At 41.4% G+C, this 144,179-nt stretch overlaps 2 protein-coding genes across 12 annotated transcripts; one reads left to right on the top strand and one right to left on the bottom strand.

The window, feature by feature from the left end:
* Nucleotides 1-6,919: 6,919 nt before the first annotated feature.
* LOC125463716 (RING finger protein 222) lies at nt 6,920-11,600 on the bottom strand. 5 transcript variants are annotated; one of them, XM_048555328.2, is made up of 2 exons: nt 11,577-11,600; nt 6,920-7,941 (listed from the first exon to the last, which is right to left on the bottom strand). In XM_048555328.2, exon 2 carries the CDS (start codon nt 7,938-7,940, stop codon nt 7,344-7,346), a length of 597 nt encoding a protein of 198 aa, XP_048411285.1. In that variant the 5' UTR covers nt 7,941; nt 11,577-11,600; the 3' UTR covers nt 6,920-7,343. The 5 variants fall into 5 exon arrangements, with proteins under 5 accessions (XP_048411285.1, XP_048411281.1, XP_048411283.1 ...); XM_048555324.1 differs by lacking the exon at nt 11,577-11,600 and adding an exon at nt 10,966-11,055; XM_048555326.2 differs by lacking the exon at nt 11,577-11,600 and adding an exon at nt 8,618-8,985.
* A 39,626-nt stretch (nt 11,601-51,226) lies between these two features.
* On the top strand, nt 51,227-138,625 carry LOC125463661 (nuclear distribution protein nudE-like 1). 7 transcript variants are annotated; one of them, XM_048555225.2, is made up of 10 exons: nt 79,142-79,317; nt 92,425-92,522; nt 106,879-107,032; nt 116,881-117,029; nt 118,119-118,255; nt 119,900-120,079; nt 122,581-122,672; nt 124,691-124,842; nt 135,902-135,936; nt 137,532-137,644. In XM_048555225.2, exons 2-10 carry the CDS (start codon nt 92,437-92,439, stop codon nt 137,534-137,536), a joined length of 990 nt encoding a protein of 329 aa, XP_048411182.2. In that variant the 5' UTR covers nt 79,142-79,317; nt 92,425-92,436; the 3' UTR covers nt 137,537-137,644. The 7 variants fall into 7 exon arrangements, with proteins under 7 accessions (XP_048411180.2, XP_048411182.2, XP_048411177.2 ...); XM_048555223.2 differs by lacking the exons at nt 79,142-79,317; nt 135,902-135,936 and adding an exon at nt 51,227-51,374 and having other exon boundaries at nt 137,532-138,625; XM_048555220.2 differs by lacking the exon at nt 135,902-135,936 and having other exon boundaries at nt 79,143-79,317; nt 137,532-138,625.
* Nucleotides 138,626-144,179: the final 5,554 nt, after the last annotated feature.

The following is a 144,179-nucleotide window of genomic DNA, read 5'->3' as shown; positions in this document are numbered from 1 at the left end:
AGTGGTCTCTCCGGAAAGCAGACAAAGGTGGCGATGGAAAAATGTCTTGGGTTGTAGATGGCGGAAGTGTCGGAGGATGATGCGTTGTATCCGGAGGTTGGTGGGGTGGTGTGTGAGAACGAGGAGGATCCTCTTTGGGCGGTTGTGGCGGGGGCGGGGTGTGAGGGATGTGTCGCGGGAAATGCGGGAGACGCGGTCAAGGGTGTTCTGGACCACTGTGAGCGGAAAGTTGCGGTTTTCAGTTTAGGATTATGTCTGTCATCAGTGAGCCACCAGCACTTTGGGAAAGGCGTCAGTGTGGTGGAATTATGTAGCTAAACGGAGTTAAAAGGTGAATCCGTCCTAGCATGCATAACATTTTAAAAGTGGGCTAGGTATGGGCCATATGCATAACAATTGATGGTACTTCTAACTTTGCCAACCATTTTCACTGCTTTTAAGATGGAAAGCTTTTGAGGTTTTTGCTATCCAAACGGTTCTCTGGTGATTCAGCCAGAGCAAACAAGTAGTTTTTCTTTTTATAGTCATTGGAGTGTCTTAGGACATAGAAGCAAAAGTAGGCCAGTCAGCCCATCAATCCTACTTCATTTTTCATCAATCATGGCTTATATCCATGTCAATGCCGATCCCTGTCTCCCTATATGTCATTTGGATTGAAAAATCTGTCAATTTCTATTTTAAACACAGACAATGACTGAGTTTTTAAGGGCCAATGAGGTAGAAATAATTAAAAATATGACCTTATCTCAGGCCTAAATGGCTTTCCCTTACTTTGAAATTGTTTCCCCCAGTTATTGACTCCGCAACCAAGAGAAACATCTTATCTTCATTTATTTTGTCTAACCTTTTAGGTATTTCACACATTAGATGAGATGTCATTCTTCAAAACTCTGTCATCTTCAACAGATTCAACGACAAAACGTTATATTTGACGCGTAATATTGCAAATCAGTTATTTAATAAGTCATTCTGAAAATACTGGATAGATGGTTCAGAAAGCTTAGAATATTGAAAGGTGCTGTAAGCACTGTGAAATATAAAGACACACAATGTTTGACGCACCCGTACTTTTTCAAAGGAAACAAGTAAGTACAAAAGCTACACTATTGTTCACTATTGTGACTTAAAATGTTTTATCATTTAAATTCTTTTGCTACTGATCTTGGAGCTTCATGATTCTGATATACGAAATGGATGCATTTACGTGTTCAAGATTTCTCAGCACTGAACTTTGTACATGGGGATTGCACATCAGGAATTTGGGAGTGGCCTCTGTTTCTAAGCTGATTAGAATTACTAGCTGGATAATTTTATGGATCATATTTAATTAACTTTGTGATATTCATTTCCAGGAATGTGAGTATACATATCATTACACAAAATACAACAGACGGCAAATTTGCAGATCAGTGAGACATGAATGTGGGGCTTGCTGTTACAAATTTCTGATGGTTACTGTGACAGTTTCACACCTTCTCACCAGTTGATTGAAAAGTTGTCCAACGTCTCCTGCAAGGTAGTTAAATACTGTAGTGCATAATCATCACGGAATATTGGTTATTCTGTTAAGAGTATTTCCTGCAAGGCAGCATTACTACGTTAACACCGTCACACTGCCATTATTCACTTGTTTTCAGCTGTGCTTTTAAGGTCAAAAATGACAAAAGGCCAAAGCAACTTACTGCTTTAATGAGAGTTCACTAAGTCTATTACGCTTAGTATCTTTTCAAAGGTCAAATGAAAATGGTTGAAGCATTTAGTTACAAAGGTTATTCTACACACTTTAAAGTTAAATATTAATCCTACAATTTGTCGAATTCTACTGGATGGCAGAACTGCTCCTTTCTGTCCTCCAGTTATTATTTGGCCTCTCTAACACATTCCCTTTCTTCTAGATACTCAAAATGTCTCTTTGACATTTAAGACATTCTTACAATTCCTATGGTGCAATACTTTAATAATTTTAGCTTTCAGTGACTACATATAATTCAACCTAACCTTTACGAATAATAATTAAAAACTTAGAATTCTCATGAATGGTGGAGCTTGACAAATGCCTACAGAAATAGAAACTCACATTTTGATATTTAATGTCTTCTAAGACATCTACTGAGTTTTCAACAATCTCTGGTGATTTCTAAAATCACGTTATGCCATGAACAACTTAGCCATGATGTGTATCAATACAGATAAATTGGTGTAAATGGATAAGTAACATACTTTTACTATTTTGTTCCATGAATTAATAGCTTTTATGCATCAGATTCTTTGGATTTGTTTAGATTTTTAGCCAAATTTGGAAATTTCCAATGCAATGCATATAAATAACTTGTTGAATCCATAAACGCTCTGTATTGAAATTTAATAACCTCCATTTTACAAGTGGAATTGCTTGCTGGAGATTCCAAACAGTTTCTGGTTTAGATTTCTTATCTCCAATTGGAATTCCAATCAGGAGAGATTTCCCCCACTTGCAAGACTTCTGTTGTCATAAGTCTTGCAGTTAAAAAAAAACCCAAGCATTGTAGTACCGTCTTCTATAAGCAATCTCGGTGCTGGGTTCCACGGATAGTCTGAGTACCAACTCGTTCTACAGACAACTTTTATGAAGTGGAACTTGTGTTGCAATGACTTTAATACTGCAACATAAATTTCTCTCCCCAAATTGCTTGTCAATTCAGACAGAAAGGAGAGACAGCACTGTGGAAAGGTTGGATTAAATCAACTAAAAGAGGAATGTGTTTATTAGATCAACTAATCGGTCACATTTCCAATCTCCTTCATTTTAACATCACCGTGTACAGGTGAATTAGATACAGAATAGGTGCCCTCTGTATATTAACTTGAACTTGTTTCCTTGTTGCAGAATCTGTTCTATTTATAGGACAGGTTGGGTAACAACAGATAACAACATCTGTGAGTTGCCCTGAAGCCTAGATTCTGATTTTAAACTAAACAAATATTTGTAAATCTTATGCCTTCTCAGAAATGATCAGAATTTTGTTCCATGTCAAGAGAAGTTTCTGACAAGATCATGGGAGAGCTGAATGTCAGCTTATTAACAGTTGGGCTCAAAGTATTGTATCTATTGTGTCACAGACGGTGATACATTCGCTAATACCCTGCAGGGGTCACACCCTTGAAAACCACCTCAAGAATATTTCTAAGTGCAAATCTTTCTTTTCCTTAAAAATATATTTTCTACTTGTGACATGAATAGGGGCTTGAAACCACTGTATCATTGTGATATTATTCAGTCATAAAATGAATAGATTATCTGTCAGTTATGTGAATTATTCAGTTCTATGCTTGGAGGACTTCTGAGAATTCAGTAATGATTGCCCACATCTGATGTATGTCTGGTAGGAAAGAGAAACTGTAATCCAGTTTTTAAATGGAAGACAAATCCCTGATAAAGCACAGCATATCATAGAGCATGGAAACAGACCCTTCTGTCCAATTCATTCAAACCGACCAGATTTCCTGAACTGAAATAGTCCCATTTGCCTGCATTTGACCCATATCCCCCTAAACCTTTCCTATTCACGTACATATCCAAATGTCTTTTAAATGTTGTAATTGTACCCACCTCTACGACCTCCTCTGGCAGCTCATTCCATATGCGTACCACCCTCTCTGAAAAATTGCCCCTCAGGTCCCTTTAAATCTTTCCCCTCTCACCTTAAACCCTCGAGTTTTGGACTCCCTAACTATGGAATAAGACCTTGGCTATTCACCTTATCTATGCCCCTCATAATTTTATAAGCCCCTATAAGGTCTTCGATGCTGCAGAGAAGAAATTCTCAGCCTTTCCATATAACTTAATCCCTCCAGTCCCGGCAACATTCTAAAAGTGGCCTTACCAATGTCTTGTAAACCTGAAAAATAATACCCCAACTCCTATAATGACCAATGAGGGCAAGCGTGCAAAGACCTTCCTCACCACCATCTTCCTACGAGACCACTTTTAAGGAACTATGAACATGCACCCCTAGGTCGCTCTGTTCAACAATACTCCCCAGGGCCCTACCATTAACTGTGTAAGTCCTGCCCTGTTTTGCTTTTCCAAAATGCAACACCTTGCATTTATCCGAATTAAACTCCAACTGCCACTTCTCAGCCCATCTGGTCAAGATCTCATTCTACTCTTCACTTTGCCAACAGTACCCATTAGTTATTCACTCGACAACCTGAACGCATCATTCGCCTGGATGGCAGATCATCACTTTTCACGTCATCAAATATTGCAAGATTATAATCACATTTCAGTAAAAGCAAATACTTTAGATTCAGTGCTATCGCATCAGCTCTTCCATGAAATACATGGTGGCAAACAATTAAACAACCAACTGTTCAGGGCTTTTCTATGATACTCATCAGCAAATGATGGCTGAGTCCATTACATGTGTAACATCACTCACAAATTTCCTCTCAGGCAGAAATACCAAACAGATCATCCAGCTTGGCCTTCTCTTGTGACACCCAACACAGATACCAGTCTTCAGCAAATTCTGTTCGCCCCATGTAATATCAGGTGATGTTCAAGTTTATAGGACGCAACAAAAACTATTGGCCTGACAACATTCCAGGTACAAAACTAAAGATTTGTGTTCCAGACCGAGCCATGTTTCTAGCTAAGCTGCTCCAGTACAGCTATAAAACTAATATCTACCTAACAATGTGGAAAATAGCCCATTTAGTCATGTTCCCAATAAACAGGCAAAATTCGACCCGGCCAATTAATATCCTTTCAGTCTGCACTCATTCATCAACAAAGTGCTGGAACCAGTATTGTCCATGTTGTCAAGTGGTACTTACTCAACATGGAGAGCACAGTGGCTCAGAAGTTAGCACAGCTGCCTCACAGTGCCAGGGACCCGGGTTCGATTCCATCCTCAGGTGGAGTTTACACATTCTCCACGTGCCTGTGTGGGTTTCCTCCGACAGTCTAAAGACGTGCAGACTAGGTGGATTGGTTGTGCTAAATTGCCCCTGGAGTTTAGTGGTGCCTAGATTAGGTGGGTTATAGGGGGATGGGTCTGGGCGGGACGCTTTGAGGGTCAGTATGGAGTTGTTGGGCCAAAGTGCCTATTTCCATACTATAGGGATTCTATGAATAACTGCTCAATGATACTCATGATGGTTTCTGCCAAAAACTCTCAACTTTTGTTCTCATTAAACCCTTGTTCTGAACATGAATTCAGAGATGGTCTGAGGGCTATCACATTGGTTATTAAGGCAGTATCTGTCTGAAAATTGAATTTTTGTTAAAACTGAAGACGGTGGGAACCTGGGGTGGCTGTGATTATTTGAAGTCAATTATTCTAGCCCAAGAAAGTCATGATAGGAGTTTCTCTGTGTAATGCTGTAGGCCTGACAATTTTCAGCTACTTCATCAAATGACCTTCTTCCAACCTAAGGTCAGAACTGAAGCATTACACTGATGACTACATGGTGTTCAACTATATTCACAACTGCTTGCATAATGTAGCTGACCAAGTGCACGTACAGCAAGAACTGGACAACATCCAAGTTTCAGCTGATAAGCAACAAGTAACATTCCTATCACACAATGTCTGGCAATAGTTATCTCCCACAAGAGAGCGTGGTCGCCTTCATTTGACATTTGAAGGTACGGCCATTGCTGTTTCCCTGACTATCAACCTCTTGGGGTCATTACTGCCCACAACTTGAAATAAATCAACCACATCAGATCAGTCTTTTGCAGCAATTCAGAAACTGAGTATTCCATGAAGAGAAGCTCAGCTCCTGATTCTCTAAAGCCTCTCTCTCCATGTCAGGAGCATGATGGAAAGCCTCCTCCACACGAGTGCAGCAACAACATTCAAAAAGTTCCACACTATCCAGGACAAAGCAGTCCACTTGATCAGCATCTCACCTACCAACTAGAATCCAGGCTCTTGACCACAAGTGCACAGAAACAGTGATGCCAGATGCACTGTTGCAACTTGCTAAGAATTCTTTGACAGCACCTGTCAGGCTCATATCCTCAACCATTGACAAGGACAAAGAACCAGATTCATCAAGATACCGTAACCAACTAGTCACTTTCCAAATCATATTCCAATCTGGTGGATATTACCACTCCTTCATGGTCATTGTAACAAATCCCTGGAACTCCATACTGAACAGTGTCATTGAACCACCTTCACTGTGCAAAATGCAGCAGTACCAGAACATAGCTCAAAAACATCTCAAGAATAACTAAGGATGTGTAGTACAAACTGGCCTTATGCATTATCCACATTGCAAGATGATATTTTATACAATCTTTGAGATCATTATCTTTTTGATCAAAATGTTCCTTCTGATGGATGTCACAATACTCAATACATTACTACAATATTTTCCTACCAGTGTCTCATACAATGTATAATACTTGCACTTATATATCAAACACCTCAAAGCTACAAAAAATTCTCACGTACAGGTAATTATTTTGAAGTACAGTGAAGATAACAGTGCAGCTAACTGGAGAACCCACTCTGCAACAATCCTGTTCCCTAGACAGTAGAAAGGCTAAATCGAGAATGTTTGGTGGTTTTGATCAAGTGAAGAATGTTGGCCAAGAAAGTATTATAGCCCCCAACTCCTCTTCAAATATCCTCAAGAATACCTCACATCTGAATGACTGGAGCAGGCAGATAAGATCTTGGGTTGCACCCCCCAAAAAAGCAACCATTGGCATATGAAACATTCTTGCAGTAATGCCACAAGATTAGGTGCTTAGACAATGAACACAGGGCCTCCAATATTACGTGAATCTTGTTTCCGGAGTCAACTGTGAGAATGCTATTGAGGTGCTCTAACTAAACTGAGCTTGCCATATTTAAGTCCTATTCGTGTGTACAGACACTGTAATATATAAGAATAACAAGTATTGCACAGAATCCAGGAATGCAGTTTTGATTAATTTACTGGTGTTAAATAACATTTTGATAAATCTACTTAGTACAACTCATCCACCAGGCCACTGGCCCACTGTACAACAATTTATAACAATGTTGCAAAAAATTTTCCCAAATATTTATAGCTAATAACCTGCCAATAACATTAGTTATTTCTCTTGACAAACTGATCATGATTTCAATGCAAAAAAAGAATTTCTGTACAAGTGCAATTGGTATTTTCTCCATTCGGCTGGTCCCTCTCAGGAGTTGCCAAAGTACATTCCCGGTAATTTAAACAAAAAGATGCAGCAAGTGAGCACAGCTCCAAATAAAGTCCCTTTCTTTTCTCCTCCACGTGTATAAGTACTAAAGTACTTGTCACCCCCAGGAGGTTGCTGAGTTCAGACGGGGCTTCACTGCCCAAGAGTGCTGTCATTTGAAGGAGATGACCCAGGGCAGGATAGCAGCCACCACCGCGCCGATGATGATAAAACAGAGCAGCACCAGCACCCAGCGCAACCTGCAGCGCCTGTGCTCCAACACCAGTCCGTCGGCGGGGGCCCTCAGCTCCTCCTCGCTCATAGGCCTCCCCCGGCCGCTGATCACAAAAACCTGGCTGGTGCTCACGGCCGCTGGGTGCCGGGCGGCGGCCAAAAAAGTCCGGCGGCAACTGCCCGCCCAGCGGCGGAGGAGCGAGCGCAACGGCGGCGGAGGAGGAGGCGGCGCCGCCCCCAGCTGCGCCCCTAGCGGCCGGAGGTCCCGGGTGGCGGTGGGCGCCAGGGGGATCTCCAGGGTCTGCTTGGCGTCCTTGGCCGCGGTGGTCCAGCGTGTGCTCTTCTTGCTGAGGAAGGTGACATGCCGGCAGACGGGGCAGACCACCTTCTTGGGCTGCCTCTCCTGGTTGATGACCGTCTTGACCAGGCAGTCGTGGCAGAAGACGTGGTTGCAGCTCAGCGTCCGGAGGGACTGGTTCTGGCGCGAAACCTTCTCGTAACACACCGGGCACTCGGAGCTGCCCTCCTCCGACATGCTTTCAGGAAAACAAAAATGATAAATAATACAAAAAAACCCCAAACTGCTTCCCCCCCCCTTTCCCGATCGGGATGGGAAATCTTTCCCTGGAGACCCACGAACAGTGGCTGGTCCCTATCAAAGTCTACCAGAGAGAGAGAGAGAGAGGGGGGGGGGGGGAGAGAAGGGTAGAGGGGACATACCCCACCCCAGATAAAACACACACCCACCCCACACAGAGTCCAGAAAAAAAAGTCCAGCTCGTTTGAGGGGGGCTGAGGGTCAGGACTGCACTTCTCCTGAAACACCTGATTCACTGCTGCATCCTGCCCTCCGGATTCCACAACAAGGTCGCTGAGGTGGTGGTTTGTGTCCTGGCTGGCAGCTGATCAGAGCTCCGCTCTTGTTGAACTTGTTCAGCAAGCAGCCCATTTCTCTCTCTCTCTCCCCCCCTCCCCTCCCCTCCCCACCTCTCTCTCCCCCCTCCCCTCCCCACCTCTCTCTCCCCCTCCCCTCCCCACCTCTCTCTCCCTCCCCACCTCTCTCTCTCCCTCCCCAACTCTCTCTCTCCCTCCCTACCTCTCTCTCTCCCCCTCCCCTCCCCCCCCCTCTCTCTCTCCCTCTTCCAGAGAGAAAAAAAGGGGAGAGCAGACCACTTTGTCTGCTTTGAAGTGCAGGGGAAATCTTTCACATACCGTACTCTGTAGAGCCCGGGGTGCCACCAGAAACGGAGGAAGGGCGAACTTAAATCAAACTCCTGGGGAGGGGAGTCACTTAAGTGACCAGAGTCCCGTGCAGAGGAGATTCAAATTCCGACTAGGTGCCTCATTCAGTACGGAGTTCAAAATAATCACAAACGTAGCCGGGTGCGGCAATGAGCTTTTGAGGGTTTAAAGATTTTTAGTTTTGTTTCTTGTCCACAGTGGATGGGAGAGAAGCGAACCCTGGCACTCTCTATCTGTAAACTGACGAGAGGAAACCTTCCCTTCTCAGGCTACGGTGACAAGTCTAAGAGTTGTCACTGTCTTTACAACAACTGAAAAGCAACAGCTATTTGCTGACTGTTTTACACACCAGGTTCTCTCCGGGAAAACAGAGCTCTCATGACTAAATACACAGACAGCAGCATCGTTCCAGCTGCTGGTGAAATTTCAGTCGACTGTTTAATCATTTTAAAATTAGCCGCACGGGACTGATGCATTTTTAAAAAGTTCTAAACTCTGAAAAGTGGGCTAACATTTTGAAATCTAAGACCTCCCAGAATTGAAAGTTAGTTGAAATTCTCGTGTTACAGTGTCGAAGTAAATATTTTAGCCAGTAACCTGAAGTGTGCTGTAGGTATCAACTTTATTTCATTGGAATTATGAAAGGGGACAGTAGCCTAGTTGTTACGACATCGCAGCCCTGCCCGAATTGTGTGCGTTCAAATACAACAACTACATAATGCATAACATCTCTATAAATTGTGAAACTGAATTCGTCTAAAATGTGGTTTGGCGCTCGTCAAAGTAACCACAAAAAAACCCACCAAATTATCGTACAAATCTAGCCAGCTCTCCAATACTGTTTAGAAAAGGGACCTTTAACTTTTACACGACTCCAGCAATGGACCGTATTATTGACTCTGAAAGCACCCATTTACGGATGGGCAATGCTACTGATGCATATCACATTCCAGGAACAAATAGTGATCAAAATGTGTCAATTCAGATTTAACGATTTGAAGAGTACTCTTATGCTGCTCTACCAAATTTGCATAACACCTTCAACTGAATAGTCGGAGTACGTTGTACATTTCTCGCACCAGACATAGACAACTGGAGTTTGGTTCGGATAGCAGGGATGTGCTTCAACGTGACTCAGTTTCAATAAATTTAATTCAAGATAAAGATGTTAGACTTGTATTTTAAAAATTATAACACATGAAGAGGACATTTAGCCCACTCTATCTGCTGACTCTGCCAGTGTAATCCAAAACTATTCTCACTACTTTGCACTTTTTCTAACGTCCTATGTCATCGTCAGTTTCAAAATTACATCTCTTCTTTCAGAGGATTTAATTGTCTCTGTTACAGAGTCCTGTGCTGAAAGGACAGCAAACAAAACAAAAAATGGCACAGACAGATACTGAAAATATTTTTATAATACGTGCAGTGCTCATCTAACCTTGAAGCTAAATTTCAGGTCTATCCGGGATTACTGCTATGTTGCTGACTGATATGTTAAGTTCTTACGGTGCATTTCATGCATCAGCAATGTTAGGTGTAAAATAAAAATCTCAGATATCTGTTGGAATCCGAAGTGTCAGCAAAAAGAACAACTAACTGCACAAGTATAATTATTTTTTTGAAAAAAATAGGTGTTTTTTCTCTCTCTCTCAAAATGTGACTGCAATTTGACAATAAAAGTAGATAAACTTTATGAATTAAAAAAGAGCCCTTTATGGCCTGAAAGTATAATCACTTGATTGTTCGAAGCTATGCAGAACAGCTTAGCTGAACAATTCATTTAACACGATGAGGGCTTAAGATTAATGTTCAAACTTAAAATGCTACCATAAAGTTCTGCGTATAAATCACATCAGTGTGCAAGATACTCTATTTTAACAACACTATTTCAATAAAAGGACTGTATGATACACTTAATGAACTCACACTTAGAAAACAAAAACAAAGTTGCTGTAAAAACTCAGCAGGTCTGGTAGCATCTGTGAAGGAGAAAACACAGTTAATGTATCGGTCCGGTGACCCTTCCTCAGAACTCACACTTATAAAAGATCAGTCAGAGCCCAGTGATCTCTGAATCTGAATTCTGAATGCACACTCCACAAGGCTCCAGGCTCTGCACTAAGAGTCCATATACATAAAACTTACTTCAAGTAAGTCATGTAAATTGTTTATACAGGTTTAGAAAGTTAAAGGATACGTGGTGGTATCAAAGGATGTAGCAAATTCAGCCAGATATAGGATAAGCGCAAACATCTAAAAGTTGCTGTTCCAGCTGCGTTGCCCTACTTGTTACCTTTGCAAAAATGACAACTCACCTGCTCCATGATTGACACACAGTGGGTGACATGAAGTCGCCTTATTTTTAAACATAGTAGATAGGACCTAAACTCACCACTGAAAGTTAAGCATTTTCATCAGATATGGGCATTTGTTAATGAACTGAAAAGTGAAAATCACTGCCAGTTAGTTTCTCTAATGTTAAAAACTGTTACAGATGTGGAGCCTCATTCCTAAAGATTTAATTGTGGCTGCAGATTTGCTCTTTTCCTTATTGCATTTTTCTCTCCTAAACCAATCTCTATTTCTCTTTCTGAACCTGATTTGACTTTGCAATCGCCAGTTTTAAATTACACTTCTTTTTGTCCTTATACTATGTCGCAGTCCTTCAAGCTGATTAGCTAACGAGATTGCCAAATTCTCCTCAATGCGGTGTCATCAGCAACATGCTGTGCAAAAAAGACAAAAGGGCGCAATCTTATAGGGGTCTGAGCGATGTGTGTTTACCGAGATTTTTGCGCAAGAACTTTGTCAAGGAATCTATCTCGATATCGCGAGGGTCTCGCTCTGTCCTTTATACTTGCTGACAAGCGGCAAGGTGAGCAAGATCGATGTCAGCAAAGTTTGACACGGAAACCAGAGCAAGTACCAGGCAGAATCGGTTCACCACTTGCTCCATAGAGCCTCAATGCTGCTTTTCTTTTGACCAAACTGCATTTCAGAGCATGATCCATGGGCACCAGCTCCATGTGCATTGGCCTTCGGCATTCGGCAACACCTTATAACCATCCAGGTTGTAAATATACTGATCGGCTGCTTAGGAAGCACAGCATTACAGGTCACATGGCAATGAGTAGTGAAAGTCTACAACAGGGACATTTTGCGTGTACGGTCGGGCGCCAAGCTCACAGATTGGACAAGACTTCGTCTCAGAGCTGGTCACTTGCTCTCTTGGCGCTCACTCAACTTAACACGTACCAGTATACTTGCACCATCCGTGCTGTGCATTGCATCGAGTTGCCGTGCCATGCCTTGCCTGTTAGCACATCAGACAGAGGCCAAGACTAACAAGAGCAGCAGCGTTGCCGCCGAGGAGGACAAGGAGTACCCAGTTCAGGCAGAAGGCACCCCACGGTGTGAGGGGTGTGCAGGGGGTCCCAACTCCATGTCCTCAGGATGAGTGATGCGTCGTAGTGGTGCAGGGTCTGTATGTCCCAGAATCCGTTATACAGTTTGATGCAGCTGCACCTGAGAGCCGCAGGAGTGAATGGCTCTCCTGTTCCGGTGGCTGTGAGGCTGAGCCGCTTTGAATGTCTCTGTGAGTGAAAGGGGACCTGCTTCTCGTTTAAACCATGTGTATGCATCAGAATAGTGATGATGCCATCCGTACAAGGTCACACTGGGTCATTTTGCTTTCCCATGGCCTGGGCAGTAGGATTCTGGAATATAGCTGGTTTTCCCCCGGTACGGGGTGTCATTGGCTACACACCATTGCACTGAGACGGTTGTATCACAATGGTGTAGAATTCATCACCCGCTCCTTCAGCCTCTTTTGGTTTTGTTTGCAGTTCGGTTTTGCTGTCTAGATGACAGCATGAGATTATTTCCAAATTTGACTCAAATCAACAAGATAGTTACTTCTACTCACTGCAATAAATCATACAAGTAGAAAATAAGTACAATTCAACATTTTAAAGCTGACGTTTGCATTTTCATTTGTCTTGATCGCTTACCTGAATGTGATGTTCCCTTACTGGACAATGAGAATGTAAGTCTACAGTTGGCATTGGGAACAGGGTAATGCTGACACAAAGGGTGTTTAGATGGGTTGCAGTTACACTCTAGCAAAGTGTATGTGATGGTGGTTAAACAGTGACAGGGATGAGGCAATGGAGTTGTATGCATGAGGAACTGTCAGCCATGTCCGCTATGTGCATTGGGCAACATGTCTTTGTGGCTGTTGTGAAAGAACATTGCCAGTGAGGGTAAATGCCAGATTGCCATCATTTATCCAGGTACACAGCCCACCCACCCACCCTCTCCTTGCAACAGTGGCTTGGCACATCACCCAGATATCTGCTGAATGGCAATTACTCTGGGAATGATGCATGGTACAATTCAACTTGAATTGGACCAGAAGGATGCCATCTAAACAGGGTAGGTAGTTACGTGGTGTATTTGTAAGAATTGGCAAGAAAACCTGCATAAATCCCTCCAAAAATCTTGACCCAACTCAGATTTGGCCAAAATAGATGTAAGATTCAGCCTCTAGTATTCTATTTTCAATGTCATCCTTATCTGGAGGTGTCCAGCAGAAACCAGATGCCTTGCAAGCCACACACTATCCTGACTTGAGCTATATCGCTGTTCCTTCACTCTTTCTAGGTCAAAAGGCTGGAACTCCCTTGCTAACAATACTGTGGATGTTTCTACATCCTAAGGTCTGCAGAGGTTCAAGAAAGCAGCTCAGCACCACCTTTTCCAAGGTAATTGAGGATGGGAAATAAATGCTGGGTGAGCCTGCAATGCCTGCATCCCATGAATTAAAAAAAACAAAAAGGGGAAACATAATTTGGGATGGAGTTAGAAGGTTCAAAGGAATAAATGTCCTCATGTCATATCCTGTCATCAAGACCAGAAAATTAGGTGGTGAATATATGGATAATGGTTGTATCTTGTGGATGTGAGTTTGCTCGCTGAGCTGGAAGGTTAGTTTGCAGATGTTTTGTCACCATTCTAGGTAACATCATCAGTGAGCCTACGGTGAAGCACTGGTGTTATGTCCTGCTTTCTATTTATCTGTTTAGGTTTCCTTTGGTTGGTGATGTCATTCCCTGTATGGGTGATGTCATTTCCTGTTCTTTTTCTCAGATGATGGTAGATTGGCTCCAAATCAATGTGCTTGTTGATGGAGTTCTGGTTGGAATGCCATGCTTCTAGGAATTCTCGTGCATGTCTTCCCTGATTCCTAGAATCATGGGATTATGTCCAAATTTGACTTAAATCAACAAGATAGTTACTTCTACTCACTGTAATAAATCATACAAGTGGGTAGGGAAAGAAATACAATTCTACATATTAAAAAATTTCTCATTGGGTTGCATTTTTAAATATTTCAGAAAATGAGAATGTGTAACATATAATAGAAGCAAATAAATATATACCGTGCATTAAAATAAAGGTATTAAAATCTTGGAAAAATAAAGATGTTGATTAGCTTGGCTTATTGTAAGTTAGTTTGTTTCAATGGTCACCTCTTCAATGGCAGAGAATATGAATGAGAGTGAAACAAAATTATTGTGCAAACTTATCAAGTGACCGCTAGCAACGAGTCAGTATTTGCATCCATGTAGTGATCATGGATTTTTTAAATAGTTTTCACGTAGCTGTGACTTTCACAAGAGAGAAGGGGTAGAGTTGGTTATGTTAATGGGTGTAGAGACCATCATTTTATTTTTCCCTGTTTATGAACTGAAATGGGACAAGGTTATTTTTAAAGACAAATATTGCTGCATTTTTAAAAAAGTAAGTTTCCCACACTCATTGTAAGTGTTGTTTACACAGCTGTTTGTCCAAGCAGCTAAGGGAATGGTTACTGCAAACAGAATGGCGCTAGAGGTTGTCTACAGAGTGAAATTTCACTAGCAACAAGTAGCTGATTGGTTGGTGGAGTGGTGACTAGTCATCGATGACAAGGTACTTCTGTCTATCCTCAAGGCTCTCCCTCATTTCTTGGAGAGTTTCAATTGATTGGAAAACCCTAATGTGATCCTTGTGTTCAAAAAGGGACAGAGGCAGGAAGCAGGCAACTCCAGACTATCTCACTTAACATCTGTCATTGGAAAAATGCTAGAGTCCATTATTAAGGAAGAAATAGCAGGCTATGTAGAACAGCTTAACAGAGTCAAATGGACTCAACATGGTTTTATCAAACTTGCTCAAGTTCCTTGAGGATTTAATAAGCCAAGTTGATGAAGGAGAACTGGTAGATGTAGTGTATTTGAATTTCCAGCAGGTATTTAATGATGTGTTACATAAAAGTTCATTGTACATGACAGGAGTTCACAGTATTGGGGCAATATATTAGCATGGATTTAGGACCAGTTAATACACAGAAGACAGAGAATTTGGATTATTGGGTCTTTTTCAGGTTGGGAAGTTGTAGATAGTTGAATGCCACAAAGGTCAGACCTAGGCCTTGATTATTTACTATCTATAATAATGACTTGTATGCAGAGACAGTAAAATGTCCCCAAATTTGGACATAAAGTATCTTCAAAAGGATACATGTAAGTTGAATGAGTAGGCAAAAACATGAAAGATGGAGTTTAATGCAGGGAAGTATGAGGTCATGCACTTTGGTAGGATGAATCAAAAGGCAGACTATTATTGAGAGAGACTCCAAAAAAGTGTAGTACAGAGCGATCTAGATGTTTTTGTGCATGAAACACAAAATGAAGACATGCAGTTCCTGCAATTAGGTAGGAAGACAAATTAAAGTTTAGCCTTTATTGCTAAGGGGTTGGAGTTTGAAACTAGAGAAGTCTTTTTACAATTTGACAGGTGATGCTGCAGCTGAAATACTTGTACAGTTTGATCCCCATATTTAAGAAAGGACATACTGGAATCAGAGACAGTACTGATGAGATTCATTAGGTTGATTCCTGGATAAAGAGGTTAATTTACCAAGAACGGTGACCTTTACTCGTTAGAGTTAAGAAGAATGAAGAGTGATTTTATTGAAACATGTAAGATTCAAAAGGATAGTTGTTAGGAAGATGTTTCCATAGTGGGGCAATCTTGAGTTAAGGGACATAGTTACAGAATTAGGGGACACTCATTTAAATTTGAAATGCAGAAGAATTTCTTCTCTCAGGGAGGAGTGAATATCTGGAGTTCTCTCCCCCAGAATGTTGTGGAGTTTTGATCACTGAAAGCATTTAAAGAGGATATGGATAGATTTTTGAAATATCGGGCAGTTGTGGCCTGTGAGGGGCTGGCTTGAAAGGGGAATTGGGCAAATCAGTCATGATCTTATGGAATGGCAGAGCAGAGGCTTGAGCAACTGAATGGCCAACTGCTGCTCCTATTTCTTATGGTCATATTTCCACAGTTTTGTTGAATTTCCCTATCCATTTCACTCCTGAAGACAGGTGAATGCTCAAGGTATAGAAATAACTGAGACAGGTGCATTCACAAGGGCAACGTTATTACAGTTGCACAGTTTTAACTTGAGGTATTTTCCCGATCTGGTTGATGTGCTAATACAAAGCTGAAAGAAAAATTAATTTTATTCAGACATTCCAAAAGCCTATTCACATACAACAAACTGCTCTAAAAACTCTGCTAACATTCCATCATATCAGCTGAGACAACCCAACATGGTTCTAAATCAAACAACACAATCTCTCCTAAATAAAATACAATTTGTCATTTCTTGAAATTGAGTAGATCTCTTAGTAAAATACATCAGCATCTAACTCTTCACGAACAACAAGTTGGTTCATCTTTGGCATATCCTTCCAGTGTACTAAGTTTCATTGAAATCCATCAATTATTATTTTGAGGTGTATTGTTTACAGTCTACAGTGATGGAGGTAATGAATTCCTACCGTTTAGATTTCCCCACTGCAGTCCGATCAGATAGAGAGATTGTTGCATTTAATGTCAGTTGATTATAGAACAGGACTGGCTACTCAATGTTCCAGGGTTTCATTATTTTAGATGAGATAGAGAGGAAGGTAAAAGGAGTGGAGGAGTTGCATTACTAATCAGGGAGAATGTTACATCTGCACTCAGAAAGGACATGCTGAAGGGCTCATCCACTGAGTCAATATGGGTGGAGGTTACAAATAAGAAAGGTGCAATCTCTCTGTTGGGTTATACTATAGGACCCCAAATACAACTGTGATATTGAAGAACAAATATGTATGTAGATGATGGAAAGGTGCAATAAAGACAGAGTTGTCATAGTGGGTCACTTTAACTTCCCTAATATTGACTCGGACTCCCTTAGAGCAAGAGGAATAGACAGAGCGGTATTTGTTAAGTGCATCTTAGAAGGTTTCTTGAGAGAGTATGTGGATAGTCCAACTATAGGAGAGATGGAAGCGGAGGGCAGACTTGATAGAAATCTATAGAATTTTGAGGTTCATAGATAGGGTTGATAGCAGAATATTTTTCCCAGAATTGAACCATGTAATACTAGGGAGAAGCATTTAAGGTTAGAGGGGGAAAGTTCAAAGGAGATGTGAGGGACAAGTTTTTTTACACAGAGAGTGGCTGGAGTCTAGAACATGCTGCTAGGTCTGGTGGTGGAGGCAGAAGTGATAATGGCACTTAGGGGACTTTTAGATAGCATATGAAAATGCATGGAATGGAGTGATACAGATCACAGTCATGCATAGTTTTGGTTGGCATCATGTTCGGCACAACATCGTGCGTTGAAGGGCCCGTTCCTGTTCTGTACAGTTTTATGTTCTGTAAATTGTTTATTCCAATTCATTACAATTATTTTGATTTCTTTCCCTTTTTACAATTGAGGAAAGTTGGTGTCTGTCTTAAATTATTATGCTTAAGGAAGTAGAGTTTTGCCAGAAAGTTTGTTCCACTTTAAATGTTTGGAAGCAAAAGTCAGTAGATCCTGGCAATGGTAAAGGGTTAGTTCCATTTGTAACCACAGCCTAGAACAGATTATATTAAGATTGATTTGATGACAATGCTATACTAAAACTAAAAGAAGTAGGATTTAGATTGTGTCAAACTGTGGTATCTCCTCAGACAGACAATTGTGTCCAAATTGGTGTTTACATTCTTGGTTAGTTCTGAGTTCTGCATGGCTAGTATTGTAATACTCATAGGTGCATGTCACTAAAATTATTTGTTGTTACAAGTCTGGCAGCCACTGTGGAGAAAAAGCATCGTTAACGTTTGGGTCCACTGACCCTTTTTCAGAGTTCTGCAGGTGAGCTGAAATTCTTTTGCCCTGTTTCCTTTTGATGGTGCCTGGCTTGCAGCACACGGAGTATATATTCCTTTTGAGTTTGAGCATAGGAATATTTAATGGTTGTCCTCTAACTGTGACCTTCATAGCATACTAGTCTTCTAACACTAGCATGTCAGAACATTAAAACACACAGACAATGTATTGCAGTTGGTTTTTACTCTCTGTATTGTATATTTCTGGGAAATTAAAACTACAATCATGTCTGTCAACTCATGCCCCCAGTCTGGTACGTAACCCGCTGGAGATGTTTTCCTGCTGAGAGGAAGTAATATGGCTGCCTTGCAATTCTGCCTGTTGAACAACATTCCATCTAAGCTGGGTGGCCAGCTCTGTGCAGGGTAATCAGTGTGTGAATGAATGCCTTCCACTTCTGGAAGCTGCTGTCCTGCACAGACTTCAGAGGTCTGCGCAGCTTGGTTGCTTTTGAAGTCTCACTCTTTGAACCTTCCTTAACACCCTACGGGGTGGGTGATTCTAGGGTGTTAACCAGGAACGCTTTTGGCATTCAGTGCATTCCCTTTTTGAAGTCCTCCTCTTTGAAGCTTCCTTAAGACCCATCAGGTGTGACTTTCCAGGAGTCTGAGAATAATCCACAGTGGTCTTTCAGTCAGTCAATGATTTATATTGCTCATAATTCACATTCTCAGTTATTATTTTGGCTGTAGGAAATTAGATTGAGGGCCGCTGTTTGAGGGCAGATTCACATCTGACTTACGGGAGTCTTTTAAAAGCCAATTGTTCAAGGTTCAGGACCAGCATGTTCCTATGAGGATGAAAGATAAAAGGTCGCAAGATTCAGAACCCTGGATTATAACAGATATTGAAATTTTAGTCAAAAAGGAAAAAGAAGCAGCCTAAGATTTAGGAAATTGAAATAAAACAAGGTCCTTGAGGAATATAAAGGAAGCAGACAAGAACTTAAACAAGAAATTAGGAGGGCTCAAAGGGGCCATGAAATATTCCTGGCAAGTAGGATTATGGAGAATCCCAAGGTATTCCACGCATAGGTATGGAGCAAGAGGTTAACTAAAGAAATGGTATTTCCTCTCAAGGTCAAAGGATGGAATATATGCATTGAGCTAAAGGAAGTGGGTGAGGTCCTTAAAGAGTATTTAACATCGGTTTTCAGCAAGGAAAAAGTCATGTATAATGGTAAGATTAAGGAGGAATATGCTGATATTCTAAGGCATGTCAACATTAAGAAAGAGGAGGTGTTGGATGTCTTGAAAAAAAATTATGGTAGATGAATCTCCAGGGCCTGATGGGATCTATGCCAGGATACTGAAGGAGGCAAGAGAGGAGTTTGCCAGGGTCTTGACAAAGATCTTTGTATCCGCTTTAGCTATAGGGGATGTCCCAGAAAACTGGAAAATAGTCAATGTTAATCCTTTGTTTAAGAAGGCAGCAGAGACAATCCAGGAAATTATAGACCAGGGAGTGTTACATCAGTATTAGGGAAATTATTCAAGACAGTTCTTTGGGACAGGATTTACTTGCATTTGGAAACTAGTGGGCTTATTAGGATAGGCTGTATGTCTTTATGTTGGGGAGGTCTTGTCTTATATACTTGATTGAGTTCTTTTGATGAAGTGATGCAAATGATTGATGAGGGTAGGCCAGTGGATGTTTTCTACATGGATTTTACTTGAGCAATCGACAAGGTTCCTTGCAGTAGGCTGATGCAGAAGATTAAGTTGCATGAGATTGGTGGTGAGTTAACAAGTTGGACACAAAATTGGCTTGGTGGTAGAAAATAGAAAGTAGTTTTGGTGGGCTGTTTTTCTGACTGGAGGCCTGTGACCAGTAATGCTCCTCAAAGATCAGTGCTGGGACCTCTGTTGTAGTAATATATATAAATAATTTGGATGAAAATTTAGGTGGTTTGCTTCATAAGTTTGCAGACAACATGGAAGTGGGGAGTGAGGAAGGCTATCAAATGATGTGGCAGGATATAGATCATTTAGAAAGTTGGGTGGAGAAATGACAAATGGAGTTTAATCTGGACAAGTGTGTGATGCATTTAGAAAGTCAAATGCAAAAGAAAATTGTATAGTAAATGACAGGATGCTTGGGAGCGTTGAAATACAGAGTTATCTTAGGGTGCAAGTTCATAGCTCCCTAAAAGTGGCAACACAAGTAGATAAGGTGGTAAAGAAACTATACAGCATTCATTGGTTGGGGCATTGAGTACAAAAGTTGGCAACTCATGTTGCAATTGTACAAGACATTTGTTGGAACATATTTGGAGTGTTGTGTATAGCTTTGGTCACCACACTATAGAAAGGATATGGAGGATTTGGAGAGGTTGCAAAAGAGGTTTACCAGGATGTTGCCTGGATTGGGTATATTAACCATGAGGAGAGGTTACACAAACTTGGATTGTTTTCACTAGAGCATTAGAGACTGAAAGACAACCTGATTGAAGTATTAAAATTATGATAGGTATGAGGATAGGTAGTTGGAGGTATTTTCCCCAAGATAGAAATGTCAAATACTAGGGGGTTTGAGTTTAAGCTGAGAGAGAGAAAGTTTAGGGATATGTGTGAGGAAACTGTTTTACACAGACCATGGTATGGGTCTGATACATGCTCCCAGGGGAGGTGGTAGAAGCAGATACATTTTCAAAGTGTAAGAGACATTTAGACAGGCACATGGATTAGCAGGGAATAGATGGATATGGTCCATATGCAGGCAGATCAGATTAGTTCAGAAAGGCATCATGGTCTAGATGGTAAAGGGCTAAAGGGCCGGTTCCTGTGCTGCATCGTTCTGTGTTCTGTGTAAGTCCCTAAAAGTTGCATGTTGTAATTAAATATTCAGTAGGTGATCTGAGTTATGAGCAGTGTTCATGGCATTAACTAAAATCTTACTAATTTCAAGAGGTTTCTTATTATGATTATTAATCTAGAAGATCCAGTCAACGTTAGATAGAAGCTAGTTATTTCAACAAAATTGATTGTCTCAATGGATTGTAAAATGAGAGATAAAATTCTATTGTCTCTACCTATTTCTTTCATTTGTATATGCAACATCTACCTTTAATGGATTCTGGAGGTGAAAAGATTATTGAAGGGTGGAAGAACTAATCTCTTTCAAAGAAATTGGCATTTGTCTCTTTCAAGAATGAGACCTGACAGAAATTTGTCTTTGTTCACTATCAACAAAAATTTCATTATGTGTAATTCATGTAATAATTCTTCATTTGCATAGTCTGGAATTATTTTTCAATGTTTTTGTATTTCTGCAGATCTTAAGCATTTGCACTTCAGTCTCTATTGAAGGGGCTTATTTCTGAAATCTGATCTCACTGAGTGTTCATCTGAGGGTGAAATTTTTTGGTTTCATTGGATATTTGCTCCAGTTTACACAATGTGCTCCCTTACTGGCCACAAATGAATGCTGCATTCACCGCATCATAATGTCTTTATTTTCTACAAGGCAATTTACATGCACACCATCAAATTCAACAACCTTTGCCAAAACGTAGCACAAACCAAAAGATTGTACATGTGTCCTCCTTCTGGCCAAGCCCCATTCTGATTCCAGCTGCAGCACATTCTCTTCAATTCCATTTGGGAATCGATGGGGGAAACAAAGCTAATATTATAATTCAAAGCCAACTCCTTGTATGTATGATATTCACTGTGTAACACGCTACAGTATGAATAATCTTTGCCTGTGTGCGTAGTGGAATGTCAGCCCTTGGCTCAGTAGTAGCAGTCTTGCCCCAGAGCCAAAATGTCATGCATTCAGGCCCCCAACATAGAGAGGCAGCACTGTGCAATATGAAGACAATTCTGCACTGTTAAATATGCTGACTTTGGAAAACACAGTAATTGACACACTGGATAAATGGACATATGAATTTTATGACACAGACAAGAACAAGAAAGATCTCCCAGTGTCAACATTTTTTCCTCCATTGATAGTCATGTATCCAGTTATTGTATTATTGCTGTTTGTGAACTCTTGCTATGTGCAAATATGTTACTATGTTTCCTTGCATTAAGAAAAAGATCCCACAAATACATTTTGTGTGCACTGGGACATCCTGAAATAGAATTTTATCCAGCAATTTTGATGCAAAATTTGATACAAACAGGTTTTGTTGAAATATTTGACATTTGTCCAATGTTGACTGGATTTTCTAAATTCAATATTCATAATATAGAAACATAGAAAAAGGAGATGGCCATTCAGCCTATCAAGCCCATTCTACTGTTAAATGAGTTCGTGACTGATCTGTGGCTTAACTACATACATCTGCCTTCGGTCCATTCCTTAATACCTGTGCTTATGCAAAATAAATCTATTTCAGATTTAAAATTAACAAACAATCTAGTATCAAATGCAATTGGTGGAAGAATGTTCCATAGCTCTACCGCACTTTATGTGTGGACACACTTCCTAACATCTCTCCTGAGCAGTCTGGCATTCATTCTTAGACTATGATAAGAAATTCCCTAGAAGTTATTGAGAAATAATTTTATTGAACTTTGATTATATATTATTGCAAGTTTATTAAACAGGCAATATATAAGCACAATTATATTTTATGTCTTTCACAAGTCCATCCACAGCTGATAAGGTTTATTTAGCTGAGAAAACTTACTAGTCAAAGGATTTATTCTCTTTCAATAGCAACAAGCCTGTATTGTTTCATCACATGGATTTTATTTTGTTAACAAAGAAACAAACACTCCATTAAATATATAATTGAAAACAAACAAAACAACCATTGAAACATTGTTTCACTCCTAGGAGAAACACCCAAGAGAAAATCAAAATGAGTGAAAGTGTTAACTGAACAGGAAAAAAGGCTTAGTTATTTTTTAACACAAGTCTTATGTAAATATTAGAGAGATGATCAGTGGTCAGGACTTAACAGCAACTGGCCTGAAATGATTTTGAATTTATCTTTCATTTCTTTTTAAATAAGCTGAATTTTTGTAAGAGAAATCTTTGATTTTAAAAGTAATGCTTCAGCTGCACCATTCTCTTTAGCTACCAGCTTAGCCAATGAAAAGTTCTTTAACTTCGTTAATGTACTTGGAATAGCCATCAATTGCACATAGCCACTGTAATGATTTTTGAACCACCGCATGCATTCACATATTACGCTGAATATCACAAAACATTCCAAAATACTTTAGGTAATGATTTTAATGGGGCCAGTCAGGTGGACTTCATAGCATATGAGTTTCCTGATTGGGACTGTTAATCTGGTCTAGCCCCAGTTCCTGGAACAGGAATGCCAGCCATTCTATTCTTTCTGAGAGCTGCCTCTGAGGGAGCCACATCCCGTCGAGGACTCTCCACGTGTAAATAAAGGGTGAATTGGTGACAGGATACTGGCCTCTGTTGGACTATCTCCATGGTAACAAAAGAAAAGCATGTTCCTGAAGAAATTCGCTCATAACACTCATCCTTGAGTTGGTCAGCATTTTTGCACCATGCCATTATTTGGCAAGTTTAGCTCATTCGATCCTGCCTTCAAAGACTTGGCCAGTATGTGGAAAGAATGCAATACTTTTTCTGGTTAAATTACATTGGGGCAGATGAAAAGCAACAAGTCATTCTCCTGACAGTTTGTGGACCCACAGCTTTTTTGGATATTTGGAGCCTAACTTTCCCTGAGGTGCCAGATACTAAAACCTTTCAAGAGTTGATGAATTTTGAATATTGTGACCCCAAGCCTCTACTAATTCTGAGATGCTATCAGCTTTACTCAGCAATTTAGAACCAAGGAATCCATGTTGGGATTTTTGATAAGTTTAAGTTGACCCGCAGAGGCCTGCAACGTTGGTTAAACCGTGTCTGAGCTATTGAGAGACTATTTGGTATGTGGCACTAATGATGTAACCATGCAAAAGCACCTACTAGCTGAAGCCAAACGTGGCCTCCTCCAGTGCCACAATGAGACCACCCGCAAACTGGAGGAACGACTCCTCATATTCTGCCTCAGGAGGATACAGCCTGATGGCCTAAACATAGAATTCACCAGTTGCAAAATCTCCCCACCCCAGGCCGCATCCCATGTCCAGCCCTCCCTCTCATCCCCACCTCCTTGACCTGACACAACCTGTCCATCTCCTTCCCCACCTATCCGCCCCACCCTCCCATCTGACCAATCCCCACTACCCACTACATGCATTGACTTATTGCCATCTCACCTACCTTCCCCCAGCCCTACACCTCTTCCCTCCTTTTATTTCCCAGCTCCCTTCCTTCTCCCTGGTCCTGATGAAGAGCCTAGGCCTGAAACTTCAACTCTCCTGCTCCTCTGACACTGCCTGACCCGCTGTGTTCCACCAGCTCCACACTGTATTGATTCTGATTTCAGCATCAGCAGTTCTTGCTATCCCTAATTGGGACTGTTAATCTGGGAGCCCTGGCTGACAGATAAGAATAGGAATGTCAGAGGTTCTGTTTGTTCTGAGACCTGGCTTGGAAGGAGCTGGAACAGTGTCAAGGACTCGCCATGTAAAAATAAAAGGTGAATTGGTGATGGGACGCTAGCCTCTGTCAAGTTATTTTGTTTTACAAACATTATTAAACAGAATTTGGTATCAAGTTACATCAGGAGATTTGTCTAAAGGTTTGGTCACAGAGATCATTTTTAAGGAAGTTTCCTCAACTTTCTTGAAGAAAAAAGATTGTTAGAGTGATGGAGATTCCACAGTGTAAGCACCTCATAGCTGATGACATAGCTATCAATAGTACTATATGATGATTAAAATTGGGAGTATTCAATAAATTAATAAATTATTATTATCCATTATTGTGACAATAAATCATCATTGGTGCTCATTTATGAAGATGAATGTTGCCATAGAGCTGTATTTCCATCTATAGACAGGCAACACTCACAAGAATCACGAGTTGGACAATCAGAGACAGAATGTCTCCCTCTCAGTTGGACTATTTAGCACATGTTTGGCAATGTAGGATTGCAGAATTATTTCTTTGAAAAAAATCATAAATTGTGCGTATGTGTAATGTCTAAAGCTGACACACTCCAATCTTGGTGCAGAGTGTTGCCGAACAAATGCACAGGTGAATGAATCAACTAGGTTGCGAATAAAGAGATTCATCAGTTATGACATAATTTTTTGCCTTAATGCCTTCAAACAACACATGTCACTGTTAACTTCATCTCATGGTTTTGGGGTATATAGTATTAAGTCTTTTTTTAAAAATGGAATTGTTAAAATTTGATTGATATTTTTATTCCCATGTTTTCGTCATATTCTGAAACCAGTCACTTCTGTTTTTCAGCATTCTAATGTTGTGCCAGAGATCAGTTGTTCCAGTGATTTTACTTCAGTCATCTTCCTCTGATTTGTTTCAAATTCACTTTATGAGCTAACCTTTTCTATTATTGTAGGAAGCTTAATGAACAACACTCGCTTGGCTGCTACCATGTTTGGGAACACATACTGAGAATATATTTTCAAAATCCAAAATATCATAAAAACCAACCTAAAGGCACATGTTGACTTATTTAATTAGAGTTGTAGATCATAGAGATATACAGCATGGAAACAAACCCTTCAGTCCAACTTGTCCATACTGACCAGATATCCTGTATAAATCTAGTTTCAGTTGCCAACATTTGGCCCATAGCCCTCTAAACCCTTCCCATTCATATACCCATCTAGATGCCTTTTAAATGTTTAAACATACCAGCCTCCACCACTTCCTCGAGTAGCTCATTCCATGGTATGCACCAATATTTGTGTGAAAACATTGCCCCTTTTATGTCTCTCACCTCTCACCTTAAATCTATGCCTCTAGTTTTGGACTCCCCCAGCCCGCGGAAATGACTTTGGCTATTCTCTCTATCCATACCTCTCATGATTGTATAAACCTCTATAAGGTCATCCCTCAGCTTCCAATGCTCCAGGGAAAATAGCCCCAACCTTTTAAGCCTCTCCCTAATAGTTCAAACTCTTCAACACTGGCAACATCCTCATAAATCTTTTTTAAACCCTTTCCAGTTTCACAATTTCCTTCCTGTAGCAGGGAGACCAGAATTGCATGCAATATTCCAAATGTGGCCAAACCAATGTCCTCTACTGTCGCAACATGATCTCCCAACTTCTATACTCAATGCACTGATAAATAAAAGCAAGCTTACCAAACGTTTTCTTCACTATTCTTTCTAACAACGACTCCAATTTCAAGGAACTATAATGCCTGATCAGCTGGCTGTCCTTTTTAAGTGTTAAAGCACTCAGCTGCACCAAAATTGAACTTTAAAATTGTTGACACATATGTTACATATCAGTTGGAATATATTACAAAATAGCCTGGCACTGTCCCGTTTTAATGACTGAGAGCAGAGATTGATTGACCAACAGCATCTGAAAACAGAGAAGCTAAACCACTCTTGTGCAAACACTTTACAAAAGAAGACTAATTCTATGAATTTGTTTGAATCAGAGGAGGAAATTACCTTTCAGAATATTTAAAGTAATTTCATATTATTCATGTGGAATTGTTTGCTATACCTGGGGTTGGGTAAGTGAACCTAGTTGGACAGGAGACCATAATTCAGAATTCTGATGGTGGAATGAATGGTTACGATTAAGTTCTCAGAACTTTAGTGTTAGGTCAAACTTTCCAACAACAAGCATCAGGAAACTCTTTAGCATGTGTTTGCATCTCCTGAAACTTCATTAAAAAGCCAACTCACCAGAATTAAGTTTCCCTTCCCAACTGTGAGGAGCAGTATGTATCTTCTGATTCCCAAGTGAATGTGAAGGGCATGTAGCAAATGTGATAGTATTTTTGTTGGGCTTTGGAGTGAATAACTGCTGCTTTGCCCTCTCTGAGGAATGTTTGGCTGTGACAAGCCACGATTGTGATCAGGTGATAGTGGTCTGACTTGTGTGGACAGGGAGGATGATCAAAAGGGGGAGGCTGCAGTGTAATAGGCATAAGGCAAGGCTTGAGGACCCTGCACAAGAGTGACAATCTTATCTGAGCAAAATAACGAGACCTGACCAGGAAGTAATGGAAATACACAGGAGAGGGAGTAAACCTGGCTCCAGAAAATTCCCAAAACTTCCTGTAGAATTCACTCATTGGGATGATCAATTGGAGAACAGTGGGCGCATAAACAAAATGGAGGGAAATAAGAAAATGAACAGCTATCCCTCCAGTCACAGGCTGGATCTCCCTCATGCCATAGATAGGTCTATTAGTGAGCCTAACAGCAACAAAAACGAGAGAGAAGCAGCATGTAAATGGAGGGGCAGCAAACAGTTAAGAAAGTAAGTAATAACAGTGAGGGAATTGACATGAAGCCTTTACTGTAAGGTTGTGTGGCTTAGAGTCCACATTGAGTGAAGACCAGGGTCAAAGATTACGTTTTACTGAGGTTGGGGGCTCCATCTACCATCTGAAGGTGAAGTGTTGGGGATAAAAGGAGATGGAGGCTTCCAGGTGGGCTACAGCAGAGAAGGAGGTTTCAAGGAAGATATGTGCAGGGAGATAAATAGAAACCACACTTATCCTGGATACTGAAGTGTGCTCTGAAACTAAAACTCATCTTCAGAATCCCTGCTGATGATTGTATCACAACTCTAGTGGTCAGGTGTTTCTCTTGTAGTTTTCCTGGGTGTCACTGCCTGTACTCCAACAGTGTCATTATCTGTTTCTTCACAGGGCAGCACTTGTACTTCAACTACCTCTGCTTCGTAGTGTGAGGAATCAGAATGGATTGACTGACATAGGAGAGAATCTTGCACATACATACACGACAATTGCTTTGTGGTTGCTAATGGGCTGAACATTGAGTCAATGGAATTTCTTCCTGATGACAGGGAGACCAGTTTGGTCTGTGGCACTTTGGTCACCACGTGGCATGTCTCTCTTTCTGATTGGCTGTGAAGGGTAGGTAATTTCCGGCACTGTAATCACAGTTTTGGTTTTCTGTGAGATGCATTTGTGAGCATCATGTTGGAAGTATCTGTAAATATCAGCCACAGATCCCAGAGATGGAGAAATTAAGGGCTGTAGTGACTTTGACTGGCACTAACAATGTTTGCGCACCCCACCCACCCCTCCCACAAATCCTCTTAGCGAACGGTGTTCTTTTAGAGGCTGCAAATGCCTGTGACCACCAAGTTTCCAAAAGCTTTGCAGTTTGCCTCTTGTCCCAGAATCTCACCCTCTGCCTGTAGACTCTGTGTTGAGAGTATCATTTCCTGCAAGCTAGAGTTCAGTGTTCCTCCCCTCTCTCCTGCAGAGCAACAGATGGTTGGACAGGTGCTGTTGCTCTGCAATGCTGGGAAATGTAGATCAAAGGAAGTGAACTCCAAAAATAGTCAAAATCACCTCTGAAGCAGTGAAAATAAACTTGGAATGGGGCTGTGTGAGCAAATGTCTTTAGTTTAGGCAAGAAAGCAGGAGTGAGGTCCCAGCATAGCACTTACTGTCTGTGTGACTTGTTCAGGCCTCTTAATTCTCTTTGCCATTTCATAAGAGTCTTACAGCACAGAAACAGACCCTTCAATTTAACCGGTCCACACTGGCCAGAGATCCCAAACTGACCTATTCCCACTTGCTAGCATTTGCCCATGTCCCCCTAAGCTCTTCCAATTCATGTACCCATTCAGATGACTTTCAAATGTTGTAATTATACTAGCCTCCACCACTTCTTCTGGCAGCTCATTCCATACACACACCACATTCTGCATGAACAGGTTATCCCTCAGGTTATTTTTAAAATCTTTCTCCTCTCACCTTAAACCTATGCCCTCTATTTTTGAACTCACCCACCTAGGAAAAAGATCTTGGCTATTCACCTTATCCATGCCCCTCGTGGTTTTATAAGCCTCTTCAGTATTCGATGCTCCAGGCAAAAGACCCAGCCTGTTCAGCCTCTCCTTATAACTCAAACCTTCTAGCCCCTGAAACATTCGTGTAAATCTTTTCTGCACCCCCTCAAGTTTAACAACATCCTTCCTATAGGAGGGTGACCAGAATTGCATGCAGTATTCTAAAGGTGGCCTAACCAATGTCTAGTATACCTGCAAAATGACATCCCAACTCCTATATCCAATGCACTGACCAATGAAGGCAAGCATGCCAAATGCCTTCTTCACCACCCTGTCTACCTGCGACTCCACTTTCAAGGAACTAAGCACCTGCACCTCTATGTCTCTTTGTTCAGCAACACTCCCAGGGCCCTACCATTAACTCTTTAATTCCTGCCCTGTTTTGCCTTACCAGAATACAACGCCTCATTTGTCTGAATTGAACTCCATCTGTCACTCCTCTGATCCATCTGATCAAGATCCCATTGGGCTCTGAGATAGCCTTCTTCCCTATCCACTAAACCACCAATTTTGGTGTCTTCTGCACACTTAGTAGCCATGCTTTTTATACTCAAGTTCAGATCATGTATGTAAGTGACAAAAAGCAGTGGGCCCAGCACCAATCCTTGTGGAACACTACTAGACACAGGCCTCCAGTCTGAAACACAACATTCTGCTACCACTCTCTGTCTCCTAACTTTAAGCCAATTTTGTATTCAAATGGCTAGCTCCCTGGATCCTATGTGATCTAACCTTACTAATGAATTTACCATGCAGAACCTTGTTGAACACTTTGCAGAAGTCCATTTGGACAACATCTACATTTCCGCCTTCATCGTTCTTGCGACATGAATATCCCACATACAAAGCCAAGTTGATGAAATCTAATCAGTCCTTGCCTTTCCAAATACATGTAAATTCAGTCTGTCAGAACCCCCTCCAACAACTTGTCCACAACTGAAATCAGGGACACACTGAGTTTTCCTTACAGCTGTTCTTAAATAGTGGCACCACAATAGCCAACCTCTAGTCTTCCAGCACCTCACCCATGGCTATCAAACATCTCAGCATGGAGCCAAGCAATCTCTTCCCTAGCTTTCCACAAAGCTCTGGGAAACACCTAATCAGGTACATATTTATGTGTTTTAAGACCTCCACTTCTGTAATGTGAACTATTTTTAAGACGTCACTATTAATTTCCTCAAGTTCCCTAGCCTCCATGTCCTTCTCCACAGTAAATACTTTTGCAAAATATTTGTTTAGTATCTCATCCATCTGCTGTGGTTTCTCACGCAGATGGCCACATTGATCTTTAAGGGGTCCTATTCTCCCTCTAGTTAATCTTAGCCTTCGATGTACTGATAGAATCACTTTGGTTCTCCATAACTCTATTTGCCAAAGTTATCTCATGTTCCCTCTTCATCCACCTGATTTCCTCCTTGAGTATACTCCTACTGCCCTTATACTCCTCTGGCAATTTACTTGATCCAAGCTGTCTATACCTGATATATGATAATAAAATGTGAGGCTGGATGAACACAGCAGGCCCAGCAGCATCTCAGGAGCACAAAAGCTGACGTTTCGGGCCTAGACCCTTCATCAGAGAGGGGGATGGGGTGAGGGTTCTGGAATAAATAGGGAGAGAGGGGGAGGCGGATCGAAGATGGAGAGAAAAGAAGATAGGTGGAGAGAGTATAGGTGGGCAGGTAGGGAGGGGATAGTTCAGTCCAGGGAAGACGGACAGGTCAAGGAGGTGGGATGAGGTTAGTAGGTAGGAGATGGAGGTTCGGCTTGGGGCAGGAGGAAGGGATGGGTGAGAGGAAGATCAGATTAGGGAGGCAGAGACAGGTTGGACTGGTTTTGGGATGCAGTGGGTGGAGGGGAAGAGCTAGGTTGGTTGTGTGGTGCAGTGGGGGGAGGGGACGAACTGGGCTGGTTTTGGGATGCGGTGGGGGAAGGGGAGATTTTGAAGCTGGTGAAGTCCACATTGATACCATTGGGCTGCAGGGTTCCCAAGTGGAATATGAGTTGCTGTTCCTGCAACTTTTGGGTGGCATCATTGTGGCACTGCAGGAGGCCCATGATGGACATGTCATCTAAAGAATGGGAGGGGGAGTGGAAATGGTTTGCGACTGGGAGATGCAGATGTTTATTGCAAACCAAGCGGAGGTGTTCTGCAAAGCGGTCCCCAAGCCTCTGCTTGGTTTCCCCAATGTAGAGGAAGCCACACCGGGTTCCGTGGATGCAGGATACCACATTGGCAGATGTGCAGGTGAATGTCTACTTAATATGGAAAGTCATCTTGGGGCCTGGGATAGGGGTGAGGGAGGAGGTGTGGGGGCAAGTGTAGCATTTCCTGCGGTTGCAGGGGAAGGTGCCGGGTGTGTTGGGGTTGGTGGGCAGTGTGGAGCGAACAAGGGAGTCACAGAGAGAGTTGTCCCTCCGGAAAGCAGACAAGGGTGGGGATGGAAAAATGTCTTGGGTGGTGGGGTCGGATTGTAGATGGCGGAAGTGTCAGAGGATGATGCGTTGTATCCGGAGGTGCGTGGGGTGGTGTGTGAGAACGAGGGGGATCCTCTTTGGGCAGCTGCGGCAGGGGCGGGGTGTGAGGGATGTGTTGCGGGAAATGCGGGAGACGCGGTCAAGGGCGTTCTCGACCACTGTTGGGGGAAGGTTGCGGTCCTTGAAGAACTTGGACATCTGGGATGTGTGGGAGTGGAATGCCTCATCCTGGGAGCAGATGCGGCGGAGGCGGAGGAATTGGGAAAAGGAGGTTGGAATTTTTGCAGGAGGGTGGGTGGTAGGAGGTGTATTCTAGGTAGCTGTGGGAGTCGGTGGGCTTGAAATGGACATCAGTTACAAGCTGGTTGCCTGAGATGGAGACTGAGAGGTCCAGGAAGGTGAGGGATGTGCTGGAGATGGCCCAGGTGAACTGAAGGTTGGGGTGGAAGGTATTGGTGAAGTGGATGAACTGTTCGAGCTCCTCTGGGGAGCAAGAGGCGGCGCCGATACAGTCATCAATGTGACGGAGGAAGAGGTGGGGTTTGGGGCCTGTGTAGGTGCGGAAGAGGGACTGTTCCATGTAACCTACAAAGAGGCAGGCATAGCTGGGGCCCATGCGGGTGCCCATGGCCACCCCCTTAGTCTGTAGGAAGTGGGAGGAATCGAAAGAGAAGTTTTTGAGGGTGAGGACGAGTTTGGCTAGGCGGATGAGGGTGTCGGTGGAGGGGGACTGGTCGGGCCTGAGGGACAGGAAGAAGCGGAGGGCCTTGAGGCAATCTGCATGCGGAATACAGGTGTATAGGGACTGGACGTCCATGGTGAAGATGAGGTGTTGGGGGCCAGGTAATTGGAAGTCCTGGAGGAGGTGGAGGGTGTGGGTGGTGTCTCGGACATAGGTAGGGAGTTCCTGGACCAAAGGGGAGAAAATGGAGTCCAGATAGGTGGAGATGAGTTCGGTGGGGCAGGGACAGGCTGAGGGGTGGCCATGAGCATCCGCATGGGCCCCAGCTATGCCTGCCTCTTTGTAGGTTACATGGAACAGTCCCTCTTCCACACCTACACAGGCCCCAAACCCCACCTCTTCCTCCGTTACATTGATGACTGTATCGGCGCCGCCTCTTGCTCCCCAGAGGAGCTCGAACAGTTCATCCACTTCACCAACACCTTCCACCCCAACCTTCAGTTCACCTGGGCCATCTCCAGCACATCCCTCACCTTCTTGGACCTCTCAGTCTCCATCTCAGGCAACCAGCTTGTAACTGATGTCCATTTCAAGCCCACCGACCCCCACAGCTACCTAGAATACACCTCCTACCACCCACCCTCCTGCAAAAATTCCATCCCCATTCCCAATTCCTCCGCCTCCGCCGCATCTGCTCCCAGGATGAGGCATTCCACTCCCACACATCCCAGATGTCCAAGTTCTTCAAGGACCGCAACCTTCCCCCAACAGTGGTCGAGAACGCCCTCGACCGCGTCTCCCGCAACATATCCCTCACACTCCACACCCACCACAACTGCCCAAAGAGGATCCCCCTCGTTCTCATACACCACCCCACGCACCTCCGGATACAACTCATCATCCTCCGACACTTCCGACATCTACAATCCAACCCCACCACCTAAGACATTTTTCCATCCCCACCCTTGTCTGCTTTCCGGAGGGACCACTCTCTCCGTGACTCCCTTGTTCGCTCCACACTGCCCTCCAAGCCCACCACACCCGGCACCTTCCCCTGCAACCGCAGGAAATGCTACACTTGCCCCCACACCTCCTCCCTCACCCCTATCCCAGGCCCCAAGATGACTTTCCATATTAAGTAGACGTTCACCTGCACATCTGCCAATGTGGTATACTGCATCCACTGTACCCGGTGTGGCTTCCTCTACATTGGGGACACCAAGCGGAGGCATGGGCCTCCTGCACTGCCACAATGATGCCACCCGAAAGTTGCAGGAACAGCAACTCATATTCCACTTGGGAACCCTGCAGCCCAATGGTATCAATGTGGACTTCACCAGCTTCAAAATCTCCCCTTCCCCCACTGCATCCCAAAACCAGCCCAGTTCGTCCCCTCCCCCCACTGCACCACACAACCAACCCAGCTCTTCCCCTCCACCCACTGCATCCCAAAACCAGTCCAACCTGTCTCTGCCTCCCTTATGTGTTCTTCCTCTCACCCATCCCTTCCTCCCGCCCCAAGCCGCACCTCCATCTCCTACCTACTAACCTCATCCCACCTCCGTCTTCCCTGGACTGACCTATCTCCTCCCTACCTCCCCACCTATACTCTCCTCTCCACCTATCTTCTTTTCTCTCCATCTTCGGTCCGCCTCCCCCTCTCTCCCTATTTATTCCAGAACCCTCACCCCATCCCCCTCTCTGATGAAGGGTTTAGGCCCGAAACATCAGCTTTTGTGCTCCTGGGCCTGCTGTGTTCATCCAGCCTCACATTTTATTATCTTGGATTCTCCAGCATCTGCAGTTCCCATTATCACTGATACAATTTTATACCTGATATATGCCTTCTTTTTCTTGACCAGAACCTCAATTTCTCTAGTCAAAATGAGTTCATTGGAAAGATCCACAAATTCCAAGAAACCACAGCTAAATTTCAACTCCTAAATTAAAACAGCTATTAATGAGCACTTTATATACAATTGCAAATCCATCTGTTCCCTAATGATTTCCCATATGATGCAGATTATGCTCAGGTTGAAATCAAAGTTAGATGTTTGTCATTGGCTTTCTGTTGTTCTGCACTTTGAGACCTTTCAATCACCCACCCTCTGCAAATGAGGTCACCTTTAGCACTTATAATTCTCCCCATTAATGTTCCATCCAAGTGAACAGCTTGACACATTGCTCTGCACCAAACACTTTGAATAGCCTTTACAGTGGCTCCTCCTCCAAGTCAAATTGCAGCAACCTAGCCACACATGCACAAAACTTCCTAAACTACACATGTCTGTGGCTCATGCCTTGACAAGTTCTATCGTAAAATAGTAAACATGACCCTATGTCCATCATATTAACAGAAAGTACTTTGAACACCAAAATATTAGCCCTTGGGAATTTTTCAGGGTCAATATCTGCCAGAGACGTGAGTATATTCAAAGCATATTCCTAAACAATTTATTTCTGCAGAGGTCACTACAAAACCGAATAATTCAAACGTTTTGAAGTTTTGAGGTTGAATTCTATGCTGGCTGATTTTAGGGATTAAATGTTAGAAATATTTGTCTCTATTTTGTCTTCCAATTGAAGCTCTTTATTTCTAGTTCCTCTATTAAGGTATTTGAACTGCACCAATTTCATAATAAGCACCTCTGAACTTATACCAAAAATGCAATGTCTGGTTGAGAGTACCAATTACCTTCCCAAGACGTCTTTTGCTGTAATGCCATTGAAGCTAGTTGGAGGGCGCGTGGACATATTCCCTGACCAGTTCTGTCTTAACATGGTAATCATGGCCCTATATACAGCATACTCACAGAGTGCTATGAACACCCAAACCTTTGCCCCCTAGGATGTTTGCAGTGGGCCAGTGATTGTGTTAGCTCTTTGAAGTCATCTGCGCCAATTCAGGCAAGTTAAAATCAACCTTTTACCTCTTGTAATTAATTTAACAGTGGTACTCCTGTGAAAGAGAGCTAATTATGTTAATCAGTAACTTTCATTGTGCTTCAGCACTGTTGTCCATCAAGATACAGAACTTAAGTTTGGTACACAACATGTTCAAAGTGTAAAAAATTGAATGGTTCTGTGAAGTTGAACTTTGGAATTACTAATGCTGGGCTGCTAAGCTTGAGTGGGCAAGATGTAAGCTTGGAAATAAACTTGAGATATTAGTGTATAAGCATTTAATGTGTTTTAATCTAACTACATTATCTATGATTTGTTTTTAAGGAATGCCAAGCAGATTACCGTGAATGTAATTTATGCTAATGGAATGCAATATTACTTCATTGAGTCGGGTCTGGAATCAAAGGCAAATATCTAAAACATGTCATATGTGTTTAACATATCTTAAAGCCGAAAGAAGAAAATGGCACATGTTCCTTTACAAATAGGTACACTGGTCCATTATGACCAGGCAAAGAGCTAGAAAAGCCTCTCCTAATATAGTCAAAGTGCTAAGGCATTCTGATGAATGAATAACAACAACATAAAATGGAAAATGAAAGAAAGGAACATTGTAGGAGGCTAATTTATGGATTAATTTCTCTTAATTATGCTCATTTTTCTCTAGAAAGCATTAACTTCTTCCAAATCCACAACACTCATGCCTTTGGGTTGACTGAAGAATCCAAAAACAGTGAAAGGAAGGTCAGCATTTATATAGCATCTTTTACAACCTCAGGACATTCCAAATTCCACAGCAGCCAATGAAAGACTTTTGTAGCAGAGTCACTACTATAATGTAGGAAACATAGCAGCCATAAGACAGAATGAGGTTAGTGTTCACACAATCTGTTTTAGTGATGTTTAAAAGAGAAATATTAACTAGGACACTAAAAAGAACTTTCCTGCTGCTATTGAATTAGTGCCACAGAAGCTTTTAGAACATAGAAGTAGTACATGAGGCAAACAGAGCTTAGAGTTAATGTCTCATCCGAAGAACTAAGAATCCAAAAGTGCAGCTTTCTCTCTGTGCTGCAGTGAAATGGCAAGGCTGGAATGGGACTTAAACCCACAACTTCTGACTTGAGACAAACAGGAGTGAGCCAGGGCTGACATTAGAACATAAGGACAAAAGCGAGATCCATGGTGTTTTGGATACTGCTGCACTTTTACTTGCAGAAAAAGACTATTTTTTACTCCACTAGAGTATTTGGTAAATGAAGTTTTGAACGGTAAGAGGCTGCTCTGTTGCACCTTTATGGGCATGAGATGCCTGCCCAACCTGAAGATGAATATAATCTAGTCTTTGGGTCTTGTGGTAGGGTCAATGGCTTACAAAAGTGACGTTTGAACTTCCTCCTTGTCACACTTACTCCTTACAAATTTTTGGCCCAGTACCTGAACTCCTCTTATGCACTGGTATTATGAACTGAATCTTTAGAGTTTAGTCGTTTAAACATATAAATGGAATATAATTCGAAAGACATAACCTGATCAGCGACTATCAGGTGGTGGAATTTTAAAACAGAAATGATGCAGCATCTGGGTACAATTTCAACATTTAAAACACATTTGGATAAGTACATGAATAGGAATGGTTTAGAGGGATAGTGGGCCATGAGCAGGCAGGTGGGACTAGTTTAGTTTGGGATTATATTCAGCATGAGCTGGTTGGACCGAAGTGCCTGTTTCTGTGCTGTATGACTCAATAACTCTATCTGTGGAATTGGTTGTTCAATTACGAGAATGAAAAACAACAGTTTTCCAATTCACTGCATCTTAACTTACCGCTGGGACATTCTAACCTACCCAATGACATGTTTTTGCAGTTACTAAAATTGAACGGATAAACAACTAGAAATAAATTCTTTGACCCATTTAAATAGGTTTGGCTTGTGCTCCCAGACAAATAAAATTATGACTCCAAGCATCTCTGATCACAGAGAATGCTTCAGTTAGTGCGAGGAATATATTAAACAAAATCATGCATTTTGTTGAAAAATTATCAAAAATGTTTGCCATTCAGATCAAAAGGCTTGGGCATTTTGTGGGCCATTAAATCCAATTTTCGAAATTGTTGAAAAATGTTGCCTTCTTGTGTGTGTCAAAGGATATCCATATTCCAAAATTTTAAAAAATGAAACTAAACCAACTTAGCTATACCAGCAACCATTCAGATTCCAGCATCTGCAAACATTTGCTCCTATATTTTAGATATGGCATGTTTTGAACTGCCCCACAGTACACCAAGTTCCTAAGTCCCAAGTGTTTTCACTTGCCCTAAAAGAGAGGTAAAATTCATAACAGGTCTCATAGCAAAAAGAGAACCACTTCACATCATTTCAATGACTTTTCCTATCTTGTACCTCCAAATTAGGAAGGCATCAGAATTAAATTAAACTACAAGGGAGTCATTGCATCATAAGAACAAAGCTCAACTGGAATACAAAAGAGCTCTCTATTAAAATGCCCCAAAGCTATTTTCAGAAATTTAAAAGGAAGGCTATTCATGGCCCTTGGCTTCTTTTGGAGCAGATATGGGGACATGACAATTCCTTGCTCTTTTTCCAGCCGCACAGTTAATGGACCTTCCACCAACGCCATCTCACGTGGTGCACCCTTCTCATGCCAATAGCTGGCATTGTCAGTTCTTCAAAGTGGGAGGAAGGAAAATCAGCCACTTCCGCATATGCTATTCCTCACCATCATGTCAACAGAACAGAGCAGCCAAGGATTACTCAATGGAGTTCAGCAGTGTAACAGAAAGAAACCTATTTCTAATTCCTTCACACATTGGGGGTCCTGCAAAAGGCAAGCCTTGTGCTGAGTGTGTCTTCTTTTAACCTAATGAAACAAGGAACAAACCTATGGAAAAGGTACATGCAGTCCAGAAGCCTGATCTGTGCCAATTGCATTAAACATATAAAAAAAATTTGCAAGAGGTCACAGGGTCATTTTGCCATCTAGGTGTGATTGGTAATAGTTACATTGAGGTAGAATAGCAACATCTAACAGCAGATTTGAACAGCGTAGATGTTGATCGTAGGCTGAAAATAGGCTGTAAACAGACAGTGTGTGCCTATTGTCTGCTTCTTCTTGTTGGACTAAGAACAGATCTACTATAAGGGTAAGGCCTCATTTTCACACCATTAGTGGGCAGGGAATGATACACAGTGGATTGCACACTGCAGCATCACAGATTTTGCAGGATGGGAAGTCAACCCTCGTTGAATTGGTAGATGTTCGGAATGTCAGAGGTAGGGAGGAGGAGGTGAATCTTCCCAGGACTCATAGATTGGGCAGGCTAGCAGTGGACCCAAGGTTTTTCTTTGTGAGCAAAGGAGAAGCAGATATGGCTGGAACACCCACCACCTAGACAAGATGGGTGGAGTGGTGTATGATACAAACTCCGTACATTTGTAACTCAAAATGACAATGGGAGTCCAGGTATAGCATTCTGAATCTTTTGTTACAAGTGAAGTCCAACCAAAAGAAGCCCACCTCAAGACAGTCTCTTAAATGGAGATGACCACACCGACATTGTAAATGTGTAGGTGTGACCTAAACCACAAATGAAGAATTACCACTCCTTTACAATAGAAAAGGCATAGTTAAAATTGGCCCTCGTATTTTTATTCCTGCCTCTATTTGGCTGTCAATGCATCAACATTTTCTATGAAAATGCTATTCCTTCCCCTTGGCTTCTACACCTGCATCCTTGATTTAATGACATGCCTCCCAGTCTACTATGAGGAAATATATACAGCAGCAACAGTAAAGGTAAAAATAGAATCAGAGAGTTATGGGAATTATTCAAAGATACGTTAAATATTCTTCCTCATTCGTGTATCTTTTCCATACACAAAGGCACTCAGAATTAAGTAGAGGAAATCCTCATGAGGTTTTAATTTCAAAAACAAAAATCCGAACCAATTGTGGTTGCTTGGACTATAGTCTTTCCCCAATCCTGCTCCCAGTTTTCCATTGTTTAAAACGGTAAGCAGAATTTTCTCAGGCTCAAAATGACATGGGCATTGGTGAGAAAGTTGTGGAAAATCACGTGATGGCCAGCGAGTAGCTTCTTGAAGTTGAAAGCAAAAAGTCCCATTATCCAACCAATTGTTGAACAAAAACTTGACTCTTGTTGCGAGAGGCAAGTGGCCTACTTGCACCAATTAACATCTCCTTACTACCTAATTTCACCTCATTATTGTGCTGTTTCCCATTCTTCCACATATTGATAGAAACTAAACACTGACAATTCCTGACATGAAACTCAGTCCAGAGCAGCTCCAGCTCAACACTTGCTCCATTAGACTTCCACCTTAGACACTTAGCCCCAGGGTCTCAGGCACAAGCCACGGGCTACAGCTACAAGCATCCCACACTTACTGACACATGACATTTGCCTCACTGCATCATCAAGGCACATCTCCAATCCACTTACAGTGTGTTTCTGCTCTCTGATGCTGCATTTTGGGGCCACACTAGAACCTTTCAATGGAATACCGCTTCCAGGACACTTTTCCTGCAGTGATGGGCACGCATTCATTGATATGATTCGACCAGGGTGCATCTCAGGGCTGATCATCGCTCTTTTAATGCTCACTCATTTTGTGCCTTCTTCGATGCTCGAAACATCTCTGTGTTGCTTTGCTTTGTTGCCCTTTGACCCTTTAGCCAGAGCTAAGGACCTCACAGCAGTTTCATTTTGACTTGCTTTTGGTGCCAACATAAAGGCAAGCAATTTGTCGTGGATGTTAGCAGTGATCAGTCAAGGAATGGATAAGTTGCTGTTCATACTACATCAATCTCATACCTGCACCATGTGATGCCTGCATTTGAGGCAGATACACTGTATGGGCCTTAAACAAATGGCCACATCCCAAAGCCTATGGGGAGTAACTGTTGGTTAAGTGCAGGGACATATTCTTTAGTCAGAGTGTTCCATTTGTATTAAGGCAAAGGAAGCCGCCAATATCAGTCCTAGGCTTGGACTCAGTCAATGCAGCCACTTAGGATAGTTAAGGTCAAATAGACTGTGGACTTCTGTACAGTCCAGGGAGTGTCAATGGTCAGCCCTATGCATCCAGCACCAGCCTGTCTGGAGGTCACAGGAAATCAGTCAGGGAGCGTACAGAAATCAGTGTGGGGTCTGGTTGCTATTTTTTGAGACTGTCTGGCTGATTCAGCCAAGGGAGTGGGCCACGGTCATGCAGAGGTCCACCAACCAAATGTGAAGCCGGTGTCTTCAGGAGCTCTTGCTGTGGGAAGAAAGCTGGGGTAAGTCAATTGCAGGAATTAAAGTTTGCATGCAGAGAGAATAGAAATTGTGAAGTGCTGGAAATTCAATATATAAGTGAGGGGAAATGAATAATGCAGGAGCGTGGAGTGGTGGCTTTGGGAGGAAGTGCACTGACAGCCAGCAGCATTGATCGGGGACAGTGCACTACCATATCCAGAATGTTCACTCAATATACCTTGGGCATAAGGGATAAGTTAGGGAGAACAAAATTTAGATAGATGGATTGGGTGAGTACATGGGGATGTTCAAAGCTGACATAGTTGACTAAGAGAACTGCCAAGAAGGAAATGTGTACACCTGGAAGATCACCAAGGGATAAAGGATGAGTCTGAGACTCAGTGCTAGAGAACCAAATGCTGTTTCCTTCCATTGAGCTGTAAATAGCAAGTACACAATGGAGATGAAAATGGCTGATACCATAGCCGGAGTAGGCAAGAGAAGCATTTCCTTTTGTGAGGGAAGAGCTCCACTTTTGTATGTTGTGATTCCCTTTAAAGGATGACAGTGCTACCCAGTCACCCACACAGCACAGGAGAAAGGGGCCCAGGAGCATGACATGCTGTACACGAACATTAGGTAATGGCTTACAGTACTGAGTCCAGATCCCTTCCCCAAGAACTCACTACCACATCTTGCAGCATCGGGAATCAAGGCCAATAACGTCTCTGATGCACAAGCAATATTTGGGGCCTGGAAAGATTGGCCCTTGTTGCCAAAGCAGCAAGCACCTGCCAAGTTTCTAAAGCCTGGCATGGTGCAGGACCTATTCCTTGAAGCATAGAACCTCACATAGTGCTAAGGATAACTGGGCTGTATACCTTCAGTGTTGTAGTTGCAGCTAAAGAGACATTCTGTCACACAGCTATTGATCAAAGGTGAGCATATATTAACAGATTAATTTATTGTAATGGTGTATCACATGTACCCTCAGAAGGTCTTCCCCCCCTCCCTCTCACTAACTCTCAGTGCAGTCTCCAGCTAGTTGGGAGGGGTTCTGCCCTACACTGGATTCCATTGGACTGCAAGGCTTGGGGTTGGGTGAATCCAGGAGAATTTTTGTTTTGAGGACCCAAGCATCCTGAGTGTGTCCTGCCCAGGGGTAAGTACAGCCTCCTCAGCTTGAATGCCCACAGGGCCAAGGGGGCCAGGCAGTGAGGAGGTGGAAGACCCAACTGTCTCTGGAGGGTCCTGAGAGGGGACTGTGTGTGGCCCCTCCACCTGCTGGATACATACTGTTAACACTCAATCTCCTCCTGAGGGAGTGGTACCCAAATTTAGCTCAAGATCCCTCAACTCTCTGTTGCCTTCTCATTGGTGCTGAGAGCTAGAGTGATGGCGTGTAAGTTTGTGCCTACGTGTAGCAAACTCCAAGTGTGTGCTGGGCCTGGCTCTCCAGCAACCTGTCCAAGGAGGCAGCTGATGGTCGCAGGTCACGTGCAGCAGGGTCCTAGCAACATCAGTGCCTGTGAACTTTGTGTCAATGACCCCTGACAAACCTGCCAGCTGCTCCTGGGTTTTCTTGTACATTTCAATTAAGTTACAAATAGGCAATGGCACGGCGTCCCCACCTGTCTGGAAGTGAACAGGTACCTTCTTTGTCAGTCAGCTGTGGAGACATGGTAGTGAAGCACTCACCAGCTTGTGCTCCTGACTGCAGAGAATGTATCCACTGATGTATCTAAGCTGGCAGTGCTGCCTGTGTGGCATCAGTGATCTCTTCCCCAAAGCTAGAGGAGGGAATGCCTCACAGCTCCAGTCTTCTGGCTTCAGGCACTATATAGATGACACAAGAGGAGACAGAAGAGAGAAGGCATGGTGGAAATTGGACAGTACCACAACAATGCACAATGATTCTTACTTGGTTGCCAGCATCACCACATGAACAGTTGTGGCCCTCGCCAACTAGGGCAAGGATCGTCTCCTTGTAGGAGGTGGGAGGTTAATGTCAGAAGTCCCACCATCTGTCTCACATCTTTCAGCCCTATTATGGGCTAGTTCCTCCTGGAAAACAAGAAAGGGAGAGATTGAGTGAGATGAAAGTGGGTAGCATAGCTGATAGTGATGGAACGGTTAGGGAAAGGTGGCGGTGAGTGTTAAATGACAGCATGGAGAGTGCAAAGGCCATACTAGGTTAGTGGTGGGGGCATTTGGAGTAGATATGAGCGAATGATGGAAGATGTTGTAAGCAACAGTGAGAGTAGTAGAGCATGAGTTTCTGTAGGGGTGATAGCAGTGGCAAAAAATAGAGTGAGTGTGAAGTGCCAGAGAGAATATCTTAGCACTTGCCCTGGCAGAGTGGAGAAATTCATTGATCTTCCCTTGCTGGGCATTGGCCCAAAATGTTGAGACCTCACTGATCAAGTGGCGACTGTGGACGTCTGGCAGGGCTAGTGTTGTGGCTACCTCTGTGGGGCCTGAGGAAAGAGGATGGTGGTCCTGTGCTCCACTCCATTCTCTGGGACATCCACAGGTCCTTGTCCACATAGCAGTGTAAGTGGTCAACCTCATGTGTCACCTCATGGATAATTCACAAGAACCATGCAGGGCATTTCTGCACAGACAACAGATAGATGACAGCTTTTTTTTAAATTTGGTGTCATTAGCAGGAATCCCAGGAAATCCTGACTGTGGTAAGTGTTTCCACACACGGTGAGTGAGAGAATAGGACAAAGAGCTAGGGCTTTTCTCTTTGGAACAACAAAGGATGAGAGGTGACTTGATGGAGGTGTACAAAATGACCAGAAATGAAAATTTCTGAAGAAGTGTCTACACCCGAAACATCAGCTTTCCTGCTCCTCTGATGCTGCTTGGCCTGCTGTGTTCATCCAGCTCTACACCTTGGTAGCTCATGTTTTAATTGAGTTATGTCAGTATTGCTGTCATATAACCATTATTGCTGAACTGCAGGTCTTCATATACTTCCAGTAAGAGAAAGTGCCTGGCAAACTGTTCATGGGGTTTCTCTTTGGCATGTGTCTATACCTGGTTTCGTGTTTTATTAATACTGTAGAATAATGCGGTTTGTGATTCTTTACATGAACAATGTTAGTGAAATTGTGAAATAGACAAGGCTGGCATCCAGCTCTTGATCTTCAGCCTAAATATATTCACACATAGTCCCAGCACCAGGTTGCCCTCACTTCACCAATATCTTGTAGATGTGCCGTATCAGGAGAATCTTCTGAGGAGCAATAAACCTCTATAAGGCCAACTCTCAGTTGTTGGGTATGGAAGGTTTGAATGATAGAGAAAGGCTGGATAGACTGGGACTTTTTCCACTGGAGCATAAGAAGTTGAAAGGTGACCTTATAGAAGTTTACAAAATCATGAGGGGTATAGATAGGACCTTTTCCCTAGGATGGAGGATTTCGAGACCAGTCTGGAAAAGGATATGGACCCATGTTCAAAATGGCACGTTTTTGCATCTGAGTTGTAATCTCAGTGCTTGCTTTTCCTTCAGTTAGAAAAATAGTTCCTCAGTGACAGGGAAATGTCCGTACAGGTTACTGGGAATAACACAATAATTGGTCTATGTGGGGTCAGTGAGAACACTCTGACAGCCCATGATCCTCTATTGCCATAAGTCAATTCTGAATAGCTGTCTGGCACTGGAGCCTCCAGGACAGCCTGTATGAACTACTGTCAATCTTCAAATTATGCATTGCAGCATTCTGAATCGCACTGTCACTCGTAATGATTCCCTTGATAACTCAATCACAAATCACATGCAGTGAAAGAGACAAAAAGTGAAATCATTGGTCCTCCGAATTGACTGACAAGTAAATCAACCACCTGTTGAAACTTGCAAATGTTCTGCCTTGATTTGGAGCCCTAACCTAAGTAGGATGACAATAAATGACAAATCCAGCTCAGGGTTTGCATTTCTGTTTGCTACCAAGTACTCCTTGTCAACGAGTGGACATGATTGAATGATTGGTCAGGGCTGTGGGGTTCCCTGTACTTATGGTATTTGGAATTTCTTGTGTTAACATAGGTAGCTTTCTGCAGAAGATTGTAAATGCTTCTTAGGTCTATAGATTTTTTTCCCTCTGGAATGTAGGAGGCTGAGAGTTGACCTTATAGAGGTTTATAAAATTATGAAGAGTATAGATAAGGTGAATAGTCAAGGTCTTTTCCCTGAATAAGGGAATTCAAAACTAGACGGCTTAAGTTTAAGGTGAGAGGGGAAAGATTTAAAAGGGAACTGATGGGAAATTTTTTTCTCACAGAGGGTGGTGCATATATGGAACGAGTTGCCAGAGGAAGTGGTAGAAGCGGACACAGTTACAACATTTAAAATCATTTGTGTGGGTGCATGGGCAGGAGAGTTTAACAGGAATACAGGTCAAATGCAGGCAAATTAGCGTCACAGAGTCATAGAGTCATACAGCTCACAAACAGACCTTTCAGTCCAACCACTTCATTCCAAAGCTAATCCCAAACTAAATTAGTCCCACCTGCCTGCTCCTGGCCTATATCACTGAAAAAACCTTTCCTAATCAGGTACTTATCTATATGTCTTTTAAATGCTGTAACTGTGTCTGTATCTATCACTTCCTTAGGGAGTCCATTCCATAGGCGAACCACCCTCTGTGTAAAAAATTTGCCCCTCATGTCCTTTTTAAATCTGTCTCCTCTAATTTAAAAATATGCCACTGGTCTCGAAATCCTCCATCCTAGGGAAAAGGTACTTGTCAGTAACCCTATCTATACCCCTCATGATTTTGTAAACTTCTATAAGGTCACCTTTCAACTTCTTATGCTCCAGTGGAAAAAGTCCCAGTCTATCCAGCCTTTCTCAATAATTCAAACTTTCCATACCCAACAACATCCTGGTAAAACTCTACTGAACCCTCTTTAGCTTAATAATACCCTTCCTGTAACAGGGTGACCAGAAGGAAGCCTGGTTGGCATGAATGGGTTGGGCTGAAGGGCCTGTTTCTGTGCTGTATGCCTCCGTGACCTCAGCATCTCAGAGAGGTATTGATATTTGCGACAAACATTACTATCAAAGTTATCTTGTCAGTCATAATGGCCATGAAAAATAAATATATCAATAAAGTTGTTTCTTTTTCTGAATTTAAGTGTGGAAGTGCCTTTGCAGCCTTTGAACAATACATGCTTTACGTGAGACCGAGATTTAAAGTAGGCTGCTCCTTTATGTATCTAGCCCTTATCACAATCTAGCTTCTGCCTGCTATGAAGAATAATGTTTATTCCTGCAGAAGAATTGATTTGTTGCACTGCACTTCCTGCTGCCAAAAGTTATACAGAACTCAGGAGCTCTCTATGTTTTAAGCCTGGCTCTCGGCAGGATTTACATCGATACATGAAAAACCATACATTAAACATAAATCTAAAATACAAATAAATAACATATGAATTAAAGCTCCACATTTAATGAAAACCCATAATTAAAAGAGCTACTTTTTATTAAACAACATACTTTTCTTTTAGCCATTCATAAAAAATTGCAAATAATTTCTACACACTTGTAAGTGGCTTCTTAATTGTAACTGAAAGCAATTACATTGAAATCTATTCCCATTTGTAGGTTAAATTATTAACATGCATTTTTTGTTTGGAAATATATTTTACAAACATTTCAAATGTTAATTGGAAATTGTTCAGAGCATGGAGTTTATCCTTAAGCAGTATTGAAGAGCACTGCAGAACTAGATCAAGCTGGAGCAGCGGACGGAGAGAGAAATATGGTGAAAGTGCAGCAGGCTAAACGGAAGAAGGGGAAAGCAAGAGAGGAGAGAGGGTAAATGAGAAAGAATGGAAAAGTGGGAGTGTAAACAGGAGCAAATGCAGGGAAATTATCAGCTGGCTGAAAAGGCTGGCAAGAAATCTTGGCCATAAACAATCTGAAAGTAAAAGGTTTGATAGGTTTACAAAGACTAAGTTGGCAAGCAACTTCAACGGTAGGAACAGGGTGAGTCTCCTATCTATGTCAGCAATGGGAGGGGATAGGGTTTACATTCTCCATAGGAGATGTGCTCTGTCAGAGAATGAGAGAGGCAGGTTGGGGACAGGGCAGGTTGATAGTGTTAATATTGGGAGTATGGTGTGACAGCTGCAATAACAGATTCAGTCAAAACGTGAGAATAGATGCAATAATTAAAACATCAAATAATCATTACAATAAGCACAACAATGATCCAATTTGCTTTCTTGATTTATTGTTATAAAATGGCTCACTTAATTTTTTATTTCCTCATTGGAAAAGTAGCCCCATGTACAACTTATATCATGCAGTTATATCATTATGTTCAATCAAATGCTTAACTCTGCTTTATTTTTTCTCCATTTATTTCATCCACCTCACACAGTGTGCTTGTTAAGACAGATATGTTTGAGTGCAGCTTTCTTTAAAGTACTGTCTACTTATTCAAAACATACACTGTTTCAAATCATAGTACAACATCCAACTGCAGCAAATTAACCTGTTTTAGAATTAAAATTCCCACCATCCGTAGTGAGCAGCTTGGTAGGTCCAACAATGCTGTGCTTCTAATCCTTGCCATCCAACTGGGATAAAGTCAAAACTTTGAGCAGGCTGACTGAACCTGAAGGTTTCATAAAAAAAAAACAAAAAGTTGCGGATGCTGGAAATCAGAAACAAAACTGTAAATTACTGGAAAAAATCAGCAGGTCTGGCAGCATCTGTGGAGGGAAATCTTCTGTTCTAATCCTACAGGTATTTGCGGCAATATGACTGAATCATTGTCTTGAGAGTCTGAAGTTTGTCTAAAAGCAACCTACGATGCTATTCATTCATAGAATCCCTACAGTGTGGAAACATGCCCTTTGGCTCAACAAGTCCACACTGACCCTCAGAGCATCCCACCCAGAACTATCCCCCTACTCTACACATCCCTGAACACTATGGGCGATTTAGCATGGCCAATCCACCTAGTCTGCGCATCTTTTGACTGTGGGAGGAAACCAGAGCCGGCACATGCACACTGGGGTAGAACATGTAAACTCCACACAGACAGTTGCCCAAGGGTGGAATTGAACCCCAGCTCTTGATGCTGTGAAGCAGCAGTGCTAACCACTGAGCCAACAGGCCACCTGGAAATGTGGGCTTGAACCTGAGACCTCTCGCATGTCAACAAAATACAATACTCTAAGCAAAAATCATAAACATAGACCAATGAGCCACCTCCAATGCAGTGGAATATTTCATAACTAAATTACTTATTATGTCCTGAAAAAAATTGAACCAAAGTTTGAAACTTTGATTAAACTGTATTCCTTTAATTAGCCTCTAATGAGTTTTGAAACAGTTGATTTTTCTGTTATTCCCCTAGAAGTAAACATTCTAAAAGAAATAGCTCCTAGGAGTTGAATTATCACATGCATATCTATAAGGAAATACTGGTCCCCCATGTTTGGTTTTGGTAATAGTCCTGCACGGTCTTCTAACATTCTATTGGTTCTTCAAAAACTTGCCTGGGTATTAAAGGTACTGATCTGATTACATATTGAAGTCTTATTGAAGTCTTCCTACAACCTAATTTTCATATGCTTTACAGAACGGTACTATGTCTTCACAACATCATGACCAAGTAAAGTAACTGTCGTCAAAGCTTGAGTTTTCCGTGTGCCTACATGCATTGCCATAGGAATTTTATGAGCTACTCGCAATATTTCCTTACTAAATCTGGGTGGTGTCACTATTTGATGTTCAACCATCCATCCTTGTCAGCAGGTCTGTGAGGATGTTTCCATTTACTCATCAGAACTACATTTTTAACAAAAGTAACTTTGAAACTCCTTTATCCTCAGCTTCAGAGTATGCTAATTGAGTTAAATTAGTTTAACTGTGCCTACCTCCAGATCTGCTATCTGAGCCTGACATACTAAACACTTTTTGAATTGCCTCTTTCTTTAAAGAATGTTTTGGCTACTCTAACATTTGCTTGTGACCAGACGAATCACCAGTTCGTCTGGTGATGAACTTTGTTCAACCATTGTTCTGGTCATCAAGTTCAATGGAAAAATACCTGGAGCTTCTACCTGTAACTGCTCTGTCAATTAGACTTTCTGTGATTATAGGCAAAACTATAACTTTCACTTAAGTCAAATAATTACCCAGTAAATGAACTCCATCCAGAGGTAATTTTAGAACAATTCCCATGACTACTGCACCGAGCAATAAGTTACATTCTAAGTGCACACTGAACAAAGGAATGCGCATGTACTTTCCACTGATCCTGTCTATTAAGATGAAAGGTCTAGGCCCGAAACGTCAGCTTTTGTGCTCCTGAGATGCTGCTTGGCCTGCTGTGTTCATCCAGCCTCACATTTTGTTGTCTTGGATTCTCCAGCATCTGCAGTTCCCATTATCTCTGTCTATTAAACATTTGGCTTTCTATGCATTCTTTGGGATGGAGCTATGTTCTTGTCTGGAAAAAAAGTGTTTGTACAGCTCCTGTGTCCTGTAATATAGTTACGACCTTAGATGTACTGTTTGAAGAAAACTAGGTGATCTTTCCTTTTAACAAAAAAATCCTTCTTAACTCTCACCTATCTTAATCACTTCTCCAGCACTCAAAGCATTCTCCTAGTTATAGTTAAAGCTATGCTTTGATTTAAGTGTTTTCCTTCTGAGTTCCTCTGTCAGACTCACTCTTATGAATCCTAATGTCCTGTGGACTTCCCATGCAACTTGCAGCATTCTGAGCAAAGGTGTTCCACTTTGTTACAATGGGAATACTTATGCCAACAACTCTCATTTCAGCACCTTCGGTTCCAGTTCGTGAAAGAATTCACGAGGGAATTCCCAGATGTCCCTTCTTTAGCCTAGTTACTTGCCTTCCTTTCATTGTCCCACTTTCTACCATTTGGGGTTTTATAAAGATGACAAAAAAAAGGTTTGGTTTCATTGATCAACTTGTAATTATCAGCCATTTCTGCCGTCTGTCTCATTGCTCCATGCATACTATAAAACAATAGTATTGGAAGCAACTAAAACCATTCTGCAGATAGATGGTGCAACCTTGACTGATTTAACAAGTCTTAACCTAAGGCAACAGCATTAGTTGTTGCAAACAAACTAAAAGTGGAATTTCCAGTAAAAGCTTAGGAGACATAATTAACATATTGATACTGCATTTAGCACAGGTAGAAATACAAGAAGTACTGGGTACATCAAGTGATGAGTCACTCGGTTTAGTGAGAATTCAATTGCAGCTGAGACAGCTTGTACATGAAAAAGGACTAAAACAAGTTGAAAGGAAAATGGGACTGTCAATATTTAAAAACTAGACCAACAAAGAGATGTTGAAATTTTCTTGAAAGCAGGTTCTAATGACTAAAGGTGGTAAGTTTTGAGCTCTTCTAAGAAAATAATTTCTCTGGGAGCTTCATGGATGGTATTCACTCCTAATGCTTGTATCCACTTGTCAAAATTATTTTACATTGCCTTTTCAAATCCAGTGTAAGTTTCCACAGGCTGTTTCCTTAAATTTTTAAACTTATGTCTGCAGCTTCAGGAACTAACACATATACACCCAGAATAACATTTTTTAACTACTTCATAATCAAAACTTCTGACAATGATGCATAAATCTCATGAGCTGTACCTGCCAACCTGCTCAGTATGGGCAGTGTCCAGTTTTACTTCAACCATGACATTTATTTTGCTACTATGTCACATGATATGAAGAATGACTCATCATTTTCTTCAAATCTCAGCAGGTCTGGCAGCATCTGTGAAGGAGAAAACAGAGTTAATGTTTTGGGTCCGTTGAACATTAACTCTGATTTTTTTCTTCACAGATGCTGCCAAACTTCCTCAGCTTTTCCAGCAACTTCTGATTTTTGCTCCTGATTTACAGCATCTGCAGTCTCTTGGTTTTTGTCTTCTACCCATTAACTCCATCTGGACTTCCTGCTGCCTCAGAATGGAAGCCAACATCATCAAAGACCCCTCCCAACCCAGTCATAACCTCTTCCAACCTCTTCTGTCAGGCAGAAGACTCAGAAGCTTAAACACACATACCAATAGATTCAAGAACAGCATCTTCCCTACTGTTATTAGACTTCTGAATGGACCTCTCAAATTTCAAATCTGACCTTGATCTTGTTTTTCGTGCACTGTCTTTGCAGCTGTAACCTTGTTTACCTCTCTCTGTTCAAACACCCTGTGATTCTTTGTATGTTATGATCTGCCTGTACTGCATGTGAAACACTGTACCTAGGTACTAAAAACAATAATAAATCAAACCAAATCAAATCAATTCAGACCTAGAAACAACTAGCAGGTGTTTTCCTGATCTTCTTGCCCTTTCTGTGCTGCAGATGGTCAATCATAAGGGGTAGGCATGTCAAATGAAAACAAAAGTTATGGGCAATTCCTTTGACTACTGGACAGAACACAACATAATTCTGAAATATGTCTTTATAAAACAATCTATAATCATTGTAAGAAATAATGGAGGCATTAAATATAGAAAGACTTACTTGTAGGACATAAAAAGAAATCAGCAGGAAGGAAGGGTGACTTTAGGAACTGTTAAGATGGATCAGTCCTATCGGATTGAATTACCAGTTTGTACCATGTACAGGAATGTAAAGGAAGTAGAAATTGATTCCAAGTTTATGGGTAAACAGCTTTTGAAAGAGGACTGTTCCAAAGTTGGTTATCATCTAAGTAGTGGCAATATGACTGAAAGGAAATCTAGATAATTATGAGAAATATTACAACTAGGAATTCAAACTTCACTTGATCGACTGCACAGATATTTACTAACACAGTGACACCTGGCAATATGGATGAAGGCTACAGTCCTGAACCCACATTCTTTTTTGGCACAGAAAGTAATTGTCTGGAACCATGCACGTCACAAAATGTGGTTACACAGTAACTGGAATGTTCAGTCAGATGCTGCAAAGAATGTTGTTCATTAGGTGGGAAAAACCTGCTTAACAACAAGTAACTGAGACTTGCTTTATAGGAGTAGGCGATGGCTCCAAATTTGAGAAAGTATGTTTTTTTTATGTTTGCATTCAAGTTCTTACTCAAGATTATAAAGATAAAAGAATTACCATTTGAGCAGGTAAAATGCCATTGGAACACCACTGAGGATAACAGACGAGAAATGTGATTGCGCCTGACCAATGGACAGGGATCAACAAGGACAACCTGGGACACTGACAAAGGGCCAAAGGTAAGTCTGGGCTAGGGGATGGTGAATGCAAGTTGTGAAAGGTAGTGTTTCTGCAGCTTCAGTGTGCTGCTGTATTCTATCCTCACTGCACATTAACATAGAATTTATTTGAGATGTTGTTTTCTGGGAGCAAATGCCAGCACACGTTTTCTGGGAATGAAAATGGAGTTTGCTGTAAAATGAGTACTAGCCAATTCAGTATCTGCCTATTTTGAACATTCCCTGCACCTTTAAGAATTTAAACAGAACAATGGGAGCTCAATCTTGTAATTTGTATTTTAAAGTGTTACTTTGACGCATGATATGCATGCAGTTCCCCACCCATTACATTGTAGCTTTTGAGGATGTCTTCAACATGTCTTATTTGCAAAATGACAACATAGTTTTTTGCAACAGTTCTTCCTTTGTCGAGCTTGAGAAGCTACAATATGTGGGCAGGTATAGAAGGAAAGTTACTTGTAATATGTTTATTGACAGTTTTTATTGATTATTAACCTGGCACCTTCATATTTCTGGTACCTCTCTGTGAGGAAAACATCAAAACACAATGCTCCATATTAATTCTTTTTCAACGCTTTGCTCACCTAAATAATATCTTGCGCTTTGGGTTTTTTCGTAATTCCACTTGACTTTGAAACTGGCAGCTGGCCTCACTTGGGTGCCCAACCAATTTAGCTGTTCAATTAAACTTCTCAGTTTCTCCATTTCAACTTTAAAGCCACTGTATCTTTCTGTGAGGCCCTACTTTGAAAAATGGCAATGCAGCTAACATTTTACAAATAAGATTACTGATGCAAAATGACATTTGATCCATTCTGCCTGATTTCCAATCCAACGTATTTAAAATCCCCAGATTCCTGAACTGCAATTTTGAATTCTGTTTTAAGACATTTATGATAATATTTTTGATAATTTATTGAAATAATTGAACCTTTACGATGATATTTCTCACTACTCTTCATCTCATAAAAAAGACTGTGCCGGGAAGTTGCTCGTCATGATGACAGTAAAACATGGCAGCATCTTTTGTTTTATTTGCTCGTAGAATGTGGCCATTGCTGGCTACTCTGCATTTTTTGCCCATCTCAAGTTGCCTTTGAGAAAGTGTTGGTCATCTGCCTTCTTGGATTGCTGCAGTCCACATGCTGTAAATAGACACATGATGCCATCAGGGAGGGAATTCCAGAATTTTGACACAGCAACACAGAAGGAGAGGCGATATATTTCTTAGTCAGGATGATGAGTGGCTTCAAGGAGAACTTGCAGATAGTGGTATTCCAATGCACCTGGTGTGGTCATGGGCTTGAAAGGTGCTGCCTAAGGATCTTTGGTCAATTTCAACAGTGCAACTTGTAGATAGTACACACTGCTGCTACAGAGCAAATTGTCTCTATTCGTGACAGTCATTGCCCGGCATTTGTGTGGTGCAAATGCTACTTGCCACTTGTCAGCACAAGCCTGGATATTGTCAGAACTTGTTGCATTTGAAGATGGACTGCTTCAGTATCTGAGGAGTTGCAAACAGTGCTGAACATTGTGCAATCATCAGCGAACATCCCTAGTTCTGAACTTTTGACAAAGGAAAGGTCATTGGTGGCACAGTGGCTCAGTGGTTAGCACTGATGCCTCACAGCACCAGGGATGCAGGTTTGATTCCAGCCTTGTGCAACCAGCTGTGTGGAGTTGGCACATTCTCCTGTGTCAGTGTGGGCTTCCTCCAGATGCTCTGGTTTCCTCTCACGGTTCAAAGATATGCAGGTTAGGTGGATTGGCCATGCTAAATTGTCCATATTGTCTAGGGTAGGAAATGCAGGGATGGGATAGGGAATGAGCCTGGGTGGGATGTTCTTTGGAGGATTGGTGTGGACTTGATGGGCTGAATGGCTTGCTTCCACACTTTAGGGATTCTATGCTTCCATGAGGCAGCTTAAGTTGTTTGAACCTAGGACACCACTCTGAGGAACTCTTGCAGAGATGTCCTGGAGTTGAGATGACTAGCAATCACAACCATCTTCTTGTGAGCTGGGCATGACTCGAATACACAAAGTTTGCTCTCAATACCCACAGATTCCAGTTTTGTTAGGGCTCCTAGGTCATCCACTTGATACTTTTGGCTGAAGATTGCTGTGAATGTTTTAACCTTATATCTTTTGTCCTTATGTGCTGGGCACTTTCATCATTGAAAATTGAGCTATTTTAGAGCCTCCTCCTCCATTCGTGACTAGATGTGGCAGGACTGCAGAGCTTAGAACTGATCTGTTGGTTGTGGGATTGCTTAGCTCTGTTTATCACTCGCTGCTTATGCAGTTTGGCATACATGTAATCCTGTATGGTGCCTTCATTAAGTTGACACCTCATTTTTAAGTATCACTGGTGTTGCTCCTGGCATGCCCTCCTGCACTCTCCATTGTACAGGATTGATCCCCTGGTTTGATGGTAATGGTTGAAAGGGGGTATGCCTGACCATGAAATTACAGATTGTGCTGGACTATAATTCTGCTGCTGTTGATGGCTCTCGGTAGTTCATGGATGCCCAGTCTTGGGTCGCTAGATCTGTTCAAAGTCTGTCCCATGTAGCACGGTGACAATGTGATTAACATGATATTCTCAACATGAAGGTAGGATAGTATCTTGTCTCCTCAAGGACTGTGCGGTGGTCACTCTGACTGATACTGCCATGGACAGAAGCATCTTCAGCTGGCAGATTAGTAAGGATGAGGTCAAGTATATTTTTCCTTCTTCTTGGTTCCCATACCACCTGCCACACACCCACTGTAGCAGCTGTGTACTTTAAGACTCAACCAGTTGTGCAGCTGCCAAGCCACTCTTGGTGGTGGGCATTGAAATCCCCCACCCAGAGTACTTTATGTCCCCCTTGCCACACTCAGTGCATCCTCTAAGTGTTGCTCAACATAGAGGAATACTGATTCATCAACTGAGGGAAGATGATACATGGTAATCAGCAGAAGGTTTCTTTGCCCATGTTTAACCTGAAGACATGTGACTTCATGGGTCCAGATTCAATGTGGAGGACTCCCAGGGTAACTCCCTGCTAACTGTATACCACTGTGCTGCCAGCCCTGCTGGTTCTGTCCTGCCCGTGGGACAGGACATATCCAAGGATGGCGATGTTGATGTTTGAGGTATTGTCTGTAAGATATGATTCCAAGTGAATGACAATATCAGGCTGTTGCTTGTCTAGTCTGTGAGACAGCTCTCCCAATTTTGTCCCTAGCCTCCAGATGTTAGTAAGGAGCACTTTTCAGGATCAACAAGGCTGTTGTTTTGTTTTGAATAGAATAGAATAGAATCCCTACTGTGTGGAAACAGGCCATTCGGCCCAACAAGTCCACACCGTCCCTCCAAAGAGCATCCCACTGAGACCCATTCCCCTACCTCTGTATTTTCCCATGTCTAACCCACCTAACATAAACTTCCCTGAACACCATGGGAAATTTAGCATGGTCAATCCACCTAGCCTGCACATCTTTGGACTGGGGAGGAAACTGGAGCACCTGGAAAAAATGTGCACAGACACAGGGAGAATGTGCAAACTCCACATAGACAATCGCCCAAGAGTAGAACTGAACCCGGGTCCCTGGGGTTGTGAGGCTGTCGTGCTAACTACTGAGCCACTGTGCTGGTTCGAAGTTCCAGGGAATGCCTGATGCTAGCAAATTTGGATGTTTTGCATAATTCAGTCAGGCTTTCTTCAGTGAAATACAACAATCTCGTGCTAGTCCTACAACCAGTGGGCGAGGGGCATTTTGGGAATACTATTTCCAGCCTATAGTATTCATTTGTATTCATTTGAGATTGAATCATTGTTCCTTTCTTGAGCCAGCTACAATCAATGAATTGCAGTACTTTGAACTCAGATTCAACTGCTCACAAAACTCAGGTGTGTTCATACAGCTCTACCAGTGGCAAATGTATTTCTAAAGTGGTGTCTGTTACACACTTACACATGTATGGTGCTAATGATGCAGACAGGATCTTGTCGAGGGCAATGGTATGTGAGCAGGGTGTGTCCATCGGGATATGCAAAGTAGGCTACAGCTAACATCCTCTCTTAAACATGCACAACTGACCATGTCTTCAGCATTAGAAAAGATAATCCGCCTCATCTATTAAGTCATCAATAATTTTCTGGTAAAGTGCTGAATGATTTATGTGGACGTTTCTGTGATTAGGGAAAATTTGCAGATTTCTAGAATTGTTGAAAGTTCCTCACATTTCCAAGGAATGATGCTGTTTTCCTTGATGTACTTTGTCCTGACTTTATCACTTTCTCCCAGACAGCAGTGCAATAGCTTGCAATCTCCATGGACCACAACATGTTAGGGACAATGAGCAAAGATGACATAGAGCAGGTCTAGCTTCTGGAAGATGGAAGTGATAGATTAGACACTTAATGGGCAACTGAATCTCTTCAATGCTCAGAGCAATTCTCCACGAACAGCAGCAAGCAAAGATTTTACAAGCTTCCAGAGACCAGTAAAATTAGGAGGAAAAGAAGAAGATGGTGTACTCACTGCCTTCCACCATTGCTAGCATTCTAAAAGCAATGGTGAAGAAGGTAGATTGACCAACTGCACTGAGGCCAATGCTGACCATTAGGTTACCAGCAGGGCCAGGCAACATCATTTGAGGAGACTATTAAGCACCAGATTTACCTCTGGCAGCCTCCTTTTGGACTCAGGGAGGAAGGTGGGAGACAGTTCTCCTACAGTGGCAGCCTGTGGTGTATGAAGAGCCACCTCGGCATTAAGGTCCACTCACCTTCACCCAAAATACCGTCATTCACCTATTTTATTCCCCCTGAGTTTCCCTTGCTGGGACCTACCTAGGGCCACAAACTCTCCTCAATCCACGACATTATCCATTGTAGCTGAACTGGGCATCCTATAGTTCCTGCAGTGGGAGCACGTTCTGGTGGTACAGCTGGCACTGGAGAGTTGCAGTTACACTGATAGTTAGCTCCTCGGCATGGGCCATCCTTAAATCCCAACGGGACTTCCATTACCAGCCCAGATAGGATTGCCTGACATTTCTGGTTGGGGATGGTCTGTTAATGCTCCTTACATTCTCAGTCAGTGTATAGATGTAAAAACCGAAAGAACTGCAGTTCTGAGGAATGGTAACCAGACCCGAAAGTTAACTCTGATTGTTAGTTCACAGATGCTGCCAGACCTGCTGAATGTATTCGATGTAACTCAGTGTGGAGCTGAAGGAACACAGTAGGCCAGGCAGCATCAAAAGAGCAGGAAATGACGTTTCAGTTCGGGACACTTCTTCATTTTTTTCTGAAGAAAATTCCTGACCCGAAACATCAGCTTTCGTGCTCTTCTGATGCTGCCTGTGTTCCTCCAGCTCCACACTGTGTTATCTCTGACTCTAGCACCTGCAGTTCTTGCCTATTCTGAGTGTATTAGATATCTCTGCTTTACTTGGTTGTCCACACGGAAATTTGCTGCAGTGCAATTATAACCTCAGTAAAAGGTGAGGATAATGTGCTTGGTGATTATGGTCACAAACTTTTAAGCATCTTGTTCCTTCCTAGTAGGAGTGGGCAATGACTGCAGCATCGACTCGTTCACATCTCCTGTTGCATTGAGAGAGAGTGACTGAGGCTCTGCTTTGTAAGAGAGCTAGGCACATTTCATTTTACCTTGCCAGAAAGAAGCAGACAGAATGACCATGCAGCTACATCAGTTCTCATGGTGACATAGCTTAGGCATATGTCTGCCAATTTTTTTATGGTACTAGTGAATGCAAAATCTGCCTGCACCAACTCTATCAATCGACGTGACATGTTCCCCTTATTTCTCTGAAATGACTTCACTTGTGTTAACCCGTCTCATTTATTCATCAATTACATGACCAAGGTCATTGGAACTAGACACTAAATGAATTGTTGTGCCTCCATTTGGGTAAAAACTTACAACCAAAGCATCAACTGCCATGTAATCCATCTTTTCTGTTATTACAGACTGACTAAAATATCTTCACCTGATTCCGGGCAAACCATCATTTCTTCCTTACTAATATTGATGTTAAAAATCCAATCTCTTAGCAGACTTGTGAGTGTGACATCTTGTGTTCATTCATGCACAGATGTCAGTGCCCAATGTGGTCATTCACCATTTTTGGTCTGAACGTCAGCAAGTTATGTCTTGCTGGGATCGGATAGATGGATTAGTTAGTATTTTCCTGTGATTTTTCATACACTTCTACACTGTTCCTGTCCTCTTTTTCACTTTGTCCTTGCATTAACCGCGCTCTGTTTATTAAATAAAGCACCTGAAGGTTTTAGTTTCAGTTATTCTTGAAGATGTATTGGTGTTAAATTGAATTCTGTTAAATTAAAGTCAAACTAAATTGAATTTCAATATTTCCTGTTGATACAAGCAAATAGCTAGTCGCATTTTTGGCAGGTAAATGCAGCCCACAGGTTGTTACACAGTGCCAGCCCCTGAACCTGTGGTTCCAAGTATCCCATTTGTAACTGAGCGCTTTGTGGTGCAGAAGCTGTCAATCACCTAGTAGTGATGAACAGTTGTCTAGATTTGAAATGTTAGCTTGCTTTCTCTCACCATGGTTACCGCCCGAACTGCTGTAAATTCCAATAGATTATGTTTTCAGTTTACTTAGAAGTCACCTCCACTTTGAGGCTTGCAGCCTGTGCAGGCTTGAGAGACATTGAAAAGTAGCCCTCTTGACAAGGACAACAATTGGCCATTGCTCTAAGCTGTCCATGTGACATCAAAAAGTATAATTGAAAAGCAAAGAGCGAGGTGAAGCACAGTAGAACAAGGGCCAGATACAGAATAAAACTCCTATTCTCAGTTCCAACAAGGTACCTTAATATCACCTTCAGGAATGGACCTCCTGCTGCCCTGAGTGAAATTGTATGCCAGCCACTTTAATGCAGTCACAGCAAAAATAGAACAATTTAGTTCTCCAATTTCAGAATAAATTGACATGAAATCTTTAAAAGTGCCATTGAAAGGAAAGTTTTATCCTATTAGTCTGGTTATACTATTTTCAGATCTTGTGGCTTTCTGGTAACTATTGATTTATTGCCCACCTTAACGCTTTCTAACTTACATTTTTGGAATTACTTAGGATACTGCTGACACAGCAATTCTCGGTGCTCAAACAGTTGCAATGTCCCTGCTATCACTGGCAGAGATGTGGCTGGTATCCACTCAAACACAGTAATAGTGTCTTTACCTATGGCCGAGGTTCAAGTCCCACTTGCTCCAGGGCTGCTTCAAGACATTTTGAACCGAGTGATTAAAAATATCCACAGAAAAGAGAATTATAGATAGTGAACACCTGAATATGGTGGTAGTAACGGTATCCAAAATATGCAAATCTAGTAAAATGTGCTATTTTCATGCACTTCTACGATGCACTGGTAATCCAGATGGGACCATGTGGTTTACTCGTGGGAAGTGACGGGGAGGTATCTGTTTGGCTCTAAATGATTGTTTTCTTTTGACTTTGGATTTTGAATCTGAGTTTGCCCAGGCTCCCAGAAGTTTTTTGCAACTTTGCTGCTAAGCAATGGATCCAAGACATACTGTTCTGTTCATTGAAATCCGATTGGCAATTTGAAACTCCAACACACACAAAACTAGCTGAAAACTCGTCTTGGTGTTTGATTGTGGATGGTTCATTTTCTACACAGCTTTCTACATCTCACAGGGAAGTTTACCATCTGCAATAGAGGCAGGGATCATCCAGCAACCTATTTCAGAAATTTGAACCCGCAATGCATCTATTTTTCAAAAAAATGGTTAAAAGATTTTGATAGGTTTAATCCTGAAATTCAAATAAAATTTGCTTGGAAGAAAGCTACCCTTTGAAACATAAAGATCAAACCTTTGTTTTCTCATCTCAGCATCTCTCTTAACTGAAATACCAGCTCTGTACTTTGAGTTTTCATCTGGTAAGCTAATATCATTTGTAACATTATTGAACTGATTTTATTTGAATGAGGTGCAACTTGTACAGGAAACAAACCATCAGTTCTATCAAACCTGGGCAGATCAAGAGCTTAAATAAAGCATCTTAACCAGATTTTGGATAAGTCATCTTTTTTACTTTTATTAAATACTAGAAATGGTAATAAAATGAATGTGGTGGAATCTTCTCTTTATAGTTACATATAATTCCGGCTGACTCTATAAATGTTAAACTACGTTCCTGGCATATGAAAAGTGGCCAAGTGCTTAGCACAATCCAAATACATATTTTAAACCTTACATATAAAGTCTAAAAGAGCACACTTGACTGTATGCTAAATACTTACTATAACTGCAAGCAAAAATTATTTGGCTACTTTCTTTTATCTCCAGTTTATTTGCTTCCATGTGTGCGTTCACCTCTTTTGCTGTTTTAATGTCTTTCAACTATTTTCTGCTACCTTCCCTTTCAAAGCCTTTTACACAGAATTCTTTTGTAGATTGTTTCTCATGTTTGTACTTTATCCAAAGTAGGTGGAGCATATTTTTGTGATTGTTTTATAAGGTAAAGGGTCTGAAGAAATTTATATTCCTGTTTACTTTGTGTTCACCACACCGTTTGTGTATGGAAGTGCAGGAAATGAGCTCTTCACTAGCCTTCATAGGGTGTAGAAAGACAAGGCTGGGAATCCTTTATCTTAAAACCTCGGGACCATCTGTTTTCCAGATGAATGGTATTTTTGCTTTTTGAATATATATATACCTACCACCTAAGAATTTTTAATAATCATCTCACAACCTTAAAAAAAATTATTTAACTCTTGAACTCATCGTACCTTAGTCTACTGGGGAATAGGTTGACATTACCTTTATCAAAAACTAGTACCTGTAAACAATTTCTCTGTACTTATTACTCTTCGTCTCCATGGGTTGCTACATCTACCGCTGAGACCTGCTTGGGTCTGCTCAGGTCCATTCCGGGTCCTTTGAAAAAAAAGTGAAGCTTTTTTTTTCCCAAAAGCCCAAGTAGACTTGAACAGGCCCATAGATGCCTTCGGGCCTTTGGAAAAAAAACTTTGCTTTTGAGTCTGTTTGAGCCAAATGACATTTGTCAGAGTAAGGGTCACCAGACCTGAAACATTAAATGTGCTTTTTCTTCACAGATGCTGCTGAGCTTTTCTAGCAACTTGTGTTTTTGTTTGTGATTTACAGCATCCACAGTCCTTTCGGTTTTTATTTCTGAAAATAGCTTTAAATGCTGAGTGTATGCATTGATTTAAACTTCACCATTTGCTCTCGTGGGATTTGAACCCATGACACCAAAGCATTAGCTGAGTCTCTGGAATATAAATTTGATGATATCACCGCAATACTATCATCTCCCCATGTCTAGCACCAAATCAGCCATTGATTGAAGTTTAAAAAATGGAGAGATGTAAATCTGGTCATTAATTCACTGTTATTCATTTTATATTAGTCCATTAGTCAAGTGGACTCCCCAAAAACGTCAGGAATTCAGATCTCATGCAGTATCCCAAACTCGGGAGGGTAGGTAGGTAATATCTTTCATTACAGTGGCAATACTTTCAAAATGGGAGCCATGATTGTCGAAACAATTGGCCTAGATATTCCAATGGTCAAAAATGTAATGCAACACAGTCTAGATTTGTGCATCAGGTTCACACAGAGGCCTCAAAACAAATGACTCCATGCGAATTGAATAAGAAATTGAATTTTCTGATGAACAATTCCCTATGTCTGGAACTTCCAAAAGAGTCCATTATTGTCAAAGAATTCTGAGAGTACTCAGGAAATGAATTGGCACTCTAAATTTTGGGTAACTATATAACTGATGCCCACAATTGACTCCTCCCCAATAATACTTCTTGATAACCCCTGATGTGTCACCACGAAACCCCACCCCTGAACCAACCTGCCTATTGCTGGACCCAGCCCAAACGTTGTGGCCTGAACTGACTCAGCCCAGCTGGATTTGACATCCCCAGGCCAGGCCAGCCCAGCACTGCTGGAACCGACCAGCACAACTTGACGAATCTTAAACACCCGCCTTACACCCTATCCATCCTGAACCAACAGACACGCACACCCCATTCACCCACCTTGCATCCTATCCACCTGGCACCCTACATCATTAATACCCACCTACTTCACACTACCCTACTCTCAACTTTCCCCAGCTAATATGAAAATGCCTTATTGTACCTTAAATTCCTGAAATAATGGGGTAAGTGTAATAGAAAAGGTACACATATTGGTCTGTGTTGCTGCTCTTGCACTGAATGTATTTTTCCCTGGTTACCTCTGATAAGACACATTTGGAACAGGCCTCACTCTGAAACTTTGTCAGAAGAATCTCCAACAGATAACTGGGCAATTTTAAAGATAATTGCGGTCAGTATTATCTGTCCCTATGGTCATTGGAATAGCTGGATCAGCTTGACTATCTGTAATATGAAATATGAGGAATATTTTCAGCACATGTTGGAAGTAGAACTCAGTTAGTTATAATACATCCTTTATCTCATGTATGTACGTGTCTGCTTTCTGCCTCTAGGGCTTGAAGCCACTCTGGTAACACAATTCACAAAGTGAGAGCCATTACGAGGAGGTCCATTTATGCATGAACATTATAACCAAGAGCACCTTTTAGGGCTTAGGCTTTTTCTGCCAGATTTATACTTTACTAAAATAATTTTAATAAGAAACAGCTACTGCCAGAATGTGGGACATGAGATAATAGGAACTGCAGATGCTGGAGAATCCAAGATAACAGGGTGTAGAGCTGGATGAACACAGCAGGCCAAGCAGCATCTTAGGAGCAGGAAAGGCTGACATTTTGGTAGGCCCGAAACGTCAGCGTTCCTGCTCCTAAGATGCTGCTTGGCCAGAATGTGGGACATGTTTGCCATCTGCAGGTAGAACAGGATAGAACATTAATGGCTGACTGAAAATGTTTTAAAAACTATTTCCAAGTGGAAGTAACATCAGTTAAATGAAATTTTGTATTAAAATATAATACCATATTTTGTATCAGCTGTTTTGCTCTGATAATATTGATGCTAATTGAATATAAATTAAAGTCTATCAGTTTATGCCAATTGCTACGATTATTAGAGCTGTTCTGTTAATTGAACATGGTTTTACTCAAGTTTTGATGTTTATCATATTTACCTGACAACTTTTATTTCTAGAATTTACCAAAATGAATCTGAAATATTGTTGTTATGAAGCAGGCCATATTTCACATGGAAAAATTCAATTTCAATATTTATATGAATTCCTGATAGGAACATTTCCAGTAAGAACCATTTATGAAAGCAAGTCATTTGCTTCACAAATTTATTAAAGTATAAATTGGTGCACACTTCTCAAGTTTTCTGGTTTAAAATGGCAACCATGAAATCAAATTCAATAGCTTGACCTTTTCTATGCCAGAACAGCACCTAATCCCACAATGGGTAAGGATTAGGCATTCAATAGACATTCCTGAGGTTGTACAAAATACAGCTGGTATGTTAATTACCAGTTATATTAATACCTAAGTATGGTATTAAGTGCTCTAATGCCTGATTCAAAACTCTTCTGTAAAAATAGTGTTTGAGATCTCAGCAAAGCAATCTGGAATATTTTCTTAAGGCCAGAGGGTAGGAAATGTGGGAAGCAAGGGGTTGTATCCACAGAAGTACATTTCATGAAATAAAGCTAATAAATACGAGCAGTAATTGTGAAGACTAATGGTTTTTATCTCACCCAGACTGGGAAACCGTGGAGAGGACGTTATACTCTAGTTGACTGGAGACTTGGTTTGATCTCATCTGAGGAATTGTGCTCAACTTTTGACACCCTATCTGGATAATAACAGAGTTGCTTTGGAGGAAGTGTAGTACAGGTTTACCAGCCTCAAAGGGTTAAGCGATGATGACAACTTGCCATGATGCTGTTGTATTTGTTTGCATTTAGGGTTTTCAGGGGCAAAACAATTAAGAGCATTGTGGCTCAATCTATGGAACATGGACTTCAGAGGTTCAAGAAGGCAGCTTACCACTACCTTCTCAAGTGCAACTAGGAACAGGTAATAGATGCTGGCCGGCTAGCAACACCCCTATCCCATGAATCAATTTTTAAAAATTATAAAATTTTACTTTTTTTAATTGCCAGAAGGTTACACAGGCTACATGAACGTAAAGTCTTGATTTTTACTGTCGGGTAGTAATATGTCTTGCTGTAGTTAATCACCCACATAAGACCATAAAAGCTAAGAGAAGGAGGAGGTAATTCAGCTCTTTGAGCCTCCTCCAACTTTCAGTACCATTATGGCTGATTTCATCTCAGTCTCAACTCCATTTTTCTGCCCACTCTCCATAGCCGTGCAGCCCGTAGCTAATTAAATATCTGTCTCTCTCCTCCGTATATTTATACAGTGCTCAGCATTCAATGTGCTTTGGGCTAGTGAATTCAACAGATCCATGACCCTTTGAGAGAGGGTATTCCTCCTCATCTGTGTTTTAAATCTGCTACCCCTTAGCCCAAAAGCATGATATCTCATTCTAGATTCCCCAACAACGGGAACACCTGCTTCACATCTACTTTACTAATCTCCTTTAACATTTTGTATACCGCAATTAGACCTCCTATCATTCTTATAAAGTGTTAAGCCTAAACTTGTCAATACCTCTTCATAACGTAAACCCCTAATCTCTGGAATCAATCTAATGAATCTCCCGTGAACTGCCTCCAATGCAACTATTCAAGTAAGTGGACGAAAAGTGAACACAGTTCTTCAGCTGTGGTCTCATTACTGCCTTATAAAGGTACAGCAATACTTCTCTACTTGCACGTTCTATTCCTTTAGCTATAAGTGCCAAAATTCCATTTGTCTTCCTTACCTTCTGTACCTGTACGCTAGTTTTCTGCAATTCATGCACAGGGACACCCAAATCCTTCTCCAATGAAACAACCTGAAGTTTCTCTCCACTTCGATAATAAATTGCCTTTCTATTCTTCTGACTGAAATGGATACCCTCACACTTATCCAGGTTAAGCTCCATCTGCCAAATTTTGGCCCTTTCCCCTAACCTATCCATATCCACTTGTAACTTTTCTTTCTTCATTGCAACTTACTTTCCCACCTATTTTAGTGTTGTTGTTTCTTATGCTATGTTATCATTGTCCCAAAAGTGTTTACAGCATCAAGAAGCAGTGTGTAACGCAGACTGTACCACAGGGAGAGCTGACAAATTGTCATACATGAGAGAGACATTAGCTGATGAGACTGAAGATTGGCCCTGTTTGTCTACATGTCTGTCCTCAGTTACAAATTATGCTGTAATAAACCATTTCAACATTGTTATTCCATTTCACCTGACTGTTCTTTAAAATGTTTCAAGTATTTGTCTTCAATGATCATATTTTAATTTTTTGCTTCCTCTTCGCCTCTTCTGAATCATGTTGGGATCCTGTGCCTTTGCCAAGTGGCTAACCATAATTGGATGCTAAGCGAAGAAAGCGGTGGAGTCTAAACATCAATCCAACAATATTACTGGGCATTTTCTATCAGGGATCAGAATCCATCATCATGTCTCCAGCCCAGCTAGTAACCATTAATCTCCTGGTTAGTTTCTCTTTGTTCAATCTCTACTCATTGACTCTGGAGAAAAATGACCATTTAATCAAGCCCAGAGAGATTAAGTGTAATTATCTAACACCAAAGCTGAGAGATCCTCAAGCATGTTGAAGGGGCACTTAAGGAGCTTAATGTTCTCCAGTTTACCTTTCGAAGAACTGTTAAGCAGCCACTACCTTTGCAAACAGGTAGGAGTTCCACTTGCTGAATTTTTACACAGTGTGGAGGTGTGTTTATGGTTCTTGCAGCCATGACTTGTACATCAGTTCCAGGCTTCAGAGCACCTTGAGCTGTATGAACATCTTAGAGGATAGATATTGGGTGACAAGGGGATGCATAGTAGGCATTGCAGTTCACGCCTAAGTGGGACCACTTCCACCGAGTCATATGACATCAATAACTGCTGCCATATGACAACAACCATTTAGACGCCATTTAGAAGACTATTTACTTCTAGAGATCTTGTGTATTGTGATGGTGCATTTGTGTCACAGTCAAAGAGACTAAGAATCCACCATCACTGATAACAAAGTGTCGAGCTGGCTGAACACAGCAGGCCAAGCAGCATCACAGGAGCAGGAAAACTGACTTTTCTGGCCTACAGCATTCTTCAGAAATGGCCATTTGCAGTTCGTGCTATCTCAGAATCAATCCACCATCACTGTTGAGTACATGGAACCGAGCCTCCATTGGCTCCAGCCAGCCACTTCTCACCCTTTCAAGGGCCAGTTGCTCTTTCCTGTTCACCTGGGCTCTTTGACGATATTGGATGCAGCCCAGGAATTTCAGGGCCATCTCGCTGAGCCATCTCTCAATACAACTCATGGCTGAGACTGGCCTGTGAACATCACTGCGCATTTCCTGCATGAGTTCTAGATGATACTCTGCATTTTCTCAATGAAGAAGGCACTGCTCTCACACACCAGACACATGAAACCACTCTGATCACAGAAAGACCCCTCCACTATTAGGGTATGGGTGTAAACAGCTTCTGGAAACTCTGGTGAGTATTCAAACATTTCCTGCTGCTTTTGCTCCAGGTTTTGCCACTTTGCGGATCACTCTTGAGCTTGTCATGTGGGGAAACTGAGCATGACTGAGCCTTCATTCAGTCCTCTGATGGGGACTGGTCACAACTGCCAGTCTTTGCACTACCTGCCAGTCTGTGCCTATGATATTCTCACCAGCTGGTGCCACTCTTTCAAAGCCAATCACTGGCCTGAGTGTATATGCATTGATCAAGAACGTGCTAAACTGTTGTGGCTGATAGCAGATTCTCCAGTGAGCACTCCTATAGTCATTGAGCTATTATCTGTCCCTCATTTGTTACTGGACTGTGGGACAGACAAGTAATAACGTTTACAAGCTGTATTTTCAACCATCTCCTACTCCATGCCCTTCAACATCTTCCTGTGTTCACTGAGGCCCAAAGAGAACGCGAGCTAATACATGTTGAAAAATTTAATGCTAATCTCTGTCAATTTCATCAACAGTTTGCCTCATTGACCGGCTCCCCCTGCTATCTATCCTATTTCCATTGCCTGTTCCTCCTTTGGAATTAATCATACTACATGCCATCGCTTGGCACTCCCTTGCATTATTGAGCTTCTCCTGCAAACACAGACATACACACTGTCACTCCTGTCTCATTGGCCAGCTACACTCATCAGCCTGTTTCAATTTCTAGGCATGGCATCATGCCATTGTGAAGCTTACTAAAACGAAGAATTCAATCTTGATAATGCACCAAGTTGCACCATGATGACCCTCTGGTTTATGGGAACTCTGTGTCTCACTTTGGTCATTGGTGCCTGGTCACATCTAATGCAAGGGTTGGCCACATTGCGCACACATCTCCCATACACAATTCATAGAATCTCTACAGTGTGGAAGCAGGCCATTTGGCTCATTGAGTCCACACCAACCCTCTGAAAAGCATCCCATCCAGACCCACCCTAACACTGTAACTCTGCATTTCCCATGTCTATTCCACCTAGCTTGCACATCTTTGGACTGTGAGAGGAGCACCCAGAGGAAACCGACACAGACACGGGGAGAATGTGCAAACTCCACACAGACAGTTGCCCGAGGATGGAATTGAACTCAGGTCCCTGGTGCTATGCTAACCACTGAGCCACTGTGCCACCCCTAATTACAAAGTGTAGGACTATAGTTTTGTTACTTTGAAAGCTACAAAAGGAAATGGGATAACAGTAGTAAGGTGCTAGCTGACCGACGTAGACTTGATGGATTGAAGGACATCTTTCTGTGCTATTATTCTCTATGACTCTAAGTTTGTATGACTAGTCATGTCATCAGACAACATTGCGTCAGGTAGCATGCAACCACCCTGGCCTGCTGACTTCCTCAGCCATTTCTGGCCATGCTGTTTTTGTCCAGCTTACCATTCTTTTCTTCCCATCCATTGGGTGCAGGGATTCTTATCACATTGCAGGAGCTCCTCATGAAGCACAACTGAGTAGTGGAACCACTCTGTCTCTGAATTGAACCATTCTTGCAAAATTTCCCTTTATTAGCTAAATTGTATGGGGCCTGCAGGAGCAGGATGCTGGCAGGGGGCCAGGGATGAAAGAAACAGGAGAGGAGCAGGATTCTCTGTGGCACCGCTCCTGGCTTTCCAACCCATCATTCACATAACTTGTATAAGTGAACATTAGAATTGTAAATTCAAGACTGGGGTATCTAATGGCCTTCCCAGCCAGGTCAAATCTGACCAAATCCCTTCCCAGACCTCTATATATTTGTCAAAAGATTTACCATCTGAAAAGGAAAAATGTTCAGATACAGTTGGAGAGTGGCCTTTGGAAAATTGTTCCTTCAGACAGACAATTCAAATACAATGGGCAGAATGGTCTCTTCCTGCACTGTATCATTCTGATTTTTGGATAATGACTGTTACAAAATAAAGAGACTTTCTCCACATTGGTGATGGGCCATAGAAAGCAGAACCAGACGTTTATAAGGTCTCACTCTATAACTAATTCTAAATCTGAGTAAAGATTGGCTTGAGTATCATTTTAAAATAGTATGAAAGCTTTTTATTTTCCACCTATCAGATCAAATGCAAGATTGGGAAAGTTCAAATGATCACTTAAAATTAATACTGCAGTAGGTAGTAGTGTTGATTGTTTGGCAAATTGACTGAGGTGTTGCTATGGAGAAAGCAACAACAAACCAATGACCCCCAAGTTCTGGGTAATTAATAAAAGGAACAAGATTTGAAATATTTCTTCTGTTTGCAATGAAGAAGTGCTTATGCTTAAATATACCTACCTCCTCGGAAATATAAATTAATATGTTACAAGCTGGACTGATTGTTTGCCATTAGTGTTGCAATCAGCGCACTCGGGATTGGTGGGTAGGTGTTGTCCAACTACGGAATAACAACTCAGAATAAACATTCTGTTTGAGGTTTTGCAAGCATTAGTTGGTGGATTATGGCCTTTAGAGGAACATGCTGTTTAACTGTTTGGAATATAAGCCTACATACTTTCATGAGATGTGGGTGTCAGTGGGCTGGCTAGTGTTTGTTGCCTACCTCGATTTATTCCTGAGAAAATGGTGGTGACCTGCCTTCTGGGACCATTGCTATCCTTCCAGTGTAGGTGCACACAAACTATCAAGTCCAGCAATCTGGCTATGGTGTAGTGTGGCCTATGTTTGACCCAAATGTCATAACTTCCTCCCAATTGGTAAAATCCATACCCTTACTTCACATCTGGATCAGATTGTTCCTGGAGCAGAGAAGGCTAAGATTTCAATAACATTCTTCTTGATGGGAGTTTTTAATACAGCAACCAGTCATCTCTGCTGAGCAGAATATCATGTGTCATTGTGAAAAGTAGCAAAGCACCAATCTGTAAAATTACAGAAGCTATTAAAATGAATTTGTTTCAAATGCCTTAAATATATGCCATCACGTATTGATATTTTTCATGTTTGCCTTTGAAACAATTGTCACTTATCAGCTTACATTCAGAGCAAAACATAATTCCTCATTCATTATCCCCTGCGTTTAGAGGCGGCAGCTGCATCTCTCCACGGTCGGATCCAGAGCGTCACGGGACTGAGCTCCCTGCACACTGAGTAGTGCAAAGCTGACTGAGACAGCACTGAAGAGAGCATATGGACCTGCTTGTGTGTATTTCAGAAGATTTTCATTCTAAGTGAGATCTGAATCAGTCAAATGGTGGTGGTAACACGATTTATATGAGGAGGAGTGGACATGGAGAATGATTCACTCTCCTCCTATAATTAGCTATTTTCTCAACTTTTTGCTTTGATCTGTAAAAGGAACAGCTTGTGTTAATCACATCATGTAAAACTACAAACAGTTCTTCGTCAGACTTATCAGTGCAGCTTTCCAGTCTCCTGGTGATCCACTGGATTCAGTGTCCTACAGTAAATCTGTGGATTTAGTGAGGTGACGACAGATGTTCGTCCTGAACATCAGGTCTGAAGAATTTTCATTAATGGTAAAGTAAAACCATCATACAGAAACCCAGATAAAGAATTGGGATGCACATGGGGTTGGTCAAAAGAAATGAAAAAGAAACAGCTATAATATAAGAGATTTTGTAAATAAGGTACAAAATATTAATTGTCTTCTGACAGAATGACACTCCACACTTATAAATTATTTTTGATGGCCAGATAAGTTATTCAACGATAACTTACTGTGTTACTAAAACTAAGTTACACCTGACTAGCTATGGTTTAAGTTTGTAATCATTCTATGCTGTAATTATAACAGAAATTTGCCTTAATTAATGCCATGATCATAAGAGTTCACTTGGTGAGGACTTCAACACTGTAGCCATAGAAGGAGTAGAATATAATTAACAATAGCTTTTGGATTTCTGTATTTAAATGCATGAGTGAAGACTCCAGATGTTGACAATCATTTCACCCAATAAAACAATAAAAGTTAGCAGCCTTGTCAGTACGGTGTAGTGTTCCTTCCTGAGAACTAGGAAGCCTGAGTTCAAGTCCCATCTGCCCTGGAGTTGTCTCATAACATGCCTCAACAGGCTGCTTTTTAAAAAGGTTCTTAAAATACAATGGACTCCAATGTTCAGGCCCAGGCTTTAATCAGACATACTTTAGGCCTGCACTTATTGGAACTTAGAAGAATGAGAGGCAGCCTTTTTGAAACATACAAGATTCTTAGGGAACTTCACTGGCAACATGCAGAAAGGTTGTTTCCCCTCATGGAAGAATTTAGGACCAGAAGGCATAATCTCAGCGTAAGGATTCACACATCTAAGACAGAGATGAGGAGGAATTTCTTCTCTCAGAGGGTAGTAATTTTGTTGAATTTTTTACCACAGAGGGCTGTTGAGCCTGGGTCGTTAAGTATATTCAAGGCTGTGACAGAATTTTAAACAGTGAGTGAATCAAATATTATAGGGAAAAGGCAGGAAAGTGGAGTTGAAGATTATTGGCTCAGCCATGATCTGTTTGAATAGTGGAATAGACTTGATGGGCTTCTGTTTTTACGAGGATAGTGAAATGTGCTGTGTGGCTGGAAATTTCTTAATTATAGATTACGGCTCAATTTAGTCAAAAAATTCATTGTCAATTTCCATATATTTCATTCCAAATGGGTAAAAATATTGAACTTACATTTTTAAAGAATCTCAACATATTACTTTGGACAGTATATAGTAGTTACTTTATTGGTTGTTTAAAGTAAGGCAAGTCATGTAAAACTCTCAGCACGATTTTCATTTGACTAGTACACAAAGGAGACTTAGTGATCCTAGGCAATCGATACATGGATGCAAGCACAAAGACGAAGCAGAAAGGAGAACACAGACCACATGTGATGAAAAGCCAGCAAACCTCTTTATGAAAAGGTCAGCTTTCCATTTTGGCATTAAGGAAAAACATGTGATTCCAGAAACTCTTACGAAGAAATGTATGAATGAGCTGAAAGGGATTGAATCTTAGAAGTAGTACAAATAGCTTAAGCATGAGAAAGTGCTAAGACATGGTGTCAGAGCACCATGTTGTGAATTGAGTTGGTTGGTTGGCGGAAAAGTATCTCCAGAAAGCTGCACCATCAGAGTAAAATAGGGCTTGCAAATGTGCACCTGTTGGTGCTAACCATACCTGCAGTCTTGAATGGAATGCAACTACTCATTAAATGCATTGACTGAGTGGGAAAATGAGGCATACCACAGGCCAGAAATCAAGTGAGAGAGCTTTGGAAACTGCATGTGGTGTTGGTACTTTTTAAAATGTATCCTTGTTGTAGTTCAAGTGAAATTCACTTTGTTATTTGAAGTATCATTTATGTGTGAATTTATGTTAATTTAAGTTGGTTCTGATTCGTTTTAATGTAAAAGTTACAGAAAAATGAAATCTTGTTGATAACTTCTTCATTTGTCTGGGCGTAAGATGTTATCATTCACTGAAATTGGTTAGTTTGGTTTACTTTTGGTTTCCCAAAATACATACATTTAAAGAGAAAATATGAGAAGTGCAACTTGACAAACTTAGAATAAGGCCACAGGCCACAACATTGCACTTCATCAAAAATAAATGACATTCAATTTTGTTTTGCGTAGCAAGGCGATGGCTCTGAACATGATATCATTTCAAATTTCCCCAGATACAATCAGCTGCTGCCCAAAATATGAGCTTCTGGTAACTGTGTGGTTTATCTTTCCATCGCAATTAAATGGAAAATCTTTAAGACTGGATTTTAGAAAAATATATTTCTAACAATTTATAACAACATAGGCAGACAGACAGACACACACACTCACACACACACAAAAATGCGGGTATGTATTAAGGGAAAATAAAAGAATATACACTTTAGCGTCTTTTGGGCATTCTTGAGGTGTAAGATTTTAATTTGAGACCAAATTTGGTTAGTTGGTTTATTGAACTATCAGCAGTAGCAAATATTGCAGTTATCCTTTCAGTTCTCATTTTTCTAGTATTCTTTCTGGGCAGTGCTCTAACCAGATTCTTTACTTCTCATGGACACAGAGAGAGCCTTCTCCAGCCCACAATCATTTCTGCAAACAAACCTCCATCTCTTGTTGTTTCAAAACAAGAGTTTCTTGAAATAGCAGTTGGCTGGTATATATCATCTGCTGAGTTAATTTCATCCAGGCTTGATAATAGTAGGTAATGTTTCATCCCCAACATGTGAAGATTTGTGTAATGGTATAACTCAAAATAGGAGATGAGGATTTTCTCACACCTCAGATGCGATGCCTGGGTGATTTAATTAACTTTGTGTAAGACATTAATTTCAGTTCAAATTATCTCTAATTTAATCTAGATTAGTTTCGCTGAACTCGACCAAGCTGAGTAGGTTAGGAGATAGTAGGAACTGCTGATGCTGGACAATCTGAGATCACAAGGTCTAGACCTAGATGAACACAGCAGGCCAAGCAGCATAAGAGGAGCAGGAAAGCTGATGTTTCGGGTCTGAACCCTTCTTCAGAAAGATCGGCTTTCCTGCTCTACACATCCAGCTCTACACATTGTTATCTGAGTAGGTTAGGAATTGCCTATGGCCAATTAAGTTCATGTTTTTGGTCTTTTTAAAATCATTTGGCTCTATGAGGTATCAGTTAATAAATTAATCAAAAGAATTCAAACCATCAATGGTCATATTTTACATCCTGACAATACCAACCTTATGTAGAATTGGTGGTACAGTGGCTCAATGGTTAGTGCCAGGGACCCAGGGTTGTTCCCAGCCTTGGATGACTGTACGCGTGGAGTTTGATAATTCTCTTGTGTCTATGTGGGTTTCCTCAGTGCTTTGGTTTCCTCCCACAGTCAAAATATGTGTAGGTTATATGGATTAGCCATGCAAAAGTGCCAGGGACATGCAGACTAGGTAGATTAGCCATGGGAGATACAGTGTTACAGGGATGGGGTGAGTCTGGGTGGGCTGCTCTTAAGCGGGTCAGCGTGGACTTGATGGGCCAAATGGCCTGCTTCCACATTCTATGATATGTAGATGCAATGTTTATGGATTAATTTTGTTTTACAGTTGTTAGTCATAATGCATTTTATCTTAGAACACCCTTATGCAGAATGGTTTCAGACTCAAGTGCGCAGTGGAAAATTTTAGTCACTCATTCTTCAGTTGTAGATGTAGAAACATGCCTAATATTTGGGAAAGTACTTACGAATTAGTGAACAGAAAGAACTGCTCATGTTCTGGGCGGGCATTCAAACCATGTAGAGCACTACCTGGGAAATATGATTATATCCTTTTTGTTACTAATTCATCAGATGTGGGAATCACTGGCTAGGCCATCATTTATTGCTCATCTGTAGTTGCCTTTGAGAAGGTGATGGTGAGCTGCCTTTGTGATCTGTTGCAATCTGCTAGCTGTAGGTAGACCTGTAATGCCATTAGGGAAGGAATTCCAGGTTCTTGGCCCAACAACAGTGAGGAAAAGTGATATATTTCCACTTAGAATGGTGAATGGCTTGGAGAGGCATTTGTAACTGCTGCTGCTGCTGTCCTACCAGTTGATAATCATGGGAGGTTTGGAAGATGTCGTGCAAGGACCCTTGGGAAATTTCTGCAGTGTAGTTTGTAGATGATGCACCCTGCTATTACTGTATGTCGGTTGTGAGGCAGTGAACGTTTGTGAATGTGGTGCTAATCAAGCAGGTTGCATTGTCTTTGATGGTATCAAGCGTCAAGAGTGTTTCGGAAGCAGCACAAATCCATGAGGAGTATTTCATCACACTCGTGACTTGTATCTTGTAGATGGTGGACAGGCTTTAGGGATTCAGGAGGTGAGTTGCATGCTGTAGGACTCCTTGCTCTGATCTACACTTGCTGCAGAAGTATTACATGGCTAGTCCAGTTTCTCGTCAATGTAACCCAAGGTTGTTGATAGTGGGGGAATTCAACATTAGTGAGGCCATTGAATGTCAAGGATCAATGATTAGATTCTCTCCTGATGGAGGTGGTCATTGCCTGATACTTATGTGGCATGAATGTTATTTGCCACTTTTCAGTCCAATTCTGGATATTGTACGTGTCTTATTGACTGCTTCAGTACCTGAGGAGTTGCAAGTGGTGCTGAAATGATCAGTGAACATCTGATCTTATGATTGTCAGAAGGTCACTGATGAAGCAACTGAAGTTGATTGGCCCTAAAACACTCCCCTGAGGAACTCCTGCAGAGATGTCCTGGAGCTGAGATGACTGGCATCTAACAAGCTCAACCACCTTCCTCTGTGCTGGATATGATTCCAACCAGTGGGAATTGTCCTCGATTCCAGTTTCAGGAGGACTCCTTGAAACCACATGTAGTCAAATGTGGCCTTGATGTCAAGCGCTATCACTCTCACTTTAAATTGTTACTGGACTGGCCCTGCCTCTAGACCTGTCCTAAGTACTGGTCTTTTTGATGGAACATTGGGTTCTGTGGGACTCCAACATTGTTTTGCGTTCATGTTATTTCTGAAAGTGGGGCTACTTTTGGCAACAGCGCAGAACTCACAAATCCTTATGACATGGAAGGAAGCCATTGAGCCCATCAAATCCACACAGGTTCACTGTATAGCAATCAAGTTATTTACATTCCTGTAGCCCTATAAGGTTATTTGTTCTGAAGGAGGCGGCTGATGGTAGATTGGATTGTGTTTAGTCACACATATTTGATGTGACAATAGTTCTGAAAGATTTAATGTTGGAGCATTAATATAGTTCTGCCAAATATGATTACGTCATGCACCTTGTATTGGGATAAGGAGAATATCTTAGTGTTTCATGAAGTGATAATCTATATTGATGGCGCTCCTTGTAGTGTTAGTAACAAGATCTATTTTACTAGTGCTACTCTTATATGTAAGTACCTAAGTAAATATTGTTTCCGATAAGAGCCTCTTCTCATTAAGGCTCAGTTGGTGGCACTAAATTACCTCAAAGTCCAATATTTCAATGGTTGATATCCCAAAACCAAATAGAAAAATTTACATTTTATCAAAGGGTTCTAAATTGGATGAAAATTGTGAAGGCTGTTTCAGTGCTTTAGATCGAAGGCTTTATTATTCTTTTTACAACGACTCAAGTGCAGAAATAGTTTAAATACTGTGGACTGAAAATGATTTAAATTTTCCATTGCAGTTGCACAGTGTAAACAAAGTGTCATCAATCACCATGTCCAAAGAAATGGAAACCAGGACAACATATGATAGCACCAACATTACTAAATACAAACTAATCCTGCTGCTGCTAATCTAAAGGTGAAAGCTGAATGATCAGCCTATACATGCTGATCTGCATTGATTTTCAGCCATCAACCTGCTTTTGCAGTGTTGAATCTTCCCTTGTACTTCAGACATGATGCTATCACGTTTCCTCAATCCTGATGCTCTCACTTTTACACACCTGCTACGATCAGAGAGGAAACCTATGGCTTGGGCCAGATTTTTATAGACAGGAGCAGATACAAGCAGATCTAGAACTTCCTCTGCTCTCTGGCACTTTGGTTTGCCAACATGTTTCCACCGCAGAGTTATTTTTGTAAAGATTGGGTCGATGGTTAGTTGTCTGCCAGAGCAGGTAGTCAGGAAATTTAATTATACTGTTGCCAACCCTCTAGGAGTGCCCTAGAGGCTGTAGGAATTAAAACAGATTTCCTGGATGCTGCTACAAAGCAGCACTGAAGAAAGCTAGATGCCAAAACGAAATATCGACATTTATTCATCAACCATGTTCACTTTTTCATTCTAGACATACTGGAGAGGAGAAGGAGGCTGGTTAATTAGCAAAGTGCTTGCATGTAGAAAGTCATGTGAAAAGAGCTCCAAGAATATGAGATTATCAGTTAGAGTACTCTTTTCAAAACAAACTGATATGGTAGGACTATATCCATCACACAGTATGCCCATGGCCATTATTCCTGCAGTGGGACTTATCCTAGATCCTCTGGGAAGGATACTCCAAATGCACCACAACAACCCTTCTCTCAGTAAGCTAAAATTGGAGGCCCTAATAATTAAGCAGCTTCCTGAGACCAATCTCTGATGCCAACTGGAAATAATATGTGGCCTCCTTAATGGCAGAAACATGGCCAGGGACATGGTGGGGTGGGGTCTCTTTGTAACCAATGAGGTAACCAGTGCTTCAATGCATTCTTTAAGATCTCTGACACTGCATTGTCTCCATACCACAATGACTGCAGCTAAAGGACACCTTCTCCAATATAGCTCCCCCAGACAGAAAGGCCCTGCTAATGTGACCTCTTTATATTTTATTATTTTTAAAGAAATAATTAGGACAGCAAAGAGGTGGCATAAAAAGCACTGGTTTGACAGTTTGGGGTGAATATCATGATATTCTATCAGTATATTCGGGGAAGAGGATAACCAGAGAAAGAGTAGGGGCCTTTAGGGTTGAAGGGGGCAATCCGAGCTTAGAGCTGAAGGTTGTTGGCAGGGTGTTGCATAAGTACTTCATGTCTGTCTTCACTTTGAGAAGCGGAATTTATGTACAGATAGAATGTGAGATTACTGAGCAGATTGACATAGGGAGTGATGAGGCATTGGTGATTCAAAGGTGGAAAAATCTTCAGGTCCTGATGAGTATATCCCAGGCAGTAATGGGAGGTGAAGGAGGAAATTACAGAGGTCCTGATTTTTTACTTACCCTCTGGGCACAGCAGAGACGCCAAAAGATTCAAGCATAGCTAATGTGTCTTCACTTTTCAAGTAGGGTGGTAGAGATACACCAGGGAATTACAGATCAGTGAGTCCCACATCAGTTGTAAACAAATTATTAGAGAAAATTCTGCAGGAGAGAATTCACCTCTGCTTGGAGAGGCAAGCTTTGATCAAGGGTAGTATGGATGTCAGAGAGAAGTCACACCTAACAAAATTTGGTTGAGCTTTTCAAGGAGGTGGCCAGGTGAATAGATGAGGGCAGTGCAGTTGATGTAGTTTATAGGGCCTTTCACAAGATCCCACATTGGAAACTGATAAAGAATGCAAAGCACATGGGATCCAGGGTCACTTGGTAAGTTGAATCAAAAATTGGCTTTGTGATTCGAGATGGGGATAGTGATAGAAGCCTGTCTGTGTACTGGTGATAGTTTCTGTGGTGTATCACAAGGACTGGTACTGGGTCACTTATTATTCCCAATACATATAAACAATATAGGTGAGAAGGTGGGAGGGATGATAGGTAAGTTTGTGGATAACATGAAGATTGATCAGGCAGTTGACAGTGTCTTAGGAGGATCTAAACAGATTGGTCAGATGGGCTGATCAGTGGCAGGTGAAATATAACCCTGAAAAATATGAGATGATGCACTTAGAACATAGAACAGTCAATGAATGGCAGGGCACTGGGAAGCTTGGAGGAACAAAGGGATTTTGGGATGCTTGTTCACTGATCTCTGAAGGTGGCAGGAGAGGTAGAGTGCTTAAAAAGGCATACAAGATGCTTACCTTCATCAGTTGTGGCATGGATTATAAGAGCAGGGAGGTCATGTTGGAGTGGTTCAAAACTTTGGTTAGGCCACAACTGGAGTGTGTGCATTTCTGGTTGCCACACTGGGTAAGCGAGACGGTGCAGAGAAGATTCACTAGGATCTAGATCATTAATACACGTCAGGAAAAGCAAGGGTCCCAATACTGACACCTGTAAAATTCCACCACAGGCTTTCCTCAAGCCCGAAAAATATTTATTGAACACTATTTTTCCTTATTCACCCAGCAAATTTTACAGTGAGACCAACTGCATTACAATTAAAGTTCTCTTCAATTCATATTTGTGTTTTATACAAACATTTACTGTACATCATATGGAGGAACATAGACTGTCTCAAAATGACCTTAGGACGCCCATATTATCATGAATGTCTGGGAGATTCCAAAAGAGCAATGATACTAAACACTGACAATTTTGTCATTTCCACAAGAAAACACAGCAAGTGACAAAGCCAAAGATAAAATTGAAGGGAATGTTGAAAATGTTAAACTGAGGTATTGCTAGAAACAGAGCTAATGTAGGTCAGAGAGCACAGATAATGTTTCAATGCGATATGTTGTGTTAAGGGCAATGGAGTTTGAGTTCAGGTTTATGTAGGTGGGACACATGGCTGCCCCAAAGAGGAATAAAATATCTAACTCTAGATTGAGCTAATAAATACATGGAATGAAACATGCTATATGATTTGAAGTATAATACGTGTTGCAACATTGAACACTTTGTGTCAGCTGTAGCTCCATTAAGGTGAATCTCATTCAGGTTGTGCCTTTGGCTCTGATTCTAATAGTAGACCTATTAATCACTGTTTCAAATTACCCCAGGCAGGTTAACCTGGTATTCTAGTCAATATTTAAGACTCAACCAACATCACAGAGACAGATTATAATTGTTCTAGAGTTTATAACAAGATTGAGTGCATTGTAACACGACTGCAAAATCACTTCACTGTAAAGAACTTTGGGACGATCAATGGCCATTAAAGAAGCTATCTAAAACACAATACAGGCGATAGCCTTGTTGGTGCCACAGTGAAAAACTTCACCCATTCGGAAACAACAGATCTACAAATGGCACAATGCGTGCATTCCCGAAAGGTAGTGGAGGCAAAAGAAAACTTTAAGCACCGTTGTAGAGAGAACACAACAGGTAGCAGGCCAGGTAGCATCAGAACAGCAGGAAAGTTGACGTTCGGGTCATGACCCTTCTTCATAAATAGGCGGGAGGGAGGGGGATCCGAAATAAACAGAGAAGGGGTGGGCTGGGGGAGAAGACGGGGTAGTTTTAGTCGAGTAAACAAAGATATTTTATTTTACTATGGGAAATGAAGTAAGCATCAGCAGTGACTGACTCCCCAAACGGGGAGAGAGAATTCCCTTTGAGCCAAATACGGTGACAGATCAGCTGATCATTGTGACAGACGCCTATTGACGTCAGTGATAATGACGTTTCAGGGGCGCGGCAGTTGTGGCAATTACGTCATGGAGAACGACCGCCAGCAGTGTAGTGGTGGGCGGATCCTAGGCTTCAATGACGTGTAGGGGGATGGTACCATGGCTGCAACGGCCAAATCGAGGAGTGGGACATTTGCCGCGGTGACGTTAGACCGATGCAAAAAGGGTGGCCGTGTCTTTGCGCTTGCGCTCTCCGTTAAAAATGAAGCGCGAGCGGACGTGACGCGTGGGCCGGATGTGATAGTGGTTGTTGCTGGGCCGAATGTGATAGAGACTGAGCCGGCTTCGAGAGGGTGGAAAGATGGTGGTGACGATGAAGAGTTACTAACGGCAACAGGAACGGCTTCGTATCGGAAATGTATAGGTAGGAGACCGGTCGGCCTGGACGTCGCTTCTCCCACTCGTCCCATCAGTACAGTGTCCAATCTAACTCCGGACGCTACCGGCAGAGCTGCCACGTACTCTTATGTCGTGGGGTATCCGGCCGCTGTCGCCTTGTCCATGACATTTGGCTTCCCGTTTGCTTACACGATCGATCTCGCTATCGAGAGGTCTGGGACGAAATAGAGTCCGAGGGCGCGGTTCCTCGCCGTTTCCGGGACAAAAGCTGCTGCCCAGGGTAGAAAATATCCCGTCTGTAAGTGACGCCCTTTGGGTAAGGCCCACCCCTCCCGGTGCCTGATTGGTGGCGAGGACCCAGTCTCCCCCTCCGATTGGCGCGCCTGGCTGTCGATCAGAGCGCGATGTAACAGACTGTCAGCCTCTCCATGGAGAAGGGATGCGGTAGGGAGCGGGGGACGTGGTAGGGTTCCTGACCACGAGCGAGGGAGAGGGGAGCGGGGAACGTGGTGCGGTGTGGATGTTGACCCCTTGAGGTGAAGGGCCTCCCCTCGGTAAGGAAGTGGGGGGAATGGAGCAGAGGGTCAGCCACTGAGTGGAGGAATTGAATGTAGTAGTTCCAATGGCTAACCCTTGGGTGAGAGGAGGTAAGATTGGGTTATGGGATAAGATCTTGGGGCCTGCGATAGGCTGTGAAGGAGAATAGGATGGACTGACAGTGCCTAGATAAGCGTGCAGGACAAAAGGTGACTGTCAATCCGTAAATTAGAGGGTAGGACCTAAGTGGTATGAGCTAGACATTCAGTCCCTGGGTGAGAGGGAAGAACTAGGGAAATACTGATTGAACTTCTGAAATGCGCTGTAAGCACTCTTGTCAGCCTATTTTTAGTGAAGACCAATTCACGAGTGACTATTTCCAGTTGGAGTATAATTTTTACCTGGCCTTTGGCTTTTGATCTGATTACAGAGCTGTGACAGTGCAACGAGTTGTATTGATGTTTTCTGAAGTGCACCGTCGAGTGTCCTGAAGTTGTGTGGGAACTTGCTTTCAAAGTACTGTTTAATTCCATTGGAAACCACTGCAAAGCCACAAATTGTTGCCATGCGTTTTGTTTGTTTGTTTGTTGGTGACCAAGTCCAACAAACTTGCAACATGGCATTCCACTTTACAAAACCATTTCCTGTTTGGTGCCATCGTACGTGCCAAATTTCTTTTGGGATTTTTTTTTCTTAGATGGCTTTGTTAAACTTAATGTATTGCAATTTGCGATGGACGGACCTGAAGCGCACCTATTACAGGAAGGTATACTGTGGGGGATTTCCAGGGACAAATACCAAAGTTATTGCTTTTCATGATGTAAATTGATTGAGGTTTTCAACAGAATACATAATTTGGAAATGGTACAAACCTTTGTGTATTCTGAACTGAGAGCATGATAATGATTATGGACTTGTTTAGTGGAATGACCAAATATTTGATGTGAACCTAAAAACATGAGTAGTGGGAAGTTAAATATTTCACATGGAAGAACTGAGGCACTTTTCAATAAGAAATCCGGGACTTTGCAAAGCACAAATTAAGAACATAAAGCTTGTGTCTGAATTTTGTTTTCAAAATGCTTCCATTTCTTTAGAACTGAATTTCCAGGAGGATTAGCTGAGCTAGTAATGGGCACAATAGACTAAATGGCCTCCTTTTGTGCCACGACTTTTCTGTAATTATAGTATAAAGTCACAAAAGTACTAAGTTTGGTTGTCTTTTGTACTTTGCATGAAAATAAGGTATTTGCTTGGCTTTAATTCAAGAATTTTCTATCAATAATGATGAGAGACATGCTATTGGAAAATTTGGTAGCAGAGTGTGTAATAAGGCTTGAAAGGCTTTGGTGAGCAGCAGCTCATCATGCAGTACATGTATGCTCAGGTAAAGTCCTTTTAACTTTCCTCTTTAGCCTCTGAGCAGTTGAGATGGCAGTTAGGGCAATGAGATGCTCCTCCTGCAGGATGTGGGAGATTGGGGGGAGACCTCCATCATCCATAATGATTACAACTGTGGGAATTTCACCTAGCTGCAGCTCCTGAGAGACCATGTTGGGGAGCTGGAGTTGGTTGCACTCAGGATCATCTGAGATGCTGAGGACATCGTAGATAAGAATTTTAATGAAGTGGTCACACCTAAGTTGCAGGCAGAGAGTAGCTAGGTGATCACCAGGAAAGGCAAAGGGAGTAGGCAGAGAGTGCAGGAATCCTCTGTCGTCATTCCCCTTGAAGATAAGTATATTGTTTTCGATACTGTTGGGAGGGTGGGTGACCATTCGGGGGAAAGCAGCAGTGGCTAGGTCAGTGGCACTACAACTGGCTCTTGGGCACAGGGGGAAAGGGTAAAGGTAAACAGGACCATAGTGACAGGAGTTTCAATTATTAGAGGAACAGACTGTGGCTGCGAACAGGATCCCAATATGGTGTGTTGCCGTCCAGGATGTATCAGAGTAGTTGCAGCAAGGGGTAGGGTAAGCAGTCAGAAGTCAGTGTACACACTGGTAGAAATAGGGATGAGGCCCTGCAGAGTGATGTGAGAGAGCTAGGAAAAAAAATTTTAAAAGCTAGCACCTCGGCAGTGGTAATCTCCAGGTTACCTCCAGTGCCACGTGCTAGTGAGGGTAAGAACAGGAGGACTTGGCAAATGAATGATAAACAATTGGTATGGTGGCAGGGATTCAAATTCTTGGATCATTGGGATCTTTTCTGGGGCAGAGGTGGCCTGTTCAAGAGGGGTGGGTTGCATCTGAACTGGAGGGGACCAGTTTCTGGTGGGCAGATTTGGAGCTACAAGAGAGGGTTTAGACTAGCTTGGCAGGTGCGTGGGAGGCACAGGGAGGCAAGTGCGTGGCTGGAATGAGATGGATCAGGCTGAAACATGACAGAGAGGAATGCCTGTTTGATTAAATTGTATGTGTTTCAATACAAGAGGGCTGACAGGTAAGGCCAATGAACTCAGGTTGTGGATAGGTACCTGGGACTGTGTTATTATAGCCATTATGGAAACATGGCTAAGGGAGGGACTTGCAGCTTAATGTGCCAGGCTGCAGGTGCTTTAGACAAGACAGGTGGAGGAAAGAAGGGTGAGTGAGTGTTGCAGTTTTGATTAAGGGCAGTATCACAGCAGTAGTCAGAGATGAAATAACTGAGGGATCGTCCAGTGAGGTTTTCTAGGTGGAGCTAAGAAATAAGAAGTGGCTGGGAAGTTATTGGGATCGTACAATAGGTCCCCAAATAGCCAACGGGAATTAGAGGAACAAATATGCAGGGAGATTGGGGGGACTTGCAAGAGCATAAGAATTGTCATAGCAGGGGGATTTTAATTTTCCCTGTCACAGACATGGGTTTACATTGGGTGAAATTTGAGTGTTCAGGAAAATTTCGTTAGACAGTATGTGGAGGGTCTGACTCAGGAAGGGGCAAAACCCAACGAACCCTTTGGAAATAGGGCGAGGCAGATGAATGAGGTGGCAGTGAGGTGGCACTTTGGGACCAGTGCCCAGAGTGCTATTAATTTTAAAATAGTTATAGAGATGGACAAAACTGGTCCACAGGTTCAAATTCTTCAACTGGGGTAAGGCAAATTTTGATGGAATTAGACTTCCACTGCAATCCATAGGCCCCTGCCATTCATCATGTAACTCCTACATTGATTTGACTTTCCAAAATGCAACATCTCATTTTGTTGCATTAAACTCCATTTGTCATTTCTCTGCCCATTCCCCAGCTGATCAAGATCCTGCTGCAGTTTCCGATAACCTTCCTTACTGTCCATGATACTGCCTATTTTAGTGTCATCTGCAAACAAAATCATGCCTTGTACATTGTCATCCAAATCATTGTAATAGATAACAAATGGCAATGGATCCAGCGCCACCCGGGGCACACCACCAGAGACAGGCCTTCAGTCCGATTAGCATCCTTCCACAATCACACTCTGCTTCCTACCATCAAGCCAGCTTGTGTATCCAATTTTCTAGCTCTCCGTGGATTCCATGTGATCTAAGCTACCAGAGCAGTCCATCATGTGGAACCTTATCAAAGGCCTTCCTGAAATCCATACAGACTATATCTACCACCCTGCCCTCAATAACCTTCCTGGTCACTTCAAAGAACTGTAACAAATTTTGTGAGGCATGATCTCCCACGTACAAAGCCATGCTGACTACTCCTAAGCAAACCCTGTCTTTTGAAATGCATGTGTAATCCCTCAGAATCTACTCGAGTAACTTATCTATCACTGGTTTACTGGTCAATAGTTCCCAGGTTTTTCTTTGCAGCCCTTGAAAAAGGGCAGATCACCACCTGTAGTGGAACAGGGGGACCTTGGCGCTCAGGTGTGTGTTTCTGAAAGTGGAGTCTCGGGTAGACAGGGCCGTGAAGAAAGGTATAGAGCTGGATGAACACAGCGATTCTGCAGTTCCTGCTATCCGTGAAGAAGGGTGTTGGCACACTGCCCTATGTCAGTCAAGAGCACTGAGTATAGATGTTGGGAAGTTATGTTGCAGTTGTACAGGATGTTGGTGAGGCTGCACTCGGAGTATTATGTTCAGTTTTGGTCATCTTGCTATAGGAAGGATGTTATTAAACTGGAAAGCATGCAGAAGAAATTTACAAGGATGTTGCTAGAATTCAAAAGACGACTGAGTTGGAGAGATTGGATAAGCTAGGACTTTTTTCTTCAGTTTGGGATACTGAAGAGGGTGAATCTTATGGAAGTATGTAAGATCATGAGAGGCATGGATTGGGTGAATGCACAGTATTTTTCCCAAGGTTAGGGAAAATTGAGGACTAGAGCGCATCAGCTCAAAGTAAGGGGGGAGAGAATAAATGGGAAACTGAGGGGCAACTTTTTTTTAAAAAACAGAAGGTGGTTTGCACGTGGAATGAGCTACCAGCAGAAGTGGTTGAGGTGAGTGCATTAACAACAGTTGAAAGGCTTTTGGATAAATGCATGGATAGGAAAGGTTTGGAATGATATGGGCCAAGTGCAGGGAAATGGGGTTAGCTTAGATCAACATTTTGTTCGGCATGGACCAGTTTGGGCCGAAGGGCCTATCTCTGTGCTGAAGGACTCGGATAACCCTGAAGGTCTTTGTACCTCATCGAATTAATTCATTTTACATTTTAAACACGGCAGATTGTCTTTATATCTTAATTTTCTAAATCTGTTCCTATAACAGCTGTTTTTGTATTCAGTAGTTAAATGTGTTGCTTTAGACACAAGTAAAATTTAGTTCCTCAAACCAGACTTGGCTATATGAAAATTCTGATAGTGTTTGGAAAGACAAATAAGTGGTGTGAATAATGGAGGCTTCACTGTATTTTTGTTTATCCTGTTTCTTGAAGTTGGAGTTGAATTGTTGTTTTGACTGTTAAGCTTGTTTAATAAATGTACCTTTGATAGGATGAAGTGAAATTGGACTTAACGTTGAAATATTTGTCCTTGATTTGGAGGTCTTGTGCACTAAAGTGATACAATATCACTGGCATATGATTTGTCATTATGAATGAAGCCTCAATTTTATTTAATTGAAGAATATGAATGCTGTTTTCTTCTTTGGTAAGTTGTGTTGTTTATATCCTTTTATACTTCTGATATCTCAATAGCATGTGGACAACATGCAGACCTTATGGCTTGATTACAGCAGGGTTCAGGTGTGATCCCTGGAAAGAATGCTTCACCCAATTATATAACTTGCATCCAATCTGTACCTTTTTTAAGCTTGAGAGTTTAAGACCGTATTCACCCTCCTACTGTGGTGTTGAATTGATTTTTCCAAAGCTCACATAACACTTTCACTTTGCTTCTTGAACATCAAACTACCAAGATAGCAAATTGAACATTTTGCGTTTTTTGAACTCATTGCCAGATTTGTGTGTTCTTACGTAGAATAGTATTGATAGGTTTAGGTTAAGTTTAAGGTAAAAGGTGAAAAATGATGCAATCTTTATACTATAACAGCCTGATTTCTCTGTTTCTCTCATATACCACTGTTTTCTATTTAATGCTGACACATATATAATTTTGTTACTTGTCTGCACCCTCAAGAAAGTAACTACATTGAACCAAAATTTGTCCCAGATTTTGACTCGTATTCAAACTCGCTAGAAGTACGATGAAGTAAATAAGAAAACCAAGAATTAAATGACTCTAAATTGTGTCTTTGCATTAACTTTTATTTAGCTTCTGGGTTGTGCCAACTGTTTTGCTTACAGTGGCTGTCTCAGCTTGTTTATCTAAAATTTTTAGCAATTAATGGAAGGAGTATGAAGCAAATTGGAAACCAGTTTGTGGCCACAAGTTTGTTTTCCAGCATGTTTTAGGAGGAAAGAGTGATGGAAAAGTTTAGACAGAGAATTTCAGAGCTTGGAACATCAGCTAAAGACACAGCCATCAGTGGTGCACAATTGTAAATTGGGTATGCTTGACAAGCCAGAATTGGGTTGGTACAGATAATTGGAGCTTGAGTTTGGGATTGAGGGAGCTCTGGCAGGATTTATAAACAAAGTCGAGCACTTTAAATTGGATAGCGATGTAGGTCTGCAAGTGTAGGATTGAGTGAAGTGGACTTGACCTGAATAAAGACAGGATAGGAGAGTTTATAATGATTTTAAAGTAGAAAATGGGGAAATGACTAGGAATGTACTGGGAATGTTCAAGTTTGAATTTTTCAGCAAGTGATGAGCTGGGATTAGAGTGACCAAGAGTAGTATGTATGAAATGTGCTGCTGTAAGGAGCCTTAGGGAATTTCTGCAGTGTCTCTAGAAATTGGCACATGGTGCCAGTCAACCTGTTGTTTTATCCTTGAATGTTTCAAGCTTCATAAGTGTTCTCGGAGCTGCACCCAGGCAAACAGGAAGCATTCCATCATGCTCCTGACTTGTGCCTTCTAGATGGTGGATAGGCTTTGGTAGTCAGGGGGTGAGTTACCACACAACCAAGATCAGTGCCTTTCTAACCACAAAAAGTGTTATGGAGTGAATATAGATTTTATTTACTGGTAGGCGGTAGCAAGGCTTTGGGGAGTTGAGGAGTTACTTGCTGACCTCTGCCTTGCTGATTTAACCATGTTCAGTTAAGTTTCTGGTCAGTAGTGACCCTCAGGGTTATGGAAAGAACTAATGAACATCATTTATGTCAGAAAAGTAGGATGTCATGGATGCTGGAAGTCTGAAATAAAAACGCAATGCTTGAAATACTCAGCAGTTCTGTGGAGAGCAAAACAAAATTAATCTTTTGGATTAATTGCTTTTTTTATCAGAACTAGTGAAAGTTAGCAATGTACTTAATAGACTGCAACTTCCAGTTCTGATGAAAGGCCATTAACCTAGAATACTAACCGTTTGTCAGCATTGTTAACTTGGAACGAAAGCTGTCATTCTTGGGACTCAAAATGAGAAAACCATCTTTGGGATTTAATATGCAATTACAATGAGCTGGCATTTAACCTTTGTAGGTCTTGTTAAAATGGATGTATTAAGTGTACATTATGGCAATAGGCTATACCTGTACAAGTTTATAACCTGTTATTGAGACGTTAATGCATTATGTTTTGTTTAATTATAGCTTTTCATTGCATTAAAACAAGCTCACTATTAAATGTAGGTCAAGGATATACTTTTCATATTTATGATCATAGTTACTTTAAAACATGAGGAATTGAGCAAGTTGTTTGAGTGGTTCAGTTTATTGCACTTGAGGATTAAAGCTGAAAGATTATAAAGATTAATTGCAATAGACCATGCAATAATTACAATTTCGGTACAAAGGATTGAAAACGTTTGTTTATGTAGGGTGAACAAACAATGACGTTGATGTGCTTTTGGTTTGATTTGAAATGCGGAAACATGTTGTGCCTTAGATAAATCTTGACTTAATTTTCAAATAAGATGATGGCCAAGAGAATGTGGCAAAATGGATGCCCCGCTGCTAATCCTGATGGAAAAGGTGTATACCCTTCTGTTCCAAAATTAGAATAATAACATCAGTACCAAGATCCAGGATACTTCATTATGCCGATATTCCCATTAATCCTTTATTTCCCATGGTGATGTCTGATATTTAAATATTTTAACATCATGTACAGATGATGAACTGCGAAGCTTAATACCAAAACTCGTCAGTACTGCATGTAATAATTCTGAATGCAGTTTCCACTGAGCTCCATTTTCCCCTTTTTTATTGCTTTCTTTGGGTCTGGTGGCAGGAACATAGCTCTGGAGTAAGTGATATTATTCTTTCTTCCACTGAATTGTCCTGAAAATGATCAAAGTTGGAAATGACCTTTTGTAGAGCATCTGCGCTCCATACTTGACAAACGTCAACACCTTCCAGTCACCAACCATTTTAAGTCTCCCTCCCACTCCCTGGGTAACATGTCCATACTGGGCCTTCTCCAGTATCACAATGATACCACCCACAAACTGGAGGAGCAGCACCTCATATTCCGCCTCCGGAGCCCACTGCCCAATGGCTTAAAATGTGGAATTTGGCAGCTTTAAAATCTCCTGGACACCACCCCCCCCCCCCCTCCAAAACCGGCTCATCCCATATCCAACACTCCCTCTCACTCACCCCCTCCTTGACCTGATGCAGCCTGTCCATCTTCTGAAACCTATCCTCCCCACCCATTCTACTGACCAATTCCCCACCACTTCGTCCTTGCACTCACCTATCACCATCCTACCTACCTTCCCCAGCCCTGCTCCTCTATTTATTTCCCAGCTCCCTTCTCCCTCCCCATTTCTGAGGAAGGATCCCAACCTGAAACATCAACTTTCCTGCTCCTCTGATGCTGTCTGGCCTGCTGTGTTGTCTCTGACTCCAACATCTACCGTTCTAGCTATCTCTTGGTTTACCCCCTTTCTGTCCTCACTTTTCAGCTTATTCACTTTTGTGAATGGTACAGAACTATAAAGGGGAAAAGAAGAAGCCAATGTCATTCAGTGAAGTCTTGCTAATATTTTTAAGTGTTTCAGTTTATGATACAGTCTTTTATGCTTTACCATTTTCTTAGAGTAAAGAGTTAATTCTTTTTGTGGTTTCTGTAAGTGTGAAGTATTTTGTCAACAAAATCTTTTCTGCCAATTGATGATAAATTGGTGTAATGCAGTAGTTTCAAGTGGTTTTGAATTGGTTTAACTGTTTATAGAAGTCATATGCAAGCAAATGTCTAACTTGCGCAAAAGTATTCAGTTGTTCCTTCATTTCGACATTGGATAACTAATTTATAATCTGGAAATGTTTCTAGACATATCCCTGCACTGCATAATTTAAGGAACCAATTTGTAAATGATTAAAAATTATGCATAATTAGAGGGTATTAATCTGGTGTATGTAATGCTGTAAAATAGGTGTAATCAGTCTTTTACATACTCCAGTATAATGCTGCTTTTTGAATGGAATCTTCATGGAAAATCACCTTGCCTTTTGTCATTTTGTTTTGACATGGCATACAAACTGTAAATTTTAAGCAGTTGCAGCCTCTCTGGGGAAGAAAGATCTTCCCGAAATTAATGATTTACTACAAGTTAAAGGTGTAACTTTCACCACTGTGTGATGTTCGCATTAATCTATAATTGGGCTTACTTTGCAAGTTGGACTTTTGAAGCTGTGTTACTGGCCAGTACATATCAGTTAGAATGTTTTCTCCCCCATTTATGTATTGATTTGAACTTCTTAAATAATTGTGGTTACTAAAGTTGCGCAGGACACTGGGAGTTCAAGCAAAGGAGGATGTGACAAAATAGAGGAGGACTTGCCAAATGGGCACATAATTAGCAAGTGAACTTTAATATAGAAAAATGAGGTGCTGTGTATTGGTAGGAAGATTTGAGGTCGCATTCTCATGGGGAAAACAAGTACAGTACCTAAATGGGTACATGAGCATAGGAATCTATAGGTAGAAATACACAAAATGCTGCAGATAGTGATGCAGTTATTCGGCCCATTTGGGTTCCTTTCTTGAGGGATAGACCTGAAAAGTAATGTTAAATTCCTGTCAAACCTGGAGTACTATGAACAGTTTAGCTCTCCATAGCATGAAAGAGATAGAGACGATAGCAAAGGAGGGGAAGAATATCTAATTCCAGCATGAGGATTGTATCCTTCAGTGTAATTTAAATAGGCTGGAAGTGTTTTTCTCCAGGAAAATGGAGGCTGAGGAATGACCTGATGTAGGCTTTTTATATAAGAGTTTGCAAATATTGATTATAGAGGAGGTTAACCTGAGGATAACCCAAGCTAGGAGTCCTATTCATAGGATTCCGTAATTAAATGGGAAATTCAAGGGGAATTTTTTTATTCAGAGAAAGATTAGAATGTGGAACTTGCTGCCAGGAGGATTCGTTGAGTTGATTTAGCATAAATCCATTTAAGGATAAGCTAGATAAATACTCTTAAACCGTGTAACTATGCAAATAGTCCAATTAGCTAGGGGTTTTGATTGTGGAGTGAGACTAAAGGTTGGTGTTGAGGGGTGATCGCAAGGATGTGTACAGGTGAGTAGGATTGCATTTTGATTGTAAACAGTCTTGGTGATCATTACAGTAACTAGTTTAAAGCTAGCTGTAGATCACACAGGACACGAGTTCACATGATCAGTTTCAGATTCTGCTTGTGACTGGGATAGAAACAAGATTGAAATGACAGATCATAATCAGCTTTCTCAACTTGATGTTTTATTTGAGGAAATTTTGGCTGTTCCACATGTTTCAATGTAGCAGAGGTTACACCACAGGCATTAATGGGGTAGTGGGAAATGGGAGCGAAGTCAAGCTGCTGCCTGCATGTGGTAGCTGATTCTGTAGCTGAAAGATAGTATACAAGAAAGATGGTTTAGAGGTAAATCAGGGGGCTTGGTTTGGAAGTGACATTAATGAAACCCCACCCTCACATTTCCAAAGTGACTGAAGAGAAACAACCTTTATCTTGTACTTTTGTGAAAAAGGCTCCTCTTTTATGTAAGACACTGTACCAATACCAGTATAAAATGACTTATCAAGCTATGTGACTAGATTTCTTTTGTAATCTTTTGAACACACAGATGCGTTCTTATATTTTGAGAGTCTAAGCTATTCCAATTTCACATTGTGTGGTAACTTGAAGTTTTATTTTGTTTTGTCTTCATACTGCATATACAACAGTTTTGTCTTTGCTTCTTTATTTTTTAAAAAAAATAACAAATCCAGTATAGGGCATCGGTTGGTTTATTTTTCAGGGCATCCGGTTGCAGTGGTGTTTCTGCATAAATGGTGTCCAAAATGCTGCTGGTTTTAAAGCCAATTGACTGTTAATACAAGACTTCCACAAAGTTACTGCTGAGCCGCCATGTGTAATTTTTCTTTTCAATGCAATGCTCCTTCTTCCAAGGTGACCTTATCCAATTTGAGGGTTCAGTCTTAAAGTCATACATCATGGAAACAGACCATGTTCCATGCCATACAAAATCCCAACTAAACTAGTCCTACCTGCCTGCTCCTGGCCCTTATCCTTCCAAACCTTTTCTATTCATGTGAAAATATCAATTTTTAAAAAAAAAGCTGTAGTTGTGCCCACGTTCACCAGTTCCTTGGGAAGTTCATTCCACACGCGAATCGCCCTCTGTGTTAAAGAGATTTGCTCCTTGTGTCTTTTTGTTTTAAATCTCTCTCCTCTCTCTCCTTAAATGTGACACCCCCCCCCCCCCCCCCAACCGTCTTGAAATCCCCCATTCTAGGGAAAATACAACTCCCATTCACCTTATCTGTGCCCATCCTGATTTTATAAAACCTCTATAAGGTCACCCTTCAATCTCCTATATTCCAGGGGGGAGGAAAGCTCCAGCCTTTCTTTATAATTTAATCTTCCAAGCCAGAATATTGCTGGCAATGTATGCAGAGAGGAAGTGGCTATTTTCAATAAGTATTAAAATCTTAAGTTTAATGTTGAATATGGAAGAAAGGATATTTTTCAAAAAAAGTCTGCCTGCAGAATCAAAGCCCTGTCACATTGAGTCTTAGTTTCAGGTTTGGACTCTGGCAGAGGGATTGAAGGGGAGTATTTAGTGTTTATCACCATTAAGAAGAATTACTGTGATTGCCACACCAAATTAGTATGATATTAGAAAAGTTCCCTGTGACAGTTCTGAAAACTAATCCGGCAAATTTCCAAATTCAGGTTTGATCCATCGTCTAAGATGAGTTGAATTAATTGTGGTCAGGGCAACAGTCAAGAGCTACAGTTGGTCAATGTGCCAGTTGATTTAAGGGGGAAAATTATTCAGGTAAGTTTCTTGAGTCTGATTTTTATCTTGCAACTCCATGTGGAAGTGAGTGTATGGATGAGGACCAGGTAGATTTCATGAAGTGTGATATTCATGTGAAGAGTAAGTACACACGTTTAGATATTTTCATGTGTGGCATTCAGTGAAATAGTAGAGTGAATGACCTAGAAGGATATGAGTTCAAATTGTGCATGAGTGTCGTCTTAATATTATATAAGGTAGCTGAATTTTTTTGTCCAGTTTGAAGCCTGGGAAGTGTTTTGTGAAGAGTTTTGTCAAGTGCCAGATTTCAGTCTGGTGGGGGGGGGGATGTTGCCCTTTACTAATTGCAGTGGGTGAATGCAACCATAGAATCCCTACAGTGTAGAAACAGGCCATTCAGCCCGACAAACCCACATTGCCCCTCTGAAGATCATCCCATTCTGACTCATTCCCCTACTCCTGCATTTCCTCATGTCTAACCCAAACGCCCTTGGACTCTATGGACAATTTAGCATGGCCACTCCACCTAGCCTGCACATCTTTAGACTGTGGGAGGAAACCCACGCAAACAAGGGGAGAATGTGCAACCTCCGCACATACAGTTGCTTGAGGGTGGAATTGAACTCTGGTCCCCGGTGCTGTGAGGCAGCAGTGCTGACCGCTGTCTCCCTTTTCTTTTGTAAAATAAATGGCCTATGGAATTTACTTCAAGATTTGAGAAAAAGATCTTGATTGTCAATTTTTTTTAGACAGTGCACCATTTGTGTGGAGTTGTATCTTTAATTATTGCACAAGAATATTCTATGAATTGCTATTAATAGTGATGCTTTTTTGTACTCTTTAGGTCCATTTCATCATGGATAGTGAGGATAGCCCAGAACCAGCAACTCCAGAAGCAAAAGTTGTGTATTGGAAAGAACTGGCTTTGAAATACAAAAAAAGGTTGGTAAGAGTTGCATGCATTAGATTTCGTCTAAATATAACGCATGTCATGATTGTGACACTGTACAGGGTGAGAAAGTGGTGCCTCTCGGTTGGCTTGTTTCTTTCCAAGTCTGCAATAATTAATCTGTAATGTATTTAGTTCATACTTTTCTGGTGAGTTTTCATTTGTGTTCTGGAAATGATTTATCCCACATTTTGTTGTTGACCACTTCATGCTTACCATTAACAGTTGATGTTACTTCCTTGAATCAACATTTTGCACACCCTTATCTGTGAATGTGCCTATTTGGGTGTAAATGTCTGTTCAGATGTGTGCTTGACTGGATCTTGTCAGTCTGCAGTAGGTAGGTGCGTGTGCGTGTGTGTTCATACATTTGGACCAGCCCTGTGATATTCAAGAAGTCTCTGCATCAGGGTACAGGGAAAGGAAGTATCAAAATTTTAATGTCCATTGAAGGCTTCTGATCTTCCAATTTAAAGTCATCCTTTCTTAAATCATAATTTGCCAAGCTTTCCTATTTATACAAACGTTAGCTTTGAGCCTCATCTGTGCAGCTTGTTTGAGAAGGTGCAAAACAGCAAATTTGGAGGTGGTCAAAATGTGTTCAGCTAATTTATAAAGGATGATCTGTTTTGATCTGGAAGTGAAAAACTAGAGATCAAGGTTGAAGTTTGGGAAACCCTTTGGCAGGCTGACAGTCGTACACTGAAACAAACAGCAGGCAACTGTTCACAGTTAATATTGTCACAGGAAAATGTCAAAGGTATTTAATTGTATCATCTATGCTGAAATTACTACCTGGATTAATTAAAAATATTTCTTCTGAGACTTGGGAGTCTTTTTAAATAAATAGACAGAATGAACTGTTAAAGACTAAAGTTCATCAAATCTTTACATTGGTGCATTGTCATTTGCTAGCAAGTTGTACTAATAAGTTGACGCAAGCAGCGACGCATTGAGGATGAAAGTTAGATTTTAGTCTGTGGTTTGCACACTTGGTATGTTGCCATCAAATTCAATATGGGCTTGTTGGATGTGACGTACATAGAGTTTAAATAGAGGTGAAAACACTCATTGCCATCATTGTGTGCTTTGTCTGAGTTAGGTTACTTGGAGGTATCATTTTGACAGTGCCTTGAGCATATTAAAATATTTGAGCATGGCAAATTCGATGCTATACTTGACTAACAGGCATTTGTTTCTCCTGCAAGCATATGCTAGCTTTAAATGGATCTTGTGAATACTTCTCGTTGCTTACTGGAACTGCATCAGAGTTTTTATTCTGTCTTCATGTGATTTTTTTTAAAACTCTATATAGCAAATATAATGGCTTTGACTTTCACTGAAAAGTGGATTGAATCATGATTGCTAAGCACTAATTTTAAAAAGAAACTCGAAGTTGATAAATTTAATCTGCTCAATTGACTTGATGGAGCAGCCTTTCCTTGGAAGCTGTTTTTCAGTTATGTGATCATGCTTATTTGGTGGCAAATCACTTAATTGTAATCTAAACTTCAGCTTCCTAAACTCCCATTTGTGGAAAAGTAATGTTACTAAAATTTCTGCTGGTGTGGCGATTTAGAAGTTTCGCTTAAACCAAAATACTCATTGTTGGTCCTGGAGGTTTTCATTTGTCAATTTAATTACTTAATGTGTCTGAAATCTGATTTGATGTTATTCACCTGATTGATAGCAATTTTGGGATGAAAAGGAAAAGTTAAAAAGTTATACTGTGTTTTGCATTGTATGATACTGTGAAATTTAAACAAAAAATTCTATACACCAGACCTTCAATTTTTGCTCCTTTCCATTTTAAAGGAATTCTCATTTTATTGTAATTTATAAAGTCATTTTGACTTTGCAATTGGATTCTATTATAGCTTTTTTGAATAGTTGGTTTTTAAAGGCCGGCAGCTCTTGAGTTTTATAGGTTGGCATGTTTGAGTATGCCACAAGATAATGTGAAAACAACCATGGTATGATTTGAATAGTTGGTCTAATATGATCTTTGTTAGTGTTTATTTTATCTGTCAACTACACACTGAGCTATAGTGTTTTGCATGATGTTTACTGGTGGAATTTAGTTTTTAAGTCTGTATTTGGAAAGATGGTTTTTATTTCTGTCTGCTAGAGTGTGGATTCTTGTGATCAAATGTGGTTTGAATAGGACTGGTATCAAATTTTGTTTTGCTGCACATCACATGGAAGTGCTATATTTTGTCATTGTTGAACCAAAGTGCATTGAGGGGAAAAATGTTCAGAATTCTAATGTTTTTCCTTTTAAGCTGACTAAACTCATTGAGTTTAATGTGATTTGATTTACTGCCCGAAGCTCTGTTCCCCTCATGTGTAGCTAGTTATTCTTGTTTGTTTTAATTTTGACTGTCTCCTATCATCTTCAACACAGCACAGTTTTGTTGACCGAACTGTTTTCTACACTGCTCCCCGCCACCCTTCACCACCACCCCTCTCTCTTGCTCCCCCTGATTCTTAAAAAATTGCAATTCTCTCTGCTGAAATGTGGTTGTCGTCTCAGAAATGTCATTGTTGATATTAAACTAATGTTATATCATGTGATAGTGCACCTAAAATCTGAACCTAGGACTCCTAGAGTGTAAAGTTGCTGCACTTGCTAAGCCCAGGTGCTGGGATGTTTGATCTTATTGTTGTTACTGAGAAAGTGAAAAGTGGTATTTTGTACGGGCAGATCGTACCATACAAAGTGCATCAGGGTAGCAGGACAGTGCAGGATACAGTGTTAATGGCTGTGGAGAAGGCGCAGAGAGGGGTCAAGCAAGAGAGGTCAGAATTAACATTTGAGAAGTCCATTCAAAAGTCTGATAACAGCAGTCCAGTACCTCCCTAGAAGCTGTTCTTGGATCTGTTCTTGCATTTTCAAGATTTTATATCTTCTACCTGACAGAAGGTGGAAGAGAGTAAAGCCAGAATGGGAGGAGTCTCAGATAACGTTTGCTTTCCGGAGGTAGTTGGAAGTACAGATGGAGTCAATAAAGATGATCTGTTTTTAGACTATTACAGGTAATACTGTTTTTGAGTTGCAGTAGACCAATAGCCTGAATTTTCAGAAGTCCTCCAATTAAACAGGTATTGTAAAATGTCTGTCAGGCAAATGTCACCTTTCTGCTGGTGGATTCTACTGTCTTTTCTGAAAGATGGTATAAGTTGCAACTGACCAAGAATTTGTAGTGTTTAAGGTAAGAAGCCACTGTTAGGAAAATAGTTCAAAATCCATGGCAATCTGTTTAGGTAGCTCTTGCTCTTGCTGTTTAGCTGCAATCAGATCTGTAAACAATGTTAGTAGTGGCTGCAAAACATTTCCAAATTTTCAGAACAACTGGTATACACCAATTAGTTATAACTAGTTCTGTACCTTACCTACTATCCCATTATGATGTAGGAACATCTGTGCACGTGCGAAGGTGTAGCAGAATCAGGAAGATGCATTCTATCTGGACAAAATACTCTAGCTCAATTGTATGTTGTTTCCTTTCCTAGCTATTGCACATTCTCAAATTATTTTTTTTAAGAAAAGTAAATATAGCCTAATTTAACTACTGTCTAATGGTCCAGCTCTACCCTTGCTCTGATGACAGCTCTGGTGTAGCTTACTGCAGCTGCTTTATTGATCAAAGATTTTTCAGCTATATTTTACAGAACTATTCGCAAGTCTATTTGTCTTAGTCCTTTCTTTGGAAATTTTATTCCAAAGCTTTAACTGTGCTCTCAGCCATTTCTCTATACTTTTTGTTACTCCTTAGCATCGTTATCTCTTTCATTGCGAAGCACGGGATATTTTTAATTTTATAGATACACCACAAGGCTTTTACTTGCAGTGCTGGTTTACAATAATTATTCAACCAGTGAAGTTAAGAATTTGCTTTTATAATTTGCATTTCTGGGATTTGTCCAGAAATGGATGCCATCTCACTTTTTAATCAAAGTTTTTAAATTCAGTCCTCCTAAGTCAAACAAAGTTTCAGCTGAAGATCATGTTTATTTGTCATAGACTGTTAGTAATCTTGAGACCAGGTACGTAGTCTGAGGACATGGGTTCAATTCACATGGCAGCTGGTGGAATTTGAATTCAATTAGTCAGTCTGAATTATGAAGCTAGTCTTTGTAATGGTGACCATGAAACTGTCAATTTGTTCTTTAAAAAAAAATCTTGTTCACGAATGTCCTTTTGTAGGGAAGGACATCTGCCATTCTTCCTTCATCCCTCATTATTATCACGTAGGTGTTTGTTGGAATACTTAATAGGGTTCTAGAGTCGTTTGAGTCACACAGCAGTAACAGGTCTTATGTCCACCATGTCTATGCTGACCAACAAAGCCCAAACTCTACTAATTCTATTTACTTGCGTTTGATCCATAGCCTACTATGGTTTGGCATTTTAAGTACTCATTCAGATGTTTCCAGAATATTGTGGGAATACTACATCACTATATTCCTACCATCCTTTGGGAAAAAAATATTTCTTCCGATCTCTTCACACTACTTACTTACTCCTCACCTTAAACTTTAATGCCCTCTGGGCTTATACATGTCTGCCATGGGGAAGAGATTCTCTCAATCTGTTCTTTTTATGCCTGTTATATTTTTGTACACCTCAATCAGACCCTCCCTCAGCCTACTGTGCACTAAGAGAAACAAACTCAGTCTCTGCTCCTAACCAAGACTTTACATCCCAGACAATATCCTGGTGAAACTCCTCCACACTATTCCATTTGTGCACTAAGGATCTTTTATAAATGCCCCTGCTAATGAAGCCAAGCATCGTGTATGCCACCTTGTGATTATCCTTCCCTTGTTAGACCTCCTAAGATACAGTACTTATTGTGATTAAATTGCATCTGCGATTGCTTTGCCTGATTTATTAGCTGATCAATATCAGACTGTAGGCTGAGACCACCCTCCCCACTATCACCACCACCAATATTTGTCATCTGCAAACTTAACTCATAACTTCTACTTTCATATCCAAATTGTTAATGCACATAGCAAACAGCAAGGGCCACAGCACCAATCCCTGTGGTTCACTGCTAGTCACAGGCTTCCAATTACAAAAAAAATCCATTCACCATCACCTCATGTCTCCTATTTGTAAGCTATTTATTACTGATTTGCCAACTTGCCTTGGATCCCATGGGCTCTTAACTTTTGGACCAGCTATCCATATGAGACCTTGTCAACAGCTTTACTGAAGTCCATGTAAACCCCATCAACTACACTACCATCTTCAGTATAGTTAACTTCTCAGAAAAAATCTCAATTTAATAAGTTGGACAGAATCTGCCTGTAACAAGTCTGTGCTGACTGTCCATTAGCAATCCTTGCTTTTCCAAGTATTGATTAATCCTGTCCTTCAGAATTATTTCCAATAATTTCTCTACCACTGTCAGACTAACTGGTCTGTAATTATTTGACTTATCCCGGCTGCCCTTCTTGAATAAATGAACCACATTAGCTATACTCCAATCACCTGGCACTTCACCTGCTGTCAGCAAAGTAGTAAGTATATCCACCAGGGCCCAGCAACCTGCTTCCTTGCCTCCTGTGGCAGCCTGAAATTCATCTCCATCATGCCCTGGGAATTTATACACCTGTCTGCCTGCTAAAACCTCTAATATCACTGCCTTATTAATCATAGCATGTCTAGAACCTCGCCATCCCAACTGAAACCCACAGCTACAACGTCTTTTTTTTCTCTCAATACAGTTGAAAAATATTTATTTAAAACCTCACTATGTCCACTGGCTCATGCACAGATCGCTCTTTCTTTTCTAGTAGGTCCCACTATTTCCCTGTTAATCCTCTTACTCTTAATAGGCTTATAAAAAGCTTTGGGTTTTTTCTTCATTCCATCTGCCAAAGGTATTTTTATGCTCCCTCTTTGCCATCCTAATTTGCTTTTCAAATAACCTTCGACATTCTATACGTTTGAAGGATCTCCTCAGTTTTTAATGCACTGTAACTGACCTACCCTCCCTCCTTTTTTTGCTTTATGAAACTTTCTGTCTCTCGACATCCAGCATTCCTTGGACTTGATGCCCTTGCCCTTCATTCTTAGGAACACACTAGCCCTGTATTCTCAGTGTAGTGCCTTTAAGACTCTCCCACTTTCCAAATATTGACTTACCAGCATGTGCCTATTCCCATTCTCTTAGCCAGATCCTGTCTAATGACATTGAAAATGCCCCTCCCCCAATCAAGGCAATTAAAATCTTCACTATTCTTATCCCTTTCTATAATTTTGAAACTTGGGAGTTATAGTTACTATCCTCAAAATGCTTACCTACTGAAACTTTAATCACTTGACTAGCTTCATTAGCTAGGATTAGGTTGAGACCTGTCTCTCTGCTGGTAAGGCTGTCTACACATTGGCATAAAAAGCTCTCTAGGATGCATTGCAAAAATTCCACATGGCCTAATCCTTTGAGAAAAGGATGAATCCAGTTAACGTTAGCAATATGTCCCAGGCTACTAGACTAGGTGGGATTGAGGTTCAGACGGAAGAGGTATTAGAAATCCTTCAGTAGGTGAAGATAGATAGGTTCCTTGGGCCGGATGGGATTTATCCTCGGATCCTCTGGGAAGCCAGGGAGGAGATTGCCGAGTCTTTGGCATTGATCTTTAACTCGTCGTTGTCTACAGGAATAGTGCCAGATGACTGGAGGATAGCAAATGTGGTTCCCCTGTTCAAGAAGGGGAGTAGAGACAACCCTGGTAATTATAGACCAGTGAGCCTTACCTCAGTTGTTGGTAAAGTGTTGGAAAAGGTTATAAGGGATAGGATTTATAATCATCTAGAAAAGAATAAATTGATTAGGGATAGTCAGCACGGTTTTGTGAAGGGAAGGTCATGCCTCACAAACCTTTTATTGAGTTCTTTGAGAAGGTGACCAAACAGGTAGATGAGAGTAAACCGGTTGATGTGGTGTATATGGATTTCAGCAAGGCGTTCAATAAGGTTCCCCACAATAGGCTATTGTACAAAATGCAGAGGAATGGAATTGTGGGAGATATAGCAGTTTGGATCGGAAATTGGCTTGCTGAAAGAAGACAGAGGGTGGTAGTTGATGGGAAATGTTCATCCTGGAGACCAGTTACTAGTGGTGTACCGCAAGGGTCGGTGTTGGGTCCACTGCTGTTTGTCGTTTTTATAAATGACCTGGATGAGGGCGTAGAAGGATGGGTTAGTAAATTTGCAGATGACACTAAGGTCAGTGGAGTTGTGGATAGTGACGAAGGATGCTGTAGGTTGCAGAGAGACATAGATAAGCTGCAGAGCTGGGCTGAGAGGTGGCAAATGGAGTTAATGCAGACAAGTGTGAGGTGATGCACTTTGGTAGGAGTAACCGGAAGGCAAAGTACAGTATAGATGAGCAGAGAGATCTCTGGGTCCATGTACACAGATCCTTGAAAGTTGCTACCCAGGTTGACAGGGCTGTTAAGAAGGCATACAGTGTTTTAGCTTTTATTTATAGAGGGATTGAGTTCCGGAACCAAGAGGTTATGGTGAAGCTGTACAAATCTCTGGTGCAGCTGCACTTGGAGTATTGTGTACGGTTCTGGTCACTGCGTTATAAGAAGGATGTGGAAGCTTTGGAAAGGGTGCAGAGGAGATTTACTAGGATGTTGCCTGGTATGGAGGAAAGGCTGAGGGACTTGAGGCTATTTTCATTAGAGAGAAGGTGGTTGAGAGGTGACTTAATTGAAACATATAAAATAATCAGAGGGTTAGATAGGGTGGATAGGGAGAGCCTTTTTCCTAGGATGGTGACGGCGAGCACGATGGGACATAGCTTTAAATTGAGGGGTGAAAGATATAGGACAGATGTCAGAGGTAGTTTCTTTACTCAGAGAGTAGTAAGGGAATGGAATGCTTTGCCTGCAACGGTAGTAGATTCGCCAACTTTAGGTATATTTAAGTCATCATTGGACACGCATATGGACGTACGTGGAATTGTGTAGGTTAGATGGGCTTGAGATCGGTATGACAGGTCGGCACAACATCGAGGGCCGAAGGGCCTGTACTGTGCTGTAATGTTCTACGTTCTATTTCTTCCATTATTGGGAAGACTGGAGCACAATCCCAGCAAGGTAATCACCCCTATTTTTATTTCTAAGCTTTACCCAAATGCTCTGATTTTGAAGACTCTTTAGGGACATTTCCTGTTCGTTATGGCAGTGGTGGTTTTCTTTGTGAATAACGCAATGCCTCCACCTCTTTTACTACTTCTCTCCTCATCACACCTGCAACTTCTTTTTCAAGATAAATCTTCTCAGCGATAATTACTGATAAACACTTCATAAAACCAAGTTTCCGTAAAATAGGAGTTCTGTCTGTTCATTTTAATTTATTTTTCTGAAATTTTTAAATGAGCATTTGTCAAATTGTTTATTTCCTGTCCACTTTGTTTGAACACGATAGATTCTTGTGACTTTAACTGTAATACAGTCACATGAGCCATGTGATAGACATGATTTGTATGGTCAACTGTTAACATTTTGTTTAACTGACCTCCAGCTAATAGCACAATTCTGTTTAGCACCAGTGACGCAATAGTATTTTTCCCCATTTCTAATGTATACAATGAGCTGTTGTCAGCGACAAACTCCATAATTTCAGCAAATCTCAAACTGTGTTCTGAGTATAACTGTGTAGCCCAAACTAAAAATGTGGTTCTGAATTCCTGATTTAGCATGTAGGGCATTGCTGAATAATTACTTATTTTTTCTGTTTTGGTTGCAGCTTTCACAAGGATGTTTTAAAAGCTATCAGTTTATTTAGATCTGAAGTATGTAGTATTAAAAGAGGAAATGATATTTGATTTTAATTTGTTTACTTGGAAATCGGAGTCTACCAAATAGGACTGCCTATAATATCACATTTCAATGGTTGCTATTTTTACTACCTGTGATTTTTCACACTATTTAACATTCAAGTTTGAAGGAACAGAAATTTTCTTAAGCTGCATGTTGGGAAAACTGAATGTATTATCTTTGCTTCCTACCACAAACTCATGCCCTGACTGTTGCTCCTGTTACTAACAATTATCGGTAGTGAACCAGTCCATTCAAACCTTGATGCAGTTTGACCTATGACCCCACATCCATTTCGTCAAAACTGCCTGCTTCCATGCCTCAGCTAATCGGCTAAAACTCTCATTTGTGTAATTGATACCTTTCAACAATACTATTTCAATTCTCGCCTAGCCTTGCACCTTCCACCCTTCATATACTTGTGATCTCAAAAATATCAACTGTGCTTTGTATGCCTCCCTCACTTGCTCCCTATCTCTCTTCTCCTCCTTCCCAGCCCCTCTTGTGGCTTGCTGTCAAAATGATAATTTGTCAATATTGTTCTTAAGTGCCTTGGGATATTCTGTTTAAAGTAAATAAATACAAACCGTTATAGTTTTGAGCATTATTTGCAATTTTTATTACATTTAAGTTAGTTGTCTGATTTACTTCTCCCAGATGCATAGGATGAGCATTAGGAGAGTGCTCACGAAGAGTATTGGTCAAAATTCATTTTGTTGCATTATGTCATATGGGTTTCCGCTGGATAAGTTTGCGATTCATAGGTAGATGCTAGTTTCCACTCTTGTGCTCTCACGCTCCCCCCCACCACCACCAGTAACATTTTCAAATCAATCTTTTGTGTGTCATCAAGAGGATATAGTGTGTAGGGGTGTTCATAGTAAGTGACTGAACGCCACATTTTTGAACTTCATATTGCCAGGCCAATAATGGTTCTGAGTTCACCCCCTGTCTTTTGAGAGAGTTGGTGTATTGCTTTTCTTGTATTTAAAAACTGGAATTGTATGGATAATGAATGCTTGCCAGACAATTTGAAGATGGGGAGGATGAATCAGTGCAGACCAAGGTCATCTAAAGATAAGATAGAAAGGTGAAGGCTGGGGAGAAATCTACTTCTGCTTTAATCTGGGAGGCTAACTTGTGTGGCTGGCTTGCAGTATTCCTGTTCTGAAACCAGATGATATCAAATCACTAGGTATGACTGAAAGCTTTGTCACATGACTGTTAACCTCAGTTTCAGGATATGTTAAATACTGCTTCTGAGTCACAAAGCTGTTGATACTTCAGCTACCTGCTTTGTGCCATCTGGACTGTCAAACTACAGGCACCTGCAATTTTTACACTGTGGTAGGATGGAAGAAATGTAATTAAGGGTCCTCGGCTTTTAGGATCATAGGTACTGAGCTAGTGCCAGTGTAAGTTAAGTTGCAGCTTAAGCGTGTGGAATAAACTAGCAAGAAGATCAGAAAATTCTCTTTGGTTTAATGATTTGCAAGAATGTAGAAACACAAGAACTGGAGTAAGCCATTTAACTGTTTGAGCTTGATCCACCATTTGGTGCACGCTAACGTTACAAAACATACTTGCCATTGTCCTATGTACCTTGGTTATGTTCACTAACCAAGACCTACCAACTTTATTTTAAAATAAACAATTTATTTAGCCTAAGTTGCTGTTTGAGGATGATCATTCCAAACCTTGATCACTTCGTGTGTAGAAATATTTTCTAATTTTGCTCCAGAAAGATCTAGTTAATAATTATTTCTTTGACTTCTAGTTTCAGACTCCCCTGATCTTGCAGACTTTCTATCAATCTTTCCATCATATCGCAAAGGGCTGAGTAGAAAAGGCAACTTCTACGGATTACCTCTGATTTTACAGGGACATTATTGAGCCTCACCAAACTAGCCTAGATCAGTTCACGTTATATGCAATGTTTTCAGACTGGGGCTTTGTATAACAAAGATCTCCATGTCATTTTTTTTGTACCTTACCATGACATTTTAGTCATTTGTGCACCTCTACCACCAGGCCTCTGGACCTTCTGTCTTTCTAAATGGTGAAAAGCTGCAAACTTCTGTTGTACACTTTTCAGATGAATTTGAGGGTGTCAAATTTCAATCCTACGTTGAAATCCATTTGTCACAACATTTCAGTTTACCTCTGAACATTTTTGAATTTTATGCCACTATCTACATTGCTTATATCTCTGCAATCAGCAAATGTAGAAATATGGCTTTCTGTCCCGTCATTTTAAAGCATTTGTTAAATATTTAGCTGTACAGTGTACATTAGTACAAAATGGAACTGATGTTTAATATTTGTTTGCTGTTATCCAGACTAATTCGTGCTGTTCTATTTGTACACCCTTACGTACTTTAGTCAATGAACTGGCACTATCGTATTTTGTTCTGTGTCGTAACTAGCCAATTGGAGTTATGATTGCTGTTTTTTCTCAAATTGTCCTGATTGACACACTCAAATGGATGGTGTTCTCAAATATAGAAAAAAAAAATTATATGTCTGTGAAATTTCAGCTTGTCTGTCTTCAGAAGCACAATGGAAATGAGTTGTGTGAAACTTACTTGTGAATGATTGTTAGTTTCTCGGTACCTGACAACTCGAGCATGTACTTTCATTCTAGCACAACTCGACGCATAGCATTGTGAAATGGGAATTCTGTCTCTTCATTCCATCTCAAATTTGGAGATACTAAAATTGTTTCAGTATCTGTATTTCAGCTGAGAATGCCTAGTTCCTGGACTGTTGACTAAACTGGAGAACCTCTTGGCTTGTATATCACATTCCTGTACTTTCAGTGAACACTTTTTGGTTGGAATCTTTTTAGGGTATGAACAACACGAGCAAGATGTGGGGCAAAGTCAGATGACAAGTGTGGCAAGGCTCATCTCGAGGGTGAGATCATCTCACTCCATCTCTTCTCAAATAATGTGGCAAGATTCTTGCTAGGCAGCGGCAAGATGTCAATTGATGATTTGTTATTGATAAACTCACCTCATCAATATTCAGATTCCCATTTAACCGTGCTCTCAAAACAAGCAAGACGTCAGGAAAAAGCTTGACGTGGAAGCTAGAGCGGGGTACCTGGTGGATTCAGCTAACTGCCTGCTCTGAACAACCATGTTGGAACTTGGGTAACAACCACATTCATGTTACATATATAGTCATTGGCATCCAATAGTATCACCATCCAGGAACCCTCTCCATTTCACTTAACGCAATTTCTTACTTTTATGCTGTATCACAGGCTGCTGCGAGGATACTGTGAATTGGACACATGCACAGCCCATGGACTAGACCAGGCTGTCTCCAGATCTTCAGTTAGCTCACTTGCTCAGTGCCTACCTAGATGTTCGCAGCATTCATGCCTTTCATTATCTTGTCTTACCTTTTTGTGCTTTGCCCTCTGTCGGAAATACCAGGCTTGTGATACTGCTACTTTGCTTTACTGCTTGGCACAGACACAAAGCCAGAAAACTTGCTGGAGTTTTTGGGAGGTCTTTATCAAGTCAAGTGGGATGCTCTTTGCTTAGGGGCAACTGGCCCAGTAAATCAAGGGCAGGCCTTTGATACCAGTCTAGGCTGTTTGGTGGGGTAGTCACAGTCTGAATCCTTTCTTTCATAAGGGGTGAGGAGCTGAATAACAGGCAACATACCACCTGTCTTGATACTTTCTGTCCTATTCAGGACTGTTTTCCTTCTGGAATGTGAGGGAGGCTGGTATTATGGGAAATGAAAATCAGTGATGCGGCTGGGGAGTGAGAGTGGATTCATAAGACCATAAGACATAGGAGTGGAAGTAAGGCCATTCGGCCCATCAAGTCCACTCCGCCATTTTAAATCATGGCTGATGGGCATTTCAACACCACTTCCCTGCACTCTACCCGTAGCCCTTGATTCCTTGATTCAGAGTTAATGGGGGTTTGGGTTGCTGGGGAAAGATGGTGCAGGCATTAGTGGGAATAGTAGAGCATGAGTCATGGTGAGAGTTGGCTGCTGCAGCAGAGATAATGACGTATTAGAAGATGGTGGTATTGGTATTGACATTGACCTCCTTTTGGACAATGTTGGGCATTCCTCCAGATGGATACGACTGCTTTAACTGGATTGATAACCTTGGAAAAGGCTGGTATGGTCTAGAGTTGTGGCCTCCACTGCTGGTCCTGATTGTAGGAGAAAGTTCTGTGTGACACTACCCTGTCCCAACAGGATTTCCAGCACCCTACCCTCCAAGTGGAATACCTTTTTTTTTAAATTCCTGCTGTGAGCCTTGTCTATGGCTAATGTTAGAAACTGCAGGACAGCTCTGGACTGACGGTGCTTGCCAGGTTGTACCATGGGCTTCTATAGATGGCACCAGTGCAAAGAATGCCGTCAAATTCAGATTTTTGCTTATTGGCAAACTGTTGTGGGAGCTGTTCAGATTGATTGATTGAGAAATGCTCTAGGGCAGTCGTAAGTAAGTAATGAAATCAGTTTGATATGACTGAGCAAGAAAACCTGCTGGACCTTGCAGTGATAAACACTCAACTGAAGTCAAACTTAGTCAAAGAAAAATACGATTCAGTCATTCATTTCACCAGTTGTGAGTAAAACATCAGGAAGAGAAAATAAAATGCATTATTTCACACAAAAAAGCAGTTGACATTGTATCCATCTCAGTCTGGAAGGGCATGATTACACTGTAAACTAATGTAAGTGACTGAAATGTGCAGAAGGTTCATGTGAAAACATTGCCCTGACTGAGTTGATTTCCTTGAGCCCCTGGTTTCGTGAACCCTGGTTAAATGAATCCCTCTTTCTCCTGACAGAGCTCAGATGCAAAGTGTAAACAACTTTAATTAAACTGAGTAGAATTTGCTGCAAAACAACACTTGCGTGAATTTGTACTTCATAGCATTAGAAATCATAATTCCTTCTTGTTTCTCTTCCGCTCCATACCTGAGAGGAGTTTTTAAGAACAAAAGTTAAAAGTATTTGAAAGTTGCTGTCAATTGCCCTTGAGATAATGGTGATTTGCCACATTAAATTGCTGTACCTCTGGTCTACACACATACATACTCTTTTGTCAGGGAGAGCACTTCAGGATTTCAACCCAGGTACAGTGAAGAAACAATATAGTTCCAGGGCAGGATGGCATGTCAATTGGCTATAATCTTGTCTGTATTGGTCCTCTCATTTGGCTGCTACTCTTGTCTGTCTAGGTGGGAGATGATGTTGTTGGTTTGAAGAAACCTTGTCAAATTGCTGCAGTACATCCTGCGCAAGGTCAGCTCAACTTTTATCCTTGCTGGTGTGACTTGCACAGAGTCTGGAAATTACGCCTAAACTGACAGCATGATGACTTGATCAGCAACAGAGTGTGGGTTTCTCTAGGTGCCCAAAAATGTATTTGTCTAGTCTGCTACTTTTGTGCAATCTTTCCATTGCATTCAATGTTATTTTTAACAATAAATCTTTGACCTCTGTCAAAATCTTGTTCAGTTTTTTGGAAACACGTGAAGAACTAGAAGAATTCCAGGAGGGAAGCAGGGAGCTTGAGGCTGAGTTGGAAGCACAGTTGGAGCAGGCAGAGCACAGAAACAGAGATTTAGCATCTGACAACCAAAGACTAAAACTGGATTTGGAGTTATTAAAGGTAAGATTACTATAAAGCTGATTTTTTTTTTATCAGTTTAGTATTGACTAGTCTTTACACTTTTATTGTTTTATACAAATTTATAAAACTTGGTTGTATTAATTGGGCATTCCATACAGAATAATCCTAAAATGTCAACAAATAGTTTAAGTCTACATCTGAGGACTGGAGCATCATAATGACCTAAGAACCAACAGCCTGCAATCACTATTACTCAAAATATGCCACTTAGTATGTTTTGTTCAAGTAAACAATGCACAGACTTCAAGATAACAAAGTGTGGAGCTGGATGAACATAGCAGGCCAAGCAGCATCTCAGGAGCACAAAAGCTGAAGTTTCGGTCCTAGACCCTTCATCAGAGAAGGGGATGGGGTGAGGGTTCTGGAATAAATAGGGAGAGAGGGGGAGGCGGACCGAAGATGGAGAGAAAACAAGATAGGTGGAGAGGAGAGTATAGGTGAGGAGGTAGGGAGGGGATAAGTCAGTAGGGAAGATGGACAGGTCAAGGAGGTGGGATGAGGTGGTGGGTAGGAAATGGAGGTGCGGGTTGAGGTGGGAGGAAGGGATGGGTGAGATGAAGAACAGGTTGGGGAAGCAGAGACAGACTGGGCTGCTTTTGGGATGCAGTGGGGGGAGGGGAGATTTTGAAGCTTGTGCTGCATTGGGCTGCAGGGTTCCTAAGCAGAATGAGTTGCTGTTCCTGCAACCTTTGGGTGGCATCATTGTGGCAGTGCAGGGGGCCCATGATGGACATGTCGCCTGAGGAATGGGAGGGGGAGTTGAAATCGTTTGCGACTGGGAGGTGCAGTTGTTTATTGTGAACCGAGCAGAGGTGTTCTGCAAAGCAAAGCCTCCGCTTGGTTTCCCCAATGTAGAGGAAGCCACACCGGGTGCAATGGATACAATATACCACATTGGCAGATGTGCAGGTGAACATCTGCTTGATATGGAAGGTCATCTTGGGGCCTGGGATAGGGGTGAGGGAGGGGGTGTGGGGGCAAGTGTAGCATTTCCTGCGGTTGCAGGGGAAGGTGCCGGGCATGGTGGGGTCGGAGGGGAGTGTGGAGCGGACAAGGGAGTCGCGGAGAGAGTGGTCTCTCCGGAAGGCAGACAAGGGTGGGGATGGAAAAATAGCTTGGGTGGTGGGGTTGGGTTGTAGATGGCGGAAGTGTCGGAGGATGATGCGTTGTATCCGGAGGTTGGTGGGGTGGTATGTGAGAACGAGGGGGATCCTCTGGGGGCGGTTGTGGCGGGGGCGGGGTGTGAGGGATGTGTTGCGGGAGATGCGGTAAAGGCCGTTCTCGGCCACTGCAGGGGGAAAGTTGCGGTCCTTGAAGAATTTGGACATCTGGGATGTGCGGGAGTGGAATGCCTCATCCTGGGAGCAGATGCGGCGGATGAATTGGGAATAGGGGATGGAATTTGTGCAGGAGGGTGGGTGGGAGGAGGTGTATTCTAGGTAGCTGTGGGAGTCAGTGGACTTGAAATGGACATCAGTTTCTAGCTGGTTACCTGAGCTGGAGACTGAGAGGTCCAGGAAGGTGAGGGATGTGTTGGAGATGGCCCAGGTGAACTTGAGGTTGGGGTGGAAGGTGTTGGTAAAGTGGATGAACTGTTTGAGCTACTCTGGGGAGCAAGAGGCGGCGCCGATACAGTCATCAATGTAACGGACGAAGAGCTGGGGTTTGAGGCCTGTGTAGGTGCGGAAGAGGGACTGTTCCACGTAACCTACAAGGAAGCAGGCATAGCTGGGTGCCCATGGCCACCCCCTTTGTCTGTAGGAAGTGGGAGGAATCGAAAGAGAAGTTTTTGAGGGTGAGGACGAGTTCGACTAGGTGGATGAGGGTGTCGGTGAAGGGGGATTGGTCGGGCCTGCGGGACAGGAAGAAGTGGAGGGCCTTGAGGCCATCTGCATGAGGAATACAGGTGTATAGGGACTGGACATCCATTATGAAAATGAAGTGTTGGGGACCAGGGAATTGGAAGTCCTGGAGGAGGTGGAGGGCATGGGTGGTGTCACGGATATAGGTGGGGAGCTCCTGGACCAAAGGGGAGAAAATGGAGTCCAGATAGGTGGAGATGAGTTCGGTGGGGCAGGAACAGGCTGAGACAATGGGTCGACCAGGGCAGGCAGGTTTGTGGATTATGGGACCGCCCCAAGATGATCTTCCATATCAAGCAGGTGTTCACCTGCACATCTGCCAATGTGGTATATTGTATCCATTGCACCCGGTGTGGCTTCCTCTACATTGGGGAAAACAAGCGGAGGCTTGGGGACCGCTTTGCAGAACACCTCCGCTCGGTTCACAACAAACAACTGCACCTCCCAGTCACGAGCCATTTCAACTCCCCCTCCCATTCCTCAGGCGACATGTCCATCCTGGGCCCCCTGCAGTGCCACAGTGATGCCACCCAAAGGTTGCAGGAACAGCAACTCATATTCCGCTTAGGAACCCTGCAGCCCAATGGTATCAATGTGGACTTCACCAGTTTCAAAATCTCCCCTTCCCCCACTGCATCCCAAAACCAGCCCAGCCTGTCTCTGCTTCCCTAACCTGTTCTTCCTCTCGCCCATCCCTTCCTCCCACCTCAAGCCGCACCTCAATTTCCTACCTACCACCTCATCCTGCCTCCTTGACCTGTCCATCTTCCCTACTGACCTATCCCCTCCCTACCTCCTCACCTATACTCTCCTCTCCACCTATCTTCTTTACTCTCCATCTTCGGTCCGCCTCCCCCTCTCTCCCTATTTATTCCAGTTCCCTCTCCCCATACCCCTCTCTGAAGGGTCAAGGCCCGAAACGTCAGCTTTTGTGCTCCTGAGATGCCGCTTGGCCTGCTGTGTTCATGCAGCTCCACACTTTGTTATCTTGTATTCTCCCGCATCTGCAGTTCCCATTATCAATGCACAGACTTAGTTAGCTTTTTTAACCTTTGCATCTATTGTTTTCTATTATTTTGACATCAGCAGTTGCACCAGTTCACTCTTCCCAAAAAGGCCTATTTTGAGGGATTACCCCTCATTATAAGTAGACTTCTGATAGAACTATTCAGAGGAAGTGGTCAACCAAAACTTACCCAAAGCTATGATGATGAATTGTGGTACTGTTTTTGAGTTCTGATTTCTCTGTTGTTCTTGCACATTTATGCTGCTTAATCACACTCCTTATTTCATTTCACTTCCCACTCCGTGCTCAGTATCACCACTGTGCAGTTCTGGTTCAGCATGTGATTTTTGGTTCTGGAATGCACTGCCTGGAAGTGTGATGGTGGCAGATTCTTTTAACCATGTATGAGGGTAAAAGGCTATTGTTTCAATTGAAACAATGTGCGAGGGTATGGCACTAAGTCACAATGCTGATTACGGGGGTGTACGAAGTCACAGTGGGCTACCTGGCTTCCTTCTGCACTATAACACTACTGTGACTCCTCTGGTATTATGGGATTACTATCAGCAGAACCTATTACAAACCGTACTTGTGACATTTCACCCAATGGTGGAGGTGATTAAAAATGACAGATAATAAATAACAACAGCAAGTGGAATTTGAACCCCTGAGCCCAGAGCATTAGCCAGTGATTACTAGTCTGGTGATATTACCACTGTGCTGTCATCTTCCCCATACTGTAGACAAACAGTTTGTTTTTGCTGATCGTCCAAAGACTTTTCTCCCGTGCTACACCTTTTGCACTATCTTTTCCTACGCTGCTGGATAACCTCGTCCTGGATTTCTAGCACTGTTTTGAAATTGCTTGCCAGCTGCAAACAAGGGTGATTGAGCCCCCCGTTAATAGGCAGTTACCCAAGTTGAACAAATTGACATGAATAATCAAGGGGGCTTTCCTGTGAAGTCTTGGATACAAGCACAGCCAGCACTGTACTAAATTTTTTTTTAAATTGCTGAGCACAGTTAAAATTATTTTCAGTTGTAGCTAGCTGAATGTAGATTTATTGTACTAACGTGCATATTGTTTGGAATGCGTCCTCCAAGCCTGAAGGCTTTCATGACAAAGTTGCTCAAGTAGGTGCAATCTTCTGAACGCTCGTAAAGCAACTTCATGTCTTTTACTTGAGGGGAAAACAGTAGACTAAAGAAGCATGTTCTACAACAGTTCTTTTCTGTTAACTGCCTGGAACCACATTTCAGGCTTTTGCAATGTAATGTGAAAATATATATCTGGCCAAAGTATTGAACAGTTCCTTATTGAGGAGGAATCTCATTTTGCAGTGGATTTTTGAGCCAAAGGGGACAGTGTTGATAGTGAATTATCAAGTCAACCATAATTATTCCTCTGAAACTGACTACAACTTCAGAATGTTGGAAGTTTGCAGATAAATGAAGGAATCCTTTAATTGCAATGGTCACTGAAGGCTCCAACACTAACTGAATAAAGGAGCCAATTACAAAAGTTTCTCGTGAAAAGAAAATTAATTAAGTTATCATTAACAACAAGAAAAATAATAAAGATGCAACATCAAGCAGACACTGACACGGGCACAAAGTTAGAGGATAGTCTCCATTGTAAAAAGGAAGGTAAAAGAATATGTCCTTGGCTTGTCCTTGAATTAGGAACATGGAGAAAGCAATTGGGTGTTTAGCCTCAATGAGTATAAATTAGTACAGTAATGGCTGTTCACCCACTTCTTCTGTGTCTTTCTCCTCACTATTCTTGGTATTTGTTATGGTATTGATGTTAAGAAATAGGTTCACTCTTAAACATACTCAATGGCAGAGTTCCTGATAAGATTTGAGATTCTCAACTTGCGAGTAGAAAAATTCTTCTGTCAGTCCCAAGTGGCTTCACTTAATTTGAAATTGTCTGTCTCTGATTTTAAATTCTCCAACCATTGGAAACATCTCACCTGTAACTGCTCTATCTATCTCTGAGGTATTTTGTAGGTTTTAATGTGGTTACCCCTCATACTCTGAAATTCTAGAAAATACAGTCCCCATTTGCTCAGTCTCATAAGTTAAAGCCACCATGCCAAATGTCTGGTGAACCTCTGTTGCATTTTTTTCTCCAGCAATTAATAGCCATCCTAAGGTAAGGGAATTACAACTGCATGCAGTACTCCCAGATGCTAATCAAGCTCCCATACAACAGACACAAGACTGTGCTGCTCCTGTACTCTTGCTAAAGGCTAACATACTGATAGCAGGACATTAGGAAAGCTACACCTGCATGTCATCTTTCAGGGACTTAAAGTAACCTAACTCACTTTTTATATTTGTGCACCTTCCAACCAAACACACATTGTAAACAAGATAATAAAATGTGAGGCTGGATGAACACAGCAGGCCAAGCAGCATCTCAGGAGCACAAAAGCTGATGTTTCAGGCCTAGACCCTTCATCAGAGAGGGTGATGGGGAGAGGGAACTGGAATAAATAGGGAGAGAGGGGGAGGCAGACCGAAGATGGAGAGTAAAGAAGATAGGTGGAGAGAGTGTAGGTGGGGAGGTAGGGAGGGGATAGGTCAGTCCAGGGAAGACGGACAGGTCAAGGAGGTGGGATGAGGTTAGTAGGTAGATGGGGGTGCGGCTTGGGGTGGGAGGAAGGGATGGGTGAGAGGAAGAACAGGTTAGGGAGGCAGAGACAGGTTGGACTGGTTTTGGGATGCAGTGGGTGGGGGGGAAGAGCTGGGCTGGTTGTGTGGTGCAGTGGGGGGAGGGGACGAACTGGGCTGGTTTAGGGATGCAGTAGGGGAAGGGGAGATTTTGAAACTGGTGAAGTCCACATTGATACCATTAGGCTGCAGGGTTCCCTGGCGGAATATGAGTTGCTGTTCCTGCAACCTTCGGGTGGCATCATTGTGGCAGTGCAGGAGGCCCATGATGGACATGTCATCTAAAGAATGGGAGGGGGAGTGGAAATGATTTGCGACTGGGAGGTGCAGTTGTTTGTTGCGAACTGAGCGGAGGTGTTCTGCAAAGCGGTCTCCAAGCCTCCGCTTGGTTTCCCCAATGTAGAGGAAGCCACACCGGGTACAGTGGATGCAGTATACCACATTGGCAGATGTGCAGGTGAACCTCTGCTTAATGTGGAATGTCATCTTGGGGCCTGGGATAGGGGTGAGGGGGGAGGTGTGGGGGCAAGTGTAGCATTTCCTGCGGTTGCAGGGGAAGGTGCCGGGTGTGGTGGGGTTGGAGGGCAGTGTGGAGCGAACAAGGGAGTCACGGAGAGAGTGGTCTCTCCGGAAAGCAGACAGGAGTGGGGATGGAAAGATGTCTTGGGTGGTGGGGTCGGATTGTAAATGGCGGAAGTGTCGGAGGATGATGCGTTGTATCCGGAGGTTGGTGGAATCACAACCAGCCCAGCTCTTCTCTTCTCTTCTCTTCTCTCTCTTTCTTTCCCCCCCCCCCCCCCCCCCCCCCCCTGCATCCCAAAACCAGTCCAACCTGTCTCTGCCTCCCTAACTGGTTCTTCCTCTCACCCATCCCTTCCTCCCACCCCAAGCCGCACCCCCATCTACCTACTAACCTCATCCCACCTCCTTGACCTGTCCGTCTTCCCTGGACTGACCTATCCCCTCCCTACCTCCCCACCTGTACTGTCTCCACCTATCTTCTTTACTCTCCATCTTCGGTCCGCCTCCCCCTCTCTCCCTATTTATTCCAGTTCCCTCTCCCCATCCCCCTCTCTGATGAAGGGTCTAGGCCCAAAACGTCAGCTTTTGTGCTCCTGAGATGCTGCTTGGCCTGCTGTGTTCATCCAGCCTCACATTTTATTATCTTGGAATTCTCCAGCATCTGCAGTTCCCATTATCTCTGACACATTGTAAACAGCTGGGCCCAAGGTCTGATTCTTGTAATACTGCAGTAATCGTTGCTTGCCAATGAGAAAATGACCCATTTTAGTTTTACAGCATTCTATCTGTTAGCTCATCCTTAACTCGTTACACTACATTACCTCCTGTCCATATGTTTTAATTTTGTTAACCAAGCTTCTGTGGGGAACTTTACCAAGAGACTTCTGCAAACAAAGTATACTGTATGCACCGAGCTTCCCCATTATCAATTTTATTCGCAACAACCTCAAACTCCAAGTTTGTTAAACCATTTTCCAATCAGACCGTTAATATACAACTGTCCATTCTTAGAAACTTTTAAAAATATATTTAAGCATGTTCCCTTCAGTCCAACTTGTCTGCACCAACCAGATATCTTCAACTTTCTCATTTCCCATTTGGCCATATCCCTCAATCCTTCTTACTCACGTACCCATCCAGATGCCTTTTAAATGTTGTAATTGTGTCTGCCTGCACCACCACCCCCTGCATGAAGAAGTTGCCCCTCGGGTCTGTTTTGGATCTTTTCCCCTCTCACCTTAAACCTGTACCCTCTAGTTTTGGATTCTCCTATCCTGAGAAAAAGACCTTGGCTATTCATTATTTCCACACCCCTCGTGATTTTATAAACTTCTAAGGTCACCCCTCAGCCCCAACACTACGGGGAGGGGTGGAATTCCAACCTATTTTGCCTCTTCCCTATAGTTCAAACCCTCCAATCACAGCAACTTCTTTTAAATCTTTTCTGTACCCTTTCAAGTTTAACAACATCTTTCTTGTAGCAGGGAAACCAGAATTGTGTACACTTTTGTAAAATTGGCCTCCCCAATGTCTTGTTCAGCTGCAGCATGATGACACAACTCCTGTGTTCAAAGCACTGGCAACTGAAGGCGAGTGTGCCAAATGCTACTTTCACTGCTCTGTCTGCCTGCGATGCCATTTCAAGGAACTAATGCACATGCAGCTTTTTTATGTCTTTGTTTGGTAGCAATCCCCAGGGCCCTAGCATTAACTGTGTAAGTCCTGCCTTAGTACTAATACAAATTTCCTTTGGTTCCTCATTTGTCCCTAGTCCCTTAGGTCACTTCCTGGAAAATTGCTTGTTACTTTGTCAGGGAAAACAGTTACTCATTTTCTCCGGAGGCTGTGGCTTGTTAGGGATGTCCTGGATCAATGGCACCTGTGAACATTGCAGGTATCTTTGAGCCCTCAGCGTTCAGATTGCTTTGTCATTGGGCTTTGTCCTTCCTAAAACTCAGCGCAGTGAACTTTCTTGATTTTCACTTAAAATTAATTTCCTCTGCTGTATTCGAAAGCAGCTCCCTGAAATACACAGTTTGTGTATTTTGATACCTGGAGTCCTTACTTTGAGACTGATCGTCACAGGTGATTTCTCTTTGCTTGCAGCAAATTAACTTGTTCAAAAGCATAAACCAAAAAGCCTAAGGGAAACCTTTTATATCAGACCTGTACGTCTACCAACTTGGTCAACTGGGTCTGCTGCTCCCAATGTGGCCTCCTCTACATCAGAGAGACCAAGTGTAGACTCCGAGACTGTGTGTTTTGTAGAGAATCTGTGTGCCGCATACACAACAAATGACACAGCCTTCCTTCTGGTCATGAACCATTTTTAACTCCCCCACTCCCTGGGTAACATGTCCATTCTGGGCCTCGACTAGTGTCACAATGACACCACCTGCAAACCATAGGGGCAACAGCTCATATATTCTGTCTTGGGATCCTACGGCCCATCCTGAACATGAATTCATCAGTTTTAAAATCTCCCCAACCCTGGCCTCATCCCATATCCAACCCTCCCCCTCAGCCCTGCCTCCTTGACCTGACACAACCTGTCCATCTTCTCTCCCACCTATCTTCCCCACCCATCCCACTGACCAGTCCCCACCACTCCCCTACATGCACTCATTCATCACCAACACACCTACCTTCCCCAGCCCCATCTCCCCTCTCTCATTATTTCCCTGTTTCCCTCCCCACCCCCTTCATTTATGAAGAAGGGTCCTAACCCAAAACATCAACTTTCCTGCCCCTCTGATGCTACCTGGCCTGCTGTGTTCCTCCAGTTCCACACTGTGATATCTCTGACTCCAGCATCTGAAGTTCTTGCTATCCCTCAATCAAAATGAAAGTACCAGTTTACTGATTTCAGTCTCATTTGATGAAAATGATAAAACCACCCTCAACTGAAATTATTTAGTTAATAAATGGTGTGGTTTTTTTAAACCGTGAACATTTCAGTCCATGAAAGCCCAGGTATTAAAATCAGACGATGGAGTTGGAAAATTGATGGTCCTTTTTTTTAAAATCACTATCGTGTCTCATTTTCAGTTTAATTTTACTGTCGTAGATGAAGGACACATTTTAATAGAGAATGTGGTGTTTTCTCCTACTTCACTTGGAAAGGATCTCTACCAACCATCCGTACGGCACATCTTGAGACTGCTGATGTGCTGGCTGTTAGATCTTGTCAAAATGTAGCAATTTGAGTTTTTTGGTCTCGACCTTATTTTCATTTTGAATTTTTGCATCTAGAAATGAGAACAGATGTGTTTACCTTACGGAAGGCTGGATATGCATTCCCATCCCAGAAGTGAAAAGCCCATATGCTGTAAACCATTCTACCACCAATCTTCTGTTCAGTAAATAGTAACATACTATTACAAACAATGTAACATACAAAAATGGCAAATCTTTGCATTAAAATAATTGAGTCACTCAAGTATGTATTTAGAATGCTGATCAAGTTGGATAATTTTGGAGTTAGTTCCAGGAATTGATCATTATTTCTGGAATTCAAATCATGTGGTTAGGTTAGGCTTAAAAGCTTGTTGGCTATTTGATTGAAATTATTGTGATTTAGTGAACTAGTGCATTAATTTTATTGGACCTAATTTGAATTATTTTGCACAAAGGAGAGAGAGTGATATTCTCATGAAAATTGCATTGCATAAGCTCATGAAATGTGGTCCTGATTTTAAAAGCTTTAAATTACAAATCAAATCTTGGAATGTTCTTTTGTTTTTGCTGGCTACTTTCAGGAGAAACTTGAACAACAGTATGCACAGAGTTATAAACAGATATCTATGCTAGAAGATGACTTGGGTCAAACAAGAGGTATCAAAGATCAGTTGCATAAATACGTAAGAGAGTTGGAGCAGGCAAATGATGATTTGGAACGAGCCAAAAGGTGAGAATTTAGTTTCATGTTAATTTTATTTGTAAAAAGTAAACTTTATTTATTTAGTTGAAAACTTGATTATGGAAGTTCTGTATTTACACTTGAGTCTGTGATTCTGGATCTGCAGCAGGGAACCTTCTGGAGAATTTGACACACATTGTTGTATTATGTCTGAGAAATAATACAAAGCATTATCTTTCATTTTGTAATACGCAAAAATGTTGGACCAGAAGTTGCTGCATGTTGGACTTAATTGTACTTTTCATTTATTCAAATCACATATTAGAGTCAACTGTTCCAACGCTTTTTAACCCTCCTTTTATCTTACACTGTTCATAAACTTGAACTCATCTAAAGCTCTACTGTCAGTATCCTAATCCACACCAAGTCAAACTGACATTTCTCTGTCCATTTGAACTACATTGGTACCCCATTCACCAATGTCTTGTTTTTAAAGTTCTCATTCATGTATTCAAATGTCTCCATGACCACCTTCGTGCCCCCTCAAATTGTACACTCTTTAATTCTGACCTTAAACATTTCCCTACACACATTCTTCACATCATCTATATCGTATCTTGCCTACCTGTGCCCTAGGTTCAAATTCTGTCCATAAGTACCTCAATTTCTTTATATCTTAGCTCTTTTAAAAAGTCACTACTTAACTAAGCTTTTAACACCTTTCCTTGTCTTTTTCCATCGATGTGGCCTCAAGTTTTGTCCATTTATAGTCCTGTGAAGTGCCTTGGTGTAGTTGCCTCCATTTAAAGATGCCAAATAAATCCAAGTATTTAATAAAATATTTGTTTAAAATCAATTGAAAATTAGCATCAACTACAGTTTGATTACGTTTATAGTGGAGTAACATTGATTAAAATGATTGCTCAGAATTGTTGAGTTCATGATTTTATATTTCTTTTAATGTTGAATGTTTTCTAATAAATTATACACTTGCGTTAAGTTGTACTTTTGTTACTAATTACTAATGTTGAGCAGTGAAACATTTCTCTTTTTTTTATAAAGAAATGTAGTTTTTTTGTTTCACAGCCTTGTCTGGTGTTAGTCCCAGAAATATTCATAAGTCTCTTTCTTTTTTAGAGCTACCATAGTGTCATTAGAAGATTTTGAACAGCGGCTGAATCAAGCAATTGAAAGAAATGCATTTTTAGAAAGTGAACTTGATGAGAAGGAGTCCCTTCTTGTTTCTGTTCAAAGGTTAAAAGATGAAGCCCGAGGTGTGTTCATTTTTAAAGCAGTGTTTCAGCAGGATCAATTAAATGCAGACAAAGTTTTAAGGTGGAATTGATAAGCTCAGGGTGAGGGAACTTTCTTAACCTCCCCATCTAAGTGCAATACAGCTACATTACTGAAAATCCTGACTTTAAATGAGTTGGGGGTTCCCATAGGATTCGGCGTTAAAGTTTGGAGTTGGGTTCCTTGGGATAGTTAGTGTCCAGAAAGAAACAATATACAAGTTGAAATACTGTACGAAAGTGCATTCCTAGCTGACACAACTTGCTAAATAAGATGCATCATGAACTTAAATACTGCTTATGTATATATTTTTAAAAATCTACAGAACTTGCAGGATTTTCAGAATTACCCATCCCCATCTAGTGGTGGAATTTGTCAGTGCAGCTGGAGCTGTTGCACTGACTTACATTCTGTTGCTGGATGGGGATGACAACTAGAGTTCAGGAATGGCTAAAGCCAAGACCTAAAATAAGAACAGATGAGAAGAGGCCAGGGAGCAAGGGATGGAAGCACCTGCAAAGTTAAAGTGAGCCAAGCCCTGCAGAGAGGGGGCTAGGGAGCAAGGGCAGGAGGTAAGGCTTCGTGGGAGAGGGTGTTAAGTTGCAGCCAGGAGTTAGGGCAGGAAATGAGGCTGAGAATATCACAGGCTGTAGTTTGAGAAGGGAACTGAGGCTGACAGTCGAAGTGTCAGAAGGAAGTTCATGGTCGACAAGACCTAACAGGAAGACTGGCGAATAGTATTGAATTAAAATGGAGTGTTAAACTATTATACTGACACAATTTATGAATAACATTAGCCCCAGCACTACTTGGACTCTATACGTAAATTTGAATTTTCTACTTTATCATACTATATTCCAAAAGTTAATTTTTTTGGCACATAATTCCTACGTCACAACAATATTCCATTGTGAAATGCTTTGGAATGTCTCTTCATGAGACATAAATGCAAGTTCCTTTACTCATTTATTCAAAAGGGAAAACAACCAATATGCTGAATTAGTGATTTTCAATCCAACATATTTGTATTTGGGAATAATTCTGCATTAGTACTGCCAGCAGGAATGTGATGAGGTATAGTATAAAAACAAACGTCTTTGTTTCTAGCTGCCTGCTTTCTGACTACTGGCCTCCCTGTGCTTGATATTTCCAATTGTTGCTTGCCTGGACAATAATGAGTACTCCTGTTGAAACCAAATTTATCACTCGAGGAAGCAAGTTCTGTTATGCCCTGGGATTGTTAAACACCTATACAACTGAACTGACTCACCTATTTTTGAGAATGCCAGAAAAGATAGGTTAGTGGGATTGAGCTATTCTGCATTACCAATCTTAGCGATAGTGTATACAAGGCACCACATCCTACACTAAGAATCTTGAATAGCCAATATTTGTTGCACTTATAAGGGAGTACATAGCGATACAGCTACTTGTGACTTGAGGTCCTATTCCAGTTGGACCGTTTGGAGATTTCATTGACCGTAGGACACATGAGTTTGTTACTGAGTTGTTGTAACCTTTATGGTAACATTTAGCACTAAAATTATGATACTAAATTAATGTTTGAGACTTTTGTTCCTTAGCACAAATTTTGTTCAACTCCAATCCTGTGATTATATTCGCAGATCTGCGTCAAGAATTAGCAGTAAGGGAAAGGCAGGAAGTAACAAGAAAATCTGCCCCTAGTTCACCAACACTGGAGTGTGAGAAGATGGATACAGCTGTTCAAGCATCCCTTTCTCTACCAGCCACGCCCGTAGGAAGAACTGCTGGCAATGGATTTGCTTCACCCAAAGGTTTGTGCTGTAAGTTTTTGGAGCATCACCAAAATATTGATTCTGAGTTTGTGTATATACATTTATAAGTATGGGCTGCTTATTATGTTTGTAGTAAGCTGATGTAAGAATTCTTTCCACAGATGTTACTAAGCCTGTTGAGTTTCTCCAGCAACTTCTATTTTTGTTTAGGAATTAAGTTGGTTACCAACTTGAATCAGTCACATTTGGGAACACCCCTCCTGTTTCAGTCAGCTATCAGAAACCAATTATAATAATGTGTGCATTAATGAGCTATCTTAAATAATTTGGTAGTGTTCCACAAACTAAACGCTATTGTAATTCCATTTCAATCTTGAGGTTAGCATTAGGATGTGTAAGTATGTAAATGCAGAAAGGATCCTGTGTGTACATGTCCACTCATGTTTTGTGCTGTTCAACTTCTCTAAGAACTTGGAATTCTACTCATGCATTTCACATCACTTGACCAAACACATTCTAATTTGTTTGACAGCCATAGGGATTGAACTAAATGTTGATGTAAAGTTGAGTAGATACAGCAGTAATGCTCAAGTATGTTTCAATGTAGAATTATAAATTGATCTACTTTTGATATTGGCAGTGTTCAAGTGCAAGTCAAGTGCTTTGTGTACAAGTATCAACACATTCAGTGCAAATCTGTGGTGTAAAATCTTGCAAATCTAAAATACGTACTCAGTTTAGTAATCCGAGAAGCTAAGAGTAGTCAGGTGAGCATTTACTTGAGTTATTCATTGATCAGTGTTACTTAATTCATACAGGACCTAGTTTTGGTAAAACTGGGTTTGATCACAGGATATCATTTAGAGTAAGGTGTGTTCAGTGCTTGTTTTAAGTAACACATTCTCAGTTGACTTACATTTTGGTGGAATTTATGCTCAAAATTGTTTGCTTTGAAATGTTTTCTTTTTCACCTCCAGTTTCTGCTCATACTCATTCATATACCACTGTTACACTCTCCTGAGCGTTGGCACAAATGATCAACGTATAGGGCTGTAATTATTAAAAATTTAAATTGCATGGAGTAAACAATACAACGAAGTAGAAACTCCAGGCCTTCTCATTACTTTAGTTAGCACTTTTTTGTATTATCGTTCTTGGTTCAAAAGTGCAACATGGGACAATTTGGATATCAGCAAGAGTTCATAGGAAACCAATTTTTTTTGTCTGTCTTCCAAATTGAGGATATCAGATGTAAGACTAAGGCTTGATTATCCCAATTGGTGAGAGTGGTGTCCTCTGTGTACAGAGATTCTGTATGGAGTTGTGATATGCATGTGGACATAGCTTATGTGCATCTCAAATGTTGGTTATTTTGCTCCATTCACGAAATTTATCTGGTTTTGCTCTGACTTTGAAACTAAAGAGGAGGAAGGAGAGAATTTGATCAGCTGTTTGAAATGCCTGCCAGCACTGGCCGGCACTCTAAACAATGAGAATGAATGAAGGAAAGCCTGCCACCGTTATGATAGTTTTACAGCTACTCTACAAACGTTTGTCCGTATGATCTTAAAATCTAACGTACATGTATTTTCAGATGTACAGGGTAGATTGATCTTTATAGGATAATAGTTCGACACAACACTGTGGGCCAGAGGGCCTGTTTTGTGCTGTGTTGTTCTATGTTCTATGTTCTATTATTCAAACATGGAGCACTCACACACCTCTTTTAGTTTTTAACATCAGGATAGAGGGAGGAAATGGTCTTTTTTAAAAAAGACTTCAACCTGATTGGATACTGGGTTTAAGTCATACGCAAATTTGGGTCTGAGCTATCTGCCGGTACCTCACTAAGAACTTTGTCACTAGTAATGTAACATCAAATCTGAGTATTTTCACATGGATTTTGTTCTCTCATTGCCTTGCCTTTGAAAATTGTTTTTGGTGAAACACCCATATTTAGAATGAGTCGATGCAAAACTTGGATTTGACACTAAGGGTGTTCAAATGCATGTCTGTGGCATACGTGCCCACTTTTTGGGGAATCTGCACGGTGCCATGTTATTGGAGGTGGCAATGTTTTGATATAAATGGTACCATTTTGAAATGCAAAATTCCAGCATTTGCTCCATCAAGGTAGAGCAAAATTTGAAAAACTTGGGACTCAATTGAGATGCCATGTATCTGATTTTCCCTCGGTCAGATTCTGTGTCCACGTGACTGCAAGCACCTGGCCCAGACACAATGTGACTTGAATTGCATAGATTCAGGTTACCTGTAAGAAATGCAGCTTAAATTTGTAATGCCATTCATGTGCAGCAGAGTATGGGGCCAAACGGCAGCAGAATTTAGTAAAAGCTTGAAAGATTGAATTGTCTGCTGTTTAAAATGACTAAAGTTCAAAAGTTGATTGTAATGCGGGAAACAAGTACTGGTTAAATGAATGACAGTAACTGTTTCAGGAGCTATTTAAGTTTAGCTGTTTGTGCAGGTGTGTGTATATCTGTATGCCCATATTACTTGTATAAAAATTCTAAGGCTTGTTGTTTCAGCTGTACAAAATGGCTATGGTACAATGCCATTAACTCCATCAGCAAGAATATCTGCACTAAATATTGTTGGTGACCTTTTAAGAAAAGTAGGGGTAAGTACTATCTCCAATCACTTACTTGCAACCTTTATTTCTGTAAATTCTTCTTAGCCTCTCTTCAGTTGTGGTTCTTTACTGATTTTTACTTTTGCATAAGTTGTTAACTAGTACAGCTAGCTGTTCAAACGTTAAAATTCCACACTTGTATAAGGAAGAACATGCTTCTGCAACAATCCTAGGAAGCATTCCTCCTTAAATCAATACTGAACTGAATGCTTACCGTCTATGATACTTGTCTAATGTTACTGTACAACATTCCCTATACTAAGTGTTGGTCATGCCTTGATTGTAACTTAATGTCTCCATCATAACCTCAAGCTCTCTGTCACTGGTCCTCTTGCCAGACACACTATTTCTGAATGCCCGGTATTTACGTATTGCCAACATTACTAAAGAGAGGTTATTTGGTCATTAATTTAATTGCTGTTTTCCTGATATTGCTGTGCTCAAGTTAGCTACAGCCTTGTTTGTGGTACAACAGGGAGTAGACTTAAAGTTCTTTCTAAATTAATAAAAGAAGTAAAAGTGATATGAGGGGAACCGTTTTCATTCCGAGTTGTTAGCATCTGGAATGCACAGCCCAAGTGTGGTGGAGGTAAGTTCAGACACATTGCAAATGGAATTATTACATTGTTTGTTTTCAAAGGGGAACGATTACATGGAGAAGGCAGGAGAATGACTCGAAATGAGATGCTGATTTGGAAAACTGGCACAGGCGGAATGGGCGAAATAGCTGCCTCCTGTGCTGTAACAATCCCAAGATGGCCTGGTTGCCTGTAAAGCAAACTGATTTGGAAGATTTAAAAGAGCATTTTTCATTTGAAATATGCAAATCTTTAATATTTAGGGATATATACTGTACATTTCGATAGGGCAAGAAAACACTGCAGTTAATCTGAATTGGAGAAAGAAAGTTGTAAGAGTCCCTGTTCAACAGCAACCTCTGCATTCATTTTTCCATGACCTTCAGGGTAAACAATGCTTGGCTTTGTTGATAATGAAAAGTCACTTTGTCCCACCATGGATCTGAACTGTAGCATGAATCCACATAAGGAGATGTGGAGGAAGGGGTGGTTAAGACAATTTATTATTTGTAGGCCAGGAAGGACACTGTGCCTATGCTTTTCCCTCTTACGTAGAAGCATAAAATTGCAAAGAGACATTAATAGATTAATTCAAGTGATGAAACTGCAGCATATAGACATTCACTTTCTGTCTAAACAGGACAGGTCAGGATTCTTTTTCAATATTGAAAAGCTAGACACAGCTGAGATCCAAACATTGGATGGGTGGACTGGTACAAAAAATATTCAGTCTCTTGCAGTTATGGATTTTGTATCTAGCAGACTAAAAATACTCCCATTATCACCATCTCAAATTGCTTTACAGCCAGTAAGTAATTACAGTAGCTACTATATTTCAGATTATTCTTGCATTGTAAGAGGTCATGCAGGTGTATACAAGTCCTGGTTAACCGTGCTACAAGATCAAAGTCAAAAATTTAGAGCTTGGCCTTCCTTGAGTAAAGGAAAGTGTGATAAAAGTTTGGAACACTTGCATGCAAGCAACAGTTGATGCTGAGTCAGTTGTTAATTTTAATTTCTAAATTGATAGATATATGTTACCCACATATTCAGGGACATGAGACGAAGATAGGTTATGGATTGGCCTTGATCTCTACAATGGCAGAACAGACTCTAAAGATTAAATGGCATTCTCCTATCTTAAGTTTCCCCCTTCCACAATTGAGAAAGAGATCTGATTTTTGTCACGTGTCAGTGGTTTTAGATTTCAAACATAAGCATCATTGTGCATTGTTTCTGTGTTTGTTTTGTTTATTTTTGAAATTGTTTGCTCATTCAAAACAGATCAGTGCTATTTTTATGGTGGGATGGGAGGGAAAATTCATGAGTTCCCCTTGAATAGTCTAGGAAGAGGTTCCTTTATTAGTTCATACTGTTGTGTGGAATTTCTTTGTTTATTATTTCCAGCTAACTTGATTTCTTTTTCAGGCCTTAGAATCAAAGTTAGCAGCATGCAGAAATTTTGCAAAGGACCAAGCAACACGAAAAAGTTACAGTTCAGGGAACGGTAATGGTACCTCTGCTATGGTCAACAGTGCAAAGTTTTCTAATTCAGGTCTTGCAACATATTTTGACAAAGGGTAAGTATTTAGAATGTGCAAGTGCTAATCATTCTTTAAGGGGGGAAAAAAAATCAGCAATTAATTAAACTTTTTTGTGAACTGGAGCACTTAGACAAATTTGCTAGTACTAAACGTTGGTAAAAGAATCTGGAGAAAAATCAGTGGACATTTTCTGATGCTGCAAGCTGTCTAGATCTGGAAGACACTACCTGAGACAATGGTGTAAACAGATTTTAGTGGTAACATTCAATCAAATGGGATTTATTGACATGTGGGGGAAAAGACTATATAAAGGCCATGGAGACTGGAACGGGGGAAAGAAATTAGTTGAATAGCTCTTTCAAAGAGTTTCTAAGAGGTGTGGTTGACCAACTTCCTTTGGTGAAGTTGGTCTAGTACTTGTGAGCTCGAAGACAGGACATTAGAATTTGTAAAAGATAAGGGGGTGCGAGGAAGTGCTGTGATCCCTTTTAAAAGGTGTTTGGAGATATTAAAAATATCTGCAGGCCGCAGCAGATGCACTGGGAATTCTTGAAATTGAAACATTGTATCAAAAGCCTATACTACTTGCAGGCAAAGCAACAATTTTACCAAGATGACAGGTTTTTGAATTTAGCCAATTAACTTAAACCAGACCCTGGATACCAAAACCCAATTAAATTTAAATTTGGTGATTTTGACAACCTCAGACCAACACCATTGTAAGAAATAAATGGGTCAACAAGGATATAAAAGAAGGCATTTGAAAAGCAGTTCGAGAGCAAACTGCCATCTGTTAAGAGAACAGCCCCCAAGAGGCATCTTCTCTAAGAGAAAATTACAAGCTCTTCCAGAAATCTCCTAAGATCTTAGAGTAAACGCCATTTAAATAAAGGACACTGCACCCATTAGCTAATATTTGATGGGGGAAGGCGTTCCTGACTGGAAGACAGTGGAGAAAGCATTGTTTTAGAAAACAGATCCTGGCTATAATTTTGAGAGATTTAAGCTTTGCTTTTTTTTATTATTAATCTGTCTTATTTAAGTGGTATATGTATCTATTGGAACAGCATGCTGTTAGAATTTTGTTTTATTTGGGAATAGTTAGTAGTTAAGGGGGAATTGTTCAGTTTGTTAGTTTTGTGAATTGAGTTAATCAGATGTATTTACTTGATTATGAAGTGAGTATCAGGGATTTCTTTGAGTTAACCACTCCTTTAAAAGTTTGCGAGGTGAGGCAAGCTTTTCTGGGTGTTTTGGTTTTAGTTATCAGAGGAGGTGGGTTGACTGCTCCTTCGTAACAGTTGGGGCTTCATCTGGGATCTGAATGGATTTGGATGGTTTAAATGGACTTGGGAGCTAGTATCCCAGATCTTTAAATAAAGCTTAGGTGAAAAGTGGAAAATCTGTGTAGTTTCAGTTATTTGTGGTTGGTTAAATTAAAAGTAGGAGAAATGGCTCTTAACATTGCTAAAGAGGTTCTGGTGTTAGAAGATGCTTCTCAAATTTGCCAAGAAAGTTTTAGAAAGACGCGAAGGACGCACTTTTCGACCTAGCAAATAGGCTAGAATTGGGTTTAACTAGGGATAAGAGGCAAGCTGAAGTTGTAAAGGAGTTAGTCAAGCATTTAGGTATACCAGAGAAACAGGCAAGTGCAGTGGAGTAAGAAAGAGAAAAAGAGAAGAATGTTAGAGTTGGAACTTGAAGCAAAAATACTTCAAATGGTGGAAGGAAAAGTACAAATTAAGTGAGCATAAGCAAATTCATTGTGGCCAACACCCTGATAAGGATATATACAAATATGTCAAAACATTACCAAAATTTGACGAAAAAGATTTAGAAACCTTTTTCATTTCCTTTAAGAAATTGGCTAAACAGATGAACTGGCCAGAAACACTGTGGATAATGTTAATTCAGACTAAGTTGGTAGGCGGGGCTAGTAAGGTGTTTGCAGCGGTGTCAGGAGAATATGAAGAAGTAGGTCAGGCTATTTTGAGTGCCTACAAATCGGCACCAGAAGCACAGAGACGACAGTTCATAAAGGAACCAGGTCAGACTTGTCGAATTTGAAAGAATTAGACATAGCAACTTGGATAGATGGCCGAGAGCATCAAAGACAGAAAAGATGAATGAGGATCTTAGATTATTCTGCTGGAGGAGTTCAAAAATTCACTTCCAGAAATGATCGTAACTTGCTGTTTTAACTCCTGTTGAGGAACAGAAAGAAGAGCTGTAGAGATGGTGCATGAATACACATTAGTGCATAAATCGAAATATGGCTTCTGACAGCAATTTCATTCTGTGACGGATAGGAATTGGGGAAACGGTGAGATCTTTCACTGAAATATAAAAAGTAGATCACGTTAGGAACAGTTTACCACGTATGAGAAAAGAAACCCAAGAGGGTGAAAAGCCTCTGATGTTTTGACGGTACTAGAGGGCAATACATTAAGGCACAGTGCAGGTGGCTTAAGAAAGATACTGGGGGAAAGGATGTGGTTTAAAAAGGCTAAACATTGGGCTAAGTTGAGATGGTGAAGGAAATCCCAAGAGAAGGTGAGCTGTGGGAGAGTGTACAGCCTAGGCATGGGCTGGATAGTAAGATGTTGCCTGATCTCTTCAAAGGCTTCATGTCTGTGGGTAAGGTTTACTCAGGTAGAACAGGGAGAGAAGGCAAAGAAGTTACAATATCGACAGATACAGGAGCTAGTCAGTCTCTAATAGTAAGATGAAAATATTTGGACCCCATCTGAAATGTTACCCAAGTGTAGTAATCTGTGGAATAAATGGAGGAAGATTTGGTGTTCCCCTGTTACGATAAGGCTAGAAAGTCCAATTGAGACTGGGCGAGTGACAGTGGGAGTGATTGAAAGAGTGGCTATTCCAGGAATGTAGTTTGTTCTTAGAACACCCTAGCCGCATCAAAGATGGAAGTAATGCCCATCGTAATAGAGAAGCCAAAAGAAAACCAGGGGACTGATCTATTAAAAGAAAAATACCCTGGAATTTTTCCAGACTATGGTGATGAGATCTCAGTCAGAAGTTAAAGGATGAAGGAGTTGAGGTCGAGTTGGCTGAAACTTTGATGAAATGGTAAATGAGAAAGCAAAGCAGGTAGAGGATCAGGCAGAGGTATTTTGTTCTGAAAGACTAATGGAGTTGCAACAAAAAGATGAAACAAAAGATTTATACCATTGAAGTCTACTCAGAAAAGGAATCAGAATATATGCCATAATGGTATTACCTTAAGGATAGAATCCTGAGGTGGAAATGGAGACTTGGCAGGTTAGTGCAGAGGAGAAATGGGCAGAAGCTCAACAGATGGTATTGTTGGCAGCACACAGGGGAAGTAATGCTGGTAGCACATGAATTACCTGTAGGAGTGAGGAGGTCTCGTGTGAAGAGGCAGAACCCTTTCTATGGCCTGGATTACTTAAGATCTGGTTGAAATTTGCTGCACCTGTCACGAGTGTCACATGGAAAGGCAGCTACAGGCAGTAATAAAACCAGTGCCTTTGGCAATTTCTGCATTTGAACAACCTTTCACATGGGTTATGATTGTCTAGGTCCCCTCCGTAAAACCAAAAGTATTCGCTAACTATAATTGATGCTCTCTGCCAGATTTCTGAAGGTAATTCCATTAGGGATGTCAAGGCAAAGAAAGTTATGGAGATCATAAATTGAACAAAGACAGAATTTGCAAAGGCGGAAGTGACGTTCTTAGGACCCAACATCAGGTGTGGAAGGATGACACTGAGGAACGTGAAGGAGAAAGCCATAGAGGAATATCCAAGACCATCCTTGAAGAAAGAAGTGTTACAGTTTTTTGGACTAAATTGGATTCTATCGGATGTTTGTATCAAAGTAGTAATATGGTGGCACCGTTGATGGATTTGTTGAAGAACTCAAAATTTGAGTGGACGGAACAATGCCAGGAGGCATTTGAGAATTTAAAAGCAGTGTTAACCACCCGATCAGTTTTAGAATTTTTGGTTGATGACCCAGCACTCTTCTACGTTGGGCATCACTTGGAGGTAGTACTAAGGTTGGCAAAGGTGCAGCATGTTTTCTGGATGTCCACCACAGAGTGGCTGAAATGCCCGTACTACCAAGCTGATCAAATTCTAAATGATAGACTGGGTCTTTAAGTGGTAGAGAAACTGACAATGGTGGTGGCAGGGGCGAGTGGGAGGGAGAAACATATTTGACATCGTTCTCCTCAATCTATCTTTCACAGATGCATCTGTCTATAACTATCAATCATAGTGGCAGCCATACAGTCCTTAGAGCAAGTCTTGTCTTCATGGGTGGCCAAAATGATTAAGAAGGCAAGTGGCATGCTTGCCTTCATTGGCTGGGGCGTGGAGTACAAGAGTTGTTAAACTGTGTTGCTCATATGTAAAACCTTTGTTAGGCTGAATTTGAGTATCGTGTGCAGTTTTGGTCGCCACACTACCAGAAGGACGTGGAAGCTTTGGAGAGAGTACAGAGAAGTTTCACCGGGATGTTGTGTAGTCTTGAGGGCACTGGCTATGAGGAAAAGTGAATTTTTTAAATAAAAAAACCAGGATTGTTTTCACTGGAAAGACGATGGCTGAGAGGAGACCTGATAACTATCTACAAAATTGAGAGGCATAGATAGGGTTGATAGTTGGAGCCTTTTTCCCGGGGTTGAGGTTCCGATTGTAAGGGGACACAGGTTGAAGGTGAGACTGAGAAAGTTTAAGGGAGATGTGTGAGGGAAAGTTTTTCATGCAGGAAATGGTAGGAGCCTGGAATGCACTGCCCAGAAGAGGTGGTGGAAGTGACATGTTGGTAATATTTAAGAGGTATCTGGATGGTTACATGAGTAAGGAGGGAACAGAGGGATAAGGGCAGAGGTTTTTTTTTCTTAAAAAGGGTTAGTTAGGGCATGGTGCTTGGAGGGCCAAAGACCCTGTTCCTGTGCTATATTTCTCTTTCGTTCACACTGAAAATAGCCTCCATTGGGCATCCCTGAGGCACTTTCATCCATCAGAATTGGAATTGCAAACCCATACGATCAACAGCCTCTCAATCCAGCGTATCCCCTACTCCACGCCTGGAGCAGCACCAAGTGTGCCGAAAACTTAAGTGTCAGTCTGAAGCTATAGTACAGGACTAGCTTGTGTGTGCCAAGCAGCAAGTGATCAATTATGTTCCCTCTAATTTTGTTTTCATTTGTGCGGACCTCAAACTGTTAGTCTGTACTGGAAACAGCATTGGCATGGTGATTGACATGCATGGACCTTCAGTAACTATGCAGCCTAGCAGTGCTGATAGTGCAATCACTTAGCTTTGTCTATCAATGCATCAGACCTAAGCTCTACAGTCCTGCCACATCTAGTTACAAACGGTGATAGACAATTAAACAACTCACTGAAAGGAGATTTCATGAATAACCCCATCACAATGGAGGGCACTCTTAATGTGAAGGTGGGACTTTGTTTCCACAACGGCTGAGTGTTGGGACTGCAACCAATGCTGTCAAGGACAGATCAATCAATAGTTGGCAGATCATGTATGTTTTCCCCTCTTGGTTCCCTCATCACCTGCTGCAGACCCAGTCTAGCAGCTATGCCCTGTAGGACCCAACCAGCTTAATCAGTAGTGCTGCTGCCAAGCCATTTTGTGCCCTTGCCACCCTCAGTGCTTCCTCCAAGTGTTGGTCGACATGGAGAATTACTGATTCATTAACTGAGGAGGGGCAGCATGTGGTAATCAGCAGGAGCTTTCTGTGTCCGCGTTTAACCAGAAGCCATGAGAATTCAGAGGGCTCGGAGACAATGTTGATGAATCCCAGGGCAACACTCTTCCAACTGTATACCACTGTGCCGCCACATGTGGGTATGTTCTCCTTGTGGGGCAAGGTGATGGTAGTGTTTGGGGCATTATGATTCTGTGAAAATGACTGACTGTGTGGCTGTTCCTTGACTGTTATGTGAGACAGCTCTCCCAATTCTGTCGCTAGCTTCAGATGTTAGTAAAGAGGACTTTACAGGGTCAGCAGGGCTGTTTCTCTTGTCACTTCCACTGCCTCTGTCAATGCCAAGTGGTCTATCCAGTTTCATTTCTTTGTTGAGACTTCAGTGATTGATACTGTTATGGACCAGACTCAAGGCCCTCAAAATATACTGAAATAGCCTAGATGCTAGACAACAAAATGTGAGGCTGGATGAACACAGCAGGCCAAGCAGCATCTCAGGAGCACAAAAGCTGACGTTTCGGGCCTAGACCCTTCATCAGAGAGGGGGATGGGGTGAGGGTTCATGAATAAATAGGGAGAGGGGGGGAAGGCGGACCGAAGATGGAGAGAAAAGAAGATAGGTAGGGAGGGGATAGGCCAGTCCAGGGAAGACAGACAGGTCAAGGAGGTGGGATGAGGTTAGTAGGTAGATGGGGGTGCGGCTTGGGGTGGGAGGAAGGGGTGGGTGAGAGGAAGAACAGGTTAGGGAGGCGGAGACAGGTTGGACTGGTTTTGGGATGCAGTGGGTGAAGTGGAGGAGCTGGGCTGGTTGTGTGGTGCAGTGGGGGGAGGGGACGAACTGGGCTGGTTTAGGGATGCAGTTGGGGAAGGGGAGATTTTGAAACTAGTGAAGTCCACATTGATACCATTAGGCCGCAGGGTTCCCAGGCGGAATATGAGTTGCTGTTCCTGCAACCTTCGGGTGGCATCATTGTGGCACTGCAGGAGGCCCATGATGGACATGTCATCTAAAGAATGGGAGGGGGTGTGGAAATGGTTTGCGACTGGGAGGTGCAGTTGTTTGTTGCGAACTGAGTGGAGGTGTTCTGCAAAGCGGTCTCCAAGCCTCCGCTTGGCTTCCCCAATGTAGAGGAAGCCACACCGGGTACAGTGGATGCAGTATACCACATTGGCAGATGTGCAGGTGAACCTCTGCTTAATGTGGAATGTCATCTTGGGGCCTGGGATAGGGGTGAGGGGGGAGGTGTGGGGGCAAGTGTAGCATTTCCTGCGGTTGCAGGGGAAGGTGCCGGGTGTGGTGGCGTTGGAGGGCAGTGTGGAGCGAACAAGGGAGTCACGGAGAGAGTGGTCTCTCCAGAAAGCAGACAGGGGTGGGGATGGAAAAATGTCTTGGGTGCTGGGGTCAGATTGTAAATGGCGGAAGTGTCGGAGGATGATGCATTGTATCCGGAGGTTGGTGGGGTGGTGTGTGAGAACGAGGGGGATCCTCTTAGGGCGGTTGTGGCGGGGGTGGGGTGTGAGAGACGTGTTTCGGGAAATAAGGGAGACGCGGTCGAGGGCGTTCTCGTTCACTGTGGGGGGAAAGTTGCGGTCCTTGAAGAATTTGGACATCTGGGATGTGCGGGAGTGGAATGTCTTGTCGTGGGGGCGGAGGCGGAGGAATTGGGAATAGGGGATGGAATTTTTTCAGGAGGGTGGGTGGGAGGAGGTGTATTCTAGGTAGCTTTGGGAGTCGGTGGGCTTGAAATGGACATCAGTTAAAAGCTGGTTGCCTGAGATGGAGACTGAGAGGTCCAGGAAGGTGTGGGATGTGCTGGAGATGGCAGGGGTGAACTGAAGGTTGGGGTGGAAGGTGTTGGTGAAGTGGATGAACTGTTCAAGCTCCTCTGGGGAGCAAGAGGCGGCGCCGATACAGTCATCAATGTACCGGAGGAAGAGGTGGGGTTTGGGGCCTGTGTAGGTGCGGAAGGGGGACTGTTCCACATAACCTACAAAGAGGCAGGCATAGCTGGGGCCCATGCGGGTGCCCATGGCCACCCCCTTAGTCTGTAGGAAGTGGGAGGAGTCAAAAGAGAAGTTGTTGAGGGTGAAGACGAGTTCGGCTAGGCGGATGAGGGTGTCGGTGGAGGGGGACTGGTCGGGCCTGCGGGACAGGAAGAAGTGGAGGGCCTTGAGGCCATCTGCATGCGGAATGCAGGTGTATAGGGACTGGACGTCCATGGTGAAGATGAGGTGTTGGGGGCCAGGGAATTGGAAGTCCTGGAGGAGGTGGAGGGTGTGGGTGGTGTCACGGACGTAGGTGGGGAGTTCCTGGACCAAGGGGGAGAAAATGGAGTCCAGATCGGTGGAGATGAGTTCGGTGGGGCAGGAGCAGGCTGAGACGATTGGTCGACCGGGGCAGGCAGGTTTGTGGATTTTGGGAAGGAAGCCTAGATGCTAACTTTTTTTTCCTCACTTTAAAGGTCGGTGTAAAGTGTTGCATTCTAGATGCAATTCAAGTGGTCAAACTACTTGATTTTAAACAAAATACACTTTTTTTTGCACTAAAGCTAAAATACAACAGAAAAGAATTGCTTTTACTATAATTCCCTATCCCAGCAACTGCTAAAAGCGAAAACTAAAATTCCTGGTTCTGAGAGTTAGACCTAGCCTGAATGGGTGGGGTCATTTGTTCCAACTTAAGAAAAACCCAAGACCTCACCAAGACCCTGTCACTATCCCACCTACCTTCCTCTGCCCCACCCCCCCCCCACCTTATTCCAGAGCTCGCTCGCTCCCCCTTCCCTGATTTCTGAAGAAGGGTCCTGACCTAAAGTGTCAGCTTTCCTGCTCCTCTGATGCTCCCTGGCCTGCTGTGTACCTCCAGCTCCACACTGTTACTCCAAGACCTCTCAAGCTGTTCATTGGCTTTGAGCAGACCATTCAGCACCTCTGTCCTTCTAAAAGTGAACAAAGTTTGAGACCAAGTACACCTTTTTAAAGTAATTGTATTATCACAATACAACTGAGTGGCTTGCTAGTCCATTTTAGAGGCCATTTGAGAGTCGACCACATTGTGGCTCTGGAATTACATGTAGGCCAGACCAGGTGAGGATAGCAGATTTCTTATCCGTCAGTGAGCCAGATTCATTTTTCTGACAGTGGGCAGTAGTTTCATGGTTATTAGATTCTTAACTCTAGGTATTTCTGGGTCCCAAAAGCATGAGCCAAGTTTCTGGGTGAATATTCTCGTAACAACATCACTAGATCATTGCATCCTGATGGAACATCTCCCCTACGATGTGGAACGTTGGCCTAGCATCTCCTGCACACCACAAGCAGTACAAGTAAAACTTAATGATCACTTCATCAGTCTATTAGTCTGTAAATTGATAAATCAATCATGAGCAGTGCTATCAAGCAGCACTTGCTTAGCAATATCCTATTCGCTGATGCTCAGTTTGGGTTCCACCAGGGGCTGTCGGCTTCAGACCACATTGTAACTTTGATGCAAAAAAAAGCTGAACTCCAGAGGGGATGTGAGGACTGCCCTTGATATCGAGGCCACATTTGAATGAGTTTCCTCAAGAAGCCCTTTGGGAATTGGTGGGTGGTAGGGGTGCAGTCTCTCCAGTTTTTGGGTTGAAGTGATACCTTAGCGCATAAGGGAGATGGTTCTGGTTTTAGGAGGTCAGTCATGTCTGCAGTTCAACCATCCTTAGCAGCTTAATCAGTGACCATCTCTCCATCACAAGCTTAGGAATGAGGATGCTCACTATTTGTGATGACTCTGATACTAAAGCAGTCCATGACGAAATATAACAACACCAGGATGATATCCAAGTTTAGACTGAAAGGTGGCAAGTAATAATCATGTGACACAGTGCCAGGCAATGACCATCCTCATCCCTTGATATTCAGTGGTGTTGCCGTCACCCAGTTGCACAGTAACAATATTCTGGGGGGTTATAAGAGCGGGTCAGAAGCGAGGAATCCTGTGGTGAGTAACCTATTTCCTGATTGCCCAAAGCCTGCCGACTGTCTTCAGGGCATATGTCAAGAGTATGATGTTATGCCCACTACTTGCGTGGATGAATGCAGATCCAATATGTCAATAAACTTTAATACCGTTCCTGGGCAACGTAATCCTTAAAAGCCATTCCTCCACACAGCAGCAGTGTGTACTACTTGCTGTGGATAGATCTGGGTGGGGTGCTCTTTAGAGGGTTAGTGCAGACTGGATGGACCAAATGGTCTTCTGCATTGTGGTATCCTGTGATTCACACATACCCACCAGAAGTTCAACGAGGCTCTTTAAACTGCATGTTTCCCAAACCTACAGCTGCTATCGGCTAGAAAGTTGGGGGCCACTGATCTCTTGCGTATGAATTCATGTAATTATTCTTCTGCATGTTGTGAATTTACAGAAGTAATTTAGTTACAAGGAGGGGAGTTACTAGTTTTTGATCACTAAGTTTAAAAACCTAAGTAAATTAGGGGGAAAATTCCAAATTGTGAAGCCTTGAAGTACAATTGAATGGTTTGTTTGAAATTAGTTTAGCTTCACTGAATTTCTAACTTGCTATATTTTAGTACCATTGTCTAACAAAACTTAAAAGAAGCCTTTTAAATCTAATTGCTTCTCGTGATGTATAGCATGTCCAGCTGTCATAATATTTAGACAGCAAAATCCCAGATTTGATCCTGAATTTGTGTGGCCTCTGATTAGGTAGCTTCAATGAGTTTCAAATTATTAGTGGTGGCCCAAGTCAGGGAGCGATCTAAGCTGCTAGCATGCCACGCCTGTTTCTTTATCTAATGATTCGTGCATGAAATCAGTATGTAGGTATGATAAGAAGAAATTTAGTTTAGAATGCAGTCTGCACATGCAAATATCTAGTCCATACTTGGCATCTGGGCTCAAATGTGAACAATCTTTTGAGAGGTACTGATGAACTGTGAACATTTTGAAACTTTTTAGTTCAATTGAAGTCAACCTCTTCAAAAGTAAGAATATTGGCAAAATAGCATACTCCCCAGTAAAGAGTTGAAATCCAAAGAAAGGTTAATAAACTAGTATTAAATTGTATTGTGCTGTCAGTCTGATCCACTCTGGCATTCTTTCATTTATGTCAAACTGCTGATTCCTGTAATTTTGGTATACATGTAGGGCAGCATTTTGCATTGTTCCACAAATTTCAGTTCCTAAACATTAAAAAACTTGCAATATTTTCCAACCTGTTCAGTTAGGTGTAATCAGTTGAACAATTATCTGATTTTAGCTTTAAGTAGGAGAATGATTTAAGCATTTAAACCACCCGAGACTGGCTTAGAGTTCAACATGAAATCCGCATGTGTTTAAATTTGATTTCAGTATGTCTTTTCTTTTATCAGAAAAGAAAGAGTCTTTTTCACCAAGTTTATCATGGGTAATTCATTTTATTGTATTCCTTTCGAGTAATCACCTGCATGTGAGCAACAAATTGTGATGTAATTGAAAACAGGATTAACAACTAGATTTAGGCTGAATTTCCACTAACTGCACGGGGAATTTGGTATTCTGTCAATTTGTAAGAATCTAGATTAAAATGCTGGATGTATAATATTAAAAATATAATGCTTTTATTGGTGTCTGTTAATTTTTCACTCTATGCTTTTACAGTCAATGTATAGGGCTTGCCCAATGATCTGTGGACTTCATCTTTTTGTTGACTTTTTTTGCAGTTAAACATTTATGCAGCTTTGTGCTGCAGAACTGTAAAAATATAATACCTATTAAACTGGTGGAGGCGCTACAGAATGCCTGTTCACATGTACCTTAACGAGGAGTTTGTTTACAAGAACAAATGTGTAGAAACACATTTTAGAGTAGTGAGTAGATTTTTCTTTCCAACCTTGCCCTTTCTGGTTGAGTGCCAAATCTGCACAATACCAAGCCTGCTTGGCTAAGTGATACAGTGAATGAAAAAATAATCAAAATTACACTCTTAAAATGTATGCAGAAGTACTCAGTGAAAGCTTAGTGCACTGAGCTAAGCTTTGCAACAGCATAATCAATTTGAACAACTAATCACTAAATGGAAAATTTATCAGACTAAAACTTGACTATTTAAATAAAGGAAAATTGAGTTAGTGGTCGAAAGCAAACATAAGAATGGTTCATACCAATGGTACAATTTTTTTGCAGTTATCTGGCTGTTTTGTCTCTTTTTTTTATATTATATGCTGAGGCATGGCTGTATTTAAATCCACAACTAATATGTGCATATATTATAAAATGCAGTAAATTGTGCATTTGCTACTGATCTGCATGTTCACATTTTTAAAAAACTGTATACATTCCAGAAGTAACTAATGCATTATGTAATTTTGCAATGAATCAGTTGTCTGTATGAATGATCATTAGTGGTTTGTTCTAGTGCTGATATTATCATCAGTGGTTTTTATAACGAATGTTGCTATTTCCTTTTTCTAAAACGCCTATCGAAAGCAAACTCTTCGTCAATCCTTAAACTTCAGGCAACTTGAGGGAATTCCAGTCATCGTGTGTTAGCTTTTATTTTTATAAAATATTTCCAAATTGGACAATAAATGGCTTTGAATCCATCCGTAATATTGTAGTAAGGCAACTAAGGTTTAAAAATCACATTGCTCTGATGCAATTGCTATGCAAAACACATATATAATTTCAGTTGCAGTTGGTAGCTATTTAAATTTATAAGAAAATGTTGTCATTTGTAGTTTTTGTGCAGTTTTCAAGACCCGATAATGGTGCAGAAAGCAGAAACAGTATGGAGTTAAATTAAATAGCCAAAATTAGAACCATTAAGAAACAAGAACAAGCAAATTGATTAGTCTGTATAATTTAAATTTTCTGCTGAACCCAGAGCTAAGAGTGGACTTGATGATTTGAGAAGTTCTCCTTATTTCATGTTCCTATTGTGAATGCTGGAACATCTAAATTACTAGCTACTGTCATCACTTTGCATGAAACTATTTCATATCTTGTTTTTGTTGAATATAGGGTAGTAAATGGTCTAGACCAAGGACCTGCAGGAATTGGATCAGCAGCACCACCACCTTCACCACCAGGCATGCTGCCACTCAGTGTCTGAACAGTCCAACTGCATCATTTTTATTTATAACCATCTTCTTCAAGCAGCAGGATAACCCTGATTACAAGTGGAGTGCACTGTAATGTGTCGGAACTTCTGAATTATCTTGCTTGTTCTTTAAGATTTAGTTTGTTAGATACAGTTTGCATCTTAATCTCCTGGTATACTGTCACTGCAGTGTAGTTAATTTACCATTTACAATTCATGGGGATTTTAATGCTATTCCTGTTGTACATTACACCAGATTTGTATATTGAGAATTAAAATTTGAAATCCTAAGCAGTATTGGAAAGTCTACATATTTAAAGCTAACGATGGTGTGTATATATAGCCACTTATACAATGTATGACTCTCCAGATAATTGGTCTGGGTTCCTCGGTTATGTGCCTGGATTTGGTGATACTTTAAAATGCCAAGTCTTGTAATTTTTATTTTGAACTGTACAATTTTGCTTGGTTTCTAATGTCAAGTTTATTAAGAAGATATTAAGTGTAAACATTAAGTGTAAATTGGTTTGTTTTTAAAAAAGTTGTATAACAAACTTTTGAACTATTGACAGCATTGATTTTTGTTTCTATGTATCAACTCGATCACTTTGACATTTTATTTCGTTGCATAATTTGGAAAATTACATTGGCTGTTTCTTTGTTAATGTATATAAGTTTGTAAACATGACTTTGCCCAAGATATTTGTATATAGCTTGGGCTTTGTAACATTATTTATTCAGATTCTATATGGCATGATTAATAAGTGAAGCAGTTACCAGACAGTTGTAACAAATCATATGATCTCATTATGTAGAACCTGTCTAAACTTCTGAAAATAAATTTGTTCTTTAAACAGTTAGTGTGCAGAATGGCCATGATAAGGGAGAGATTACTTCTGGTAAGTTGGAATAGGAAATGTCATGAAAATAAGGAGGTACATTATTGAATTTTTGTAAATACAGCACTGACATGATTTACCAATTTGAAGTATATAAATATTGACAGTTTGATTTCTCCAAGTTTTGTTTATTTCTACATTATCTGTAGATGTTGGGTTTAGACTGGTCATTGAAGATTATGCTTTTTATTGAAATGTCAACAACATCACATTAGGTAAACTACTGACTTAAGACTGCGACAAAAAAAAGCACTTTTCAGATTCTTGAAGTAACATGAGTATTTCAGATCAACAGGCAAATAAGGTTGCAGTCTTACCTGGATCATTCATGATCTTAATGAATGAAGGAGCAAACGCTATAATCATATGCCATACCCTGTTTCTGGTAATATTTTTAGGGTAAGGGTAATGATAATTTTCAAACTGGATGCCCACAAGTTTGGGTACTGGATGGGCTGTGATTAATCACATGGTGTGAATCAATAGCAGAAATGTAATAGGAAACAAGGTGTTAATTGGGTTGAATGTAAGAGATTTCATATTGCTTGAGAACATCAAAAACTTGCATTACAATTCTGGGATCCTTAAATCCTTTTCCAATCATCTATTTCTCTCATTTTTAGCCCTGTGCTTGCTGGACTACATTAGTTCTCAGTCTTCCAGTGTACCAGGTTAACTTCTCAGCCTGGTGTTTATGATACGTTCATGGCTTTGATCACCATCCCTGGTCAAGCTACACAACTGCCATTGAGGGTCCATGTGTGGTGGCGATCAGCATGATAATACTGTTCACAGCCTTAACTTTGGTTCAAGGCATTGGTGCCTGTCAGGAGCATTGGCCTCAATCTTTTACAACTGTAGCCTTTCCCAGCTGTACTGAACCCCCTTTCCCTGAACGTACTGCCCCACTCTTCTCCCAAATGTATTTTCTCCTTTGATTTTTTTTTCAGTGAAATTAAATGCATGAAGCATGTTCCAAGTAAAGGCACTATCTGGTTACAAGCTATAAATGAAAGGCTTCTGGTAGAAAGAAGTCATACAGAAATTAAATGATCTGTTCCAGCAGTTGATAAAATAGTGAGTTTGCTGGTTATGATCCCTTGATTTGTACATCATTTACCAAGATAGATACTGAGCAGAAATGTGAACTACAGGGATCATGGTAGATTAGAGATCTGTGTATATAGTGAAGCTGATCTTGGGAATGTGAATGTTGTACAAGGCATCAAAAAAATGAGACGTGGAAGTACCAACAATAAGTTATTCTTTGACACTGGTATTGCTGTCCATTTTTGTGGTAGCATAGGGAGACCTTTATTTTGCGTCAAAGCACAAGAAATCGCAAACCACTTTTTTCAAAATGGAAGCCAGAAGATATGGTTTTAATTATCACCTTTTGTTGATTGATAGAAAACATGGTATACTGTGACCCAGGTCTTAATGACCCTGTTGCTGTCTTGACAGCATCTGTTTTGGCCTTTTCCTTCTACATATTTGCACCACAACAGCACTTAGCCTTTCTTTTTTCATTTGCTTTGCTAACTGGGCTCCTCCTCCTCCCACCATCTAACTCACCATTTTGTTTTCTGTATAAATCTAAGTGCTGCTTAAAATTTATCAATGCACCTGTCAAAATTGATGTGGAAGTACTGGTGTTGCACTATGGTCAACGAGGTCAGAAGCTATAGGACACCAGGTTATAATCAAGTTTATTTGAAACCTCAAGCTTATGAAGTACTCCCCCTTGTCAGGTGACAAAGCATTCAAAGCTTGTGGTTTCAAATAAACTTGTTGGACTATAAACCTGGTGTCACATGAATTCGACTGTTTAAAATTTCCTCTTTTCTGCCTAAGACTACTACTTTCTAGAAACCTATCCTTCAACTTGCTACAGACATCAAGGAATAACCATTGTCTGTATGAAAGACTACATACAAATGGTTTTACAGTTAGCACCAGTTCATTAAATTTAATGAGTAGTGGCTAGTGGCAAGTGCCTGCTATTTTAACTTCCTCCAGAGGGTGGTGTTACTATTTAGAAATTAAAGCAAAAGAACAACTGTTTGAGATAATGGGAACTGCAGATGCAGGAGAATCCAAGATAACAAAAGTGTGGAGCTGGATGAACACAGCAGGCCAAGCAGCATCTCAAGAGCACAAAGCTAATGTTGAAGGGTCTAGGCCTGAAATGTTAGCTTTTGTGCTCCTAAAGATGCTGTTTGACCTGTGTTCATCCAGCTCCATACTTTGTTAACAACTGTTTTTGCTCAGTTTCAGCCCAGAACATTGACTTTCCTGCTGCGTTTTTCCAGCCTCTCACTTTTAGACCTGGCTTCTAGCATCTGTCATCCTTATTGTCTGCTTGCTGCATACCCTGTCATGACAGGAGCCTACAGCACACTATTGTGTCAACTCTGACCAATTCTATTAGTGTTCAAAGGGACATTGTAAACTGTTTCTCTCCACAGATGCTGACAGACCTGCTCAGTTCCTCCAGTATTTGCAGTCCTTTGCCTCAGTTCTTTTAGATTGGTTAGTGTCATTCAGTATTCCAGATGCACAGTGAATGCTATTTGATAAGTGTAGCTTGTATCACAGATAATATTGTACCACAACTTGGGACAATAGAAGCAGGTAAACTGTAAGGAGACAATGTGCTTCTGCCTACATTATTTCATTCATATTTTTCACCAAGACTAAGGTCAAAAAAATTAAATACTTACATACAGATTTTTGAGCCAGGTATTGCAGCTTTATCTGCTCTTGAAATTGTGAAGTTTTGAAATACCTGGCTTAACTGTGATTGACCAGGTTTGTTAGGATCATTGTAGTCAAAAAGAATACCCCATTCTGTGTGCACATCACTAAACAAGAGGTTATTTCTAAGTTGAGAGCCTGAAAATAACAGTGCAATGAGGAATGCCTAATATATACACAGAAGAAGATCTATAATGTAGACTTCTCCTGGTTTCATTATACAGCTATTACAGAAACTTGGCTGAGGGATGGACAGGGCAGGCAGCTCAATATTCCAGGTTTTAGCTGCTATAGGAAGGATAAAAAGGAGGCAAGAGAAGGGGAGTGGCATTTTGGACCAAAGAAATTGGATATTTGAGGGATTATCCAGTAAAAATATGGGTTGAAGTTAGAAATACGAAAGTGATGATCATCTTGATGGGTGTGTACTATCTGCTCTGCCAATGGGCAGAGGGAAATTGAGAAGCGAGAATATGGTGAGATTGCTCATACATGTAAGAATATTGGGTTGTAATAGGAGGGGGATATTAATTTTCCAAACATTGACTGGGACTGCCATTGTATTAAACATTTACATGGTGAGGAATTTAGGTATTCAAGAAAGTTTTTTTAAAAATCATTATGCAAATATTCCTACTTGAGCAGGAGCAAATCTTGACCTTTTGGGATACAAGGTGGACAAGTATTAATAGGGGAACACTTTGGGACTAGTGATCATAATTCCATCAGTTTTAAAGTAGTTATGGAGAAGGATAAGAACTTAAAAACTTTTATGGCAGTTTTAATCGGAGTAAGACAAATTTTAAAATAGTACGAGACAAGAACTTAAAGCTGATTGGAGTAGACTGCAGGTAAAAAGGACAGCTGACACATGTGAGGCTTCACAAGTGTGCTTACAAGAGTTCAGTCATTATGTTCGTTAGATACAGCTGGTAGGATAAGAACAACAGACAAATAAAGAGAGATTCCAGTCAAAAATAAAAAAAACATTAAATATAGACAACTGGGATCAAATGAATCTAGTATAAAAAGAATATTAGGTCATCCCTAAGAGGTGGATCAGGAAGGTAAAGAGGAGATAATGGCAGATAAAGTTAAGGATAATCCAGAGATTCTACAAGTACATTAATAGCAACTGGAGAGGGGGAGGGTGGGTGAGCAGGCAGGGAGAGAGAGTAGAGTCCCTTAAAAGATCAGAGGTCATCTTTGCGTTGAAACTCAGAAGAGATACTAAATGAATATTTCATGGCAGTTTTTACTATGGAGAAAGAAATGAGATGTTTTGAATACAGTAAACATTACAATGCCGATTACATGTCAATTTGAATCAAAATGTACGGCAACCAGGGGCCTTCCGGGTGCCCTAGAGATTGGAGCGGCACCTGCACCATTGTGGAGATGGGACTTAGGGATCAGATCTGAACTTTATTTCCTTGCTAACTTTTGGCCCTTAAAATCTTTTAATTCTGGTTTCTGTAGCCAAGCAGGCACCTGTGAATGGTGACTTTGTGCACTTTTTGCTATACCTTGTATTCCTATACATAATACATGTGGCACATAAATCTAAATCGGCTTTTTAGTAGGAGACATAGGCTGGTGGAGAGGGGTTTTTTGGGGATTGGAGACCTGTGACTAGTAGTGTTTCACAAGGATCAGCACTGGTTCCACTTCTGTTTTCATTTGTGCAAGTGATTTGGATAAGAATATAGGAAGCACAGTTAGTAGGTTTGCAAGTGATACCAAAATTGGTGGTACAGTCAATAGTGAAGAATGTTATTTAAGATTATAAAAGAGATCTTGATCAGTTGGGTAAATGAACCAAAGGAGTAGCAGATTGAGTTTAATTTGGCTAAATTAGAGCATTTCTAATTTTCAGAGGATTAGATAGGGTGGACAGTGAGAGTCTTTTCCAAGAATGGCGACTTCAGCTTGTACAAGGGGGCGTAGCTACAACTTGAGGGGTGGTAGATTTAAGTCACGTCAGAGGCAGGTTCTTTACTCAGAGTGGTAAGGGCGTGGAATGCCCTGCCTGCCAATGTCATTAACTCAGCCACATTAGGGGCATTTAAACAGTCCTTGGATAAGCATATGGATAATGATGGGATAGTGGGGGGGAGGGGCTTAGATTAATTCACAAATCAGCACAACATCAAGGGCTGAAGGGCCTGTTCTGCGCTGTATTGTTCTATGTTCTATTTTGTAAAACAAACTAGGGCAGTACTTGTATAATTAACAATAGGGCCCTGGGCAGTGCAGTAGAACAAAGGAATCTGGGGGTTCAGATGCAAATTTCAAAGAATTGTGCATCACAGACAGGGTGATTAAGGCAGCATTTAGCACACGTGCCTTCATTGCTCAGACCATTTAGAGTCAGAGTTGGGACATTACATTGGGGTTGACCAGGATGTTAGTGAGGCCCCTTTTGGCGTAGACTGTGCAGTTCTGGTCACCCTGCTCAATAGAATGTTATTAAACTGGAGAGGGTTCAGAAAACATTTACCAGGCTATTGCCAAGAATGAAATTGGAGTTATAAAAGTAAGTTGGGACTTTTCACCTGATGAGAGGTGGCTGCAGGGTGACCTTATGGGAGTGTAAAGTCATGAGGAGCATAGATATGCTGAATAGCAAAGGTCTTTTCCTCTAGGGTGGGGAAGATTCAAAACCAGGTGCATCTTTTTAAGGTGAGCAGAGAAAAATTTAGAGAACATGAGGAGCAACATTTTTAAAAACAGCATGCGTGACATGAACTGCCAGAAGTGGCAGATGCAGGTACAATTGCAATTGCAAGAGACATTCAATAAGTACATTAATTAGAAATGTTGAGGGATATGGGCCGAACCAAGGCAGGTTTGGGTTGGTTTGATTTGGGAAGATTGTTGGCATGGCCTAGCCTAGTTGGACCAAACGGTCTG

Source organism: Stegostoma tigrinum, chromosome 22 (assembly GCF_030684315.1).
Source record: "Stegostoma tigrinum isolate sSteTig4 chromosome 22, sSteTig4.hap1, whole genome shotgun sequence".
NCBI classification, from domain to species: domain Eukaryota; kingdom Metazoa; phylum Chordata; class Chondrichthyes; order Orectolobiformes; family Stegostomatidae; genus Stegostoma; species Stegostoma tigrinum.
Note: the sequence above shows the minus strand (reverse complement) of the source record. Positions and strands in the feature narration are given on the sequence as shown.

Coding starts and splice junctions, on each gene's coding strand:
- LOC125463716 (XM_048555324.1), bottom strand. CDS start 10,997: ATGTCACCCACTGTGTGTCAATCATGGAGCAG. Junction 7,942..10,965: donor GTGTGTCAATCATGGAGCAG/GTGAGTTGTCAT, acceptor TTTTCCTGAAAG/CATGTCGGAGGAGGGCAGCT.
- LOC125463661 (XM_048555223.2), top strand. CDS start 92,437: ATGGATAGTGAGGATAGCCCAGAACCAGCAACTCCAGAAGCAAAAGTT. Junction 117,030..118,118: donor GATTTGGAACGAGCCAAAAG/GTGAGAATTTAG, acceptor TTTCTTTTTTAG/AGCTACCATAGTGTCATTAG. Junction 118,256..119,899: donor GTTAAAAGATGAAGCCCGAG/GTGTGTTCATTT, acceptor TTATATTCGCAG/ATCTGCGTCAAGAATTAGCA.